Consider the following 144,179-nt stretch of genomic DNA (forward strand, 5'->3'; position numbering starts at 1 on the left):
AATAAATAAATAAATGGGGAAAATATCCTTGGGTGAGGATTAACCAAAAAAACAAAAACAAAAAATACAATTAACAGCTGGTTGAACATATGCAAGGCAGGTGGATTCTTCCAGTGAGCTGAGCGGTAACTGCACACAGATTAAGGACAGAGCCTAAGAAATTCATGCTTGTTGCAAAACTGAAATCATGGCAGATTCAGAAACTGATGTCTAATTCCTTTTCACAGGAGTCAAAAATATTTCAACTCGTATACTCTCACAGGTAGAAGGAATTGTGTACTGGACACATTTGGAGGCATTGCTCTGCTGGTTTTATACTTCAAGTTAAGGTCTCAAAAAAAAATCAGCTGTGAAAGCAACATAAAAAGATACTAGACCTGGCCGGGTAGCTCAGTTAGTTAGAGCATCGTCTTCATACACCACCGTTGGGGGTTCTATCCCGGTCAGGGCACATACAAGAATCAACCAATGAATACATAAATAAGTGGAACAACAAACCGATCTCTCTCTCTCTCTCTCTCTCTCTCTCTCTCTCTCTTTCTCTCTCTCTCTCCCCTTCTCTCTAAAATCAATCAATAAAAACTTTTTAAAAAAAGGATTCTAAATTGTACCTCATCTATTAATTTCCCATTCTTGGAGAAGCTAATGCCAATGCATCATGTGATACTCAATGTGTACAATAAATTCTAAACCTGGAAAAAAACAATTAAGAATTGCATATTTTTGGTTACAGAAAAAGCAGGAAAGATTTTAAAAAATAATAGCATAACCACACAAAAGAGTTCCAAGTGCTATGTTTGTCTGAATGCTACATTGAACACTTTGTGTACCTGTGGTTGGTATCATATGGGAAGAATGAAACAATGAAAAAATGAATGAGTATTATATGCTTTTGAGACATGCATTTAAAAAATTGTATAACAGCATTCTCTCTGCTAAATTACATTTTTATCAAGTAGAAATTCAAGTTACACAAGCAAACTCCAAGTTTAGCTTCTATATGAATAGTGTCTTCCCACGTATGTTTTACCCATCTCTCCCAGATAAAGATCAGATTAGGTGTCTGTCATATGGGAATTTCAAAGCAGTTTAAAGACATTAATTAGTTCTCACAACAACTCTGAAGTGGGTGTATTTTACTCATCTCTATTTTCTATAGGAGAAGACTGATAGTCTGAATGATTTCCCAGTATTCCCTATTTCGTTATTGTTAGTGAAACTAAGAATGCCATTACTTCATTGGCCTACCTTTTTTTCTTGAAAAGAGATAAAGCAATTTTGGGGTGGATAAGCCAAACTAAAATAACTTCTATTCATGTGTCAAATAACACCCCCCCCACACACACACAGGTATTTTTATTTTTCATATTTTCTAAACAATTGGGAATATATTTAATTAACTCTATACTCCAGCAGTTGCTTGGGAGAATGTTTCTTAATTTAAACTTTTTTTAAAAAATATATTTTATTGATTTTTTTACAGAGAGGAAGGGAGAGGGATAGAGAGTTAGAAACATCAATAAGAGAAACATCGATCAGCTGCCTCCTGCACACCCACCACTGGGGATGTGCCCGCAACCAAGGCACATGCCCTTGACCGGAATCGAACCTGGGACCCTTCAGTCCGCAGACTGACGCTCTATCCACTGAGCCAAGCCAGTTTCGGCATTAATTTAAACTTTTATTTTAGCATATATAGATAGTCAGAGGTAAAGCTCCATTGTAGCTTCATCAGAGAGCTCTCAGGGTATTTCATCAATTATAAGAAAGTACTTACAGATGGAATAATGTGGTTTAATGAGCAGGAGACCTATTTTTAAAGATCCTGGTCTGGTACACTGAAAAAATACAATAAATTCTTAGAAAAGGTAGGGTTAAAACACCTCCTACTTGTGCACTACTATGCTAACCATGTTATAAGCATCATCTCATTTAATCCACAACATGATGAGGTAGTTCCTATAGTTATATTTTTTTGTTTTACAGATAGAGATCTTGATAATGAGATTTATTTTTAAAATATATTTTTATTGATTTTAGAGAGAGAGAGAGAGAGAGAGAGAGAGAGAAACAACGATGCAAGAGAGAAACATTGATCAGTTGCCTCCTATACTCATGAATCTGAAACCTGGGCATGTGCCCTGACTGGGAATCGAACCAGCAACCCTTTGGTGCACAGGACAACACTCAACCAACTGAGCCACACCAGCCAGGTAATAATGAGATTTTGAGATTTATCTATCTATCTATTTATTTATTTATTTTTATTTTTAAAATATTTTTTATTGATTTCAGAGTGGAAGGGAGAGGGAGATAGAAACATCAATGATGAGAATCATTGATTGGCTGCCTCCTGTACACCCCCTACTGGTACAGGAGGCATGTGCCCACAACCCTGCATGTGCCCTTGACCAGAATCAAACTCAGGACCCTTCAGTCTGTAGACTGACAGTCTATCCACTGAGCCACACCAGCCAGGGTGATAATGAGATTTATTTTAACATTATATAATTACTAGAGGCATGATGCACAAAAATCGTGCAAGAGCAGGCCTTCCTTCCCCTGGCTGCCGGCACTGGCTTCCCTCTGGCACCCGGGACCCAGGCTTCCCTCACAGCCCCAGCTTCGTCGGGAAGGTCATCCGGAAGGACATCTGGTCTAATTAGCATATTATGCTTTTATTATATAGGATGTTAAATTGGTAAGAAGTCAGGAAGGATTCTAACAATCAAGTCAATAATGCCAATTTGATCCTGCCATTTACTCCTCCTTATTTTTTTCTCTCCTCCTTACTTTTTATCCCCCTATTTGAATCAGGTGCATAATTTTAACATGCCATTTTAAACCCTATTTTTATGAATATATCAATTTAAACAATAATTATAACCAATTTATTTCTTGATCAAATGTCCTTGCAATAACAGTGAAACTATTTCCAACTTTTTTCTATTCTCATTTTTATTTTACTGCAATGATTATGCTCAGGATCAACTTTTTTCACGTACATTTTACAATGAGATTCATTTCAGTCATCAGGTTTTTATGCTCGTAAGCTTTGTCAATTTTACCTACTGCTATGGTGAGCTTTCTTTTGTAGCTTATATTTCCATGACACTTTATTTTTTCCCTGTGACCCAGGGAAAACATTCTTTGGGTTGAAGTGCTGGGGCCAAAAATCCCTTCTTGCCTGGGACAAAAGAACTCGTATAGGTCATTTCTTATGATAGTGATGATGAGAAAAGTAACATCTGTTCTAGCCACCACACGGGAGGGAGGCTTAAATGCAAAAGTAGGTGTGAAAATGCTCTGTAAAAGTTAAGTAAATGTCACTTTACTAATTGTTAAAGTAAATCATATAAATCCATTCTTCTGGGATTGTTCGGGAAGGCAAGCACCTTTCTATTCTTGCTTTGATGTTATTTGCAAAAATGCTTGACAACTTTAGTTGATTTCTAAGTAAATCCTAGTGACTTCACTTACTCTTCTCTTGTCATTTGTTTTCCATTATGACTGCATTAATTTCCCCCCCTCTAATCCTAGTACGAAATCCTCTGTGGTGTAGAGACCAGCGACCAGCTTTGGCACTATAGTGGATTCGTATCTTGATTGCTGTAATTGTTGCTTGGGATTGAATGATAGGATTACTGGCTGGCAGTTCTTTGGGAAAGTTTAAAACAAGCCTGTCACCAAATAGATGATATCTCAGCCGGGATACAGGTACACTGTTATTATAAGAAATTCTCTTATCACAGCTCTATCTCTTGCTTAATACACCACTTGCTTGTACAAGAGTTTTGAAGGAAATAGAAAGACACTGGTAATATTAGCAAAGCTTACAAATTCTAGCACCTACTTTAAGGCCTAAAGTTTACAAGTTAAGGATTATTCCCTTCGTATAACCTAAAGCAGCTTAAGATTTCAGTCATTGTTCTCAACAAACCAAATTGTGTATAAATATGCTGATAATATCTGGTAAAGGCCCATGGGAAAGAAGTGATTCAATTTCATAATCTTGATTTTGCCTTGCTTCTAAGGTTAATAGAAGGACTCAGAAATTTTTGCTTTAAGATCTACTGTGTTTCTCAAGTATGGTTCTGTTCTTCAAAAGTATTGTGTCCCTGGCCAGTGTGGCTCAGTTAGTTGAGAGTCGTCCAGTACACCGAAGGGTCACTGGGTGTGTGTGGTGTTTCTCTCTCTCCCTCTCCCTTCCTCTCTACAAGAGAAGTGAAAGTCTGAAGATTAGCAATTTTTATTTTATTTTTTTAGAGAGAAAGGAAGGGAGAGGGAGAGAGAGAGAAGCATTGATGTGAGAGTGAAACATCAATCCACTCGGCCACTTCCTGCACACCCGCTACCAGGGATCGAGCCCACACCCTGGGCATGTGTCCTGACCAGGAATCAAACCGGAAACCTTTTGGTACACAAGGTGATGCCCAACCAACTGAGCCACATGGCCGGAGCTGAGAATTAACAATTTAGTTGTTACTGGCAAATGCCTTCCAGTTCCTTTTTAAAAACATCTTTATTGAGATAGACTACATATAGCATACAATTAACTCATTTAAAGTGGACAATTCAACCCTAGCCATTTTGGCTCAGTGGACAGATCATCTGTGGATTGAAGAGTCCCATGTTCGATTCCAGTCAAGGGCATGTTCCTCGGTTGCAGATTTGATCCCCAGGGCCCATGTGGGAGAGAGATCTCACATCCATGTTTCTTTCTCTATGTCTCTTCCCCTCCCTTCCTCTCTCTCTAAAAATCAGTGGGAAAATATCCTCCGGTGAGGATTAACAAAAATAAACAAACAAACAAATAAATAAATAAATAGGACAATTCAATAATTTTTAGTGTAGTCGTAGAATTGTACAACCATCACTACAATCAATTTTATAGCATTTTCATCATCCCCAAAAGAAACTCCTTCTCCGGTACTGCTCCCAACCTCTCTCCCCTTTCAACCCTAGGCAACCACTAATCTACTTTCTGTCTCTAAATTTGCCTATTCTGGACATTTTATATAAACAGAATCATTCAATCTATAGTTTTTTGAGTCTGGCTTCTTTCACTCAGTTTTCAAGGTTTATCCATGCTCTGGCATGTATCAGTACCTCACTTATTTTTAGGGCTAAATAATATTCCGTTACATGGATATACCACTCTTATTTATCCATTTATCAGTTGATATCCATTTGAGTTGTTTATTCTTTATGGTTATTATGAATAGTGCTGATGTGAACACTTGTGTACAAATTTTTATATAGACATGTTTTTATTTCACTTAGGTACATACTTGGGATTAGAATTACTGGGTCATATGTATGCTTAACTTTTGAAGAACTATCAAACTGAGTTCCAAAACAGCTGCTCCATTTGTTTTTACCTCCTCACCCAAGGATGTTTTACTGATTTTAGAGAGAAAGGAAGGGAGAGAGAGAAAGAGAAACATCAATGTAAGAGAGAAACATCGATTGGTTGCCTCCCGTATGCCCCCTCACCAATGATGAGAGAGAATCATTGATCGGCTGCACCGAGCCCGCAACCCAGGCATGTGCCCTTGACCAGAATCGAACCTGAGACCCTTCAGTCCCCAGGCTGATGCTCTATCCACTGAGCCAAACCAGCTTGAGCTTTCTTTTAAATTAGAAAGGAGGATGCCTGGCCGGCATGGCTCAGTGGTTGAGTGTCAACCTATGAACCAGGGGGTCACTATTCAAATCCAATCAGGGCACATGTCCGTGTTGCGGGCTGGATCTCCCAGTGTGGGACATGCAGGAGGCAGCAGATCAGCAATTCTCTCTCGTTATTGATGTTTCTATCTCTCTCTCCCTCTCTCTTCCTCTCTGAAATCAATGAAGATATATTTAAACTGAAGAAAGGAGGTGAAATTTTGGAAAGGGCCTGGTGTGTTCAGCACACTGCAAGAGGCTCAGTATATGTGGACTCTAAGGAGTAAAAAGGGTGGACAGGGCTGGAAAGATTGTGAAGCCCTTTGTTCATAAGCTAAGGAGTTAGTCTTCCTCCTATAGGATTGTCCTTAGAGGTAAGTGAGGTAATGGATAACTGGTTATGTGATATTGATCATTAGCCTTTTATTTTATTTTTTTATTTTATTTTTTAAAAAATATATATTTTATTGATTTTTTACAGAGAGGAAGGGAGAGAGAGATAGAGAGTTAGAAACATCGATCAGCTGCCTCCCGTACACCCCCCAACCGGGGATGCGTCCCGCAACCAAGGCACACGCCCTTGACCGGAATCGAACCTGGGACCCCTCAGTCCTCAGGCCGACGCTCCATCCACTGAGCCAAACCGGTTTCGGCAGCCTTTTATTTTTTTATTTTTATTTTTAAAAAATATATTTTATTGACTTTTTACAGAGAGGAAGGGAGAGGGAGAGGGAGAGAGAGTTAGAAACATCGATGAGAGAGAAACATCGATCAGCTGCCTCCTGCACACCCCCTACTGGGGATGTGCCTGCAACCAAGGTACATGCCCTTGACCGGAATCGAACCTGGGACCCTTGAGTTCGAAGGCAGACGCTCTATCCACTGAGCCAAACCGGTTAAATCATTAGCCTTTTAATTAGAAATTGTTACTGAGGCTAATGATGCCACCAGATTTTCCTCTCTGCCCCACTTTTTCTATTATTGACATTTTGTGCAAAGAAAAAAAAAAAAATCCCAAGATGGAGATGTAGGAAAGAAAGGCAAGAGCAAATAAAATTTCTGTCAGATGTCCTATATAAAACTTGGAAACAGAATGTGTATGAGTAATTCTTAGCTGTGAAACCATTCTAGTAATAGTTTGTGTTTGGTGCCTTTTCCTAAAGGCATTTATTTTTGGTATGTGGAAAGATTATTTTGTAATATTTGAAAGAGAAAAAACCCATAAGCCTGATAGTTCCATATATTAATTCTGTGCTTTAAGAAGCATAAATTTATAGAGCCGATTTCTGGATAATAGTAGATATATATACTGAGAAAAATTTTTTTGTTAACCCTCACCTGAGGGTATTTTTTCCACTGCTTTTTCAGGGAGAGTGGAAGGAGGGAGGGAGGGGGAGAGAGAGAGAGAGAGAGAGAGAGAGAGAGAGAGAGAGAGAGAGAGAGAGAGAGAGAGAGAGAGAGACATGTGAGAGAGACACATTGACTGGTTGCCTCCTGCATATGTCCCAAGCAAACCAGCAATCCAAGTACGTGCCCTTTATTGGGAATCAAATCTGCGAAGGCAGATGCTCTAATCACTGAGAACACCAGCTAGGGCTATAATGAAAAATGAGATTAATACGAACAGTATATACTGGAAGAGAATCCCCCCAGGAGAAATGAGTTAGCCTGTAGAAGGCAATGATTGTTTTGAAGCAAACTAATATTAAAGATGACAGATATATGGTCAGCTTTATGACAAATGAAATAAGGATGTGCGTTGAGATGAGCTGCCCATGATCAGCCTTCTTTTAAATTGTTATTTTTATAAGCGTAACTTGGATTTCTTTCCATAAAAGAGTGGGTGGTCTTCTTGCTTTTTGAACACCTTTGAGATCAAATTTAGACAAAGATTTTATCCTAAATTTGTTGTATAATTCAACTTCCTACAGCAATGGGCGTTTAAAATTGGTATTTTAGTTGAAGAGAAAAGAAATTTTTGAGTGGAAGAGGTTCAAATTTTAAGTATGATTAGTTTTGCGTTTAGAAAATAAAACACATTTTTAGCTCTACATATCTAATCAATTTTAACCAGGGAAATTCTAGATAAAGAAAGAAGAAAGTAAGTGTTTTTTTAAAAAAATACATTTTTATTGATTTCAGAGAGGAAGGGGGAGGGAGAGAGAGATAGAAACATCAATGATGAGAGAGAATCATTGATCGGCTGCCTCCTGCATGCCCCCCCCCCCCCCCACTGGGGACTGAGCCCCAACCTGGGCATGTGCCCTTGGCCGGAATCGAGCCTGGGACCCTAATGTCCATAGACCGACCCTCTATTCACTGAGCCAAACCAGCTGGAGCAGAAAGTAAGTTTTGAAGTAGATATTTCTGTATTTCAGTAGCCTCTAAAAATAATGAATATGTACTTATCTTACACAGGGTGAAGGTTGGGAGGATGGTATTACAGTAGTTTCAGTTGCTCTTGAAATTATCTGTGTAATTTCCACAAGCAGATAGTCTAAAGCAGTTATTTGGAGGTCATTATGAGAGGCCAGATAAATAGTTATCGAAAGCCAGAAAAACGAGAATGCAAGGCCATAAGACAGTCTTGTTTTCTAACTTCTGTGCATTGCAATGTTTATGCCACAACCTCAGCATCTAGGTGAGAATAATATCGACATGCTTAATAACTAGAAAAAGTTTCAAACATTTGTAGAATGTGCAGTAAGAAAAAAAATATTCATTATGATTTGTTCCTAATCCTCAAGATACAAAGACGCCTGTGCAGAATCCAATATCTTTGCCTTATTTTGTGTCCTCAGTTACCTGGCTTTCACTCCAGAAACTATTTATTGAACTTTTTCTGTGTATAGGAGCATATGACTTAGTTACTGCTTTTTAATTATAATAAATCTCAATGGGAAAATAAGATTTTCCCTCAGATTACATAATTGTACATGAAATAATTAGAAATATGCTTTTATTACTTCAACAATAGGTAACTACATTATACTCATCATACTGAAATACAGAACTTTTAAAAAAATTTTTGTTTTTTGCCCTAGCTGGTTTGACTCGGTGGATAGAGCATTGGACTGCGGACTGAAGGGTGCTGGGTTCAATTTTGGTCAACAGCACATGCCCAGTTTGTGGGCTCTATCGCCAGTAGGGGGTGTACAGGAGGCATTTGATCAATGATTCGCTCATCATTGATGTTTCTCTCTCTCCCTCTCCCTTCCTCTCTGAAATCAATAAAAATTCTCTCTCCCCCTCTTCTTTCCTCTCTGAATTTGATTTCAGAGAGGAAAGGAGAAGGAGAAAGACATAGAAACATCAATGAGAGAGAATCACTGATCGCTGGCTGCCTCCTGCACAAAACCTGGGCATGTGCCCTGACCAGGAATCGAACCATGATCTCCTGGGTCACAGGTCGATGCTCAGTAACTGAGTCATGTCGGCCAGGTCTGAAATACATAACTTTTAATTAATATTGACATTGAATTTATACAAAGTCATACACCTAGAGGGGACCCGGTAAATGATTTTGATTAGCAACTTTCATAAGTCATAGTATTTCTGAATAAGTTGTAAGGTGTGATTCAGACCTTTTTGAGGGTCATAAAGGGTAAATTGTATATTTTCATCACATACTAGGATGTAAGTGGAAAAATATCTTGTTTTTACATTTTTGCTATGAACAGTGGGAATTAAGAAGAAAAATGTAAAAACCAATGATTTCTATAAAATTATATGTATAACTAAGGACTCAGAATCATACAACTAGCTCCAACTATTTCATGAAATAATTTTGTTTTTTAAAAATAATTATATATTTAACATAATATAATCTATAACTATATATTTAAATATAAAATAATTTATATTTTAAAAATATTTTTATTGATTTCAGAGATGAAGCGAGAGGGAGAGAGAGATAGAAACAACAATGATCAGCATCATTGATCGGCTGCCTCCTACATGCCCACCCTGGGGATCAAGCCCACAACCCAGGCTTGTACCCGGACCTGGAATCGAACCGTGACCTCCTGGTCCATAGGTTGACAGCAGCTGGGTCATTGGTTTATTCTTGTATGTGCCCTGATGGAGGATTGAACCCGAAACCTTGGCATATTGGGACAATGCTCTAACAACTGAGTGGCCCAGGCTAGGGTGAGGACTTTAATTCAATCTTTTGGTATATAGACTTGATTGCTTTTTTTTTGGTGTGTTTTTTTGGATATGCATGTGCTTCACTTTTCAAAATAAAATGAGGATAATCTATTCTGCCTTAGCCACAGACATGGGTAGCCCAGGAAAACTTATGAAGTGATCAGGTTCGCCACACTCCTCCCTCTTTCCTTTCAGTATCTGTTTTCCTTTGGACAACTCCCAAACCCAATCAATACCCTCATATTTCTTTCCCTTTTAACAGATGTCTTCTGGATTAACTATTAGAAAATGTGTTATTAACTAATTCTTACAAAAGGTACAAAAGACTGATTATGAAATTCATGTGTGGTAGGTCGAGTTACCTAAAATTTAATAAAGGAAAATACCTCTATTGAAGAAAAAAAAAAAAAAAGCCTGTCTAATTTGAAATGCAGGCACCATACAGGTATCATTCATATGTGTTCTTTTAAAAACAGTGAACCATATATTTTTCTCTGATTATAAAGCTCTTGCACGTTTATCATAAAAATACTATAAATTATAAAAAAGAAAATAAAAGTAATGCAAAGAAGGAATCATTGTGTTTGGAGTTTGGGGTCAGGGGAATCTTCTCAGAGGCAGTACAATCTGATCTGGGTGTCAAATGGTAAAAAGAATGAATGAGATAATCAGAGGGGGAAAGGGCATTCTTGACAGACAAAACAGGAAGTGCAAAGGCACAAACTCATGTGTGTTTGAGAAGCTGTAAATTCTTTGGTGTCCCAGAGGTCTGTGCGGGCAGAGACTTGGATAGTTTTGCTCATTATATCCAAAGTACCTCATACAGAGCCTGGAGCACAGTGAACAATAAATATTTGCTGAAGAAAGAAATGAATGAGTGGAAGCCTCTGTTCCATTTTAAGGAGCTTGGATTTACTTATGCTTGTGCCTCCCATTGGCTGGACCTAACTGGAAGCCAGTGGGCAAGGGGGTGTTGGGAATTTAGAATGTAGGAGTCAGCCCCTGTAAGAATAAGAGGAGGAAAGGGAATGGGACTGAGCAAATAGGGAAATGATCCACACCTTTATTATGGCCTCACCAGCCTTGTATGATGTGGCACATGCCTACCTCTCTAATTTAATCTCCTCTGCTTTAATAAATTGGCCTCCTTTTCCTTCCTCAGACGTACCAAAACACTGCAGCACCAGCAATTAAATCTCATGAGTCCTACAGTGGCAATCTTGAAAGCATGTGTCTCTTTGAAGCTTCCATCAGTCTGGGGACTTTAGTAACTACAAGGAGCAGAGTCCATGGAGTAAATGTTGTGCTGAGCTACCCAGATTTACCCGTTAGGACTCAAGTACAACCTCCCCCAACTGCTGGAAATGTTGGGGGCTGGCAGCCGGGTCCCTCTCTGGGGTTGTTCTTGGCTAAAGAAAGCTCTCTATCCCAAGGTTGTCTCCCTTCCCTAGGTGCAGACCTGTTGGATGACTGGCTGATGTGAGGATATAAAGACCTGGCCCCTGCCTCAGTTTAGGACAATGTTGAAGGTCCATCCCGCAGTGCTCTCTGCAGGATTGGTTGAAGTGTCATTGACAACTGTCTTGCACTTTAATTTCTCCCTCTGCCTGATCGAGTGACCCTCCGCTCCAGAGAGATCATCCTTAGGAGCACTATCTATCCAATGTCCTCCTGCATGAAAATCGAAGAGTTTTAGGGTCTGCTCCAAAGTGAACCCCACTGTGATAGGCTACCTGTTGACTTGTATCAAACATGGTCAAACATGTAACAAGTGTGAGAACTAAACCTCTGTTGCGATAAGCTGCTGAGATGTTTGTTACAACGTAGCTTATCCTGACTAGTACAGATACCAAACCTTGCCAATCCTGTTTTCACTAGAGTGAAGTGTCTTGTCTGAGTGGGCAGATTGCTTGCCAAGTTCTAGTTCTTCTCTCCTGTTCTTTCTCATCCTGAGTGAACAGCCATGTCCCAATGGAGCAACAGAAGCGGAAGGTTGCCTATCTGGTTGTCCACTAAGTATTCCTGCCAAGTCAGTGGCATGTCTTTTTTTATGTGAATTTTCTAGGACCCTTTCTCCTTTTCTATATTATTTATCACATATTTACAGTTTACAAGGATACTTGTTTCTTAGAACAATTTTTATGCAAATAAAAACAGAATAATCAAGTCCTCGGTCCCAATTTCAGAATGAAAAACTGTAAACTACCCATTAATAAACCTGTACCTTAACATACTTAAATCCCTATTTCTCTTGAGTGCTAGATCTGATTTCTTGAAAGTCAAATGGTAAGACAATACCAGTTTCTTATTTTAGGCCTCTTGGGCAAAACAAAACGTATTAATAAAACTAATGAACCAAAACATACGCTCCTTCTAATTTTTTTTTTTTAAAAGGGATTTCACTTTATAGAACGATTTCCCTCTGCCTGAAGGGTATACCGAATAAAAATAGTTCCACTACAAAGAGTCTGAGAATCCTGGGCTGGTATTACACAACCCCTAATTACAGAAGATATTTAGTATGATAACAGCAACTAGTTTAAGGAATGTGGAGATTTATTTACATCAAGTTCAGATAGAGATAAAAGGGGACTTGAAGAATCAAGCAGAGAGGAAGGTATCCGTGGACGTATCTTTGGAATTGCCTTCAGCCAGAATGAAAGACCAGCAAAACCAGCTTTCGGAATAACCCTGCTGCTCGGTACCAGGGAAGGCTAGACTTCACCTCTAAAACCGCCCTCCCACGCAAATTTTCCACCTCGCAGCTAAGAATTAAACCCAGACTTCCGATCATGGCGCCACGCACGTCATCTTCCCCCGTCTTCTCCCCCAGCAAAATCCCACCCAAGTCGGCCTGATCCCACAGGCGTGTGTGAGGGCTGCAGGGCGAGGTTGGGGGTGGGGTGAGGGTGGGGGTGACGGGTGGAATCTCTTCCCCTATCCTGGCTGCTTGGGATGCTGCCATTAAAAAAAAAAACTACCGACTAAGCCCGACCCTTTCCAGATTCAAGGAAGCTACGAACAGGACCTTCTGATTTCCTGGGGTGCGAAGACTCGGTCCCGAGGCAGCCACTCCTTCCCGCAATTTCCACCCCCGCGTCTTAGGCACCCCGAAAGCCCCCGGCCTTGGTGCCCCGAGGCCCACCCTCGCTGCACAGACGGGCCCAGAATTTTAAGAGAAGAGAGCTTTCTTCCCGGCTTCGCGTCCCTTTCCTAGGGTCAGCCTTCCTGTCAGCTCAGACGGGCGGCGGGAAAGGGCGCAGGAGGCCAGCGGGACGCCGGCCGGAGCGGAAAGACCCGAACCCCCGCGTCAGGGGGTCTTTCCCATTCCGGCTTTTGTTTCCGCCGGGCGCGGAGGCCGCGCGGCCCCGGTCTCCGGTGCTGGGAAAGGCGTGGCCGTCTGGGTCCTTGGGCTCCGGCCCCAACAAACAATAGGGGCCGGTCTGCCCCTCCAGGCTTCCTTCGAGCCCGGAGGACTCCGCGACGCCAGCCGGGTCCGGATCGCCCCGCTCGGGAGAGTGGGCCAGAGGCTGGACACACACACACACACACACACACACACACACACACACACACACACACACGTGCGCGCCTATGGAAGGAATGTGTGTATGAAGCACAAGAGCCATTTCTGCCCGTATCGCCGGCCGCCGGCCCCACCCGGCCCTCGCCGGTGCGGGCGAGACACCCGCGGAGGCCGCCTAGTCGGCCCGGCAGCCCCGGAGCGAGGGGCGGGGTCGGGCGGGGCCGCGCGCGCAGGCGCAGTGCGGGCCCCCTCGCGCCGCCGCCGCCGTCGCCGCCGCTGCCTCCCGCGCGGCACCGCAGGCCCGAGACGGACAAGGTCGGCGAGAGCCGGAGACGGAGGAGGCGGGGGCGGGGGCGGCGGCGGAGGCGGGGCGATCCCGGGTCGGGAGCGCCGCCGACTGGCAGCTGCGGCGACTCCCCCCTTTGTGTCTCCTCCGCTCGGAGCCGCTGGAAGCGCTTCCCGGAGGGGCGCTGCGTGTCTCGCCGCCTCGCCGGCCGCCTCCCCTCCCCAGCCGTCGACATCCGCTCTTCCGCCGCCCCCCGCCCCGGCCTCGGCCTCGACACCCCAGCTGCGCCCGGAGCCCAGAGCTGCGGGGCAACGAGGCGGCGGCGGCGGCGGCTGCCTCGGGGGTTGTGATTCGCTGGTCGCCGGAGCCATTGACGGGCGAAGAGGAGGCTTTCATGGAGGAATTTACCTCATGCGAGATGGAGCGGCGGCGATAAACGCAGAGCGCGGCGCGCCCGGGCGGGCCGGGAAGGGCAACCTGCCGGCACCTCCCCGCCGCCCGCGGTCTCGGGGGGCGCAGGGCCCGGCCTGCCGACCCCCCTGCCCCCGCTCCCCAGCGCCCCGCGGCCCTCCGGCCGGACCCCGCCAGGACTGTTCCGCGGAGGCTGTGGGCTTGTCCATGGAGCCAGACCCCCGCTTCCCCCCGGTGGAGAAGGAGGATTTGTTGTTCTGGAAACCGGAGTGAACGAAGCCCCGAAGCGAAACTCGGGACGGAACCCTGCCCTCCCGGAGCCGCGGGCGATGCGCCTCGGGCCGCCGGGCTTCGCCTTCGCCTTCGCCTTCGCCTTGGCCGCTGCCGGGGACTCACTAGCTCTGCTCCTCGGCTCCCCGGTCGGACCCCCGCTCCCCACCCCGCTGCGCCCCTGGATATGTTTTCTCCCAGACCCGGGTATTTTTTTGATATCGTGAAACTCCGAGGGAAATAATCGCGGGGGCTTGGCTTCTCGTCTCCCTGCGTCTCTCTCCCCCCCCCAACCCCCCACGGACATGCCTGGCGTTTGGGGGGCTGAGGCACCCCGTCCTAGGCGAAGGAACGCCCCCCGCCGCGAGGGAGAGAAATAAAACAGGGGATTCCTGCAGCGGAATGAGAGCTGTGCGGCGAGGTCCTCTGCTCGGCCATTTGTCCTTCCAGACTGCTCTGTGAGTGAGGCGGCCAGCCGCCCGGCCTGCGGCTGCGCCCGTGTTTACTTTCCGTTTTCCTCCGCTCCGCTCCGCTCCCCGGCTGCCCGGCCGACCCAGGGATGCCTTCCCCGCGGCTGCGGCCCCGGCGGGTGCCCTGGCTGCTGTGCACCGTCCTGCTGGTCAGCGCTGCGGCCGGTGAGTAGCCCGGCTGGCGCGTCGGGGCCACTGATCCTTGGGGGGGGGGGGTGGCGGGGGAGCGGGGTGCGGGGTGGGGGTGGGTGGGGGTGGGGGGCGCCCGCAGAGGCCGAGGCCTGCGCTCGCCCTTCCAGGCGTCCCCGGGTCGGTGGAGGGGGAGCCGCGACCACAGGGTACCTGCGCTCCTCTGCCGATCCCTCCGGGGGAATCACCTTTTCTGTTTCGTGTCGTTTTGAATCCCCACTCCTCCCCTCCCCCCCCCCCCCCATTTCCCACCCCCTCACACCTCCCACGGCGGGGAAAAGACATATTGGGTGTGGTTTTCTTGACATTTTTAGCCGTGAGGTAATGCAAGGATTAAAAATAATGTTTTAATCACCAGTGGATAGTGTCTATGAGGAGGTCTTTGGAAGCAGAGCTGTAGTTTTTGTGTTTTAATATAAAGAAGTGGATTTGGCTTACAGTAAAAAAAAAAAAAGGACATCAACTATGGAACACACACACGAACCTTATTTTTAGGTTTAGATTACTCTTTGGGAATCCATGTTCCTTCCATTATTCAAAAAATGTTACTGAATGAATTGAATACAATGTTGAGGAAGCCATGACGGTGAGATTCTTAATACATTGTATAATACTGTTAAGTATTGCTATCTTGAGTGTTACTTTATTCCGAAGTATTTTAGTAATCATATGTCCATCTTTCAGTCTGGGCCCTGGTATTTTATATGCTTTTGGAATTGCTGTTGGGTTTAAAAGGGTTTTTGATGTCTTTACATTTACTCATCTGGCATTTATTGGCTGTCTTGTCATTGAGACAACTTTGACCTCGCATCAGACTTCTAGGAGATTTGAGTCTGAAAGTTCTTTGTTATTTTGCCGAAGCTTAAAGAGAAATGGTAGTCATCCTTTCCTTAGGATATTTTCCTTTTAGTCCTCAGACACCTTAAAAAAAGCCTCATGTTGCTTTTGCAAGCAGTCTTTTGGTGATAGGTTTTTTTAAGAAAATTTCAGGAATTGTACATAAAATCCTTAAATTTGGTTTAGGGCGGCTAAATGGATTATGCCTTTAAAAATGAGTCAAGGACAACATGACAGTTTTCAATTGCTTTCTTATTTTTATAAGTGTACTTTTCATATTCAATAAATTTCTCATCGCCATGTTAGACAGGGGTTGCTTGCTTATTTCCTTTTAAAAAATTTGCATTGGGAAGATACTGAAAGAAAATTTGAAGTTTCCTTTTGTGCTGTTGATATTTTTTATTAATGTCTATTATGTTTATGACACACCTATATAGTTGTGTTAAAAATAATTGAAATTTCTGAATTGAATATATTTGGGAACTTACATTTTAATATTATTAGCCACTACAAGTTCTTTTGGGATAAAAAATGATTTTTTATTAGATTTCTTTATATTGTGTTAGCTATTTAAATTCTCTAGCCATAAGTCACGTGGTTGCTGTAAAATAGGTAGAGAGTAAAAGGCCTTAAGCTTAAGCAGTAATTCTAAGAGCAGAAATCTCAGAGCATAGACTTTTCAGTGTTCTTCATTATTTTTTACCTTTTTAGCATCTAGGTTCTCATTGATGGTTGATAGGTTTATTATTTTGTGATCAGAACTGATAAAATAAGAGAAAGAACATTGACTTAAAAATAAACTTAACTTCTATTTGGTAAATAAAATATTAGAATAATGTTCCTTATAAGGGATGGATTAAAAGAATCACTGCTTAAAAAGTGGTTTAGACTTCTTTTTTCTTTAGTATTACATACCAGCAGATGCCCACATTTGTGAAGCTGGATTTCAGAGCAACAACAACAATAATAGCAGGTAGTATTTATTAAGTGCTTGCTGTGTGCCAGCAACTATTCTAATAGCTTGACAGGTATTTTCTCATTTCATCCTCAATTCTATACTGCAGACTTAATTATTCTCTTTTTACAGAGAGGGTGAGTGAAGTACAGAGAATTTAAATAACTCACCACACAGTGAGTAAATTGTGGAGCCACGATTATAGCCTGGACTCTTACAACATTAATGATAACAACTTCTCACTCTAATTGGGAACATGAGATAGAGTAGTGCCTTCACCAGATCAGCCTTTGCAAAGAAGTAGAGACACTTGACATGATCTTTGTACTGCAGTGATTATGTATGCAAACGTCATGGTTCTAAATGTGTAAAAGTTTGCTTTGCTTAATATTGGAGTGGCTAGTGCAGTTTCATAAAATGAAGGGTGACTAAAGAGGGTCTGTGTAGATTTGGGGATATATAGATGCAGTGATGTAACCAAACAGGTACAAATAGTGCAGCTGAAAGGAAAAAATCCTGGAAGGCACACTGATACCACATTCATCTTTGGGAGTCATGGTTAAATCCTTTATTTATTTACTAGAGGCCTGGTGCATGAAATTTGTGCACGGGTAGGGTCCCTAGGCCTGGCTGGCAATCAGGGCCCATCTGTGGGGTGACCAGTGGGGTGATTCGGGCCCCCCTGCTGGCCTGGCACCACCCGCTCACTGGCCCCACCCCTGGCTGCAGCCACCAATCGCCTCTTTCTGCGGGGCAACTGGCAGGGTGATCTGGGGGCCCCTGCTTGCACCTGCCTTGACTGGCTGGGGCCTGCGGGATGGGGGCACCTCCTGCGTTGAGCGTCTGCTCCCTGGTGGTCAGTGTGCGTCATAGCGACTGGTTGTTCCGCCAGTCTTTCCGATTTGCATATTAGGCTTTTATTATATAGGATTTATTTATTTAAAATATTTTTATTTATTTCAGAGAGGAAGGAAGAGGGAGAGAGAAAGAGAGAAATATCAATGATGAGAGGGAATCATTGGTCCGATGCCTCCTGTATGCCCCCCCTGGGGATTGAGCCCACAACCCAGGCATATGTGCCCTTGATTGGAATTGAGCCTGAGACCCTTCAGTCTGCAGGCTGATGCTCTATCCACTGAGTCAAACCAGCCAGGGCAATCCTTTATTTATTTTGAATCCCTCTTTACCACTTATTCTATCTAGTCTTAGATTCCTTAATTCTAAACAATGGGTATGCAAAACATTAGAATTTATAAAAATATGATGTGCTTGTTTGGTTTATAAATGAATTCTTTATTTTAATAAAAAGATACAGTACAATACCATACTTATTTAAGGGTCAGCTTCTGTAAGAAAAAAAAGTTTTTTCTTTGAGGAAAAAAAGTTGTCAAGCTTTATTTAGGTGGTAATAGTTACAGATAACATATCTAACTCTATATCCTACCCCACCCAATGCAATCCCTGTGCAGGTTTAATTACCCTTTACTTCCAGTCTTAGTTCCTGTCCTTCTTGTTCTTGCTATTGTCAGGGCTTAGGAAACTTTCCTTTTACCCCTTTAGTTGGCTGGTTGAATAATTAAAATGATTTACAACACATTAACAGGAGAAAATAATATTTTAGTACATGTGCATGGTAAATTCACATAAGCATGAAAATTCTGAAGACAGGCAAATGAGGTATATATGGCATTCTTTTTTTAAAAATTGATTTCAGAGAGGAGGGAGAGGGGGAGAGGGATACAAACATCAGTGATGAGAGAGAATCACCGATTGGCTGCCTCCTGCATGTCCCCTTACTGGGGACTGAGTCTGCAACCTGGGCATGTGCCCTTGACCGGAATCGAACCTGGGACCCTTCAGTCCGCAGGTCCACACTCTATCCACTGAGCCAAACTGGCTAGGGCTATATGTCATTCTGAACTAAGGAGGGGGAAAGTAGGCAATTCATAAATGCTAAGGTTTCCTTCCTGAAGCAGTTTTTCTATCTGAATCTTTTTAGGCAGGCCATAAGGAGGTAACAAACTTAACAAACTCTTATTGAGTTTGTTGGGTTTTAATTGTCATGTCGAAATAATCAGTATGCTAGGGTGGCACATTTTGGGGAGACTCACTCCTGACTCCTACACCATCCTTGGTCACTTAGGAGGCCAGGAAGCCCATGGCATTTTTTTCCCCCCATGACATTTTGAGTGGCCTCATTGTTGCGATCCATGTATGGAAGGATCTCTAGGAACTCAGGGTCCTGCATCGCATCATAATTCTCTTCCTTCTTGACTGGCTCAGATGTGTCCATAGCTGAATTGACATCAATGTTAGCTGATTCTTCCTGCATTTGAAAGTATTCACTTGACTAGGTTTCAGTTTTAGATACATTTTTAAATGAACAAATACATTCTCAAAAAAGATTAACCTATTTAGTTAGTGTTCTTGAGCAGTTAATGAATATTGTTGAGGAACTGGAAATTTAGTAGTTTTTATTTTATTGTTTTTCAAGATGTGGGCACTATAACAGGATCACCTTTGCTTTTTTTTAAAAAAATATATTTTTATTGATTTCAGAGAGAAAGGGAGAGGGAGAGAGAGATTGAAACATCAATGCTGAGAGAGAATCATTGATCGGCTGCCTCTGCACGCCCCACATTAGGGATCAAGCCCACAGCCCTGGCATGTATCCTGACCAGGAATCGAACCGTGACCTCCTGGTTCATAGGTTGACGCTCAACCACTGAGCCATGCCAGCTAGGCACCTTTGCTTCTTAATAAAATGTGTATTCCTGGCCCCACAGCCTATGTACTGAATGGATCTCTCTGGGGCCTATGTATATTTTAAAAACTTAAACCCCAAAAGATTCTCACTCAGGCAAGTTTGAGAACCACCGCTCTATATAATTAATTAGTCTTATTTGGATTTTGAAATATTGTGATTCAGTCAGCTTTTGCTGAATAATAATTGGCAACCACAAAATCATAGTGGTATACAACAATAAGCATTTGTTCTGCTACACTTATCTCATTCTGGGGCCCAGGCTGGAGGGAAGGGTAACATCTCTCTGGGGAAACTTGTCTCATGGCAATGATAGTACAAGAGGATAAGCCCAGTCCCACTAGTCATTTCCAGACTCTGGTCCTATAGCATCTCATTGGTCAAGCCCAAAGACAAGGAGTAGCAAAGTACACTTTGTCTATAATGAGGCAGTGGTATTATATGGATGTATGATACTATTGTGGGGGAATGAGGAAATGGGACCTTTGATCTACCACATATGATCAGGAATATGGTCCAGAAGGGGAACTTCTCTTTACCATTTGAACAGAGTCAAACTCTTAATTAGGCCTTTGCATAAAAAATTATATCAACTTGGGTCTCTACAAAGCTATACATGCTTGTGGGATGTTGTGCTGGTAGTGATATTAGTGTTGGTTGTATGAAACATGGGGAGAGAGATACTTATTCCACACCTTTACTAAAAGTGAACCTTCTCATCAGTGAAAGGGAAGAATTTGTATTTTTCTCTAATGAATAAATTCTAGCTACAAATAAAAGATACAGAGTGAAGTCAGTGTAAATTGGTTAATTTTCTAATTGGCCAAACCACTTATTTTGGCACTTACTCATATATTGCCTTGCCATTGAATATCAGTTTTATGTATTTGCCCTGTCCTCCTAACTGATATTTGCTTCTAGGGGACAGGGTTCATATTTTAGACTAGAGGCCTGGTGCATGAATTTGTGCATGGGTGTGGTCTCTTGGGGTAGCCTGCGGGGATCGGGCCCCAGTTCGCACCCCTAGGCTCACAGCCCCAGCTTGTGCCCCCAGCCTTGCAGCTCTGCAGCCCTGCCTGGTACCCTGCCATGGCCTGGCGCTGCCCCCTCACCTGCTCCACCATCCCGCCTGCAGGGCGACCAATTGGGGTTGTGTCCGCCCCTCCCCCCCGCCTGGCTCCTTCAGTGTCTGGGAGCTGGGCGCCAGCCCCGTCCCCTGCCGCCGCAGCTGGTCGGCGGCAGGGTGATCAGTGGGGCATTCAGGCCCCAGCTTGTACCCACCTTGGCCTGGCGCCGCCCACTTACCTGCTCCATCATCCTGCCGCGGTCCCGCTCTTGTCAGGGCCCATCAGGGCCAGCAGCGCCTCCACTGCGACCCGCTGCCAGTGCTGCGCCACTGATACCTGCCATGTTCCATGCCGCTTCCTGGTGGTCAGCGCACGTCATAGTGAGCAGTTGAACTCCTCGTGGTCAAACTTCCGGATGAATGACCGCCCGAGGGGACAATTTGCATATTAGACTTTTTTAAAAAAATATATTTTATTGATTTTTTACAGAGAGGAAGGGAGAGGAATAGAGAGTTAGAAACATAGATGGGAGAGAAACATCGATCAACCGCCTCCTGCACACCCCCTACTGGGGATGTGCCCGCAACCAAGGTACATGCCCTTGACTGGAATCGAACCTGGGACCTTTCAGTCCGCAGGCCAACGCTCTATCCACTGAGCCAAACCGGTTTCGGCGTGCATATTAGATTTATTATATAGGATTGGTTTGTAATCTATCATCTTGCTATGCACATAGATGTTTAAAAAATACTAAATGAAGCCTGGCTGGAGTGGCTCAGTGGTTGAGTGTCAGCCTATGAACCAGGAGGTCAAGGTTTGATTCCTCGTCTGGACACATGCCTGGGTTGCAGGCTTGGTTCCCAATGTGGGACATGCAGGAGGGAGCTGATCAATGATTATCTCTCATCATTGATATTTCTCTCCTTTTCCTCTCTGAAATCAGTAAACATATATTAAAAATTACTAAATGAATAAATAATAAAAAAGGAATTCTAAGATTGCCCATTTACTCAAATAATGGATTAGTAATTCTTTCTTTGTTCCTTCAACTGTAAGGTAGTTTAAGTGGAGTAGTAGGAAGACCATTGTCTTGAGTTAATGAGACCTGGATTCTATGTGATTCTACGCAAATAGCTTACTTAATACAGTTTTCTCAATTGTAATATAATGGGGTTGGAATAGATTGTTTGAAATGCAGATTCTTGCACCAGTCCATACCCACTTAATCTGAATATATGGACAGTGAGTTTTAGAATCTACATTTTAAAACAAACATTTCCCAAGTAAATTTTATGTACTCTAAAATTTGAGAACTATTATATCTAAGATTCCTTTTAATTGTCAGGTTTTACTTTATTTTATTTTTTACTTTTTGTGCTAATTATAACCTATTCTGGATCTTTTATTCAGTCAACATTTGTATCAAATATTTCTTATTTTATGCTTTAGGCAATTAGCATGTAATTCAGCGTTTTTGTTTTTTTAAATAAAATTTTTATTGATTTTTTTAGAGAAAGGAAGGGAGAGGGAGAGAGAAACATCAATGTGTGAGAGCAAAACATCCAATGACTGCCTCCTCTATGTTCCCCAGGGGGGGATCAAGGGCAAAACCCGGCATGTGCCCTGACTGGGAATCCAACCTTTCATTTCAGTGCACTGGTCAACACCCAACCAACTGAGCCACACGGGCTGGGGCTCTTGCAGGAAATCTTTTAATGAACTTTTTAATGTATTAAAGCTAATGTTTTAGAACATATCTATATTTAAATCCTCATCCTCCCCTCCCCTCCTCCTTCCACCTTATCTCCTCTCCTCTTCTCTTTTCACATTCACCAGCAATCTTATAGCAAAAACTTTTGGCTCCACCTTCAAAATATATTTAGAGTCTACCTCTTCCTTATCACCTTCACTGCTTACACATAGTCTAAAATCCATCATCTTCCTGTCACTTGTTATTTTTTCAGTAGTCTCTGTTTTCTCTACAATCTTTGCTTTATTACAGTTGCTTTTTTTTCCTTTCTTTTTTTTATTTTTAATCCTCACTGGAGGATATGCTCTCATTGATTCTTAGAGAAGGATGAAGAGGGAGAAAGAACTAGGGAAACATCGATGTAAAAGAGAAACTTTGATTGGTTGCCTCCCATACACACCGGGACTTGAGGTTGAACTCGCAATCTAGGTATGTGTCCTGACCTGAATTGAACCGCAACCTTTTGTTGCACCAGAAGATGCTCCAACCTACTGAGCCACCTGGCCAAGGCTACAGTTGCTCTTCAATATATATTCTGAGTCATCCTTTTCAACCATAACAGATCATGACATTTCTCTGCTTAAAACTCTCCAGTGTTTCCCCATCTCACTCAGAATAAAAGTCATAATCACTAAAAATATTCTACACAAGCAGGCCCCTACTACTTTTTCTTTTTCTAAGGAGGAGAAATTAATATATTTTAAAAAATGTAACTATGAAAAAGTAGGAACAGTATTATAAATGAAGAGTTTTCTGAGTTTATAGAATCTGTTATTCTTCACACCTCAGTTTCCACCCAGTTTTTGTGGGTACAATTTTCATATACAACATTTGTAAAGGAATTTGAAACCTCTGAGGTTTCAAATTCATGACAAGCCCTTTTGGTTTGTCATGTCATAGGCAGTTCTCTTGGGACATGGGCCTGTCTGAGTCCAGGTTCTTCTCTAAGGCACAGCGAATGTCCTGTTGCATCTTGGCAGTGGCTCCTACTACTGTTAACCACATCTGCTGATTTCTGTCTTACTAAACTTTTATTGTGCTTTTAACTTTACAAGAATTACAAATTCAGAAAATTAAATGTATTTGAATAGGTTAGATTTAAGATACTTTATATAATTTGATAGTGGCTACAATTAGTGAGTAAATCTACCTATTGGGAGATAACATGAACATTTCTTAAGCCTTTGATATAGGGTGGGGCAAAAGTAGGTTTACAGTTGTGAGTATGGGGAAGTTTATTCTTATATTATTATTTATTAACTAGAGGCCCGGAGCACGAAATTCGTGCACGGAGGGGGGTTGTCCCTCAGCCCAGGCTGTACCCTCTCCAATATGGGACCCCTCAAGGGATGTCCGACTGCCCGTTTAGGCCTAAACGGGCAGTCGGACATCCCTTTCACAATCCAGGACTGCTGGCTCCCAACTGCTTGCCTGCCTTGCCTTCCTGATTGCCCCTAACCGCTTCTGCCTGCCAGCCTGATCACCCCCTAACCACTCTGCTGCCAGCCTGTTTGCCCCCAACTTCCTTCCTCTGCCGGCCTGGTTACCCCTAACTGCCCTCTCCTGCAGGGTTGATCACCTCCAACTGCCCTCCCTTGCAGGCCTGGTCCTTCTCAGCTGCCCTCCCTTGCAGGCTGGGTGCCTCCCAACTGCCCTCTCCTGCTGGCCATCTTGTGGTGGCCATCTTGTGTCCACATGGGGGCAGGATCTTTGACCACATGGGGGCAGCTATATTGTGTGTTGCAGTGATGATCAATCTGCATATTACTCTTTTATTAGATAGGATAGAGGCCTGGTACAGGGGTGGGGGCCAGCTGGTTTGCCCTGAAGAGTGTCCCGGATCAGGTGGGGGTTCCCTTGGAGCGTGGGGCGGCCTGATCGAGGGGCCTGTGGTGGTTTGCAGGCCGGCCACACCCCCTGGCAACGCAAGCGGAGGCCCTGGTATCTGGAACTTATTTTCCTTCTACAATTGAAACTTTGTAGCCTGGAGCGGAGCCAAGCCTGGGGTTCCCTCCGAGGCCGGCAGCCATTTGTGTTGGGGTTATAATTGAAACTTTGTTGCCTTAAGCGGGTGGGCCCCGCCAGGGTGTGCAGAAAGCTTTGCTTCCCCTGTTGCTGGCGGCAACCCTGGCCTGCTCTCTCAAGCTCCATTCTGCCGCCATTTGTTTGAATTTGTTTACCTTTTATAATTGAAACTTTGTAGCTTGAGTGGAGGCTTAGGCCTGGCCTAAGGTTACCTAGGAAACCTTGCTCTCTGTGGCTGTAGCCATCTTGGTTAGGGTTAATTTGCATGCTTTCTCTGATTGGATGGTGGGCGTGGCTTGTGGGTGTGGCTTGTGTGTGTCGGAGGTATGGTCAATTTGCATATTTGTCTATTATTAGGTAGGATTACTAGAGGCCTGGTGCACAAAATTCGTGCATGGGGGGTCCCCCCTCAGCACTGCCTGTACCCTCTCCAATCCAGGACTGCTGGCTCCTAACTGCTCACCTGCCTGATCACCCCTAACCATTCTGCCTGCCTGCCTGGTGTCCCTAACTGCTCCCCTGCCTGCCTGATCGCCCCTAACCGCCTCTGCCTGCTGGCCTGATTGCCCCTAACTTCTCCCCTGCCAGCCTGGTTGCCCCCTAACTGCCCTCCCCTGCTGGCCTGATCACCCCTAACTGCCTCTGCCTCGGCCCGTGCCACCGTGGCTTTGTCCGGAAGATGTCCAGTCTAATTAGCATATTACCCTTTTATTAGTATAGATCAGTGATAGGCAACCTTTTGAGCTTGGTGTGTCAGACTTCGCCAAAAAACTGAGCATAACTCGGGTAGTGTGTCACTTTGAGGAAAAAACATTATTTCGCAAATGTTTCATCCTCAGGAGCAGCAAATGTTTCATCCTCGGCATGCGGCCACTGGCGGCCGCGTGTCATCAGAAATGGCTACGCGTGTCAGTGCTGACACGCGGGTCATAGGTTTGCCATCACTGGTATAGATTATATATTCCATATGTAAACCTACTTTTGCCCCACCCTGTATATCCGTAAGTGCTTACTCTGTTATCTCATTAACCTCTAAACAGACTGATTAGAAATATCATTTTACCTTATTTTAGAGAGGAGTAAACTGAGTAAAAGGGAGGCTTGGAATTCAGGCTTAGGCCTCTATAACTTGAAAGCAGAGCATTAATATAATATATACAGTGTTAGCCTGAAGGTATAAAATACTTGGAATATTTTAGGCATCTGAAAATCTTATTGACATTTTAATCATTCAGCATTACTTGCCCAGACTGAACTCTGCCTCAGTTATGGTTTATTTGGCTGTAAATGACAACAGATGTTTTAGGTTTTGTGTGCACTATTCAAATGTTGATGGATAATAAAAATTTCACTAAAGATTCAAAGCTTCAGTTTTGGGAAGAAGCATCAGTTAGATGAGAAGAGTGATGATGACATATTTAGTTGAGGATAAGTGTTTAATGTTTCCATCTGTTGTTAGTGATTAGAATCCCTAGGGGCCTTTTTAGTGTTAAGAGTAAATTTTTATATTTAGTTACTACACAAAGGGCCATATTGTGGTGACAAGAAAGGCAGAATGAAAAACAGCCAAATGATATCAAGAGATGAAATTATTCATGTTACTTACTGAAACAAAGTTTTTTTGTGGGAGATAATTTTTCTGCGATATTTAATTATTTTCCCCTTTTTCCAATGTGTTAATAAGCTAGATGAAATGTCATGAAAAATGTTGACCTATAAATTCATTTAGCCTTTAGCACTAACTTTTTCCATTTATTCAGCTCTTCTCTAGTAATGATTGTTTTATCCATTTATTTAGGTTTATCAGATATTCAGTTTTACTGATCCTTGCTGCTAAGAGCAAAATAGTAGTCTTAGATTTGTACTAAGTCAGTTTAGATTTGTACACTAAATAGCTAATAGGCTTTATATTTCACATCACCCTGTTAATGAAAATTAATTAAATTCATTAACTGAAAATAGATTAAATTCTAGTTATTTGCAAGTAAAAGCCAGTGTGTTAAGGCATGGTTTATGGAAGTTTATTAATTGCATGGGCTAGGTTATTCTAAAATAGCAGTTGTTATTTTCCTTATTCTTTTTAAAAAAAATATTTTATTGATTTTTTACAGAGAGGAAGGGAGAGGGAGAGTTAGAAACATCGATTTGAGAGAAACATCCATCAGCTGCCTCCTGCACATGCCCCACTGGGGATGCGCCCACAACCAAGGTACATGCCCTTGACCGGAATCGAACCTGGGACCCTTGAGTCCGCAGGCCGACGCTCTATCCACTGAGCAAAACCGGTTTCGGCTAAGACGACTTTTTTTTTTTTTTTTTTGAGGGCCCGGTGCATGAATTCATGCATGGGTGGGGTCCGGCCAGCCTGGCCAAGGGGAGGAGACATGGGCGGTTGGCTGGCCTGCCTGCTGGTTGAACTCCTGGTCGAGGGGACAATTTGCATATTAGCCTTTTATTATATAGGATATACACTGAGTGGCCAGATTATTATGCGTTCCGAGATCATAATAATCTGGCCACTCAGTGTAATTTTTTCTTACATTGTCTGTTGCTCTCCTGTCCCAGCTTGGTCTAGCCTTGTTGCCCTTGCCTTTGATCTCTGTATTGGTGTAGACTCCAAAGAAGCATACCATTCCTTGACTATGTAACCTCTTGTAGGTTTTTTAATTCGGACATTTTAAACAGTAGCTTTGATATTGGAAAGTTGTGGGGCTATTACTGAAAGCAAAGAATTACTAGGTGTACCGGTTAATAATGGCAGATTTTGTAATCAAAGAAAACATGATAATTTCAAGAGAAACATCAAAAGTGCTTTATTTAAAGTAATGTCCATTGCTAGCTATACATTTTCCCCATCTTTCAGGTAATTTGTGGATACCGTCCCAATAGAACTTTTCTTGTTTTGAGGCAAACCATTCAGAGACCCAATTTTCCACTTCTTCGTATGTTTTGAAGTGCTGCTCAGAAAGTGCGTGTGCCATCGATCAGAACAAGTGGTAATCTTGCCAAAACCGGTTTGGCTCAGTGGATAGAGCGTCGGCCTGCAGACTCAAGGGTCCCAGGTTCGATTCCGGTCAAGGGCATGTACCTTGGTTGCGGGCACATCCCCAGTGGGGAGTGTGCAGGAGGCAGCTGATCGATGTTTCTCTCTCATCGATGTTTCTAACTCTCTATCCCTCTCTCTTCCTCTCTGTAAAAAATCAATAAAATATATATTTAAAAAAAAAAAAAAAAAAAAGAACAAGTGGTAATCTGAAGGAGCAAGGTCTGGTGAATACAGCGGGTGGGTTAAGACTTCCCAGGCAAGATCTTTTAACGTGTTTTTAACTGGTTTTGAAGTGTGTGATGGTGCGTTATCATGAAGCAAAATTACGTTACCATGTCTTCTGGAACATTCTGGTCGTTTCACGATCAAAGCATGGTTCAAATCGATTATTTGTTGTTGGTAGCAATCAGTATTAATGGTTGCACCTGGTTTTAGAAGCTCATAGTATACCACACCTTCCTGATCCCACCAAACGCAGAGCATTGTCTTCTTTCCGAAGCGATTTGGCCTTGCAGTCAATGTTGATGGCTGACCTGGATCAACCCATGATTTTGTGCATTTGGGATTCTCAAAATAAATCCACTTTTCATCCCCAGTCACAATTCAATGCAAAAAAGACTTTCGTGCCATTGAAGCAACATTTTACTGATGACTTTTCGGTTTTCCATTTGTCTTTTGTTCAGTTGATGTGGTACCCATTTTCCTTCCTTTAAAATCTTTCCCATTTCTTGTAAAAGATCGGAAATTGTTTGCTGAGCAACGTTTAATCTTTCTGCAAGTTGTTTTTGAGTTTGACACACATCTTCATCCAATAATGCTTGTAATTGTTGGTCTTCAAACTTTTTCAGTTGACCTGGACATTCTTTGTCTTTCACATAGAAATCATTACTTTTAAAGCGTTTAAACCAGTGTTCGCAAGTATCTTGAGATGGACCATGTTCACCATAAGCTTCCCGAAGTATCCAATAACTTTTTCTTCAAAATAAAGTAATGAATTAAAACTTCTCGCAAATGCTCTTTTTTTGGCATGAAATTTGACATTTTTAAGCTTAAAAATATGTGTGATGTTAACACCTTCAGCAAATTTGACATGAAGTTTTGAAGCTTGCCATCAATACAACAAAATAGCATACATATCAAATTGCATATATATCAACATATATATATAACTCCATCTATTGAAAAAAATCCACATTATTAACTGGTACACCTAGTATATTCAAAAGAGAACTCTGAACAGTTAAGTAAATGGCAATATCAGAAGGAAGTTTATACAGTCAGCAGTACTACAATTACTTGAGGTTGCATTTTTCATCCTGTTACTTGGGTGAGCTGATTCTTGAAATCTTTTCAGCTCATTTTACTTATATAGGTCACTAATTAGAGAATTTGTTGTCTAGAAGGTGACATCTAATTAAGGTGTTTGGAAAGATTCCTGTGAGACTCAACTGAGTCATGTCCTCAATAATTATCTTGAGAATTATGTTGGAGTAGCATTAAATTTTTGTAGCTAATGAATATTTCATTACTGTTTAAAGGAACCTGTTCATAAAAAATTTATCAAAAATAAGACATTAATAAAATAATACTTGAATACAGAGAACTATATTAAATGCTATTGCAAGTAACAAAATGAAATAGCTATTGTTTAATAACAGTAACATCCTCTTTATGAATGCCTCCTGTATATCAATCATAATACAGGGTATTTTTACATATACTCTTTTCTAATCAGAGTAGCTGAAAGATAGTTATGCTAAGTTTTTAAACTTTATTTCATGTGATCCTTACATCAGCTTTGCTGAAATAGATATTATTTGTTTTCTTTGATAAGGAAACTGAGGTTCACAGAGGTTAAATAAATCACCCAAAGCCATATACTTAGAAAGTGGCAGGACTGAAATTCAAGCCAACGTCTTCTTGATTTCTGAAAGTCTCTACTCTTTACCATATTTTCTCTCAAGACTGTTTTGTGTTATCAGAGAGAATCGATTGCATTGAGATGCCTTTCAAATTTGAAATTCTGTGAATTGTTCTCTGTAAAGTAATAAAGTTAGGATAAATTAATAACTTTACATCAGTGTGTAATAAGAATATTTGATTCATTAACAGAGACTTGATCACTTCTGTTTTCATGTGATATACATTGAATATGAATACCCCAACTGTGTTAGGGGGTGAAGAAGTATGAATCATGGTGCCAATATTTGACAAACTTACCCTGTTACAGGTGTATGCTCAATTGCTGACAGAATCAAAAATGCAAATTTGAAATAAGATATACAGAATGCATATAGGCAGTAATAAAAAAAGAAGTAATAATTTGGGCAATGGTAAGTCATTGTGGCTGTACAGCTCACAGTTCTCCTGAGGGTGGGCTAAGGGAACTATCCTGATTATGGAGATACTTTTTAGAAGAGCAGTCAGGTGGCCAAGGCATGGTGACCTAATGTGTGGTAAATGTAGGTGTGAGCTGACCCTAAGGAGCAGGGACAGAGGCTGAGAGGCCTAGTCCAGTGGGCCTGACTGTATAAAAACTGAGGAGGGGAAAATTCAGCAACCTGAGTAAATCCTCTGTCATTCTACTGAGCCCTGGATGAGCTGAGGGTGGTGGTAAAGGATGAGGTTATTTGGTGTGTATACTAGTATATTGTGCCTTATTTAAGATTGGCTCAGTTGCTGTGCTCGGCTCTGAAGACTCGAGATCTGCCTAATGCGTATCATCCTTTGTGTGGTAAGGTTTGTGAGGGGAGTATAGATGGTTAAGGAGGTAACAATAAAAGTAGTGGTCCTGAACAGGGTATGCATGTAAGAACTTGCTGATACTGTTTAGAGTTGTAATTACCAGCTGTGTTTCTCTCACTACTTTTATTCTTGATAATTGGAGTTTTAGGGATATCTTGCTACATCTACTTGTTTGACCCCAGAATTTAAATCAGATAAGAAAGAGGAAACACTTGAAGTGAAAAACAAATAATAAAAGATAAAGGTATCATAAAGAGATGTAGGAAAAGAAGTTCCATTTTAATTATTAGGTGATGTATTTTATGATATACATATATATTAAATGGTTCATCAGAGATATTGTATGCTTGAATTTTTTGGGTTTTACAGATACAGCAACAATATATTTCCTTGAGGTGAGTTCCTTACAGTTTTCTTGAGCACAAAACTTTTATTGATATCTTAAATCTTTAGTATACTAAGGGTGAGAACAGGTTAATAAGTAACTTTCCCCCTAAAAAGTACCATGTTTCACTAAACTTGAAAACTTTTAAAAAAAAAAAGTATTTTATTGATTTTTTTACAGAGAGAATAGGAGAGGGATAGAGAGTTAGAAACATCAATGAGAGAGAAGCATTGATCAGCTGCCTCCTGCACACTCCCCACTGGGTATGTGCCCTCAACCAAGGTACATGCCCTTAACCGGAATCGAACCTGGGACCCTTCAGTCCGCAGGCCGATGCTCTATCCACTGAGCCAAATCGGCTAGGGCTTGAAAACGTTTTTTAAAAAGATTTTTAAATTCATTTTTAGACAGAGAGGAAAGGAGAGGGAGAGAGAGGAACATTAATCTGAAAGTGAAACATAGATCGGCTGCCTCCTGCACATTCCCCTACCAGGAATCCAGCTGAAATCCAGGCATGTGTCCTGACTAGGAATCAAACTGGCAACCTTTTGGTGTGTGGGGCAACACCCAACTAACTGAGCCACAGACACATCATAAGTAAAATTCCAAGAGCAAAAGACAAAGAGAGATATTAAAAGCAGCAAGAGAAAAACAGTTAGTTACCTACAAGGGAGCACCCATAGGATTATCAGCTGATTTCTGAACAGAAACTATGCAGGCCAGAAGGGAGTGGCAAGAAATATTCAAAGTGATGAATAGCAAGAACCTACAACCAAGATTACTCTACCCAGCAAAGTTATCATTCAGAATTGAAGGTCAGCTAAAGAGCTTCACAGATAAGAAAAAGCTAAAGGAGTTCATCACTGCCAAACTAGTATTATATGAAATGCTGAAAGGTATTCTTTAAGAAGAGGAAGAAGAAGAAAAAGGTAAAGATAAAAATTATGAACAACAAATACATATCTATCAACAATTGAATCTAAAAATCAAGTGAATAAAAAAATCTGATGAACAGAATAAACTGGTGAATATAATAGAACCAGGGGCATAGAAAGGGAGTGGATTGACAATTCTCCAGGGGAAAGGAGTGTGGGGGGTGCGGGAAGAGACTGGACAAAAGTCGTACACCTATGGATGAGGACAGGGGGTGGGGTAAGGGCAGAGGGTTGGGTGGGAACCGGGTGGAGGGGAGATATGGGGGAAAAAAAGAGGAATAATTGTAATAATCTGAACAATAAAGATTTATTTAAAACAAAGAGGAAAAAAAATACGTTTGGAGACTTCATAAAATTAAGGAGAAAGGCAAGTTTGTAATACTCCTGAATTGAACTAAAGATAAAATATCTGCTGATTTTTTAATATTCTTGTGGTTTTCTTATTTCTTCTGGAATATGAACACTGGTTAGTAGTTTTGTCAGGAGATTGAGCAAAAACAGGCAGGAAACCTTACATTCTCTACTGTATGCAGCTTTTACATGTTGTATTTATAAAGATTAGTGTTAGGTTAAGAGATTATCAAAGTATCTTGTAGCTATTAACAAAGTATTTGGATCCCTGCCTCCAATGGCACTTACTTACTTGTTGAGAAGACAGAGCATAAATAACTAGTAAATATATAAAAGTACCAGATAATAGAGATTATGATAAATGCCATAGGGCTATGTTAGATGGTAATTGGGCAAGGCCACTTTAGTTAAGGTGTCAGTGAGCCTTCCTGACGAGGTGTTATCTAAATAATTAAAATGTGCCAAATATGTGAATAATTACAGGAAGAACATTCCAGGTAGAGGAACAAAAAGTGCAAAGGTTGGGAGGTAGGAAAGAGCTTTGTATTTTATGGGATAAGAAAAGTGACTGGTGTGGCTAGAGTAATGTTGAGTGGAGAGAGGGTCATGGCAAGGGGGTTAGGCAAGCAGGAGCCAAATCCTGTGGGGTCTCTTAGGCCACGGTAGAAAGATGAAGAATTTGAACTTCATTCTCAGAAAATGGGAAATGCTGTTGAAAGATTTTAAGCAGGGTAACTTCATGTTCTAATTTTCATTTTTCAAAGTTAGATTTGGCTTGTAGGAGGAAAAGGATTAGAAAGGAGCTACTGATATAGGACAAACAGGAAGACTGGTAGGCAGTTTAATAGTCAAGATGGACAAGGGTGGTGGCAGGTTGGAGTTTTCCCCTGGTACCGTCAAGTAACATTTTGGTATCATTACTCTCCTACTTCTGTGATACACTGTTTTTTGTTTTGTTTTGTTTTTAATATATTTTTATTGATTTCAGAGAGGAAGGGAGAGGGAGAGAAAGGTAGAAACATCAATGATGAGAGAGAATCATCGATTGGCTGCCTCCTGCACGCCACACACTGGGGATTGAGCCCACAACCCGGGCATGTGCCCTTGGCCAGAATAAAACCGGGACTCTCAGTCCACAGGCCGATGCTCTACCCACCAAGCAAAACTAGCCAGGGCTGTGATATACTGTTTTTAAATAGGAAGAACTATTTCTAGATTTAGGACACACACACACACACACACACACACACACACACACACACATACACATCTATGGATTAGTTTTGAAAACCTATTTTCTTCAATGCTTGTGTTATTTCAAGTTTTCAGTATAACTATAAATATGTATTAGTTTTATCTGTACTTTCTTATTTATTTAGAAAAGTGTAAACATGGAAAATATTTTGCCTCAAGGAATAATTCAAAGTATAGGCTTAGAGTCCATCTCCCTGGACTCCCTTTATGATGCAGAAAATACAGACTACAAAAATAATTTCTAGTCATACTGTCCTTTGTAAATGAGGACTTTCCTGTTTGTCCTGTTCTCAAACTGCTTATTATTGCAATGTTTGAAGACTTGGGTCACGTCTCATTTGTATTCTCATTTAAAGCACATGTAATCTCCCCCCCACCCCCCCCCCCCAGGTAGGCATGTATGCATTATATCATTTTGAGATTTTTGTTGTTTTTTGTTGATAGTCTTCTTTCCCCCTCATTTCATAAGGAAGTGTTCATTCATATATCCCTAGTAGTGTTTGATCAGTGCAACTTTTTCTCATCCTTAATTACCTTCAAATAATATTGGAAACTGCTGGTTTTCATACTTGGACTCTAGAATAAAGTTGACACAACTGCAGTCTTTAATTATAAAAATTCTTCTTACTAGACTTTAAATTATGGGCAATAACAGAGTTTTACTACTAGTAAAGGTCTCTTATAGTAAATGAAAGCCTTTATAAGGCAACAGAATAATGGGAGCAAGAATTAGGGTGCAATTTAAATGAAATAAAGGTCTTATGGTGAACAGCCTAAAGATCTCATATAGCTGGCAGATCATTTGTATTACAGTTTTCTGATGCCTCAGCAGCAAAAGTTTACCATTTTAATTGTAGATTTCTGAATATTCACAAGAGAATATAGTTTTCTTCTATTATTTAAAAACCAGAAGATGTACAGAGAGTATAAATTTAAAGATAGGTTTTCCATCAGTTTTCCTTTTTAGCCTCTCAGAAAAAGTTTTTCTAGCCTATAATACCCCAATATATTAAGGTTCTTAATTGTTTTCTCTAAAGGAGCTTTTCATAGCCTTTTAAAAAATATCTTGAATTAAGAGAATTCTTAATTCTTTTTGTTAGTTGTTTACAATTAGTACCTCTCGGGGGGGGGCAGCATTATTGTTCATTTCCCAGACCTTTAATTTAAAAAATTTTTTTTATTGATTTCAGAGAGGAAGGGAGGGGGGGGGGGGAGAGAGAGAGAGAGAGAGAGAGAGAGAGAGAGAGAGAGAGAGAGAGAGAAACATCAATGATGAGAGAGAATCATTGATTAGCCCGCAACCTGGGCATGTGCCCTGACCGGGAATTGAACTGTGACCTCCTGGTTCGTAGGTCGATGTTTCAGACTCCCAGACCTTTAATTTAGAAAGATAAAGGTTATTTTATATATGAAAGTCTCATAAAGAAAAACAGTTAAGCCCAGACAAATTGAAGATTAGCTTTTAAGAGCCAAATTCTATCCATATCTGACTTTTTAAAGTATAGGGCAAGTGCATAAATCCTAAATACATATATAGTATGATGAACATATCATTTAGCCCTCCTCCTGGGGATGAGGGCAATGCTTTGTGATTGTGCTGAAGTTTTACTGAAAAAACTAACTGGGCAGACTCGATCGGCTCTTTGATGTCTTTGAGGGTATGAAGTAAACCCTGAAGGTTAGTAAGTAATATCAGATATAACCAAGTTCTAATACCTTCAATATTCCTAGAAATCCATCCTTGGGAAACTTAAGAGATACATGAAAGAGTAAGAGTGAAGAAAACACCTATGTAGGCTGTTGTTATTTTAACACTGGCAACATTTTCACATTTTATAACAGGTGTAAAATCTGTCAATTTTGCCAGTAAATGAAGCTTATAATTTTCTCTGCTTATATTTTCTGTTTTTACTTTAGTCAGACAACTTTCCCCTAATTCTCAGTTTTAAAAAAGACCAGGCTCCAAGGTGCAGTAGTTCTTTCCAATCTCAAAATGACATTTCATCATGCTTTACTATACGATTAATACCTCGATGGAGAATCCAATACAAAATGCCATACTCTTTCCATATTCTAAACAAAAAGGTTTTCAGCTATAATCATTTGTGATATCTCTGCTATTTTGGCTCTCTTTTGCAACTTGCTATTTGTCCATCTAAACTTCTATGTTCAGTGAAAGTTATTGCACTTCCATTTGCCACCAAGCTAGTCCTTTATATTTTGTTTATAGTTTCCATAATCCATAACTGCTGCAGAGTTTGAACTGTTGCGTGAAAGTATTTATTTAATATCCTGTACCCTCAACAGTCATACTCCCCCATATGCTCTTATTCTACTTTATCCTCTCAGGAAATAATTCCTTGGCTAGTCTGCTGATGTGGAGCCTTTCTGTACCAAGCCTCACTGCACTGGTGGAGAGGACTGTACTTCTAGGTCTAGCTATTAGTGTTATTGTCGGGAACAACACTAAAAATACTTGTTATTTTGTGATTATTTTAGCTTAAAATAAGTTGCAGGAATAATAGAATTTCTGCATATATGGGGAACAATTCCTAGCTTCCCAAATGTTAATTTTTACTATCTTTGTCTTATCGTTTTCTTTATATGTTCATATTGTCTTTTTTTTCTTTAAAGTACTTGCTCCTAGGGGACAGATATATATATTTGCTTTCAGAGACAGGAAGGGAGAGGTAGAAAGAGAGGGAGAGGAACATTAATCAGCTCCACCCCTGCATGACCCCTATTGGGTATGAATCTCAAAACCCTTGCATGTGCCTTGACCAGAATCGATCCAGTGGCCTCTTAGTGCAAGGGGTGATGCTCGACTGAGCCACATCAGCCAGGGCTGTTTTCTTGAATTTGAATGAAGTGATTTTGTGATTTCAAGGGAATCAGCTGATAGAATTTATTACCAGTAATAAAATTTGAGCTTTCAAAGTAAAAAAATGGAGTTTTGGAAAACTTCTATCTCTCATCAAGATGTTGATAAGTAGTTAAAGACTTTTTTAGAGATTTCCAGTCAAGACGACAGAGTAGGTAAACTCTGTGCTCACCTCCTCCCATGACCTCATCAAAATGACAACTGAATTTTAAAACAACTATCATTTAGAACCATCTGAAGACTAGCTGAACAGAATTCCTATAATCCTGTGTAATAAAAGCATAGTATGCAAATTGTCCCCTCGACCGGGAGGTCATCCATGAGTTTGACCAGGGGGTGGGGCCGGCTGGGGGAGGGGAAGGGAAGGGAAGGGAGGGAGTACTTGGCCAGCAGCTGGGAGCCGCTAGGGACCCTACCAGTGCTCATATTTCATGCACTGGGCCTCTAGTGAAGGATATAAACAAGAAGCCACATTGAGACTGGTAGAATGGGTAGGTCTTACTCCTGTGGTGATTAAGCATCGGGAGGGATATCTCGGCTGTGAAGGTTTCCCCTGAGGAGTGAGGGGCCCCAGCCCCACACTAGATTCCCCAAATCGGGCCATCAGTGCCACGAAAAGGAGTCCCCATGACATCTGGCTGTGCAAATCACATGTGAGAAAGACAAAGGGCTATGGGAGACCAAGGTGTTGGTCTTAAAGGGATCTTGCACAGACTCACTTGCTCACAGATTCCCTTGCTTTAAGCTCTAGTGCAGGGCTTAAAGTGTTAGGGACATACTAAAGTGATATAGGGGAGGAATTAAATTGAGGGCTAGAGGGGCCATTGTTCCTTTTTTGAGCCCTCCCCCCAACCAGCTTGCCAGGTGGAGGTGGACACCAAATCTTTGCTTCTTCATTAACCTGATTAATACTCTTTAGCCCGTCCTGGTGATTCCCTGAGACCCCGACTCCCTCAGCTCTAATAGAGCTCTCAGGGTCTCCTCTACACAAGCAGGCATGCCTTGGCTCACTGTTTGGACTTTCCCTAAGTCTCTCAAAGGTCCACAAACACCAAACAAGTGGCAGCCTGCCTCAGTGTGCCTTGTTGATCTTGCTAAGTGGCCCCAAGCCCAACACAAATAGTGACTGGTCTCAACTTGCATTGTAACTCCCATTAGGCGGCTCCAAGCCTGGCATAAATGGCAGTCAGTCTTAGCCTGGAACGTGGTTTTAACTAAGGGGCCACAAACCCAGCACAAGTGGCTGCTGGCCTCATCTCACATCATGGTACTCTCCAAAGGTCCCAAGCCCAGCATAAGTGGAAGCTGGCCTCAGTTCACAGTATCTCCGAGTCCAGCACAGGTGGCAACCAATCATATATTACTTTGTAGCTCCTACCAAGTGATCCCAAGCCCCACACAAGTGACTGCTGATTTTGGCTTTCATCAGAGCCCCTCCCAGGGGCTATAGGCCCAACACACCCAGGGCCTGCTTCAGACTACACCAGAGCACCACCCAACCAGCTCCACAAGTAACACACCCAAAAGTGGACTTGGCTGTCACCAGAGCCCCACTAAGCGACTCCTTCTTTGTGAGATTACTCCCCATAAAACAGTTCATCCATTGTATTGGCCAGCCCTCACAGCAGCCACCTAGAGGGTCAACCTCACCCACTGACATGCAAACATCAATGGAGGCCCAATTATAACGGAAGGGCACAGAACCCACACAAGGGACACTCCTGGAGGATCCATCTCAGGTGATCAGGGAGACTGTGCCACTGGGCTGCACAGGAGACTTCTCCATAAGGCCATTCTGTCAAGACCAGGAGAAATAAACACAGGGAGTGGACCATAATCAGGAGACAAAGAACATGCCCCAAATGAAAGTACAAGACAAGCCCTAGCTAGTTTGGCTCAGTGGAGAGAGCATTGGCCTGCGGGCTGAAAGGTCCCAGGTTCGATTCTGGTCAAGGGCACATGCCTGGGTTGTGGGCTTGATCCCCAGTGGGGGGCATATAGGAGGCAGCCAATCAATGATTCTCATCATTGATGTTTCTATCTCTCCCTTCCTCTCTCTCTAAATATCAATAATAATAATAAAAAAAGAATAAGACAGAAATCTAGAAAAAGAATGAAATGAAATGGAGACAAGCAGTCTACCAGATACAGAGTTCAAAACACTGGTTAAAAGGATCTTAATGAACTTAGAGGAAGAATAGATGAACTTAGAAGTTCAACAAAGAGATAGAACACGTAAAAAAGAACCAGTTAGAAATGAAGAAGGAGGGAGTCAGTAGTTGATTAGATGAAGCAACAGATCAAATCAGCTATCTGGAAGACAAGGTAATAGAAAACACAGAAAGATAATAGAATTTTTAGAAAATGAGATTTTAAAGGGCCTCTGGGACAACATTGTTTATCAACATTCACATCACCAGGGTACCAGAAGGAGAAGAGAAAGTGCAAGGATTGAAAACCTAGTTGAAGAAATAATGACTGAAAATTTCCCGAATCTTGGAAAGGAAATAGACATACAAGTCTGGGAAGCACAGAAAGTCCCAAAGTAGATGAACCCAAAGAGTCCTGCAAGTAACAGAAGTAACAAAGATTATGATAGGGTTCTTTGGTTGTTCATGTTTCTTAGGACACATTGCCTTCTGTAGTCTCTTGGGATTGTGAGCACCCTCTCCCAGGATGGGAATTAATATAATTTTCTTTATATTTGTGGCTGGGGAAGAGACTGTTGTTTTTCTAAGGATCCTTGCTAGTCTTTTTTTTTTTTTTTTTTGTGGATCATCATTATAAGGACCCCATGTTGTAACCAATGAGTTGAGGAAATTGATTATATGCTATTAACCATTTGCACAGAATAAAATTGTTTAATAGGAATATAAAACCAGTCCAGAACAGGAGACTTACTGTTCTGTTTTCTGGGACATGAACATAATTTCATGAGTGTGGAATATTTTTAGCAAGTTAAAATTGCACTCTAGCTACAGCTAACTAATCCATCATGGTTTGACCCTCGTTTTAAGGGGAGATCATACAAAGCATCAATGAATAAATAAACCTCTGTGCGGAGATTGGCAGACTTTTTGGATTGTGGTGTCATTCCAACTTGGAGTTTAGTACATGTTAGGGGTTGTGACTTGGTAATTCAAGTATTTCACTTTATTACTATTGTGCCTTGGCTGCTATGCAGGGATGGCAAGAATGGTCTAATAAACTTAGAGGTGTGGTGATATTGTAATTGATATTGGTAGTAGATGTGGTGTGGGTTAGTATACCTGAGCAGTCCTGTTCAATCATCGTTTTCCATGCTTATATTTGATCAGTCTAGTTCAGGTACTTATTCCCCGCCCCCCCCCCCCCCCCCCCCCATATATTTTTATTGATTTTAGAGAGGAAGGGAGAGGGAAAGAGATAGAAACATCAGTGATGAGAGAAAATAATTGATTGGCTGTCTCCTGCATGCCCCACACTGGGGATCAAGCCCGCATCCCAGGCATATGCCCTTACTGGGAATTGAACCATGACCTACTGGTTCATAGGTCGATGCTCAACCACTGAGCCATGTCCGCTGGGCTAGTTCAGGCACTTAAAAAAAAAAATTCTTGCCCTAACTGGTTTGGCTCAGTGGATAGAGCGTCAGCCTGCGGACTCAAGGTTCCCAGATTCGATTCCAGTCAAGGGCATGTACCTTGGTTGCAGGCACATCCCCAGTAGGGGGTGTGCAAGAGGCAGCTGATCGATGTTTCTCATCGGTGTTTCTAGCTCTCTATCCCTCTCCCTTCCTCTCTGTAAAAAAATCAATAAAAAAAAATATATATATATATATTAAAAAAAATTCTTTATTGTTGAAAGTATTACACATGTCCCCCTTTTCCCCCATTAACCCTCTTCAGCCCACCCATGCCCCCAGTTCAGGTACTTCTTAATACTGTTTTTACATTATATTCTGTGTAAATATTATACACTGGAGTTGTACAACTAGTGTTTTTTTTTGTGTTAATCCTCACCTGATGTTTTTTCATTTATTTTTAGAGAGAGTAGAAGGGAGAGGGAGAGAGAAACATTGATGTGAGAGAGACACATCTATTGGTTTCCTTCCACATGTGCCCCTGGGATCATGCCCTTCACAGGAATCAAATCCTGGACCCTTCAGAACATGGGCCGACACTCTATCCACTAAGCCAAACCAGCTAGGGCAACTAGTGGATTCTTTTTTTTTTTTTTTTTTTTTTTTGTTTTATTTATTTTTTTTATTTATTTTTTTTCCCATGTTTCCTTTTTTTTTTTTTTTTAATTTCTTTATTGATTAAGGTGTCACATATTTGTCCTCATCCCCCCATTCCCATCCCACACCCCTCCCCTTGGATGCCCCAACCCTCCGTTGAACCTAAGCATTGGTTAGGCTCATATGCATGCACACAAGACCTTTGGTTGATCTCTCCCCCCTCCCCCCACCCTCCCCTATCCTCCCTCTGAGGCCCGACAGTCCGATCGATGCCTCCTTGTTTCTGGTTCTGTTCCTGTTCATCAGTCTATGTTGTTCATCATTTCCCCTAGATGAGCGAAATCATGTGTCACTAGAGATATACTTATAAGAATTGAATGTGCGACGAGCAATAATAGTTATGCTGACAGGCAAATGAATCAGTCTGTAGTGAGTTTCTTTCTGGACCAACAGTTCTTTTGAGACCCAATATCAATGTCCACCAGTTCCCTATGAGAACATGTCGGCACTGACCCCTCAGCTCTGGATGGTGGACAAATGGTGGTAATGCAGGTCCGACTCCCTCTGGTTTGGTCTCGGCCAGACCCAGGGGCACTGCTTCACCCGGATCCAGGGGCCCACGGCCTCTCCCCGACCCGGGGCCAGGCTCACCCGGATCCAGGGGCCCACGGCCTCACCCGGACCCGGGACCCAGGCCCACCCGGATCCAGGGGCCCACGGCCTCACCCTGACCCGGGACCCAGGCCCACCCGGATCCAGGGGCCCACGGCCTCACCCTGACCCGGGACCAGGCTCACCCGGATCCAGGGGCCCACGGACTCACCCGGACCCGGGGCCAGGCTCACCCGGATCCAGGGGCCCGCGGCCTCACCCGGACCCGGGACCCAGGCTCACCCGGATCCAGGGGCCCACGGCCTCACCCGGACCCGGGGCCAGGCTCACCCGGATCCAGGGGCCCACGGCCTCACCCGGACCCGGGACCCAGGCTCACCCGGATCCAGGTGCCCACGGCCTCACCCGGACCCGGGACCCAGGCCCACCCGGATCCAGGGGCCCACGGCCTCACCCTGACCCGGGACCCAGGCCCACCCGGATCCAGGGGCCCACGGCCTCACCCTGACCCGGGACCAGGCCCACCCGGATCCAGGGGCCCACGGACTCACCCGGACCCGGGGCCAGGCCCACCCGGATCCAGGGGCCCACGGCCTCACCCGGACCCGGGACCAGGCTCACCCGGATCCAGGGGCCCGCGGCCTCACCCGGACCCGGGGCCAGGCTCACCCGGATCCAGGGGCCCACGGCCTCACCCGGACCCGGGACCCAGGCCCACCCGGATCCAGGGGCCCACGGCCTCACCCTGACCCGGGACCCAGGCCCACCCGGATCCAGGGGCCCACGGCCTCACCCTGACCCGGGACCAGGCTCACCCGGATCCAGGGGCCCACGGACTCACCCGGACCCGGGGCCAGGCTCACCCGGATCCAGGGGCCCGCGGCCTCACCCGGACCCGGGACCCAGGCTCACCCGGATCCAGGGGCCCACGGCCTCACCCGGACCCGGGGCCAGGCTCACCCGGATCCAGGGGCCCACGGCCTCACCCGGACCCGGGACCCAGGCTCACCCGGATCCAGGTGCCCACGGCCTCACCCGGACCCGGGACCCAGGCCCACCCGGATCCAGGGGCCCACGGCCTCACCCTGACCCGGGACCCAGGCCCACCCGGATCCAGGGGCCCACGGCCTCACCCTGACCCGGGACCAGGCCCACCCGGATCCAGGGGCCCACGGACTCACCCGGACCCGGGGCCAGGCCCACCCGGATCCAGGGGCCCACGGCCTCACCCGGACCCGGGACCAGGCTCACCCGGATCCAGGGGCCCGCGGCCTCACCCGGACCCGGGACCCAGGCTCACCCGGATCCAGGGGCCCGCGGCCTCACCCGGACCCGGGGCCAGGCTCACCCGGATCCAGGGGCCCGCGGCCTCACCCGGACCCGGGGCCAGGCTCACCCGGATCCAGGGGCCCGCGGCCTCACCCGGACCCGGGACCCAGGCTCCCCCGGATCCAGGGGCCCGCGGCCTCACCCGGACCCGGGGCCAGGCTCACCCGGATCCAGGGGCCCACGGACTCACCCGGACCCGGGGCCAGGCTCACCCGGATCCAGGGGCCCACGGACTCACCCGGACCCGGGGCCAGGGGCCCACGGCCTCACCCGGACCCGGGACCCAGGCTCACCCGGATCCAGGGGACCGCGGCCTCGCCCGGACCCGGGACCCAGGCTCACCCGGATCCAGGGGACCGCGGCCTCGCCCGGACCCGGGGCCAGGCTCACCCGGATCCAGGGGCCCGCGGCCTCGCCCGGACCCGGGGCCAGGCTCACCCGGATCCAGGGGCCCGCGGCCTCGCCCGGACCCGGGGCCAGGCTCACCCGGATCCAGGGGCCCACGGACTCACCCGGACCCGGGGCCAGGCTCACCCGGATCCAGGGGCCCACGGACTCACCCGGACCCGGGGCCAGGGGCCCACGGCCTCACCCGGACCCGGGGCCAGGCTCACCCGGATCCAGGGGCCCACGGCCTCGCCCGGACCCTGGACCCAGGCTCACCCGGATCCAGGGGCCCGCGGCCTCACCCGGACCCGGGACCCAGGCTCACCTGGATCCAGGGGCCCGCGGCCTCACCCGGACCCGGGGCCAGGCTCACCCGGATCCAGGGGCCCACGGACTCACCCGGACCCGGGGCCAGGGGCCCACGGCCTCACCCGGACCCGGGGCCAGGCTCACCCGGATCCAGGGGCCCACGGCCTCGCCCGGACCCGGGACCCAGGCTCACCCGGATCCAGGGGCCCGCGGCCTCACCCGGACCCGGGACAGTGGATTCTTTTAACTCAGAATTTCATAAGGAAAACTTAGAGGATTGATTGAGAAAAAAATTAGTCTATTGTATAAAAATAAAGTATAACCCTTGACTATAATAATATTTGGGATGATGAGTAAAATGCTAAAAGATCTAATGGCTGGGTCTTGATGTCCAAAAGTTTGTGGGTTATAAAATACCTTCTATTAAGTACTTTTTAAAAGCTTTGCAGTTTTAGGTGGCAAAATAATTTCATATGCTCATTTCCTCACAGAAACCATGTATTATGGTTTCTTCTTAGCTCTAACTATCCAATATTCACCCGTCTGCACCAGTAGGTTCAATTGCTTCTCATAAAATATGGGTTTTGATAAATCTTTGCTGTTAGCTTTTCATTATTACTTGATGTTGATTGTACTGGCATAATAGTGTATAAAATCTAGGGAGAAAACAAATCAATTTGAACCATAGCAGAATTAATGGGTCTTCCCAAATGCTCTCATTTAATTAGATAAATGTATGTAAAATAATTATCACTGCCAGGGACAGCAGATGCATGCAACAAGTGTTTTTAAAATAAACATTTAGATTCTTTTAGACATTTAGTATTAATTATATTAGGATTTTTAGGCGCTAATCAGTCTATCTTTGAGATTTGAAAGAAGCAGGAAATAGGGCGTAGGACCTACAAGGAAATAGGAAGTCTACCCATGTTTTTATTTCACATTCCACTTCAACTATCTTGGAAACACAGGGTAAGACATCAAACAATGGTTATATAAGTTTTTTTGTTGTTTCTTTTTTATATATCTCTTTATCTACTTTGTATTATATTTTTATTTTAGGATACTGGGGATGGAGTGTCCTGTGTCTAGACATGTCTGGAATGTCTTGAATTGATTCATTAATATCAGGAACAGTATGAGTGTTTCTTTGTCAAGGAGATAATGAGTTTTCTTCCTATTCCCATTCATTAGTCAAAGAAACAAAGTACTCTTCTTAAATGTTCATTAAAACGGATGTGAGATTCAAAAAATAAATAAGTCATTCAGATCAAACAGGATGTGAAGAGAACTAAAAAAATATATAAATAATAACAAATGAACCAAATTGTCCTATAAATGAATAATATAATAACACCGAAGGGGGTCAAGAAGTAAAGAACTAGCCTAAGTTTCTTTCTGAAAGAGGCATGGGTTAGCATTTCTGAATTGTTATTAGCAATTTTACTTTAATATATACTTTTATTGAACAAATAAATAAAAATATTGTGGATAATAAGACCTTGGTTTTTAAATCTCCCCATGAGAGGTAACAATACTACAGCATCAGTGAATACACTGCTGCCCAGATCTTGGTTTCTAAATAACATTGTCCAGTAAAAGGAACCCTGGAGAAATGATTTGTCCCACGTCTGAGGCAGGGGAATAAAGAACCTGGAATATTTAATGGTACCAGAAAGTAATGATGAGGGTATGTTAGAAGGATATAGCCAGATTGAAAGCACTTGTACTGTCCAGAGCTGGGATGAAATATGTAATGCCAGCTTTGGATCAAAATCCATATAATAAAATATCTATGAGTCCATACTATCATAAGAATACAATGGAGGAACAGCTCTTTTTATTTAAAAAAAACACACACAAAATTCATATTTTAGAGCAGTTTTAGGTTCATAGCAACATTGAGGGACAGCTCTTTTTAAATAGAATTCCAGTCAATAAGTGGAGAATGAATGATGGAAATAAAAATATCATAGTTGTGAATAGAGAGTATTTTCAACCTAGAGAGGAGAGGTAGTATATTAGAGTACGGAAAGCAAATGGTTGAGAAGAAAGTACATCTAGATGTTTGAGCCATGTAAATGAGAGAGATGAGATTAGTAACTAGGTTCTATAGGTGGAATGGTTTGAGGTTGTGGGGGGAAATTGGGAATCTTTAACTTGCTGGTGTAGAGATTACAGGATAAGATGGAGACTCAAGCTGTAAGAAAAGTTTTAAAATAAGATAGAGGAGAGAGCAAGCTGTAGGGAACTTCTGTGGAATATGTTGATCAAAATAGAAAGGTTTTGCTTAGAAAAGATGAATATACATTTCTTTTTAAAATATATGTACTTTTTAAAAAAATTGATTTCAAAGAGGAAGGGAGAGAGAGAGACAGAAACATCAGTGATGAGAAAATCATTGATTAGCTGCCTCCTGCCTGCTCCCCACAGGAGACTGAGTCTGCAACCTGGGCATGTGCCCTAACTGGGAATTGAACCACAACCTCCTGATTTATAGTCGATGTTCAACCACTGAGCCATACCAGCCGGGCCTGAATATACATTTCTGTACTCTGAGTGTAATAAAGGCCAGTCAAGAAATTTCTCAGAGAAACGTATGTGTCAGAAATTTTTGAAATTTAAGTTTAACCTGAAAACAACAACAACAAAAAGAATTAAATCAGTATATCAGACATTTTAAGACTCTACTTGGCATGTCAAACTTTATAGATGGCTTCTCTTGTACTTGTACACATATATAGATGCTTTTGTGTTACATCTTTGTCATTTTAGGATGGCTAAAATAAAAGCCTTTGAAAAACTTTGTGCACAACATGAGAGTTGTCTTCCCATTATAGTTAAGATTAAAGGTCCAGCGCATGAAATCGTGCAGGGGTAGGGTCCTTAGACCTAGCCTGAGATCAGGGCCATCTTCCGCCCGCTCGCCAGTCCACAGTCCCACCCCACTGCCACCCTCCCAGTTTCCATTCGCCATGCTGCGATTGGAGCCTGTGGGCCGAGGGGGAGGGACCGAGAGGTGGTCAATGCACCTCATAGCAACTGGTCCAGCAGTCATTCTGGTCTTTATGGTTGCTGGCCTTTTATTATATAGGATTTTAAAAGAAAAAAAAAAAGAGAGAACTCACAGACATGGTCACTAGTATGGTAATTTCAGGGATGGGCAGTGGTAGAGGTGGAAGAGGGCATAGTGGGGATAAATGGTGATGGAAAGAAAATATTTTTTTTGTGTGCTAAATCTTATAAATCTTGGTGTTTCCAACTGTTACTGATTTACCAGTTTCTGTTTGATGCAAGAATCATTATAGATATTGAAATCTAAGTATACTTCCTTTTCGCTTGTCTTTGTTTACATAGTCTTTTTTTCAGTTCAACTTGAAATTTTAGATTGAGGATCTGTCACATGTTGCAAACATAGAATTATATTGTAGGGAAGGAAAAATCTTTTCCTTCTATTTTTCTAGGTTCTCTGCTTGCGCTCTGTAACAAAAAACAGATAAACAAGAAAAGCGTACAAACTTATTTAACATGAAACATGAGCCTTCGTAAGGAAATGAAGGCCCAAAGAAGGTTTGATAGAAGAGTAGAAAGTTGTAGAAAAAATGTGATAGGACAAAAGGAAAGAGCTAAATGTAATAACTTGAGGGAAACATAGCAAAGGCCTATATGGATTCCTCTTGGTGTTCCTCTGTTTGTAGAGATAAGATGCTCCTTTACTAAAGGGAGGGTACCTCTCACATGAGGGTCTTATGATCTGCTTCCGGGATAAGGGGCAAGTCAGAGAGTCCTTTCTACACCTGCCACTTCTAAAATTTTTTCAGCTTAAAATGTTCAATATGCCAAGGTACCATATTTTGGAGTAGCATGTCCCAACCCCATCAATATCACAGATGACAAATACTGTTTATGGTCAGCAACTTAGAACTCTTCACATTAGACTATGGGCCCAAAGGTCATTAGAGTATAACTATTACTCCATAATTTATGCATTACTAATTTAGTGTTATATGTACTAAAATTCCTCTATGTTGGCACCTTTCTATCTAATACCTTTGGCTTTAGCTTTATTAACTTATTTATTTTTATTACATTTATTGGGGGGACATTAGTTAATAAGACCATATAGGTTTCAAGTGTACATTTCTGTGATACGTGATTTGTTTATTGCATTGTGTGCCCAGCACCCAGTCAAATCGTCTTCCACCACCATATATTTGTCCCCCTTTTCCCTTTTCTGCCCCCCAACCCCCTTCACTCTGATAATCACCATACTGTTGTCTGTGTCTATGAGTTTCAGTTTTATAGCCTTATATGAGTGAGCTTTTTCAGACTGACTTATTTTGCTTAGCATAATATTCTAAAGGTCCATCCATATTGTTACAAATGGCAATATTTCATCTTTTCTTATGGCTGAATAGTATTCCATAGTGTATATGTACCACATCTTTATCTGATACTTTATTGAAGGACACTTTTGTTGTCTCCATATCTTGGCCACCACGAATAACGCGTAATGAACATAGGGGTGCATATATCTTTGAGAATAAATGTTTTTGAGTTTTTCGGGTACATACCCAAAAGAGGGATTGCTGGGTCATATGGTAACTCATATTCTTAAAATTCTGAGGAACTGCCATACTGGTTTCCATAGTGGCTGTACCAGTTTACATTCCCACCAGCAGTGAATGAGGGTTCCTTTTTCTCCAAAACTTCTCCAATACTTGTTCTTACCTGTCTTATTGATAATAGTCATTCTAACAGGTGTGGCATAGTATCTCATTGTTGTTTTTATTTGCCATTTCCCTAATACCTGGTGAAATTGAACATCTTTTCATATATCTGTTGGCCATTTGTCTGTCTACTTGGAAGAGGTTTCTGTTCAGGTCCTCGGCCCATTTTTAAAATTAGATTGTTTGGTGTTGAGTTATGAGTTTTTTATATATTTTGGATATTAATCCCTTGTTGGAGCTGTTTGCAAATATCTCCCATTTGGTTGGTTGCCTTTTTGTTTTGTTATCAGTTTCTTTTTTTAAAAAATTTTTTTCAAAAAAATTTTTATTGATTTTTTACAGAGAGGAAGGAAGAGGGATAGAGAGTTAGAAACATCGATCAGCTGCCTTTCTGCACACCTCCCACTGGGGATGTGCCTGCAACCAAGGTATATGCCCTTGACTGAAATTGAACCTGGGACCTTTCAGTCCACAGGCTGACGCTCTATCCACTGAGCCAAACGGGTTAGGGCTGTTATCAGTTTCTTTTGCTGTACAGAAGCTTTTTAGTTTGATATAGTCCCATTCATTTATTTTTGCCTTTACTTCCCTTGCCTTTGGGGTCAGATTCATAAAATGTTCCCAAAGCCAAGGTCCATAGTTTAGTACCTATGTTTTCTTCTATGTTATTTATTGTTTTAGATCTTATATTTATGTCTTTGATCTATTTTGAATTAATTTTTGTACATGGGGACAAACTAATCTAGTTTCATTTTTTTGCATGTGGTTTTCCAATTTTCCCAGCACCATTTATTGAAGAGGTTTTCTTTTCTTCATTGTGTGTTTTTGGTTTCTTAGTTTAAAATTATTTGGCTCAGTGAATAGAGCGTCATCCTTTGGACCGAAGGGTCCAGGGTTCGATTCCGGTCAAGGGCACATACCTCGGTTGTAGGTTCCTCCCTGGCCCCAGCCCTGGTTGGGGCGCGTGCAGGAGGCAACCAATTGATGTGTTTCTCTCACATCAATATTTCTCTCTCTGTCTTTCCCTCTCTCTTCCACTCTCTAAAAATCAATGGAAAAGTATCCTCAGGTGAGATTAAATAAAAATAAAAAATTTATTTGCCCATATACATGCAGTTTTATTTCTGGGCTCTCAATTTTGTTCCATTGGCCTGTGTGTCAGTACCATGCTGTTTTAATTGTTATAGCTCTGCAATATAATTTGAAGTCAGGAAGTATGATACCTCCAGCTTTGTTCTTTTTTCTCAGGATTGCTTTGGCTTTGGGGTCTTTTGTGGTTCCATACAAACCTGATGATTTAATGTTGTATGCACTAAAATTGCTCTTTGTTGGCACGTTTCTGTTTAACACCGTTCGTTATCTCCAGCTTTAGAATAGAATTTTGTTGGAGCCTGCCTGGGTATGCAAATGATAGTTTTCTGAATAGTCAGTCTCCATAGTGAGCCAACATCTTCTACTTGTTATAGTGTTATTTAAATGTCTGTGGAAATGGACTCCAGCATATTTCAGGCTTCTCCATTATATACTAACCTAATTTTGAAATGGCTAATTTGTAACAGTGCTGCCTTCCTATTGGCTTTATGCAAATTGGATGAGTTTTCTTCCTTTTAGCTTAGAATGCATGTCTCATTTTATTTGAAGTCATAAAAATATCTATTATATTCTGGGGAACTTTGCTGAGATTAAAGATTATCACTTTGAATTTTAGTAGCATTTTATAGTATTCAAAATGTTCTTATGTGTATTTTTTCATTTTTGGATTGTTAATGCACATAACCTAGTTTATTTTGACTCATGCAAAGGAAATAAATGACTTCGAGACTGGGATGAGGGGAGTCTTAAGTATATGTCCTGGTATACCTTTAAATTATTATGTATTTTTATTATCTATTTAAAAAAGTGCAATTACTATGGTTGCCATATAGAGACTTGGTTATGAGAGGATGTGGAAAAATAAGTAAATAGACAATCAAAGTTGTTCAGGCAAAAGATGAGGATAGCCAAAACTAGGATGGCGCATTGGATAGAGATTGATATATATATATATATATATACACACACACACACACACACACACACACACACACACATATATACATATACACACACACACACACATATATATATACACACACACACATATAAAATCTAGAGGTATATATATATATATAATCTAGAGGTATTTTGGTGTATATATATGTGTGTGTGTGTGTGTGTGTGTGTGTGTGTGTGTGTGTGTGTATATATATACACATATATAAAATCTAGAGGTATTTTGGAGGTAAAATTCATTGCACTTGATGATTAATTGGATGTTACGTATTTCTGCAATGGAAGTTTTTAGTGAGCATGTAATACTTTTGTACTCCCAAAATGAAGTGAAGTAAAAAAGAAAGAACTTCTAGCTAGAGGCCTATAACAAGGTTTCATTACCTCCTGAGGCTTGAAATTTTTTCATTCCTATATTATCATTTCTCTGGGATAGTTTCATTTCTTCTCTTCATTTGTAACTTTATTTCCATTTTCATAGCACCTCTCCAGTTAAGAATTTTTTTATGGCTCAACTGCATCATTATACGACATACCTTTTATTATTGCTTCACCTATCATCTATTTATTCCCACTATAGTTCTTCCATATTTTAAGCAGTCTAATCTGCCGTAGGTATAATTGCAGTGTTACTTTTTTTTAAAATATATTTTTTATTGACTTTTTACAGAGAGGAAGGGAGAGGGATAGAGAGTTAGAAATATCGATGAGAGAGAAACATCAGTCAGCTGCCTCTTGCACACCCCCTACTGGGGATGTGCCCACAACCAAGGTACATGCCCTTGACTGGAATCGAACCTGGGACCCCTCAGTCCACAGGCCAATGCTCTACCCACCGAGCCAAACCGTTTAGGGCTGCAATGTCACTTTTACATCAAGAACTACACTGAGTGGCCAGATTATTATGATCTCTGAATGCATAATAATCCGGCCACTCAGTATCAGTGTGTGTGTGTGTGTGTGTGTATTAGAGGCCCGGTGCATGAGTTCGTGCATGGGTCTGGTCTGGCCAGGTGGAGGGGACATGGGCGGTTGGCCGGCCGGCCTGCCTGCTGGTTGAACTCCTGGTCGAGGGGACAATTTGCATATTAGCCTTTTATTACATAGGATATACACTGAGATCATAATAATCTGGCCACTCAATGTATAGCAGCCTCCTATCTTAAGTCCAAAGTTTAGGATAGAGTATAACATTCCACCTTACTAACCTTACCTTTTCCTGTTAGTCCTTCCCTAACACATACACACCCCTCACACTCTCTATAGTTCATCAGAATTTAATGATTTATTATTCTTATTCTGGTGGTTTTCTTTTCATAATGTTCTTGAATGCCTTTGTACCTCTTTTTAGTGATAGGTACTTATTTATTGCCATTTTTATTCTTTATGCTTATGTTTCTCTCCATCTCTTAAAATTTTTTATTATTGATGGATTTTACAGAGAAAGGAAGGAAGGGGGAGGAGAGAGAGGGAGGAGAGAGAGAGAGAGAGAGAGAGAGAGAGAGGGAGAGAGAAGAAAAGAGAGAAACATTGATTTGTTGTTCCACTTAGTTATGCATTCATTGGTTGATTCTTGTATGTGCCCTGACCAGGGATCAAACCTGCAACCTTGGCATATCCAAACAATGCTCTAACCCAGTGGTTGGCAAACTCATTAGTCAACGTAGAGCCAAATATCAATAGTACAACGATTGGAATTTCTTTTGAGAGCCAAATTTTTTAAACTTAAACTTCTTCTAATGCCACTTCTTCAAAATAGACTTGCCCAGGCCGTGGTATTTTGTGGAAGAGCCACACTCAAGGGGCCAAAGAGCTGCATGTGGCTCGCGAGCTGCAGTTTGCCGACCACTGCTCTAACCAATTGAACTAACCGACCAGGATGCCTTTTTACCTCTTGGCTATTTGGCTATTTTTTGGGTTCATCACAAATCCTCCATCTTTCCTCACGCCTTAGCTATAAGTTTTTGTTTGTGCCTATAGCATTTTACTTCTGTCATGGCACTTTTCCTTCCAAAACTATTCTTTCTTTATTTCCTGGCTAAATTATTAACACGACTACTTACCCTATAGCCTAGGCCACAAACACAGGGGTGATCTTTGGTTCTTGATTATTCTCTTAATTTTTACTCCTGTTTTCAGCAGAACATCCAACTACAAACCAAGGTAATTCTATCATTATTAAACACAATAGTATATGTGGTATACAGAAGTTATTTTCTTAACTCTTACAGTAACCCTTAGGGACTTTTTAAATTCCCATTATACAGGTAAGGAAACTAAAATTCAAAGAGGGTAAGGTTAAATGTTAAATTGTGTGTGTGACTTCAAAGCCTGTGCAAAATTCATTTGGCCCCATAAATACTTCTCTAATCATTCTCTTCTCCTTATTTCTCTCTGTTCCTCCCTTTATCATTTTTCTGTCTGGATTATTGCAGCAATAGCTTTCTAACTGGTACAATGCCTCTCTTCTTTCCCTCCCCCAATCTCTTTTTCATACTCTGCCAAATACAAAGCTGTTCATTTTATTCCCCTGCTTAAAATTCCTCAGTGGTTCCCTGTGGCCCACAAAATGAAGATCAGACTCCTTATCATGGCACATCCATCATCTGGTTCCTGCTTACATTTTCAGCATCATTTCCTACTACTTCCCCTTCCCTGGTCTACATTCTAGCAATATTGGACTATTTATGGTTACTAGAACTTAACGAGTTCTCTCCAAGTTTTTGCTTTTGGAATTTTCCTCTTGCTTAGAAGTTCCTTCTCTCCTGGTCTGCCTTTGGGAATCCTTCCTTATCTATTACAATTCATTTTAAACAGTATTTCTGTGATGTGGACATTAAAAAATAGTCCTTGATATTCCCTAGAAGGATGAGGCAATATGAGGCTTGTCTAAGTTCTCTATTTTTTATTTTTTTGCTTCTAGGAGAGCATTTATCACATTGTACTCTTACCTATTAGAGAGTGGAATCCTTAAAAGCAGAATTTTTTTCTTGTACTCAGGATGAGTATCCTTTAACTCTAGTCCCTAATGTCAGTTTCTGACATGTATTTGTATTGATCTGCTTAATACAGAATTACATAACAAAGTACCATAGACTGGGTGGCTTAAACAACAGAAACTTATTTTTCCACAGTTCTGGAGGATTGAAGTCTGAGACCGGGTGCCAGCATGGTCAGGTTCTGGTGAGGGCTCTCTGCTCACTGTGTGCCGCCGTGGTCTTTCCTTGGTATGTGGGGCTAGAAAGAGGAATCATTCTTCCTCTTCTTATAAGACCAACAATGCTATTGGATTAGGACCCTACCCTTATGATCTCATGTAACTTTATCCTAAAAGCCCTATTTCCAAATACAGTCACAGTGGGGGTTTTACTGCATTTTGGGGGATACACTGCATTTGGGGGGATTCACCACAGTTAGTATTCAAATTTGTTAAAATAATTGTTAAATTCTTTTTATTTTGTGATTCACTGTTTTCATGATTGTCTTTGCCATTAGATTATACATTTCTTAAGCAGAGGGAGGGACTGTTTCCTCTTTTTTGTATATTTTGGACTTTGAATATATGGATTTTCAAGAGTTGTTTAATGAGCTAAGTTAATTGCATTATAGAATGAGATTGATAATGTGTTACTTAAGCAGGTACCTAACAAGGGCTTTAGGGTTACTAATTTTCAGTGACTTTTTTTTTTAAAAAATATATTTTATTGATTTTTTTATAGAGAGGAAGAGAGAGGGATAGAGAGTTAGAAACATCGATGAGAGAGAAACATCGATCAGCTGCCTCTTGCACACCCCCTACTGGGGATGTACCCGCAACCAAGGTACATGCCCTTGACCGGAATCGAACCTGGGACCCTTGAGTCCGAAGGCCGACGCTCTATCCACTGAGCCAAACCGGTTTCGGCAAGTGACTTTTTTTCCTACTCCAAATCTCTTATTCTTTGTCTTCATATTTCAAGGTAATTATTGTTACCACTTTCTTACATCCTTTCAGAAGTATCCTATTTATTTATAAGTATTATGTATATTTATCACTGTAGGTTTTTAATAATTAAAGATGATAATATAAAATAATTAGCATGATGTAGTATAGTATAGGATAGTAGATTTTATATAAAAAATATTAGTTTCCTTCCCCTTCCTTCCAGGAAGAGATGGCTTCTTAAGGACTTAATGCATTCAGAAAATTCCTTTAGGATTTGTTTTCATTTTATAGTTTAAAATACTCTTAATTTTCAGACCCACAAGTGTTCTCCATATTCACATATAAGTAGAAAGTAATACCTAATATAAGGTAATGACTTATTTCTTACCAGTTATTTGAAGTTGTTATCATGATGTTTCATTTTATTAGCACAGTCCTTGGTACTAAACCAGGGGTGATTTTTGTACCTAGGACATTTGGCAGTATTTGGAGACATTTTTCGGTTGTAACAATTAGGGTATGCTATTGACATTTATTTATTGAATAGAAGCTATGGATGCTGCCAAACATTCTACAAGATGCAGGACAAACCACCACAACAAAGAATTATCTGGCTCAAAAGACCAGAAATGCTGAGATAGAAAAACCCTGCATTAGCATTAATTGACTATAAATCATGGCCTCTCTTATTCTTTCTGTAATTATAGTCTGTGTTGACTATTCATTTTGTAATTTTATAATTTTAAATCTAATGTGATACTAGATTAGATGATATCTAATGTGTAACAGATATGTACATGTTTCTCAGATTGTAATTTAAAGTAATTTTATCAGAGAGTGTTGGCATTTGCTTTGCAAGTTTTCACTTTAATTTAAAACATACTAAAGGCAGTAGAATATCTGTTTTTCTTAAATTAAAATGATAAAGTGATTCTTAACTGTTCATTGTACTTTGTTACTTTGAAGTTTGACCTGACCATATTCTATAGCCCAATGAGGTTGAAATTATATAACCATCTGCCAGTTGGTAAGGTAGCAGCTGTCTAGGATGTTTAAAAGTGTTGCTTTGCTGGATTGGAGGCAAGCAAGGTGTATGTGTAAATGTTATCTTTATTGGACCTCCAGGTTCTTTAGGGCTATTAAGTGTAATTTTTTTCATTGGATGTTGTCATTTTTGTGAAGGTGATACCTGGTGGAAATGAAATCATAAGGAGTAGGTGACAGGAACATCTCTAGATTGATTTTCAAGAAAATGAGAATTTCAGGGGGAAAATGAGAGAATAGATAGAAGTAGAGACTAATGATGTCATCCTATATAATAAAAGCCTAGTATGATAAATGTCCAGTCAACTGGTCTGCCGTTCAACCAATCAAAGCGTAATATGCTAATGATATGCTAAGGCTGCTCAACCACTCACTATGACGTGCACTGACCACCAGGGGGCAGACAGTTGACCGGTCAACCAGTTGTTATGACATGCACTGACCACCAGGGGGTAGATGCTCTAACCTGTAGGTTAGCTTGCTGTTGGGGTCTGGCCAATTGGGACTGAGTGAGATGGGCTACACACGCCCTGGAGCCCTCCTGCAGTCCCTCCCCGGCTGGCCAACCTCCCGTGTTTCTTCCCAGCCCCGATTGTGCACCTCTGGGGTCCCTTGGCCTGGCCTGCACCCTCTCACAATCCGGGACCCCTCGGGGGATGTCAGAGAGCCAGTTTTGGCCTAATCCCGCAGGTCAGGCCAAGGGATCCCACTGGTGCACAAATTCGTGCACCCCAGGCATCTAGTATTATAATATTTGGCTTAACTTTTGCTTTGAGAAACATATACTGCTAAAACTATAAGGTCACACAACTAGTAACTGAGGAGCCGAGATTTAAATCCATGCAATCTAGCTCTAAAGTCTATGCTCTTAACCTTAACCCTGTACTGCCTGGCAGTTACCATCCTTCCTATGAACTTTTCACACCTCCCCGCTCTGGCTCCCTGGTCCCCCACTCCCTTGCCTCCATTTAAAAATGGAGAGAGAGGGAAAATGCTTAATTCATTGTGGAAAATTCTGAGTGTAAAGTGGTTGTGAATTACCAAGTTAACACATCTGAACAGCCCTAGCCGGTTTGGCTCAGTGGATAGAGTGTCAGCCTGTTGACTGAAGGGTCCCAGGTTTGATTCTGGTCAAGGGCACATGCCTAGGTTGCAGGCTCAATCCCCAGTAGAGGGTGTGTGCAGGAGGTAGCCGATCAGTGATTCTCTCTCATCATTGATGTTTCTCTCCCTTCCTCTCTGAAATCAATAAAAATATTAAAACAAACAAACAAACAAACAAAAATAAAACAACTGAACAGTTATTTAATATACTAATCTGGAGTTTAGGAAAAAGGTTTAAGTTTGAGATTTGTAAGTCATTAGTGAACAGCTAGGGAGTTGTTCAGGGGATGAAATGTAGAGTAAATAAAAACAACTCTGAGTAGAATCCTGGAAATTACCAACATTTAGGAAGTTCATAGAGTTGGTGTAGGAGCTTGAAAAACAGATTAAGAAATGGCCAGAGAGAGAAACCAAGATGGCGGCATAGGTAAACACCTAAACTGCAGCCTCCCACAACAATGCCAAAAATACAACTAAAAGACAAAACGGACATCATCCAGAACCACAGGAAAGCTGACTGACTGGAATTTCTACAACTAGAAGGAAAGAGAAAACCACAAGGAAAATCAGAGGAGCTGTAAAAGCCTGAGGTACGGAGACACGGGCGCGGGCGTGCGGAGAGGACAGAGCCGGAGAGGACGGGGTGGCTGACTGCCTGGCTGGCATTCTCTAGCGGGAAGGAGATAAAAGCTCCGGACTGCACTGAACCCCAGTTCCGACTGCACTGAACCCCAGTTCCGGGCCAGACCCTGGGGACCCAGGCTCATACTGGGGGAATCTGGGCTGTAAGGCCGAAACTCAGGGGAGCGGCGAAAGGCAGAGCTCCGGAGGCGTGCACGTGAACGCGTGCAGAGGACGGACTGTTGACTGTGCTGCTGGATTGCCCTAGCAGGAAGGAGACAAAAGCTCCAGACTGCGCTAACCCCAGTTCCGACTGCACTGAACCCCAGTTCCGGGCGAGACCCTGGGGACCCAGGCTCATACTGGGGGAATCTGGGCTCTAAGGCGGAAACTCAGGGGAGCGGCGAAAGGCAGAGTTGGCGCGCAGAGGACGGACTGTTGACTGTGCCGCTGGATTGCCCTAGCGGGAAGGAGACAAAAGCTCCGGACTGTGCTGAACCCCAGTTCCAACTGCACTGAACCCCAGTTCCAGGCGAGAATCTGGGAATCCAGATTCATTGGGGGAGAGACTAGACTGTTTGGCAGTGGGCGAAACTCCAGGGCGCCTTTCAGAGGTGCTTGCAGCTAGTACCAAGGGACACTGAGACCCAGGAACCTCATAGGGTGGGGCTGACGGGAAGCCAAGGCTGTAGGCTCCACCCTGTAGGCTCCACCCTGTAGACACAGCTGATCCTCACAGCCAGTTGGCCTGGAGGTCAACTCCTCCCACTGATACCAACAACAATCAAGACTTAACTACAATAAGGCTGAACACACAGTTCACAAAGGGGTGCACCAAGAGTGTCCACCTCAGGTAACTGGGGAGGCCGAGCCACCGGCCCATATAGGACAACTAGCACACAAAGCTACCCTACCAACTCAGGGAAGCAGCAAAAATGGGGAGACAAAGAAATAGATAAAAAACCAAAGAAATGGAGGAAAACAAATGACTGGAGATAGAGTTCAAAACCACAGTTACAAGGTTTTTCAAGAATTTCCTAGAAAAGGCCGATAAATTTAGCGAGACCCTTGAGGATACGAGAGAGACCCTCGAGGATATGGAAAAGGACCAACTAGAAATTAAACATACACTGACTGAAATAAAAAATATTATACAGACACCCAACAGCAAACTAGAGGAATGCAAGAATCAAGTCAAAGATTTGAAATACAAAAAAGCAAAAATCACTCAACTGGAAAAACTAAAAGAAAAAAAAAATCCAAAAATTTGAAGATAGTGTAAGAAGCCTCTGGGGCAACTTCAAGCGTACCAACATCAGAATTATAGTGGTGCCAGAAGAAGAGAGCGAGCAAGATACTGAAAACCTATTTGAAGAAATAATGACTGAAAACTTCCCCCACCTGGTGAAAGAAATAGACTTACAAGTCTAGGAAGCGCACAGAACCCCAAACAAAAGGAATCCAAAGAGGACCACACCAAGACACATCATAAGTAAAATGCCAAGAGCAAAAGACAAAGAATATTAAAAGCAGCAAGAGAAAAACAGTTAATTACCTACAAGGGAACACCCATACGATTATGAGCTGATTTCTCAACAGAAACTATGCAGGCCAGACGGGAGTGGCAAAAAATAGTCAAAGTGATGAATAGCAAGAACCTACAACCAAGGGTACTCTACCCAGCCAAGCTGACATTGAGATGCTGAAAGGTATTCTCTAAGAAGAGGAAGAAGAAGAAGAAGGTAAAGATAAAAATTGTGAACAACAAATACATATCTATCAACAAGTGAATCTGAAAATCAAGTGAATTAAAAATTTGATGTACAGAATAAACTGGTGAATATAATAGAATCAGGGGCATAGAAAGGGAGTGAACTGACAACTCTCAGGGGTAAAGAGGTGTGGGGGGTGCTGGAAGAGACTGGACAAAAAAATCATTCACCTATGGATGAGGACAGTGGGAGGGAGGTAAGGGAAGAGGGTGGGATGGGAACCAGGTGGAGGGGAGCTATGGGGGGAATAAAGAGGAACAACTGTAATAATCTGAACAATAAAGATTTATTAAATTAAAAAAATTGAAAGTTAAAAGAATAAAATAAAAATAAAAGTCCCCGATTCCCAGTAAAAAAAAAAAAAAAAAAAAAAGAAGTGGCCAGAGAGAGCTCTGGCTGATTTGGCCCAGTGGACAGAGCGTCAGCTTGCAGACTGAAGGATCCCAGGTTCGATACTGGTCAAGGGCACATGCCTGGGTTGCAGGCTCAATCTCCAGTAGGGGATGTGCAGGAGGCAGCCAATCAGTGATTCTCATCATTGATGTTTCTATCTCTCTCTCCCTCTCCCTTCTTCTCTAAAATCAATAAAAATATGTAAAAAAAAAAAAAAAAAAAAAAAAGGAAGTGGCCAGAGAGATAAGAAAATCAAGACTAAAAATTAAGGTTAAAAGACAAGAAGGAATGTATGATGCCAGATGCCTTAAAGGCATGCTCTGCTGGCGTGGCTTAGTGACTGAGTGTTGACCTATGAACTAGGAGGTCACACAGTTTGATTCCCGGTTAAGGCACATACCCAGGTTGTGGGTTTGATTTTCGGTCCAGATGCATAGAGGATGCAACTGATCAAACAACAACAACTCCTCCTCCTCCTTCTCCTTCCCCTCTCTCTCCTTCTCCCTCCCCCCACCTCCTCTCTCTCTAAGAATCAATAAAAAATAATATCCTCGGGTGAAGAATTAAAAAAAAAAAATCTTGAAAGGCAATTTGGGGGCTTAAGAGCATCCATATTTAAAAATTTTTATATAAAACGCCAAGTTACTCTCTAGGAAAGCTGTGGCTAATTATGTAGATAAAGAATATTTTTAGGATATTCTAAAATTTACTTTTCTTGTAAGAGTAGCTACTGAGAATGACCACTGATTGTAACATGAGAGAAAAACTGAATCATCCAAAGCCTTCCCATGAAATTTTTATATATTTATTTGTTTACAATTTTCAGGGCCAGGAAACTTATCCCTTACCCTTTAGTTCCTCTGGCTAGTCAAATAATTTAAGTGACATATAGCAAACTAATAGGAGAAAATACAATTTTAATACATGTGCACGGGGCATTCATTTAAGCATTAAATTCCAAAGACAGTGAGGCAAAAAGAGGTATATGTGTTACTTTGGACAAAGGAGAAAAGTAGGGAAGAGATTCGAGATTTGAAAGGGGCAGTAGACAATTCACAGGTTGGTGGGAAAGTAGCCAACTCAGAAACAATGGGATAGAGGGGAATCCAGTGAACAGATATTTGCATAGGACTTTACAGTCTATCATACTTAATTCATGTGTGCTAAAGTGAATATGCTGTGGTGATTATGCTAAGGTTCCTTTCTTAAAGCAGATTTTTCTATCTGACTCTCTTTAAGAAGGAAAGAGAGAGGTAAAGTCCAACAAACTCTTCCTGAGTTTGTTGGACTTTAATTGTTTTCAGCCAAAATAATCTGCCTGCCAGGGTGGTACTGTGGGAGACTCACTCCCAATTCCCACACAGTGTTATAACTTGTCTCTTTCTATTACTAGAACGTAAAAACTTTGAGACTGGGTCACTGTCTATTTTGTTATGTATATAAACTGCATCTTATTACCATCATATCTCCAGGTTTAGGATAGTTCCTGGCATATCTATAATAATAAAAGTGTAATATGCTAATTAGATCAGACAGCCGAATGACCTTCTGGACATCCTTCCAGACAAAGCCGCCGCGGCAGGGGCCGAGGCAGAGGTGGTTAGGGGTGATCAAGCAGGCAGGCGAGCAGTTCGGGGTGGTCAGGTGGGCAGGCAAGAAGTTAGGGGCCATCAGGCAGGCAGGCAGAGGGGTTAGGGGTGATCAGGCAGGCAGGCGAGTGGTTAGGGGTGATCAGTCAGGCAGGAGAGTGGTTAGGGGCGATCAGGCAGGCAGGCAGGTGAGTAGTTAGGAGCCAGCGGTCCTGGATAGTGAGAAGGATATCCAACTGCCGATTTAGGCCCGATCCCGCAGTAAACTGGCAGTCAGACTTTCCCAAAGGGGTCCTGGATTGTGAGAGGGTGCAGGCCGGGCTGAGTGACTGCCCCCCCCCCCCCGTGCATGAATTTTGTGCACTGGGCTTCAAGTCCTATATAATAAAGAGCTAATATGCAAATGGTTGTCATGCCCCCGTGCCCTTGCGCCGGGGCTGGGGGACCTGAGGCCAGGGGACCTGAGGCTGGGCCATGGGACATGAGGCCATGCCCCTGGCACTGGGCGACCTGAGGCCGTGCCCCCCCGCCCGGCGGGGCTTGATGGGGTACCTGAGGCTGCACCCCCCGCCTGGCACCGGGCCGGGGGACCTGAGGCTGCGCCCCCACCCCGCGGGGCTTGATGGGGGTGGGGCCAGCCAGGTCTGGGTCTCGCATGATTTCGAGGCGCACGCGGTGGGCAGGGACTTGACTCTGGGTGCCGCGGTGCACCCCAGACTCTGAAGGAGGGAGATTTTCATATACATTTTACTAATTTTCTTTCATCTCTGACACTTCTATTATAGAGAAAGGGCAAATAGCAATATTAAAATATTTCCTCTAATTAATTCCTTTTTAATGTGCACGAATTTTGTGCACCAGGCCACTAGTAACTTCATAAATATTTGACTGACTCTTTAGTGACTAATTGCCACTAAAGAGTCAGGCCTCAGGATATATAAGTCTCTCGGAGGTTTGGGCCTGACTTAACTACGGTTTGATGTTGCTCTGAATTAGGGGAGAGCAATCTATCTCATCACTGTTTGGGAGAGCTTGGATTACCTGACATACTTTGTCAGCTGAGAGTTGTCGTTGTGTATAGGGGTTTTTGTTTGTTTTAATCAGCTTTTGGTTGCCTTTCTCTTTAGGTATGTATTCATGATAGAGTTAACATAGCAGGCTTGCTATCCTTAGAAAGATCTGCTTACAAGATTGGCCCTTGGCTGGCATCTGAGAAAATGGATTTTGGGAGCATTCCCACCATTTCAAAACCGATAAGGGTTGTTTACTATGCCTGAACTGTTTGTACAAACAATATGATTTATTTTGAGCACCTCCTTTTCTTCCGAAAGTCTGAAATTTTTGTATGTGCTAGGCAGAGAAATGCCTACATGACCAGCCCCCCAATAAAAACTTGGGATACTGAGTCTCTAATGAACTTCCTTAGTTAGAAAACATTTTACATGTGTTGTCACAATTTAGTGCTGGATGAGTTAAGTGCATTCTGTAGGGCTCCATGGAGAAAAATCTCCTGGAAGCTTATACTTGGTTTCCTTGACATAACCTCATACGGCTTTTCCCTTTGCTGATTTTAGTTTGTTATTATTTTGCTGTAATAAGTCATAGCTGTGAGCACAATGATGTGCTGAGGGTCTTCCCAGTGAATCGCCAACTCTGGGCTGGTTTCAGGGACTCCTGACAAGCATAGAATTTAGAAACATCCCAAAGAAGCATCTTATGAAGACTGTAATCTTCTCACTCTGCTCTCTCCTTGATATTATCAGAATACTCTGCAGAATGATCGTTTAATCTGTTGTAATCTGGATGTAGAAATAAATACATTAAGGGATAATTATTTCATTTTTGAAAGATTAGAAAATAAGGAACATCCTTACTTGATTTATTATAATTGAATTTAGAAATTTGAGTTTACACCAAATTTTATATGGACATTTTTTTATTAGGTTAAGACACTCTCCTTTGTAATTTTCATAATAGAATTGTAGTGATACTTTGAAATCTCAATTGTGCTTGCCCTGAGAAATTTGTGTTCTAGGAAAGGGATACTATTGCTTTAGTTATTCAGTTATGCGTTCCATTACTGCAAAGTTCCTGTGTTGTGTATTTTAGTTTATTTTGACACTTAGATAAACAGAAGCCAAACACATGCATACCCAGAATTAGTCCCTGAACTTTGTTCCAGGGTAAAGATAAGGCATTTAGACTTCTCCAGTGCAGATAAATACATTATTGCTACTGAAAAATGAATGTTATGTGATTCTTGGGTTGTTTAGATAGACAGAGAAGGTCTTAAAAAATTCCTGCCAACAAAACTTAAGGGAAAATTTATATTCATCCATAAAACCTGCATTTAAGAGGAGTATAGATTAGGCACGAGATTCTGTAACTCAGTAAAATATCTCTTTCTATAATTTGTTTACAACATGCATGAAAAATTCACCTGAACGATGTTGTCCTGTTCTTGTTCAGCTTTATATTATGTTCCTGCCTTTTAAAACATGGACTTAGTTAAGGTACAAATTGCATATGTTTTAAGCTGTACAATTTGATAAATTTTTATAATTTGTAGTGCTTGTGAAAGCCCCCACCACAGCTAGCATACAAAACATTTTCTTTCTTTTTTTTTTTTTTAACTAAAAAAAAACCTGTTTTACTTTTTTCCACGTATTATTCTAAATATGTCTTTTACAGACAAGGGTCAATATGGGTCATAAATTTACTATAGAAGGAAGTATTTTTATAGGCATTGAAAATAATTTTTAAAAAAGAAAACACTCATATTTATCTAGATTTGGCTGTGTTACACAGGAAGATTTCAGCATCCAAAGTACAAAGACAGAATGGCTTTTCTTGCCACACAAAATATTGACAGTCTTCCCTGTAGCCTACTCATAATTGTTAGTTGGGATGCCAAATAGACAGCATACTGACCTCTAGGGCTCCAGTGGACAGACAGGGCTCAAACATCAGAATGAATTCAACTTATGAACAACCTGGCCTTGACCCCAACCAAATCCAAAGTCCAGCCAGAGGCCCATTAGAGATAAATACAATTGTAGTGTCACCTTTTCAAGCAGAATATTCTTACCATCCCCCAAAGATTGCACTTTGTAGTCTGTTTTCCCCCCTGCCCTAGCACCAGGTAACCGCTAATGTGCTTTAGATTACTTTGTATTTTCTTTTTTTTTTTCCCAGCAGTTTTTTTATTTTTATTTTATTTTTTTTAAATTTATTTATTGATTAAGGTATCACATATTTGTCCTCATCCCCCCATTCCCATCCCACACCCCTCCCCACACATGCCCCCACCCCCCTGCTGTCCTTAACCGCTGGTTAGGCTCATATGCTTGCACACAAGTCCTTTGGTTTATCGCTCCCCTTTACCCCCATTCTCCCCTACCCTCCCCCTGAGGCCTGACAGTCTGATCCATGCCTCCTTGTTTCTGGGTCTGTTCTTGTTCATCAGTCTATGTTGTTCATTATTTCCCCTAGATGGGTGAGATAAACAAAAAATGATTACTTTATTCTCAGTAATTTGGCTAGATATGAGAGGGAAAATAATATTGCCTCTACGTTCATACTATATTTACTGTTTCATTTATTGTAGTATGGTAGAAAGACGAGATGATTATTGCTTAGATTTTGGTAACATTTGAATGGGAATGTGCTATTGAGTACAATATATGTAGATATGAAAACTGTCTGCTCATAACACTGTTGGGGATTAGTGCTATACAAAATGAGTTAAATAAACCTGATCTTGCTCTTGGAACAAATGAAGTCAGCCTCTGGCTTGGTTGGGGAGACACACAGGTTAACAGATAAAATATGATGCTGAAACATGTACGAGTTAAGTTTTGGGGATGCAGAGCACATCATTTAATAGTCTATAGACTTCACCGAAGAGCAGGAAAAATGGCATTTTGGGTAGTGGGAACATTATAGTTTAGGTCAGAAAAGGCCTGGGCATATTATGTGGTGGGAACAGAGCATAGAGAAGTGAGATGAAAGGCAAAGGTACGTTACTGCAGGCATAGGGACGATGACCCACAGTATTTGTGGAGGTCCATGAAGATGTTTTAATTTCTTTTAAAACCAGAAGGAAAAAAATGGACTTTTAGGTTGAAGAAAATGTTTTAGTATATAATACGAATATATTCTCTTTATACCACTGCATTTGTAAAATATAATTTTTAAAAAATATAATTTTCAATAGTTTTTATGGAGGAAGGGACTTAGGAAAACAGAAGTTGCCAGGCCTCAAAAAAGTGATCAAGCAGCTCTATTGGATGTCCTCCTATATAATAAAGAGCTAATATGTAATTAGACCAAACAGCAGAATGACCGTCTGGATGACCTTCCGGACGAAGCTGGGGCTGTGAGGCTGAGGCAGCCGGGGCTGTGAGGGCTGAGCCCCTTGCACGAATTTCGTGCATTGGGCCTCAAGTATATCATAAAGGACTTTATATGCACACTGTAGAGTTTGGATTTAATTCTAGGAGCATCAGGGGGCTAACATATTTTAAGCACAATCAGCTCTGTCTTTTATGATAACATAACTACATTAAACTAAAAAGAATCTCATCCAAACTGCCTCTATCAGCAGTTTGGATGAGATTCTTTTTAGTTTAATGTAGTTATGTTAATCAAAGTTGTTTTAGTGCTTATTATAACCAAATACCACCTGTTTAAAATGAGAGCAATTTAAAAAAATCCATCTCTAATCAGTATACCTGGTTAAGGATGTCGTTTAAAAGAGCTAATCGACCATACTTGACTGAATAAAATTTTTCTGGCTTTTGGCAAATTTAGAACACTGACTTGTAAATGATCAGGTCTCTGTATGTGATCTGTGACAATGTAACGCTAGGCTATACTGTTTCTTGTACTCTTTGTTTCATCCCTGCTTTCCCTACATTATTTATGAAGAATTCAAAACTTTGTATAGAGATATTGCTAAGACTCATTCTACAAATAGCATTTTAAAAAGCTACAAACACTGTTTTACAAAATAAACTTTCTTTGTTTTGACCAGGGAAGTTTAGTTAGAATTCTTGCTAGAACACCTTTATATTGTACTAGAGGCCCGGTGCACGAAATTCGTGCACGGGGGCAGCGGGGAGGGTGTCCCTCAGCCTGGCCTGCACCCTCTCCAATCTGGGACCCCTCATGGGATAACCAGCAGTTGGACATCCCTCTCACAATTCAGAACTGCTGGCTCCTAACCGCTCACCTGCCTGCCTGATTGCCCCTAATTGCTTCTGCCTACCAGCCTGATTGTCCCTAACTGCTCCCCTGCTGGCTTGATTGCCCCTAACCACCTCTGCCTCGGCCCGCACCTGGTACCCAGGATTCCCTCCTCCAGCTGACCACAGGCACCCAGGATCTGGGCTTCCCTCCCTTTGGTCAGCCATAGGCACCCAGGCTGGCTGCAGCCTCAGGGGATGGTGGACAGGGGGCTTTGCCTGTGCTGCAGCTGCAAGTGCTGGCGCCCAGGACCGCAGGGTGGGCGGCTTCTCCATCTACCAGGCTGTAGCCAGCTGCAGGTGCTGGCACCTGGACCGCAGGGTGGGCGGCTTCTCTGTCTCCCAGGCCACAGCCAGCCGCAGTTACTGATGCCCAGGACCGCAGGGTGGGTGGCTTCTCTGTCTCCCAGGCCACAGCCAGCCGCAGTTACTGATGCCAGGACTGCAAGGTGGGTGGCTTCTCTGTCTCCCAGGCCACAGCCAGCCGCAGGTGCTGGTGCCCAGGACTGCAGGGTGGGCGGCTTCTCTGTCTCCCAGGCCACAGCCAGCTGCAGGTACTGGTGCCCAGGACCGCAGGGTGGGCGGCTTCTCCATCTCCCGGCTGCAGCCAGCCTCAGGTACTGGGGCCCGGTTTCTCCATCTCCCCCAGGATGTGGGGCGGGTGGACATGGGGTGGGCGGCTTCTCCAGCTGACTTCGGCTTGGGATCATGGGGCAGGTGGCTTCTTTGTCTCCCAGATCGAATCCACCCTCAGGTGCTGGCACCCAGTTTCTTGTCTCCCCCAGGATGTGGGGAGGGTGGTTTCTCCAGCTGGGATAACCGGGCAGGCGGCTTCTTCATCTTCCAGGTTGCAGCCAGCCTCAGGCACTGAGGCCCGGTTTCTCAGTCTCCCCCAGGAGGTGGGGCAGGCAGACCTGAGGTTTCTGATGCTGGCTGCAGCCTGGGATCTCAGGGCAGGCGGCTTCTTCATCTCCCAGGCTGCAGCCAGCCTCAGGCACTGGCACCTGGTTTCTTGTCTCCCCCAGGACATGGGGTGAACCACTTCTCCAGCTGGCTGAGGCCTGAGATCACGGGGCAGGCAGCTTCTTGGTCTCCGTGGCTGCAGCCAGCCTCAGGCGCTGGGGCCCGGTTTTTCCGTCTCCCCAGGACGTGGGGCGGGCAGACCTGAGGCTGGCTGCAGTCTGAAATCATGGGGCGGGCGGCTTCTTCGTCTCCTGGCCGCACCCAGCCTCAGGCGCAGGGCCTGGTTTCTCCATTTCCCCAGGGCGTTGGGCAGGCGGACCTGAGGCTTCTGAGGCTGGCTGCAGCCAGGGATCATGGGGCGGGCGGCTTCTTGGTCTCCGTGGCTGCAGCCAGCCTCAGGCGCTGGCGCCTGACTTCTCCGACTCCCAGAGACCGGGAGATGCTGGGGGGCGGGGCTGCCGCCATGTTTTCAGTTTAATTGCATACTCACGCTGATTGGATGGTGGGCATGGCTGGGCGTGGCTGGTGGGCGTGGCTTTGTGAGTGTAGCGGAGTGATGATTTGCATACTACTCTATTATTAGATAGGATAAGAACTTGCTGAATCATAATTTGGAAAGTTACCCTTAAAATATCACATTATAATTGACCTGTACTAATGTCACTATCATAAAGTAATTCCTGAAAAGTAGGCTGAAGTTATTTTAAGAAAAAAATTATTTAGTGAAAACTGAGGGATATCCTATATAATAAAAGCCTAATATGCTAAGTGTCCGGTCGTCCAGTTGGCCATTCAACCAATCAAAGCGTAATATGCTAATGATATGATAAGGCCGTCCAACTGCTTGCCATGACATGCACTGACCACCAGGGGGCAGACACTCAACGCAGGAGCTTCCCCCTGGTGGTCATTGCGCTCCCACAGGAGGATTGCCATTCAGCCAGAAGCCTGGCTCACAGCTGGCGAGCACAGCGGCGGTGGCAGGAGCCTCTCCTGCTTCTGTGACAGCACTAAGGATGTCTGACTGCCGCCCCGTGGGAGCCATCAGTCGGACATCCCCCAAGGGCTCCCAGACTGCGAGAGGGCACAGGCCAGGCTGAGCCCCCCCCCCCGAGTGCACGAATTTCGTGCACTGGGCCTCTAGTTATAGATATAATTTAGTCCCCTCCAATTGTATCTCTATTGCTTTGATAATCAATTCAGCTTAGTTGGGGGCAGAGCAGGGGAGAGGGAAACACAGGAGAGATTGGATTTATTTATTTTTGTCTTTTTCTATAAGGATAATTTTAGATTTCAGTCATAAAATTATTTAATAACTAGAGGCCTGATGCACGAAATTAGTGCAAGGGGCTTGGCCCCCGCTACTGCCACGGCCACCTCCGCCCTCGCAGCCCCGGGGAAGGATGTCCGGTCTATTTAGCATACTACACTTTTATTATTATAGATGTCACTAAAAAGTTTACATGTATTCAGACTTTAGCTACTTTTCAGTTGTAAAGGAGATCCAGGAAAAGCAAAAATGTTCATTTTGCATCTATTCTTTCACAAGGATATACATTTTCTTTTTCTTTTTAAATTAAATGAGGCACTTATTTATGTATGATCTTTATACTTCCAAGTACAGTTAGATCCCTATTCATAACTCAGTAGTCAATGCAAAGTTCTAGTCAAAATAGGTAACAGAAAAAGAGAAGGGGAAAAAAGGATACTTTGGTTGTGGAAAAGAAGAGATAGTGAGTTCAGAAATTTATTTTGTCCTTTCTAAAAATCAAGACAAAAGGGGAAAAGGAGAGGGTTATATAGCTCCAATAACTGGTATTAGGTAAGAAGCATTTAACTTAAGAAATGGAGTGGGGAGTAGTACCTTCCTGCCTCAAAGACCGTATTTCCTGTGCTGCACCTTGGCCTCCTCTTTCTCTTCCGGTCCCTGGGCCTTCCGCGGGCTTCGGTGCAGAGTTGGCCAAGTCCAAGAACCACACCACGCACAAGCAGTCCCGAAAATGGCACAGAAACAGAAATGGCATCAAGAAACCCCATCACAAAGATACGAATCTCTAAAGGAGGTAGACCCCAAGTTCCTAAGGAACATGCGCTTTGCCAAGAAGCACAACAAGAAGGGGCTGAAGAAGATGCAAGCCAACAAGGCCATGAGCGCACGCGCTGAGGCCATCAGGCCCTGGTCAAGCCCAATGAGGTCAGGCCTAATATCCCAAAGGGCAGCAGCTGCAAGCTCAGTCGATTTGCCTACATCGCTCACCCCAAACTTGGGAACTTGCTCGTGCCCGCATTGCCAAGGGGCTCGGACTCTGCTGGCCAAAGGCCAAGCAAGGCCAAGGCTGAAACCAAGCCCCAGGCTGCAGGTGCAGCTGCAGCTCAGGCTCCCGCCCCCAAAAGTGCCCAGGCTCTCGCTCCCAAAGGTGCCCAGGCCCCCACAAAGGCTCCACAGTAGAGGCCTCTGACTGCCGATGTGAGGACAGAAAGACTTGTGGGACCCCTGGGCTGCTGTCTGCATGGAGCTGGTGTCCTCCTGTGCTATTTGTACAAATAAACCTGAGGCAGGATCTGTCAAAAAAAAAAAAAAAAAAAAAAAAGAAAAGAAAAGAAATGGAGTAGGACAGGGAAAAATTATGCCTCATAGGTACATTTTTTCACATTACAGAGTTTATGTTTGTAGTTTGAATCTTTTAAGTATGAATTTGTGTTGTATGTACTTTGTAGAAATATATTTAATTTTTATAATAATTTGGTAAAATTTGCAAATTAGGGGATAATCTAAGGAAATACTGGTATTTAATGTATAAGATAATTAAAATATAATTAAGATTGTCATTAAAGGAAATTGAATTATGTGAGTACATGTGATAAAAATATGGTAGAATCATAATTAGGTTAATACCTTAGAATTATTTTTTACTATATTTTCTGGACATTTAGTTGATATTAATATCTTCTAGAAGACTTTCTGAAGTGGCTTTAAATTGTTGAAATCAAGTCACATTTATTTTTTAGTAATTATCGTCTGATTACTAAATTTAGTAATTATTGTCTGTGTCCAAAAAGACCATTATAAGGTACTTGAGAACTCTGTATTATCTACTTGTGAATATCCTATTAGTCAGCTCAACACTTTGAAGATGCTTTCTGTTGTAATATGACAGGGCTAGGAGTCTAAATTGGCTTGGGCACACAGTTGTGGCTCTTTCATTCCTTCTCCATGGTCCTTAGTTTTTTGGGTTCAGAAACATTTTAATGAATCATCTCCAGTGCTAAGGTGCTAGTGAATTAAGCCACACTAAATAAGATACATCCAAAATGAAGAAATAAATCAGAAGCCCATGAGGAGTATATTGGCCAAGTGTAATAGTTCTGGCTAGTTAAACACATTAGAAAAGTCTACTTTAAGAAACCAAATAAAAAGCAGCTGTTGCTTTTGAAAACCTTTTAATTCTTTGGTATTCTCAGTAATGTTGGTAAATATTTGTTAGCTGATGAATTATGTGGCAAATGTTCTCTTGAAATTAGTTAAATTAATTATGTTTATGGAAAGAGATTGATTGGCATTGAAACTAAATTGGGTTGTCGCTTCAGTATAAGGGATTATTGAGCATTTCTTTTTCTGGCTATCATATTGATATTTTTAATAACAGAAAGTCATTTACTTTTGATCACTAGTAGCCATAGCTTTTTTAAAAAAATACATTTTTATTGATTTCAGAGAGGAAGGGAGAGAGAGAGAGAGAGAGAGAGAGAGAGAGAGAGAGAAACATCAATGATGAGAGAATCATTGATGGGCTGCCTCCTGCACGCCCCCTACTGGGGATGGAGGCCACAATCCGGGCATGTGCCTTTGACCGGAATCAAACCTGGGACCCTCCCTTCAGCCTGCAGGCCAACACTCTATCTACTGAGCCAAACCGGCTAGGGCAGTAGCCATAATTTTTAAAAACAAATATATTAAGATATAATTTATATAACATGAAATTCACTCATTTTAGGTGAACAATGACTTTTAATTTATTTATTTAGTTATTTTAAAATATATTTTTCGTTGATTTCGGGGAGGAAGGGAGAGGGAGAGAGAGACAGAAACATCAGTGATGAGAGAATCATTGATCTGCTGCCTCCTGCACACCCCACACTGGGGATTGACTTTGCAACAGGGCATGTGCCCTGACTGGGAATCAAACTGTGACCTCTTGGTTCATAGGTCAATGCTCAACCACTGAGCCATGCCAGCCAGGCACTTTTTGTAAACTTATAGAGTTGCACAGCAATTACTACAATCTGATTTTAGAACTTTTTCATCTCCCCCAAAGGAAACCATATATCCATTTGTAGTCACTCTTCTCATCCTTAGTGTACCATGTCTAATGATGCATATTGAGCTTCCCGTAGCTGACTGTAAAATATGGGAAAAGTGAATACTATAGATTTCCCAAAATTATTTAGCCCTCTTGGCTGGTTCATTTGTTTGTTTTAGAGGTTTGATAATTCAGAGCATGGACATTTTTTGTTGATGTTAACTCTCACTGGAGGATAATTTTTCCATTTTTTTTTTTTGTTTTTTTTTTTTTAGAGAGGGTGGGAGGCAGGGGCGGGGCAGAGAGGAGAGAGAGGGAGAGAGAGATAGATAGATAGATAGAGAGAGAGAGAGAGAGAGAGAGAGGAACATGGATGTGAAACACATCAATTGGTTGCCTGCAGCACGCACCCCAACCGGGGTGGGACGTGCCTTTGACCGGTAATCGAACCCGAGACCCTCTGGTGCACAATCCAACACTAACCACAGAGCAACACTGGCCAGGGCTAGAGCATGGACATTGGACATTTTAAAAAAATATATTTTTATTGATTTCAGAGAGGAAGGGAGAGGGAGATAGAAACATCAATGATGAGAAAGAATCACTGATTGGCCACCTCCTGCACGCCCCACACTGGGGATTGAACCTGCAACTCAGGCATGTGCCCTTGACTGGAATTGAACCCGGGACCCTTCAGTCCACAGGCCGATGCTCTATCCACTGAGCCAAATCAGCTAGGGCCATGGACATTTTTTGATATTTCTTTATTCAGACACCAAAACTATTTAATAGAAGAAAGTGGTAATAATTTGTGTAAGAGGGGAGTTGCTTTTGGAAAATGAATTTTCAAGTTTGCTTCTTGTTTGGAGTTTACACATTAATTAATGGGAAGAGAGAAGTTATTGAATAAATATGAAACTACAAATTTATTCCACCCTTGTTAGGAATTGAGTAGGGAACTTTACAATGCCTTTTAAAAAGACTCTTAAGATTTTATATAATAATGTTTTGCAAATTTTACCATAAAATTAATGTCATTCTTTTATTTTCTTTAATTTAGCTTCTCAGAATCAAGAACGTCTATGTGCATTTAAAGATCCATATCAACAAGACCTTGGGATAGGTGAGAGTCGAATCTCTCATGAAAATGGAACCATATTATGCTCAAAAGGTAGCACCTGCTATGGACTCTGGGAGAAGTCAAAAGGGGACATTAATCTTGTAAAACAAGGCAAGTACTACTTTTCTTACGTGAAATAACTTTGTATTTCATAAAATTGAAGTTTATCTGAAAAGCATTGAGGTCGATTAAAACCCTCGCTTGGAAAACAGTAATTTAGAAGTACATATCCATGTATATAGTCACTCACAAATGCCAAATTTGTAAATGGACTTGATTTTTAGGTGATTTTAATAATATATTTCTTATTATAATGATATTAATATAGCCTTATTGTATGAAATTTAGAAAATACAGAAAACTAAGAAAAACAAACACATACAATTTCATACTCCTAAGAATTTTTTTAACTCTATTAATTTATTCTATTAGGTGTGTTTTCTGTGTTCCTCTATGTTTATACGTGTGTGTACTTTTGTTACCCAAAGTTAGGATAAACTGTATAAATAATTTCACACCCAGTTATTTTCTTTAAAAATTTTTTTTTATTGATTGATTTGGGAGAGAGAGAAATGTATTTGTTGTTCCACTTGTTTATACATTCATTGGTTGAGTCTGGAATGTGCCCTGACCCAGGATCAAACAGATTTCCTTGGCCTATCTGGACAATGCTCTAACTCGGTGGTTGGCAAACTGCGGCTCGTGAGCCGCGGTTTGCCACTCTGTTGACTAATGAGTTTGCTGACCACTGCTCTAACCAACTGAGTACCTGGCCAATTTTTTTCTATCTTAAGTTGTATCATGAATGTTTCCCCAAGACACTGTGTGTGTGTGTGTGTGTGTGTGTGTGTGTGTGTGTGTGTGTGTGTGTATAAAACATTTTTAACCTCTGCACAGTATTTCATTGTATACACATATGGCAATTTACTTACACATTACTCTGTTGGTCATTATGTTGTTTTCTGGTTTTTACTGTAATACATACTACTTCAGTGAACATCTTTGAACATAAATCTTTGATCTTATCTAATTATTTCTTTGGATTAGATACCTCGAAGTAGAATTATTAGATTTTAAAACATGAATATTTTAAAGGCTGTTCAGAAAAATTGCCGTGTGGTTTTCCAGAAATGATATATACATTTACATTCCCTCCAACATTGTGTGAGAGTGTCATTGAATGCTTGTTACAGTAGTATATTATTGCTTTTTAAACTTAGATAAGTTTAATGTAGACAAAAATGAAATTTTACTGTTGCTTTAATAATTCTTATATTAATGATGCAGTTAAACATTTTGTTGTTGGCTCCCCCGCCCCATGAAATGTCTATTTAAATTTTGCCATTTTCCTGTTATTTAAAAAAAATGTCTTCTGTTGATTTGCGAAAGTATTTTATAACTGATGCGTACTCACTCTCACATTGATTGCAGTTATTTCAATTATTTCTTAGTTTGTTGTTTTCATTTACTTTTGTTTACCATATTGGTCCTTAACATGCTTACATTTATATCAATTTGTAGGATGTTGGTCTCACATTGGAGATCCTGAAGAGTGTCACCATGAAGAATGCATTGTAACTACCACCCCTCCCTCAATTCAGAATGGGACATATCGTTTCTGCTGCTGTAGCACAGACTTGTGCAATGTCAACTTTACCGAGAATTTTCCACCTCCAGATACAACACCACTAAGTAAGTAGCTAAAGTAACTTATTTTTCCTTGTAATTCCTTTCTCCAAAGATTTGCAAAATTAAAAAATATATACAAACAGCCATAGCCGATTTGGTTCAGTGGATAGAGCAATTGGCCTGTGGACTGAAGGGTCCCAGATTCGATTCCAGTCAAGGGCACGGACCTCAGTTGCAGGCTCCTCCCTGGCCCAGGGCCCTGGTCAGGGCATGGGCAGGAGACAACCAGTCTATGTGTTTCTCTCACATCATATTTTTCTCTATCTTTCCCTCTCTTTTCCACTCTCTCTAAAAATCAATGGGAAAATATCCTTAGGTGAGGATTTTATATATATATATATATATATATATACACACACACACACACACACACACACACACACACACACACACACACATTCACATTTGGCAGGAGTGAGAGGGAGAGTTCCAGCATCATGAGACTATAATTAGGTAACACCTGAAATGCAAAAGCAGTGCATCGGGATTTCCAAGGTTTTGGTATATTACCAAGTGAATTAACATATAGTACGTTCCAGCCCCTGTGGAGGATAATTTGGCAATATTAAGAAAACTGCACTGTGATCATTTTGAAAAATGGTTTCTTTGTTTTTATTAGTGAGGTTCACATGTTTTTTGTTTGTTTTCTATTTTAAATTTTCTTATATTGCCCATTTGTACTGTTATTTTTTAAGAATGAAGCTAACTAGCTTTGAAATAAATGATTAAAATAGTCTGAAATCAAGTCATTTCATCCCTTCCTTGCCCGTTTCTGTTGATACTGATAGTTTCTGTTGATAGGGATGACATGAGCTACATTTAAAATAATAATTTAATATGTTCTCCCATTTAGTGGATTGTCTTTCATTTTGTTGATAGTTTCCTTTATTGTGCAAAAACTCTTTAGAGAATATATTCACCAGTGATACATCTGATAAGGGGTTAGTATCCAAAATTTATAAAGAACTTATGAAACTCAACACCAAAAAAACCAAACAATCCAACTTAAAAATGGGCCAAAGACCCAAATACACACTTCTCCAAAGAAGATATACAGATGGCCAATAGACATAAGAAAAGATGCTCACCATCACTAATCATCAGAGAAATGCAAATTAAAACTACAATGAGATATCACCTCACACCTATCAGAATGGCTATCATCACTATATTAACAAACAACAAGTGTTGGTGAGGATATAGAGAAAAGGGAACCCTTGTGCATATCATTTTTAAAACATGCAACACCTGACTGTTTAGTCAGGAACACTGATCTTTTCCCTTAGATTGTCAAATAAAAAAACGACAATAGTCAACACAACAATAGCTGTCCAGTGTGAATGAATCAAAATTATGCTTATATTTTTTGTCAAGTCGACAAAAAAATGTCTTTTCTGGGGAGCTGCAGAATTTTAGTTATTAGTTTATGTGTGCCATGAGATGGAAAAGGTTGAAAACTACTGCTTTAGGGAACAACAGAGGATACCTAATGTTCTCTGTTAATCTACTTGTGTCTCTACATTGTTTTCAGATGAACAGTTTACTTCCTGACATCAGGCCATTTATTGCATTACTGGAATTATATTTTTCTCATCAAGTATGCATTTACACAATATCCACCATCACATTTTCTTGCCTTCTCACTGCTAGAATTTACACATTCACTAGGGTCAGACCCAGTAGCAATGAAGGAATGTATGGATGGCTGAGAATAACAAGATATAGCTCTCTTCCCTCAGAAAAATGTTGTTTTGTATGTTTTTTCCCCACCCACAGTTGCAGGTGAAGATCATGAGATACGTAAGTGGTATAAACCAAAGCATATGGTAGCAGTGGATCTTTTTCTTTTTTCTTTTTTAGCAGTGGATCTTTAATAATGTAGGGGCGTTGTCAGGGAAAACCTGACAGACTAATCTAACCACATGACCATAAGTGAATGTATTTCACATTAAAATCATTCAAAGATTATTTTGATGTAGAGTTAGGGGATTAGAGCAAGGTTACTCCATTTTCCTCCAGTTCTAATTTTTTTTTTTTTTTAATTACAGATTTTGTGTAGTCTTAAAAACTGCCTTACATAGTTTTTTTGGAGGTAATTAGGGCACAAGTAAATGAAATCTCCGTAGACTATTTATTCTGGCTGTTTCCTAAAAATTTTAACAGAATGGGAAGTCTACTGATGCTTTTTGTTGAGACATGAATGAAATGTCTGTTTAAAAATAATTAAATAATTATTTATTAAAGTTGGAAAAAGGTATGTGAACATTGTTATATACCATAAAAAGTAAGGTTCTCTTTGGACTGTAAATCACCAATTACTTCTGGCCACTAGCTATCTGTTCTCAAAAAAAGCCTTTTCCTCCAATCTCAGCATCTGAAGTAGACTATACATGTTGTTTTCTTCCATTTAGAAGAATTATTACCCTTTAAAATAAAAAGGGAAATAATGGAAAAAGAACTTCTGATATTTAGAAATAGATGCCAGTTATTTTGCTGATATGAAGTTCAGGTCTGAGGTTTCCATCAGAGTCGCTATAGCATGTGTTCAGCCAGAAACCACATTATCAGATAATTTCTCAAGACAAAACTGACTATAAGTGAGGAGATTTATGGATTGATAACTCATATTCTAGGTCTCAATACTCCAATTATTATTTTTTCAAAGATTTCCTCTTATACTGGCAACTTTAAAAAATACTTGAAAGTAGTTCTGTGTCTATCCTATCTAATAATAGAGTAACATGTAAATTACCATCACTCCGCTACGCCCACGATTGGGCGGCAGGAGGCTGGGGGGCGGGACTCGGGGTGGCCTATCCGGCCATTGAGAGGCACGGATCCGCTGCCACTGAGGGGGGCTACCCTGCTGTTGAGAGGCACAGGGGGCGGGACTCCCGCCCCCTGTGCCTCTCAACGGCCAGATCCGCGACCGCTGAGGGGGCCTGCTGCGGACCCCCAGCTGCGCCTCTCAACGGCAGGGTAGCCAGGTGTCCGCGGCAGCCCCCCTCTGCGGCTGTTGAGAGGCGCAGGGGGTGGGAGTCCCGCCCCCTGCGCCTCTCAACAGCAGGGTAGCCCCCCTCAGTGGCCGCGGACCATCAAAAGTGGGGGAGCTGGGTGCCTGTCTGCTCCGGCACCAGGCCTTTCAGAAGCCTCCGCCGAGCCGGAGGCTTCTGAAAGGCCTGGTGCACCAGCGGACAGGCACCCAGCTCCACTGCGAAAAGCGAAAGTGTGTAGGGGACCCTACACGTGCATGATTCAATCATGCACTGGGCCTCTAGTTTAGAATATAGTTAGAAGTAGACCTGAATCTAGATATAATTTTGGAATTAAGGGAGATTAGGTGATTTTCTTCTTTTGAGATCTTATTTTCTGAAGCCCTTTATTTTTTTCTTAGAAAACCATTCCTCTTTGTATCCAGTATGACTTGGTAACCTTTTCAGGCACTGTTCTTCCTTTCCCCATCAACAAATACTGTTCTTAGTTCTTTTCCCCCTGGCCTTAAGATACTAGTGTTAGATATTTATTTAATGGGTCTTGCTTCATAAAATACTTGAAGTAAACGTAAGATTCTTAGAAAATATTATTCCAGATGGGATGAATCTAGTAGTGAAATTTTAATTCAATTCACTTTATCAGGATTATACTTATTAGAATGAGCAGGCTTTTTAAAGTAAACATAAAGGGAATTCAGGCATTTAATATATAGTGAAATCAATACTAACTAAGTAACATTTTTGAGTACCCAGTGTGTGCTTTCAGTGTTCTTCTATATGCCTTAAACCTTTCTACTTACCCTTACAGAAGCATATGAGATGGTTACTCTTATATTCTTATTTTACGTTGAGAAAACCAAGGCACAGATATATAATTTACCAAGCCATACAGCTAATAAGTGGTAGAGCTAAAATTAAAACCTAGATGTTTTGCCTCCACAGTATGTGTTATTAGCCATTACTCTGTATATGCAGTTGTTATACTGGTATAACCACTACACTTAAATAGGGGACCTGTTTATGTTTGTTTGTTTGTTCATTCATTTGCGAGGGGGAGAAAATGGATATTTTGAAAATACTTGATTACATTTCCTAAAATTCAAGGACCACTTCATGATTTTTTTCACATTACAAATGTTTTCTATATTTACATTACACATTATTTGATATTTTTGTTCAATCATCTCATTAAAAAGTATATATTTTAAAGGGAAACTTTTCATCATACTGTAAATGTAAAGCCAATATCATAAATAGAGGGTAACTTTAAAAAGTATTTATTTAAAAATATGTAAGATGAAAACAAAACCCTCTTATTAACTAGCTAGATATTGTTGCTTGCCAAATTGTCTGATACTTAAAGCTCCTTTTCTCTGTTAAAAGGGAGAATAGCAAATGTTTGAGAGTTATAGAGATCCACTGCTACCAAGTTGAGATTTTCCATCTCAGTAAGTGGACAAAAGAAAGAAAACTAACTTTTACTGATACATGTTCACATACTACCTAAAACCAGAAATCTGACACTTTAGGAAAGTGAACTGTTCCCTGCCAGTGTGGATCAGTGTTTGAGTGTGGACCCATGAACCAGGAGGTCCCCGTTCGATTCCCAGTCAGGGCACATGCCTGCGTTTCAGGCTTGATCCCAAGTAAGGGGTGTGCAAGAGGCAGCCCATTGATGATTCTCTCTCATTGTTGATGTTTCTATCTCTTTGCTCTTCCTTCCTTTCTCTGAAATCAATAAAAACATATTTAAAAAAAGGAAAGTGAACTATATTATTCTGAGTCTCTTCCAACCATGAGAGACTTTGCAGCACCTACTCTGTTTAAAAAGAAAGTCAGCCTTTTCAGTGATGGCGAACCTATGACACGCGTGTCAGCACTGACACGTATAGCCATTTCTGATGACACGCAGCCGCTGAGGCGGCCGCATGCCGAGGATGAAACATTTGCTGCTCCTGAGGATGAAACATTTGCGAAATAATGTTTTTTCCTCAAAGTGACACACTACCTGAGTTATGCTCAGTTTTTTTGGCGAAGTTTGACACACCAAGCTCAAAAGGTTGCCCATCACTGGTTTAAGTAAATGAATTTTTACCTACAGTATTCTTTTACCTGCTTAATTCATCCTAATGTGTTTGTAACTTTCCGGAGTATGAAAGAAGTGTATAATATTGTAAGATTTGGACACTTATTTTGTAACATTTCTTGGTAAGATTTCTGGAGTTGGTATAATTAACCTCCCTAACTATAAAGTAAAGAAAATAACCCAGTTAGAAAAGCTGGCAAAAAATTTGTCTTTTAAAAAAGACAAATTAAATAAACCCAGTTCATTGCATTTAGTGTTAAAGGTTTTTGGATGACCGTAGTATAAAAATATACTTTTATTTTAAAAGAAAATTATTCATTAAGTTGATGAGAAAAGATTGAATTGCATCTAGAACTGGGTTTAAGAAATCACATTCTAATTTATGCTGTGCTGTTAAGATTAGAAATTCTAATTCCAGTGTCTGGCAGCAAATGTCTTCATCTCACACCAAGCTAGAGAAGAAAGCCTACAAAGAAGCTGATATTGGCATAGGGCCACAGATAGGTTTGTAGCTATTGTGAATATAGAGTGATTTTTCAGTTTTTACTGCTTCTATGATTGCTTTAAAGTAATTAAATAGATAGAAAATGGCTAAGTATAGCTAAAAAAAGACTTTGCTTAGTACTTTATGAAGCATTTTAGCAAGAGGCAAAATAAAGTGTTTCTTTTTATACTTGTTAAAAATATTAGAGGAGAATGTACAAGAGAAATAGAGAAGAGTATGTATCCTTTAAAGATACTCTTTAATGCAGTAGTAGCAAGATTCTATTTACACGTTACATAGTGTTGGTCAGACAGTTTTCATTCTGAAGTTTTGTTAGCTCTGCACTATTGAATATCAATTCCGCCCCATACCTACCTGCTGTGCTCCTATTTTCTCAAAAAAGAGAGTGGAAGGGAGGGAGGAAAAGTGAGAGAGAGAGAAACATCATTGTGAGAGAGATACATCGATTGGTTGCTTCTCAGACTTGCCCCAGGGCCGGGGATAGAACCTGCAACCTAGGTATGTGCCCTTGACTGGGAATCAAACCCTCGACCCATCGGTGAGTTGGCTGACACTCTCTCCACTGAATCACATCGACTAGGGCAGTAATTTTTCTTTTTTGTTAGGTTAGTGTTTTTAGTTGTTGGTTTTTGAAAGTGTTGGATCTCTCAAAGTATTGGAGCTATTGAACAATCACTCATTTAAAAAGATTAATGTGGTTTGTTTTGCAATTTGATATAAAATATTTTTTAACTTGAATTGCTTTTATCTCACCTTTACCTCACAAAGATTGTAACTAAGGTTTTTTGTTTGAAAACCATGAAAGAGTTGGACTGAAAATAAAACTTCCTGCAATTGCTTCATTGCTTTTAAGCAGGACATGTGGGTGCCTCTAGGACAGGTTTTCAGACAGGAATATATACAGGACAAAGAAGGGAATGTAAAATAGAAGGTTAAGTTAAAAAGAGAGGGCTTAGGTTAAAGAAGAGCTACTGAGATGGGAATAAGCAGTGCCTATGTTGGGGAATGATACAGTCCAGCAACAATATTAGTAATTCTAAACTCCGTTTGCCTCACCACTGCCCTAGGTTTTCTGTCACTTTAACTCTCTACTCTTACCACATGAGGAGTGGGATTTGTAGGAACTGAGCATTTATTTATGGACAGTTTGGGTTAGAATCATCAGTTGATGATCTGATGAAAACACTATTCCTTTTACTGTCCTTTCATGGAAGACCAGATGTGTATGTTTAGAAGGTCCCTTTTAAAGAATTGTCAAGTAAGAGATAGTAAGTATGTGCTTTGAGGGCAGGGGATAACAGAACAACATGGGAACTACGGAAGAGATGAATTTTTAGGATTCTGATGGTTTCAGATAAAGGTTTCCTCCGCTATCCGAAAGTATAGTGTTGCTATGAAATATTTTGTAAGCCGAAATGGTGTAAAGCAAAGAAGCAATTACCTTAGGACACATCTTGCTGCTGACAGATGCACAAAATGAATCGAGGTAAAGCACAGATGTTCACAGACATGGTTCAGAGCGGTGGCAGTTGATGCTGAGCTGCTGAGTGGGGTTCCCACAGAAGGAGGTTGGCAGTGCCACTCTCCGCTCAGGTTTGCGCTGCCTCTGTAACGGCCCACTGCACAACAAACGCTGGACTCACATTCACTTACTGCCTTCCCATAAAAGTGAAAATCCTCTTCAGATTTCTTTTGGTTAATGAAAACAGGTGTTAATGTAAATATTTTGTAAAAGTGGAGTGGCATGAAGCAAACTTTCAAAAAGCTTTTACTTCTGCTCAGTCCCTATCCAAGAGTGCATCTTTTATTAAGTGGCTCTCTTGGCTCCTAGCTACTGCCACTGCTGCCCCCAAATTAGAAACAGCAAGAGGGTGTGCAGTCTTTTCATTCGTCCACTTTGTTTAATATTCTTCTCTTACCAACAAAATTGGATACTTTAAAAGTCCTAAAAAGAACAGACAAACTAATTATATTCATTTATGGAATGTTTCTATGATGCTTAATAGGGATTAGCTTTAGTGATTAATTAGTATTATAAATTCCAGGTTCATTACAAGGAAAAATAACTGCATTTGTTACATAGAAAAGAAACCCTGAATGAATTTTATCTGCACACAACAGCATGGTTAAGTCTTCAAAGCATTATTAAACAAAAGCAAGGCACAGAAATTCCATTTACATAGAACTCAGAAATAGGCAAACCTAAGCATACAGAGAATGTAATACTATTAAAAGTGAGAAAATGATTAGCACAAGTCCAAATAGTGGCTATTTCTGGGGAGGAGAAAAGCTGTTATGACCAAGAAGGAGCAGGTAGGTGGGAAGGTGGTTTTGGGGATTATGGATGTTCTATTTCTTGGCCCAGGTGGTAGCTATGTGAGTGTTCATTTACTTCATAATAATTTACTAAACTGTACATTTGTATTATAAACACTTTTATGTGTATGGCTTATGTTTTATAATTTAAAATACTTTGAAAGAAGGAACAATATGGGGAAAACTAGAAAAAAGCTAATTTTTTTTCCCTACATGTAGACATGCTTTCCTTATCAAAGTGAACGCAAGTTATCATAATTTAAAGAACATCAAATGGGGGAGGTAGTTATCTGTATAGTGCCAAACATATTTTTTGGTCTAGTTAGCAAATAACTGGAAAATATAACTTCCATTTTTTATAGTCAAATTATTTCATGGTCATTTTGTGAGAATAATGGTTTTTAGGATGATACTTTTTAAGTATCATTTTTATATAGACCAGTTAGGAAATTTGACTAGGGATCTCTGAATGATTTAATTCTTTGTCTTGATTCTGTATTCTGAGTATTTTTATGTGATTTTAATAACGAATATTGCAGTGATTAGATTTCTATTTTTCTAATGTTAATGGATTTTTTTAAAATGTAGCATTGGCTGCAGATTAATCTTTATCTTCTATTTTTTGTTTTTACTAAAAATTCTTAATCTATTTATTTAATGCTATTTTTACATTTTTTAAATGACTTTATTCTGATGAAATATAATTAACTTTATTAGTTTTAATCCGTTCTTTAATAAAAGAAGCATAATGCTAAAATTCAGTCTCTTTTAATCACAAAACACCTATTTTAAAGAAATTAAAACTATAAATCTTACTAAGCTAGAAGTTAATAAGAAAGCTTGGCATTGAATGTCTTTCCTGTTTTCTTTTTAAATTTTTTGTTGTTGTTTAATTCAGACTGTTTCTCTTTCTCTCTCCCTTAATTTTCCATTTTATAATTCAGCCATAAAATGTCTGGATTTAGCAGATTACGGACTGTTTTTGTTTTTTGTTGTTATTTGTTTCTTACAAAGTCTATTCATAATGACTGAGGCAAGTTAAATTTAAAAGTCTTAAATAGTATTAAATACCAACTTGAAAAAAAAGAAGTATGTCTCCTCTTAATTTGTTTTTAGGACATTAAACATAAACATTACTGTGATCATAATTGCTGTACATTTGCCATTCTAAACATAGTAATGAAAATAAAATTGTTTATTTCTTATAGAAATATTTGTTCAAAACATTGAACTGTGTAATATATCATTATCAGAGAAACAATATTTAGCAATCTGAATTATTTTGCTAAGGAATTCAACTCTAATCACGTTGTTTTGATTTTAATGTTTTTCCTCTGCTTTTATGAAAAGTACATTGCTTAAAAAATTAAAAATAAAAACAAAAACAAATTCCTAATTTGCTTTTTCATACAGTTGTAAAAGATTTAGGAGCCAAATAACCATCAGTTATTTAAGATTTCTTTTGTTGCTTGCTGCACATGCAACAATGTTGTTCTTTCTTTGACACAGACCCAGACAAAGGCTGAGTGTAGCAAGGAAGCAAACAGTAAGCCTCCAGTAGTGGCCCCTGCCTGGCTCCAGGATTTGTAAACAGAAACATCCCAGGCTCCAATGAGGCAGACAGCAGTTCCCTGTCTGTTCTGCGTTCAGGAAGCGCTTGCTTGTACAATCTGAGCCATTGCACGCAGGCATACATAGCAGTGTTTACATTTGGCTGAGTATTTAACTGAGAAAGCTAATAGGGAGGAAGGAGAGGGTTTATTAGAGCTAGGGGAACAAAACAATTTCAGATATAGAGTATATATAGCATATATGCAAAAAAGAAAGAATTTTTAAAAAGAAACAAAAAATAAAAGTTAGGAGTTTTCTGGTTAAAGGCCTCTTTTATTGCACACATATATGAATATACATTGAAATGTTTTTTCTGGCAGTTTTTCAGGGGTCTCATATTTTTAGATCATGTGACATATCCTGTAAAGTTTTCCATTTGAAATATTTAACCACTAGCATGTGTTTGTTTGGTTTTTTAAATATGTTTAAAGATCTACTTAGCACTTTTTTATACTCCCTGTATATGAATTAATATTTTCTACTTCAGATTTTGGGTTAATGAATATTTTTACGTAAAAGTTATGTTGCATTTTCTTTGTAAATTTTGGGAATAAAAGTAAAGAGAATACTGAGGTTTCAAGAAACATTAAAAGAGTTATACAGAATTTTGGGATTAGAAGGACCTTAAAGTCACCTAGCATAACCAATTTTTTAAAAATAGTTTAACAGGGGGGCAGGCAGTGGTGGGGAAGAAAAAAATAGTTTAATGTATTTTAATAGCAAAGTTATAGAAACAGCATAGAAGGAAAACATTAAAAACATCTACTTGCATGTAGGAAAACTCAGGAAAGTATAGTGAATGGACAGAATCTATGTTATGATAAAAATGCTACTTAGTTGCTGTCATTAAGAAATTTACTTGTTTTTAAAAATCCAGTTGTTGGCTTTCTCTAGAAACATTTATGGGAGTCAGGGGAAGGAGAGGGGGGCGTTCCAGGTGCAACTGGGGGTCAAAATTTTCTCCTGTGCCTCTGCTGTATGCTTTGCGGTTTTGGTCTGCTGTCTGTGCAAAGCAACTCAGAATCTTGTTAGAAACAGGATAGGTCCACTTTGAGATAGTTCTGTGGTTACACAGTTGACCTTCCATATTCCTGGGTTTTACAACTGTAGATTTAACCAACCATGGATCAAAAACAATATTTTCTGTCTACTGTCCTTGGAACACTCACTAATTGGATCATGTTATTCTTTCTAGCTACAAATCTATTTTTCCACATGAAAACAGCTATCGTATGCTCTTAAATTTTCTCTTTTTGTATACCAGACACTTCCATTTTTCTCTACCTATCACATTTCAGTGTTCTCATACCTTCATGTCTTTTGGACATACTCCAGTTTGTGGACATCCATCCTAAAGGGTGTTTCTCTGGGCATGATCTGATTCATGGAAGGAACTAACACATAAAATGGTGTACCGGCTCATAATAGCCCTGTGATTTGGCTATGTGTGTTCCCTTTCTGCAAGTGAATAAACTTGGGCTCAGACAGGTGAAGAAATTTTCTGAAGGTCATACAGTAAGTGGAAGAACTGAGTTGTTTTTTGTTTTTGTTTTGTTTGTTTCTTAAAGATACTTTATTGATATCAGAGAGGGAGGGGAAGGGAGAGAGAGAGAGAGAGAGAGAGAGAGAGAGAGAGAGAGAGAGAGAGAGAGAGAGAAACATCAATGATGAGAGAGAATCATTGATAGGCTGCCTCCTGCACACACCCCCAACCTCCCACTGGGGATTGAGCCTGCAACCTGGGCATGTGCCCTTGATCGGAATCAAACCCAGGACCCCTCAGTCTGCAGGCCAGCACTCTATCCACTAAGCCAAACCAGTGAGGGCGAAGAACTGAGTTTTAAGTCTAGTTCAGGTTTAACTGCCAGCAAAGCCACGCTCTCTTAATCATTATATTAATATTGGTAAACATAACTACTATTATTGCATAGATAATATATTCTCAACACTATACTAAGTACTCAGATTTCCATCTAAGCTTCAAAGAAGATTTGTGAGGTAGAGATTATTATTTTTACAAATGTGAGAATTGAACATCAGAAAAGTCAAATACCAGTAACTTGCTAAAGGCCACCGAGAGAGTGGTGTAGAGTCAAGATTTAAAACCAAATGTGAGCCCAGCCAGAGTGGCTGAGTTGGTTGAGCATCGCCCCATGAGCCGAAGGTCACTGGTTTGATTCCTGATCAGGGCATATGCCCAGGTTGTGGGCTCAATCCCCAGTAGGGGGTGCGCAGGAGGCAGCCAATCAATGTTTCTCTTACATTGATGTTTCTGTCTCTCTGTACCTCTCCCTTCCTCTCTCTAAAATCAATAAAAACTTTTTTAAAAAGACACCAAATGTGATTCCAAGACTATTCTGTTAAATATACTGTTCTGTCTGTGCTGTTCCATGATGTAGTTAATAATAAAAGCATAATATGCTAATTAGACTGGATGTCCTTCTGGAAGACTTCTGAATGAAGCTGGGGCTTCGAGGGAAGCCCAGGTCCCGGGTGCCTGCTGGCAGCCAGAGGGAAGCCCGGGTCCTGGGTGCCAGAGGGAAGCCGGTGCTGGCAGCTGGGGGAAGGAAGGCCTACTCTTGCACAAATTTCGTGCATCGGGCCTCTAGTATTTTAACCCTTTGCACTCGCTTGCTTTTTTCTCGAGCTGCTACCGATGCTAACCGTGTCGAGTCACACTCGACATCCGAGTGCAAAAGGTTAATAATTAGGAATATAACTAACAGGTATTTCAGTGTTCTAAATGTATATAATCTTCCTATATAATAAAAGGCTAATATGCAAATTGACTGAATGGCAAAATGACTGGTCCCTATGATGCGCACTGATGACCAGAGGGCAGACGCTCAATGTAGGAGCTGCCTCCTGGTGGTCAGTGCGCTCCCCACAGGGGGAGCACTGCTCAGCCAGAAGTCAGGCTTATGGCTGGCGAACGCAGTGGCGGTGGCCGGAGCCTCTCCCGCCTCCGCGGCAGCACTAAGAAAGTCCGACTGCCAGCTTAGGCCTGCTCCCTGACATCCCCCGAGGGTTCCCGGACTGCGAGAGGGTGCTGGCCGGGCTGAGGGAACCCCGAGTGCACGAATTTTGTGCACTGGGCCTCTAGTATAAAATAATCTGTATGATGAAATATATACTTTTCAGTTACTATAAATTTATTAATTTTTATTTGCTTTGATGCAAAAACATTGCAGATTTGACTATATAGTGATACCATCTTCCTGTCACTATTTAACAAAATACTAAAAAAAAGCATAACTATATTTTTACATTAAAATTTTTTAATTACAGTTGACATTGAATATTATATTAATTTCAGGTGTACAGCATAGTAGTTAGACACTTATATAACTTATGAAGTGATCCCCCAATAAGTCATCTACCTACCTGAAACCATACTTAGCTATTATAATATTATTAACTGTATTTCTTATGCTATATTTTACATCACTGTGACTGTTTTGTAACTGCCAATTTGTACTTAATTCCTTTACCTTTTTGTTTGTTTGTTTGTTTTTTTGTTAATCCTCATCTGAGGATGTTTTTCCAATGATTTTTAGAGAGAAGGGAGGGGTAGAGACAGAGAGAGGGAAACATCAATTGGTTGCTTTCCACATGCCCTGACCAGGGCCCGAGATCCAGCTTGCAAACAAGGTACGTGCCCCTGACTGGAATTGAACCTGGGCCCCTTCAGTCTGTGGACCCAGTGCTCTCTCCACTGCGCCAAACTGGCTAGGGCTCCTTCACCATTTTAATCATCCCTCTCAAACCCCTCTTCCATCTGGCAACCATCATTTCTGAGAAATTCAGATTTCATTTTCTCTGTATTTGAGTTTATTTCTGTTTTGTTTGTTTATTTTGTTTTTTAGATTCTACTTATAAATGAAATAACATGGTATTTGTCTTTGTCTGACTTATTTTCCTTAGCATAATACTCTGGGTCCACCCACCTTATTGCAAATGGCAAGATTTCATTCTTTTTTTTTTTATGACCGTGTAATATTTCATTGTAAATATGTACATCTTTTTTAATGATAACTATATTTTAAAATTTGTTTTCTTTTAGGTCCACCTCATTCATTTAACCGAGATGAAACAATAATCATTGCTTTAGCTTCAGTCTCTGTATTAGCTGTTTTGATAGTTGCCTTATGCTTTGGATACAGGATGCTGACAGGTAAAAATAGAACTTCTTATTCTGTTGTTTATTAAACATGCCATTTAGTTGATATTTATTTTCTCCTTTTTAAAATCTTTATGCTAAAAAACATTGTGTGGTACAGTAGCTCCCATCTTTCTCTCTTAACAATCCTTTTCCCTTTAGTGTTTATGAAAAGTTTCAAGCATATACAAAATACTTATCACCCACCTTCAACAATTATCACATCTGTACATCACCCATCTATAGCCTCACTCACTACACCTTCTGTGCCACTGGATTTTTAAAAAATCACATGCCATTTATGTATAAATACTTTAGTATTGTTGCTGAAATAGAAGGGAGAAAAATATATATATATATATATATATATATAAATCCACAATACCATTTTCAAATTTTAAAAAGTAATAGTAATTTCTCAGTATCATCAAATGTTCAGTTGTTTCTAATAAACTTTAGGTTCTATGAACTTTTAGGAAATCGGCACTCATTCATTGATTTGAATAACTAATAAAACTACCTTTAATGTCTTGGCAGTATTTTTTAAGGTTTTAAACTAGGTCTGTTACTGGAATCATCTCCCAGAATTCAGATTTCATGTTATTCATCATTCATCTTAATTTATAGATAATTCTTAGTTTAGTAAATAGTTTTACACCCATTGACATTAGGCACAAGCCTTGCTGCCTACCCTTCTGTAGCTCTTCTTTTTAATGGTAATATAATAAAAAGTATAATAAAGTCTTCACTTTCAGAGAAGCACACAGTAACTACTTCTGCCTATTCCCATAGGGGACCGTAAACAAGGTCTGCACAGTATGAACATGATGGAGGCAGCAGCATCAGAGCCCTCTCTTGACCTAGATAATCTGAAGCTGTTGGAGGTAAGACTGTAAGATTGCTCTTAGATTATGGACCATTCTTCTGCTCCCATATCTGAGACAGTGACTTTATTCACTCCTGAATCATTTGTTTATTTATTCAGTAAGTATTTATTGAGTATCAGTTTAGTGCCAAGACTATTCTAGGCACTGAGAATGTAGCTGAACAATACAGATAACCCTCTTGAGACTTACATTGTGGTGGGAGAGAGTCTATAAACAGGTAAACCAATGTATATTATTTCAAGTAATAGTAAGTGCTATGGAGAAAAATAAAATGGACAAGAAGGTAAGAAAGTTATGGAAAGGGGTTATTTAAAAAAGTATATTTAGAAAGGAATTGACCTTTGAGTACAGACTTCAACAGAGTTTGGGAATAAGGATGTGAAATTCTGAGAAGCATGTGCTAGGCAAGGAATCCATATTAGATTCAAGTAAATGTTCCTTGTCTGTGAATATATTATATATTTTTATAGGCCCATAGGACTATTATATAATCCATAAAACTTAATTTTTATTTGGTAATTTCTCAGAAGCTATGTTAAAAGTTAATTTTTTTTTCTTTTAATTTCAGAGAGAAAGGGAGTGGGAGAGAGCTAAACATCAATGATGAGAGAGAATCCTTGATCAGCTGCCTCTTGCACACCCCACACGGGATCGAGCCTGAAACCCGGGCATGTGCCCTGGCCAGGAATTGAACTGTGACCCCCTGGTTCATAGGTCGGTGCTCAACCACTGAGCTATGCCGGCTGGACTATGTTAAAAGTTTTATCATGATGAATGTTTTATTCTTTATTAGGATAAATAAATAAACTATGATCCCCAAACCAGAGACTGCAATATAATAAAGAGGGAATATGCTAATTGACCATCACTATATAATAAAGAGGGAATATGCTAATTGACCATCACTCCATCACAAAGATGGCTGCACCCACAGCTGAGGCCAATTTCCCTAAGGAGCCTTAACGAGCAATCAGCAGGGACCTGAGGCTACGCCCACCCCTGCCCCCATGGGGCTTGACAGGGGACCTCAGGCCGTGCCCCCCACCCTGGCGTCAGGCCAGGGGATCTGAGGCCACGCCCCCCGTCCCACTGCCAGGCCAGGGGATCTGAGGCCACGCCCCCCGCCCAGCGGGACTTGACGGGGGACCTCAAGGTGGGCTTTCTGTCCTGGTGCTGGGCTAGGGGACCTCAGGCTGCTCCCCCCGCCCCAGCGCCAGGCCGGGGGACCTCAGACCACATCCCCCCGCCCAGCGGGGCTTGACAGGGGACCTCAAGATGCACCCCCAGTGCTGGGTCGGGGGAACTCAGGCCGCGCCCCCGCCCAGTGGGGCTTGACAGGGGACCTGAGGCTTCTCCCCCCTCCCAGTGCTGGGCTGGAGGATCTGAGGCCGCGCCCCCCCCACCTGGCGGGGCTTGACAGGGGACCTCAGGCCATGTCCTCCACCCAGCAGGGCTTGACAGGGGATCTCAGGCTGTGTCCCCCACTTGGCGGGGCTTGATGGAGGATCTCAAGGCACGCCCCCATCCAGGTCTGGGCTGGGGGACCTCAGGCCACGCCCCCTGTCCTGACGCTGGGCCAGGGGACCTGAGGCTATGCCCCCTGCCCGGCAGGGCTTGACAAGGGTGGGACTGGCCGGGTCTGGATCTAGCCCAATTGGGGGGAGCCGGCCAGGTCTGGGTCTCAAGCGATTTTGAGGTGCATGTGGGTGGGCGGGGACTTGACTTTGGGTCCCGTGGTGTGCCCCAGACTCTGACAGGAGGAAGGTTTTCATATACATTTTACTAATTTTCTTTCGTCTCTGACACTTCTATTATAGAGAAAGGGCAAATAGCAATATTAAATTATTTCCTCTAATTAATCCCCTTTTAATGTGCATGAATTTCGTGCACTGGGTCACTAGTAGATATATAAATTTGATCCTCAAACTGCAGAGACTGTTAAATAATAGACATGGTAGATTTGATAATATAAAACATTTTAAGAACCTTTCATTTGGGAGAAAAATATAACAAACAAAGTTAAAAGCCAAATACAAAAAAAGTATTTCAACACAGAAACAAAGAATTGATATAGAGCTAGTATAAATCAATATGAAGAAATAATTTTAAAAAATGGACAAAAGAAATGAACTACCAATTCACAAAAGAAGTAAGTGTGGCTAATAAATGTATTATAATTAGATGTCCAATTTACTACATTGAAAAAAAATACTTATTAAAACCATAGGATTTTATCCTGGACTGAGTAAAAGAAACACTCCCAAACATTGCTGATTTAACCAGATATTGATAAACCTTTCTAAGAACAGTCTATCTGTTTGTTAAATTTTAACTTAGAAACAGTGAGTGAAATATAACAAATACCCTTAAATTGATGATAGTAAATCCCTAACCTATTTTAATAAAAAAGTGAAATCCCCAGAAGCCAAAAAAATGAAGAGAACAGGTTGCAGTTTGCTGGTTGTTTGTGTATTAAGTAACTTTTAATTTTATTTCGTGGATATTGTGAATATGAATATGGTGCAGACCCTATGTTCTTTAGATTCTTCTGAAGTGTGTTTACTTTCAGTGTTTGTTTTAGTAGGCAGTTATCTTGGTTGGACACACTGCAAACTCTTCTCAGATGGAAGCTCAAATCTCAGTTCAGTTACTTTGTCTTTAGCAGGAATTTGTCCCATGCATTCACTCCATTTCCATCTCTCTGATTCTCCTTTCTGAAATTCTCCCCTCACTTTCCAGCAGCCGTGATTACCCCAAATTCTGTCCTCTGGTTCCTGGGGCCAGAAAGATTATGGATTTTCTATTCTGTTTTTAGCTCCAATGCACAGAGCTGACTGCAGCCTACTCTCAGGCTAAGAGCTATAAAAGGGGGTAACATGCCATTCCTTTCTTCTAAGTGTTGACTCCCCTCACTACCTAACTCCTTTTCTTCATTCTCCAGCACTTTTAGTTTCTTTTTACATTTTTTTTCAGAGTTTATTGTTGCTGTCTTTGGGAAGGCTGGGTCTAGTAGTTGCTTCCTGAGCCATATAAAATGTGGACTTGATTAATTCCTTGACAATGACATAATTTAACCTTTAAGCAATAGAGAGCTGTGGCACACTTAGGGATTTACACTTTATTTAGTAAATTTGGTTGTTCTGTTGTGATTTGAATTAATACCTTGCTTGCTTCAAAACAAATTTGCAGCTGATTGGCCGGGGTCGATATGGAGCAGTATATAAAGGTTCCTTAGATGAGCGTCCAGTTGCTGTAAAAATGTTTTCCTTCACAAACCGTCAAAATTTTATCAATGAGAAGAACATTTACAGAGTGCCTTTGATGGAACATGACAACATTGCTCGCTTTATAGTTGGAGATGAGAGAGTCACTGCAGATGGACGCATGGAGTATTTGCTTGTGATGGAGTACTATCCCAATGTAAGTTCTTCATTCAATAAACTGAGATTTATATGAGCAGTCAATCAGATATTCAGTAGAACATTGCTGGTTTGCAAACTGGTTACTAAGAGTCTGCAATGAGATAAGGATCTCACACAGAATGTGAATTAACTGTCACTAGTTAACTGTATAGTCACTAGTTAACGGTTTAATACCCCCTCATCTCTCCATCCCTTCCCTCCCCCGGCCCTCTCACCCCTCCACAAGACTTTCTTGATGAAGGAAGCAGTGCTTTGATTGACATTCATTCTGGTGCAAGCTCCTTATCCCAGGCTGGTTGGTAATAAAGAGCTTGTGGATGAGCACTTTGAGTAGCACTGGCACATACATATTTACAAAAATCTCCTATTTTCTATTTGTAAAACATAACAATATAATTTGTATTTATACTGATAAGAGGTATAGTGTAAAGAAAGAGTCTAAACGACTCATTTTCTATCTTAATTTGAAATCAAAGAAGTATTTAAAATGAAATAACTGCATAATTTTAAATATTGGAAAAATCAATATTGATAATGTTTAAATTTTTTTTTCTTTCTCTCTACCCAAGGAAATGTCTTGCTCCTTCAAGATTCTGAAATGCCATTAATTTATTAGATATCCATGGAATCCTAACCTATGCAAGTCTTTTATAAGACTTCTAACTTATCTTCTAATCAAGTAAATTAATTGCAGTATTTTTTTTCTCTCTCTCTTTTTTTATTTTGTCTTTTAAATAGGGATCTCTATGCAAGTATCTTAGTCTCCATACAAGTGATTGGGTAAGCTCTTGCCGTCTGGCTCATTCTGTGACTAGAGGACTGGCTTATCTTCACACAGAATTACCACGAGGAGGTAAGACAATGAATAGAAGATGAATGATACTCATGTGGAGTCAAAATTAAAGGGAAATTTTATTCATATCTTCAAAGTAAAAGTATATTTTATATATAGCAGATTTATTAGCCAGCCATTTGAAAGATCTGACGTGAGAACTGTATTTTAAATCTAATAGGAAGAATGAGAAAAAGAATTTCAAGACTCTAGCAGGCGTCCTCAAACTACGGCCCGCGGGCCACATGCGGGTGTTTTTGCCATTTTGTTTTTTTACTTCAAAATAAGATATGTGCAGTGTGCATAGGAATTTGTTCATAGTTTTTTTTAAACTATAGTCCGGCCCTCCAACGGTCTGAGGGACAGTGAACTGGCCCCCTGTTTAAAAAGTTTGAGGACCCCTGCTCTAGAGGGGTCATGGATACCATTGAGAATTTGATTAAAGCTCTGAACACTGTCCCTGCAAAGATACCCGTATAGGCATACTTTAAAAAATGTTCTTTTAATATATTTGCTGCCCGGCCAGCATGACTCAGTGGTTGACCATAGACCTGTGAACCAAGAGGCCATAGTTTGATTCCTGGTCAGGGCACATGCTCGGGTTGTGGGCTCAATCCCCAGTGTGGAGCATGTAAGAGGCAGCTGATTAATTATTCTCTCTCATCATTGATGTTTCTGTCTGTCTTTCCCTCTCCTTTCCTCTCTGAAATCAATAAAAAAACATTTTAAAATAAAAAAAATACATTTGCTTTCTGACTTTGTTTCAAAATACACCTCATATCATAGGCACCTCTAAATTAGCTTTGCTGCGAAAATCTGTCTTTGTGCTTTCTCAAGCTTTCATCCCTTACAGCATTTTCCTGTCATAATACAGCCCTAGAACATTGTTTTTTCAGTTTCTCTGACCTCTGTAGTGAAGAGAATTCTTAATGTATCAATTTCTTAGATCTTTGTTCCATTGTATAATAGCATGGATCGTCTTTTCTAGCTGCTGCTTCATATATAAATAATTTCTCCTGAATAATTTAGCAGTTCATTTATCTTAACATCTTGCTTTTCCTGAATACAGAATTGACCAGTGTTATTACCTGTGTCAGCAACTTGATGCACTCACTCACTTTAGTGCTTTAGGACGTTAGCCATTTGGACTGTGTTTCCTTACTCTTAAATATTGTTATAGTTCCTTTAGCACAGAACTTGAAATATCTTCCTAATCCCCCTTGTCAAGGCTTGCCTAATTCAGCAAGGTTTCACGTCAAACATTGGCTGAAAAGAAGGATTGCCATCAAGTAAGAGTTTTATTTAAGTGCATATCTTAGTCTTAAACATTACTTAATATTTTCACTAGTTAACCTTTTTAAAAAAATGAATATATGTATATGCTATTGCAAGAAAGTATGGTAGCTGTGTGAGCTTACGATTTTACCTATTATTTTAAAAATAGTCCAACTATACTATACTATTTCAAAACATTTATTTTATTTTTTATGTATATTTTATTGATTTCAGAGAGGAAGGGAGAGAGATAGAGAGATAGAAACATCAATGATGAGAATCATTGATTGGCTTCCTCCTGCATGCCCCCCACTGGGAGGGATTGAGCCCGCAACCCAGGCATGTGCCCTTGGCGGGAAATGAACCTGGGACCCATTAGTCTGCAGGCCGACGCTTTATCCATTGAGCTAAACCGGCTCGGGCGACTATTTTAAAACATTTAAAAGGTAATTTCACACTCCCCCCCCCCCCCCCCCCAGAACTCTGTTCTTCCCAGTATTTTCAAATATAACTTTGCTGTTTAGAAATTTTGTAATGAGGAATAATACTGTTGTTATTCATTCAGCTGTTTTTTGCTTCAGAATAAGTTGTTGAACCTATTTATTTGTAATTGGTTCTCCCTATGAATTTTTTCTAGTAATAAATAACAAACATAATATCATAAAAAAATCTAAGAATGAACATATATAGATCACTCAAACCTAACCAGAAAATTACTATTAAAATTACTATTACTATTAGTTTATGTATATCCTTTCATGTCCTTTGTGTGCTTGTTCTCTGTCTATATGTCTGTCTGACTTTGTATAAATATCCACAGAGACACTATTTTTCATTCAGGTTTTTTTAAAAAAATCATAATTAATATTATGTCCCTGCTTTCCTTTGCGATGTATCTTTAAAGGCAAAAAATGTATCAAAAGGACAGTGTATAGTTTACCCTTTGCATTGGTGATGAATGCTATCTTGTTTCATATTTTCTCTTCTCTTCTTTCCCGTTTCCTCCTTTGTTCGTCTCTCTTCTTTTGTTTTCTTTTTAATAGTAGCAGAAAGTATTACCCAATTTTCCCCTCTGGCTGTCTCACTGAGTCATTGCACATTCTCCCCATTCTTAACCTGATTTAATGTGTAAGATCTTTTAGTTTAAGTATTGATTTGGTATTATTAGTATATAAACATTTTCCAATGTCTATAAATTTTCTTACATAAATATCAGCTTGAGATGATACACATAGACTTATGTTGTTTTTATTCAGAATAAGAAATGAAGCTCTTTTTGGGGTTGAGTTGAGCCGTATTAGTAGAAGCTTTGGAAGGTGGGTCCAGGGAGTGAGAAGGGGAGAAAATGAGAAAGAAAACAACTCTTTGATAAACTTTGTAACTACCACTTTTTCTTCCAATTGTGTGCTGTTGCTTAATATATATGTCAGTATCCTCTGTAGTTTCATTGTTGATGAAAGTTCAATCTAGTACTTGTTAATGAGAGTAATAAATATAAATACTAAGTCTTTTTGGTCCTCAATATAAACATTCAATAAACATCATTGACTTTGGATCACTGTATTCTTTGGATACCTAGTGAGTTATTTTAAATTTTAAAAATTGTGCTATGGAATGTTTTTCATTTCAAGAGCTGTGGTCTTAATGTAATATATATATATAAAGTTTTCTTACAGAGAGGTAAAAAAAAAATGTGTTTCTAATGAGGGGCTTAGGTTAGATATATTCTTTCAGTCCGCAAACATTTTCTCTGTGTCAGGCCTTTTTAATTAAGGAAAAACATGTTCTTTCTGCCATGGAACATATAGTATAGTGATAAACAAAGAATAAGCATAACAGTGCTTTGTTTCTCTGTAAAATCAGAAAACAGTTTTTCATAACTTGCTGAGAAATAGCAGCTCCACCACTTGTTATCTCAGTCTGTTGTAAAACTGCTTCTAGTTTGATTTGAAGAACTGAGGTGGGCTTAGAGACATGGCTAAACCTCAGGGCAGAACTGGGATATTCTATCACAGGTTTGGTCTGTTAAGCCATACGAGAAAAGTGTAAGGTACATATACAAATTTTGGAGGCATGTCAGTTTTTTATTGGTATTTGTTTTAGATGTGTTGACCTTTTTTTGTTGTTGTTTTACCAAATATCCCTTTTTCTATTGCCTCCTTTTGCTACCCTACAATAGCAATTTTCAATCAGTGTACCGTAAGAATTTTTAAAACATGCAATACCTTACTATTTAGTCAAGGACAATGACCTCTTTTTCCTTAGACTGTCAAATAAAAAAAATAATAGCCAACACAATAGCCATCCAGTGCATGAATAAAAATTATACCCTTTTTTTGGAGTCAGATTGGCAAAAATATATATTTTTTGGTATGCCACAGAATTTTAATAATCAGAATATGTGTGCAGAAGATGAAAAAGGTTAAAAATCACTGCCCTAAAATGAAGAGAAAAAAACAAGTATGTGTTAAAATTTAGAAGCAACAGCATGCTGGCTATTACTTACAGTTGAAGTTTAAAACTTAATTACATATACAATAGGAGTTATGTTTTAAAATATAACTGAAAATAGTAATGATTTTGAGTTAAAATTTTGATTTCTTATGGTCTTTTTTGTTATTAGAAAATTAATAGGTAGAAAAAAAAACTACCTTTTATAGTTATGTTGTAGTCCCTATTACTTGCATACTCATTTCATGTCCAATAGTGCTATTTAAGCATTAATGAATATTTGAATTTATCCAAACAGATCATTATAAACCTGCAATTTCCCATCGAGATTTAAACAGCAGAAATGTCCTGGTGAAAAATGATGGGACTTGTGTTATTAGTGACTTTGGGTTGTCCATGAGGCTGACTGGAAATAGATTGGTACGCCCAGGAGAAGAAGACAATGCAGCCATAAGTGAGGTGCGTGTATACAAGAAGAATCACACGGGCATACTTTGAAAACATTATGAATTGCATTTAAGAATCCACTACCTTGATAACTACTCGTGATAATTATCCTTATACTAGGGGCCCAGTGCACAAATTTGTGCACCTTGAAAGGAACCGTGGGCCGCGAGGCTGCGGTAGGCACAGGGGTGGGTCTCGGCCCATCCTCTGTGCCCCTGCCTGGCCCCTCTCGCTGTGGCCCCTGTCCCCCTCTCTGCCGGCAGCCCCGCTCTCGCCGCCGCTGCTCCCACGTGCTGATGGTGCTGGCCCCGCTCGCACCCATTCAAGGCATGGAGTGATTGGGGCCGGTGCCAGCAGTGGGTGCGAGCAGGGCCAGCACCAGCAGCAGGTGCAAGTGCCAGGCGGGACCACGGCACACGGGAGCAAAGAATTTTCAGTAACCTCTAGAGGCTCGCCCGATGGCAGCGACCCGTGCCCCACCTTGGTCTGGTGCCCCTGCTCACCTGCTCCACCATGGCCAACGCCCACTATGTTCTGTGCACGTCCCCTGGTGGTCAGCACACGTCATAGTGACCGGTTGTTCGGTTCTGGTTGTTCTGCTGTTCTGTCTATTTGCATATTAGCCTTTTATTATATAGGATTCCACCAATTATAGCATTTTAGAAATTACAAAATTAAGAAATACCAAAGACTGCATAGAGTTCATCAATTTATTATGGAAGTCACTGCCGTTCAAATTCACTTTTTATAAGCAGTAGGAAGAAGTTTGTAGGAACTGATTTTTGAAGTAGGAGTAAAATTATCAAGGTGAGACAGGACCTAGTCACCTTCTGATAAATCACTATTACAATGTGGAGCATATCCTTCTGTGGCCTTTTTCTCTGCATTTACATATACAGGTCTGTACATACATTTATATTTTTTGTGACTTTAAAAACATTAAGTGGTATATATATTGTTTTGCATTTTTCTTACTGTGTCTTAAAGGTGTTTTTTTTAATGTTGATATGCAATGAAAGGTCTAGCTCATTTTTTATTGATTCTGTTCAATAAGATGTATTGACCACAGTTTAATTATTCAAAGGCATTTTGTAGATTAAAAAATCAGGTATGAACAGTTTCAGTAACATAGTTAGGGTACAATAACTTATTAACATCTTGTTGATATGCAATTGATGTATAATTTCTGTCTAATGTATGCCCTTCATTCTCATTCCGAAAAATGTTGCTCTGATTTTTCAGGTTGGTACAATCAGATATATGGCACCAGAAGTTCTAGAAGGAGCTGTGAACCTGAGGGACTGTGAATCAGCTTTGAAACAAGTAGACATGTATGCTCTTGGACTAATCTATTGGGAGATATTTATGAGATGTACAGACCTCTTCCCAGGTAAGAGATCTATCAAAAATTGATATATGAATTTTATGCAAAGCAGTTATATCTGCTTTTTCTACCTATATTTAAAAAAGTCAACTTTATGTTTTTACTTTCTCTCTAATATTTTTTTATTGTTGATGGTATTACAGATTTTGACTTTCATTTAAACCTTTAGTTTAGTGCCATCTAGTGTTCAGAAACATTACTAGCCAGAAGGAAAAACTTATTAAAAGGACTCCATGTTTGCATTGAGTGCAATTTAATTAATTGCTCACAATAGCTTACCTAACCATATTTAGTTTGGCCTCTGATAGCCTTAGCAGTCATAATTTTCCTTATGCACCATCAGAGCATTTGATAAGCTACACTTACATTGTGTCCTAAATTGACTCAATAAGGAATTAGAAGCAATGAATTAACCACTGGAACACTTTTTTCTTTCTATCTTTCTTTTTTTTAATTCTCTCTTCTTGCCTTCCTACTTTCCTTCATCCTTTCAATGAAAGAACATTCATCTAATGTGAATGCTATGCTTTGTTTGAGGCTTACTTGAAATAACCAGATGAGTTTATGTTTTCTCCTTTCGTTAGTATTTTTTACATCACTGTCATAATTGTCATATAGAATCTTAACTACATGGGGTACAAAATGATTTGATATAAATGGTCTCTATTTTATAGGAATAACACTATTAAAAATATAGAAAAAGGAAAAACAGACAATTGAATCACCATTGGACAAATTTATGAAATGGAACTATTTCATAAAAACAGAGATTAGTAGTAGGGTTGAAATTTTTGGCTTTAAAAACAGTAAGCATTTATCAATAGTTTATAATTCTAAAATATGATGAAATTAATTATTTAGATTAACCAGAGGTCTGTCATTTCTTATTTGGAAGTATATTTTTTAGTTAATTGGAAGTACAGAGTACTCAGTTGAGGTGTTTTTCTGAGAATTGCAGGAACTGTAGTAGAATCATAGTATTATTGGAACTTTGGAACTTTTTATTTCCAGTATTGAAACTTAGGCCACAGATTTTTAAAAATATACTAACCCAGAATTGTTTTATAGAAGTATGTCTGACTAAATGACTCTTATGGTATCAGCATTAGTACACTGCCATCAGCAACATTTTTAAGCAACTATTGCATTCAAAGAATAATTATTGCTTTTCATCCAATAAATAATAAAGAACAATATTAGATGTTTATAAAGGGGAAAGGCAAAATCTTGGAAGAATTATAATAGAACTAGAAGGAGTTTTAAAAAGGAAAAAGAGATAGGGTATTACTGTTTAATAATACAGAGTTTCAGTTTGGAAAGATAAAAAAATTCTGGAGATTGATGGTGTTAATGGTTGCACAACATCATGAATATTCTTAGTGCCATAGAACTGTACACTTCAAAATGGTTAAAATGGTCAATTTTATGTTATATATATTTAACCACAATAAAAAAAAATAAAGGAAAAAGAAGAGAGTTGCATTAAGATACCTTATAATCTTGGATATAGAAATGAGGAAGAAGATGCACATGTGAGAGAAAAGGTAGAAGGAATCTGTGGTTTTAATTAACTATTAACTTTTTAATTAACTAATTAACTTTTTAACCCAGGAAAATCTTCTCAAAAGTCGGGGGTCGTCTTATACGCTGGGTGTCATCTTATAGGGCGAGTATATCCCAAACTCTATATTTTAACTGGAAAAGTTGGGGGTCATCTTATATGCCGGAAAATAGGTACATAATTAGATATGATGTCTCTACAGCCCTCCCAGTTATGTTCGGTTCTATAGACGTGTTTGTTGTGCTAGATCCTGGACATCTCCTCATATTCAGTATCCTTGATCCCTATATGGCATAAGAATTCAGGCATATTAATATGTATATATGAAAAAATCTTTTCCCTCCAAATTTTGTAATGCTAGAAACCATTTAAAAATAGCTTTTCATCATTGAAAGTACTGTTTAACTTATAAAAAAACATTTAATTTATCAGAGACTATTCTAAGTGAAACATTTATTAATAATGCATTAAACCCACAAAAGGGTTTCTTTAGAATTTCCAAATATGGGAAAGGATTAAGAAAAAAAAAAGATTGTGACAATTTCTTTGCTTGCTTAGTAGCTAATACTCCTGTAAGTATATCATTTTATGGTAACTGGACATTTTACTCTGTCCTTTTAAAAAATTTCACAGGTGGCCCTGACCGGTGTGGCTCAGTGGATAGAGCGTCGGCCTTCGGACTAAAAGGTCCCAGGTTCGATTCCGGTCAAGGGCATGTACCTTGGTTGCAGGCACATCCCCAGTAGGGGGTGTGCAGGAGGCAGCTGATCGATGTTTCTCTCTCATCGATGTTTCTAACTCTCTATCCCTCTCCCTTCCTCTCTGTAAAAAATCAATAAAATATATTTAAAAAAAAAAATAATAATAAAAAATAAAAAATTTCACAGGTGAATCTGTACCAGAATACCAGATGGCTTTTCAGACAGAAGTTGGAAACCATCCCACTTTTGAAGATATGCAGGTTCTGGTGTCTAGGGAAAAACAGAGACCCAAGTTCCCAGAAGCTTGGAAAGAAAATAGCCTGGTAAGAAAAACTAAATTATTAAAAACATGACTTACGACTATGTTTTAACGTTGTTTGAAGCAAAAATAGACTGTTAATAATGTTAATAGTTTTTTAGACTTGTCTAATGCCAAAAATCCAACTTACTTGATTTTTTTTAAAAATCAACTTACTTGATTTTTGTTGTTATGTATTTTAAAAAATTTCAGTATAAAAACGTCCCCTTTTTGGTTCAGTTTCAGTTTTTTCCAAGTATAAAATATTATTTAAAGAGACTATTATGTGTTAAGTTTGTCAGATTGGTAACAACTGGAATAATTAACAAGTTAATATTTTAAATGTTATTAAAATTCCATCTTACTCTCTTGAGAATGGTACCAAAAGTGTTAATTAGTGCAGACTTACCAATTCAGTGGCTAATGGAAAATTAAGCTGCACCAAAAAGAAAGCAAGGTACAGCCTATAAATTCTGCATATTAAGACATGGAGCTCACAACATTGAAATATCTTCAAAGGCTCCTATCATTTCAGTAAATTGTTGCCATGATACTAAAAACATCTTACAAACATTTACATACACACACATACTCACTCTGCATTTTTCAATTTTTTGTTGTTGTATATTGTTTAAATTTACTCAGCTTTACCTTTGAAATCATTATAATTTTTTTTCATAAGTGGGATTATCTCATTATCCACTATCATTTCTGAAGCTTTATTCTTTTAATATGGACAGTTTTCATGTCAGTACATATAGATGTTTCTCTTTCTCCCCATTTGATAGTATTCCGTTGTGTGCTGTATCATAATTACCTCTTATTGATGACAGTACCCTGTATTTCATATTTTAAACAATTTTTGAAAGAATTAAAGTTATGCCTATGCATAGTAAACAAAACCCAATTAAATAGAAGGGCATAAAAAAGAAAATGGAAAAGACCACCCACCATTCTTCAAAAATAACTCCCAATAACATTGTTCTGTAGTTTTTGTTTTTGTATTTCATTTTCTCTTCTAGAAGTTACCATTATAACGCTACTATACTTATTCTTACTTCTTATCTTTCATTTACCCTCTCCTAGTTTTTTAATAATTGTATCTATTATTAAATAAAAAAAACTTTGTTTTGTCTACAGACCTAAACATTTAAGTAAAATAAAACATAAGAATTTTGCAGAATTATGATTATGTAAACATGCACTGCACAACACAGTATTATGCTTGGGCTCATAGAGAAGGAAATAAAACTACTAAGTTAGTGTAAACCCCTGCCACTTGAGGAATAATGTTTCAAAAGTCACTACCCACTGGATTATCTCATCTTTTTTGTTCTTTTCTTTTTTCTTTATAGGTTCTACTAAGAAGCAACATTTTCTTAAAAATCTCATGTCATTCTTTTTCTTGTAAATCACTTTTTCTTTGATGAAGTTCCTTTTTAAATTATGTGTGTTAGTTATGTGCATGGGTAGTAAACATTATGAATCCTTGCACATTAAAAAATGTTTCTATCTTGCCCTCACATTTGAGTAATAATTTGGCTGGGTAATAGTTTCAAGATCAAAATCATTTTCCTCACAACTTTGAAATCACTACTCAATTGTCTTCTAGCATCCAGATGTGTTAATGAGAATTCCAGCACCAACTATTTTCTTTCAATTGCTTTTTGTTTTATTCTCTTATTTTCTTTTCTCTGTAAGCTTTTAAGCCTTTTACTTCATCATTGGAATTATGTAGACATGGATCTTTTCACACCTTTCGCTTTATACTGGACAGGTTTTCAGCTTGAAAATTCAGAAGTTTCAATTCAGAGGAATTTTTTTATATTATTAAAAAATTATTTCCTCTTTAATTTCTTCTTTCTGGAATTCTCATTAGACAAATATTGGACCACCTGACATTTAGGTCTCAGTTCTTTTCCTTGCATTTTTCAATTTTTTGTTGTTGTACATTGTTTAAATTTACTCAGCTTTACCTTTGAAATCATTCATTTATTTTCACCTTTTCCATTCTACTTGTTATCTGTTCATTAAAATTTTACTTTCCACAGTCATACGTATAATTTCTAGATATTTTTATTGTTTGCTTTTCCCAGAGCAATCTGTTCTTGTTTTAAGAATATAATAGGAATTTTATTATCTCTGAGGGTGTACATTTGAAATTTTGACACTTTGTGCAGTTGTCTTGATTTATAATTAAAGAACAAAAATGGAAACATTTTAATTATGCAATTTAAATCTTTTTACTATGTATTTTCACATTTCAATTTTAGGTTGTCTTGGTTGGATTAGGATATTTGCATTCTGGCCCTGGCCGGTTTGGCTCAGTGGCTAGAGCTTTGGCCTGCAGACTAAGGGTCCTGGGTTTGATTCCGGTCCAGGGCACATGCCCTGGTTGTGGGCTTGGTCCCCAGTGGGGGGTGTGTAGGAGGCAACTGAACATGATTCTCTCTAATCGTTGGTGTTTCTGTCTCTCCTTCCTTCCTCTCTGAAATCAATTAAAAAAAATTTTTTTTAAAGAATATTTTCATTCTGGATCATGACTTATATGGTGTGGTGGTACATTAGAGAGAGGCTAGAGAGATGTTATATGTTTCCATACAGATTTAGATTAAATATTTTCTCCATTGGTCATCTTTGTCAGTAGATTATCTTCAAGGAAGGCTTCTGCTTCAAATGAGATTGCAATTTTCTTCAAGTATGAGGGAATTAAAGACCTATTGCCAAGCACGTATGCCCAAGATAGCCTCCAAACTGGAGTCCCTGCTATGGGAAGTGGGACAGATCTTTAAGAGGTCCCTGGCAGCAGGTGAGGGGCTGAATCCTTTACAAGGATTCAATAAATGTGCCAACGTCACAGTAGAGCACCCCTCAAAGAAAAAAAATCTCGTGAAATTTTACCTAGTCAAATATTTCATCTTCCTTAACTTGTTTATTTCACTAGAGAGATTGGACTCTGATTTTGAAGTATTTCTTGGCAACCCTACCATTATGGGATATGCATCATATGCATATTTACTTGAAAACTTTTTACTCCAAATTTAGACTAGGTTCCTAAGTAAGGGATGAAGTAATGCTTGGTTCACTTCCAATGAATCCATTTAATGTGCTACAGTCCATAGACCTGCTTGTCTGCAGTGACAATCCAGTACTAGAGTTATATAGCAAGTGCATGGTTTATAAAAAGAGAGGAATTCCCCTGTGTCTAAAAGAAAACACTTTTCCTTCATAGTTGCATTGAAATAAAAAAACACGCATTTTTTATAGTAACAAAACTCAGACTATTTCAAATATTAATGAATGTAAAAACTAGTTTTAAAAACTACCAGGGACCCAAACATAGTTCAGTCAGTAAATGGGGGAAGAATAATTTTCTGATGAAAATGAAAGTATAGAAAATACTTTCTGAGAAAACTATATGAAAATGTTAGCTATAGTTACCACTGAATATTAGATTTATGAATAATTTTTCCCCCTATACTTTTAGAATTTATCATAGAAGTGAACTATTGTAATAATCACACAGATAGTTTAAGGCTGTTTTTATATTAAAATACTTTAAATTAGGAAAACAAAAAATTATAGGTCCTAGTTTTTAAATAGCTTTTTCTTTCATATGTAAAACAATGAAAATATTTGTTTAAAAAAAGAATATTAGTTCCAGTTTTATAGTAAGAGTACCAGCCCAGTTAAAGGCCTGGCTTCAAATCTTGGCTCTACTTACTAGTGATAAATTAAAAGAAGATCTATTTTTACCTATCACATTGACAAAGTGTTGGTGATGGGAAAGCAGATACTTTTTGTTGTTGGGAGTGCCATCGATTTGGAGGGTAATCTGGCAATAACAAATTTTAAATGTATTTTACCCTTTGATCCAGCAGTAACATCTCCAGGAATTTGTTCCTCAATAGCACTTATACACATGTAGAAAAATGCATGTGTAAGATGTTCAATGCAATGTCATTTATATCAGCAAAAACTGGAAACTATCCTATATAGTAAAGAGGTAATATGCAAATTGACCATCACTCCAACATACAATATGGCTGCTCCCATGTGGACACAAGATGGCCAGCAGGGGGAGGACAGTTGGGGGCAACCAAGCTGGCAAGGAAGGGCAGTTAGGGGTGACCGGGCCAGCAGGGGAAGGCAGTTAGGGTTAATCAGGCTGGCAGAGAGAGCAGTTAGGGGTGACCGGGCCAGCAGGGGAGGGCAGTTGGGGGCGACCAGGCCTGCAGGGGTTGACAGAGGCGACCAGGCTGGCAGGGGACGGCAGTTAGGGGTGTCCAGGCTGGCAGGGGAGGGCAGTTAGGGGCAATCGGGCCAGCAGGGGAGCAGTTAGGTGTCGATCAGGCTGGCAGGGGAGTGGTTAGGGGCAATCAGACAGGCAGGCAGGCGAGTGGTTGTGAGCCAGCAGTCCTGGATTGTGAGAGGGATGTCTCGGGCCTGGTGGGATCAGGCCTAAACAGGCAGTCGGACATCCCTCGAGGGGTCCCAGATTGGAGAGGGTGCAGGCTGGGCTGAGGGACACCCCCGACACACACACGAATTTCGTGCACCAAGCCTCTAGTCCTCTTATAAGGATCAGGCTAAAAACTTATGATATAATGGATACTATGCAGCATTAAAAGAATTAGGAAGATGTATATGTTCCTGATTCCTAAATAAAAATAATATGGCTAAGTGAGTATAGTAATTCCCATTTGTATGTTAGAAAAATTATAAAAAAACATATAGCCTTGTAATGCATAGAGTTTGCTGTTAAGCATAATTCTTCAAGGAGTTAAGTTAAAGCTTCCATGCTTACTTGCTACTCACCATTTGAGAAATGTGACCCTTTAAAAATCTCTGAAGTCTAAAAGGTTTTATTATAGTTATGTAAAATATTTATTAAAGAAAAATATTTTTCTCCTACTTCATATCATTAAAAACTCAATACTTTTTTCGTTAAAGATACACTGTTTGACATGTGCTTTTTTTACAGGCAGTGAGGTCACTCAAGGAGACAATCGAAGACTGTTGGGACCAGGATGCAGAGGCTCGGCTTACTGCACAGTGTGCTGAGGAGAGGATGGCTGAACTTATGATGATATGGGAGAGAAACAAATCCGTGAGCCCAACAGTCAATCCAATGTCTACTGCAATGCAGAATGAGCGGTAAGACCCACAGGGATTGGCACCCATGAGTCAGTATTGAAAACTGAGACCAAACAGAACAGGAAATAAACATTTTTATCAGTATAATAGTGCAGTGATTAATTCATCGCATCTAAAGTCGAAATTTTTCTTTCAATATTCCTGTTCTTTTACTGAAGATTTTTGATATAAGTACAAGATGGAATCTGTGGGATTTTTAGTATCTATAGATACAGTAAAGAGGTTAGTTTTTCTCTATTAATGCTCCAACTTCCCTACAATAATAAAGGTAAAACATTTTCATAGTTCCAAAAGTTTATAAGCACTTCTACAGATATTATCATATTTATTCTTTTTGTTTGTTTAATGAAAATGGAATATGATCTTGCCTATGTATTTAACCTGTTTCATTGGAGACTGTTGTTTCCAGACTTCTTATCCAATGTTCTTTCTTATAGAATATACTACTACTACTTTTACAGGAGAGCAGTTCATAAGGTCTTTCCATCCCATCATGAACATTATTTTATACTTGTGTTTCTGTTAGAGCTATGGTTTTTGGTGTGACCGGGCCAGCAGGGGAAGGCAGTTAGGGTTAATCAGGCTGGCAGAGCAGTTAGGGGTGACCGGGCCAGCAGGGGAGGGCAGTTGGGGGCGACCAGGCCTGCAGGGGTTGACAGAGGCGACCAGGCTGGCAGGGGACGGCAGTTAGGGGTGACCAGGCTGGCAGGGGAGGGCAGTTAGGGGCAATCGGGCCAGCAGGGGAGCAGTTAGGTGTCGGTCAATTTGCATATTACCTCTTTACTAAGTAAAAGGGCTATTTATTTATTTTTGTAGCAAAGGTGGAAATTTATTGATGAATAGGTACAGACTCCCACGTGGGGAGGGGGAGAGTCCCCTAAAAGGGCTTATTAAAAGATTCCTAAAACTTGGAACTTTCAGACTGTATCACCTGTGTTTCTTTGTTTCACGTTTGGGGAAAAGTGTTCTCACAAATTTGTCATTTTATCTAATATATGTTAAAAATCTTTAGAGAGGCATCAAGGAAAAAGTTACCAGAGAAAATTAAGAGAAAAGTATACTTGAGGCCCTGGCAGGGTAGTTCAGTTGGTTAGAGTGTCGTCCTGATAAGCCAGGGCTGCACTTTGATCTCCTGGCAAGGCCCAAACAACAAGGAACCAATGAATGCATAAATGGTTGGGACAACCAGTCTGTCTGTCTGTCTGTCTGTCTGTCTGTCTGTCTGTCTGTCTGTCTCTCTCTTCCCCTCTTTCCCTCTTTCCCTCTCTCCCTCTCTCCCCCCTCCCTCCCTCTTTCTCTCTCTCCACCCTCCCTTCTTCCCTCCCACCCTCTTCCCTTCTCTCCCTGATCCTTCCCCTTCTAAAAAAAGCAGTCATTAAATTAAAAAATACACCTGATTCTTGAATAATTTTCTGTGCTCTTTTCTATTCCAATTTTAAGAGCAATTTGTATAGGCCTCAAATTGGGTTTACATTACTTATAATTAGGTAAATTAACTTCAGCATATAAACCCTTATACTTTATATATCAGTCAGTCAAAGAAGGTAGAGACTAGCAATTCTAAATAAACATTTTCTCACTTTACACATACCTAAAGATAGATAATCTCCTGCTTTCTTCTCACCTTATCTTTGTCTTATCTGTGTGCTCTATTATGCTATTTGTCTCTCTCTCTCAAGAGTCAGCTACTTTGTGTTTTTGAACTTTTCTTGAATTGTAAGAAGAAACCCTTGATGCTCCCCTTTGCTTTGCCTTTTTTTTTTTTTTGCCTTCTGTGTCATTTAGTTCTATCCCTTACATGAGTCCTCTCATGCCCTGTCACTTCTAAGTAGTTTCCCCTAAATTGTAGTTCATGCCATTGTATTCCACTCTAGGTTTCGTTGTATTGACTTAACCTCCATACCTCCTAGATTTCCTTTTCTTGTTCAGTACAACAGCTTTTTACTTCTCCCCTTCCTGTCATTCCCCTCACAACCTCATCAGTCTTTCTTTGTAGTACTTCCTCCTTTAGCTGATGCTTTTCTCCTACAACACTTGTATCTATTAATGTTCCCAATGTTTATACTTTGATTGCTAAAGCTACCCCTGGTTTTTATTTTAAATAACATACATATATTACAGTGATGCTCAAGAACCATCATTCTCAAGGTGTGATGATGACTGAAGAACCCTTGATAACTGGAGAACATTTCTGAATCTTTGATCATTTATCTGAGTGTCACATTAATACTGGGGCTCTAGGGCTTTCATTGATATGGCTCAGTCTACCCCAAGAGGATACATTCCATTTCTAGGCTAAGCCTCCTCAAAGAAGCATTTTGGAACAAAATGCCGTTTGTTCATTGGAACTTAACTGGTAACATATTCGTTGAGTAGCCACTATCTAGCTAGAATTGTGATAGCACAAAGGGAACATATGCCATGGTTCCTCCTCTCATGAAACTTGGTTGTGCAAGTATACAATTCATAAAGATAATTTGGTAATGTTCTAAAACTATAGGAGAGATTTTAATTAAATCCTATAAGCCAAAGTAATGAACATCCATAAAAATCCTAGCTAGATCCACATAGGTTTTTCAGTAGGCTCAAACCATATAAAGCATTTAGTAAGTTATTAATTGACATGATTATTTGATTAGAATTTTTAAATAACTTTGAGAATGATGTGGGTTAGGAATAAAATAAAAAGCAGTTTATACTTTAAAAACAGAGGTGTTAGACGTGGAGAACCAGTTGTCATAAATGTACATTCTCAATGTGGCACTTCTTTCTTTCTTTAAGCAACCTGTCACACAGTAGGCGTGTGCCAAAGATTGGCCCTTATCCAGATTATTCTTCTTCCTCATACATTGAAGACTCTATCCATCACACTGACAGCATTGTGAAGAACATTTCCTCTGAGCATTCGATGTCTAGCACACCTTTGACCACAGGGGAAAAGAACCGAAACTCAATTAACTACGAACGACAGCAAGCACAAGCTCGAATCCCCAGCCCTGAAACAAGTGTCACCAGCCTGTCCACCAACACAACAACCACCAACACCACTGGCCTCACTCCAAGCACTGGCATGACCACTATATCGGAGATGCCATACCCAGATGAAACAAATCTTCATGCCACCAATGTTTCTCAGCCAATTGGGCCAACCCCTGTCTGCTTACAGTTGACAGAAGAAGACTTGGAGACCAACAAGCTAGACCCTAAAGAAGTTGATAAGAATCTCAAGGAAAGTTCTGATGAGAATCTCATGGAGCATTCTCTTAAGCAGTTCAGTGGGCCAGATCCACTGAGCAGTACTAGTTCTAGCTTGCTTTACCCACTAATAAAGCTTGCAGTAGAAGTCACTGGGCAGCAGGACTTCACACAGGCTGCCAATGGCCAAGCATGTTTAATTCCTGATGTCCCACCTGCTCAGCTCTATCCTCTCCCCAAGCAACAGAACCTTCCCAAGAGACCTACTAGTTTGCCTTTAAACACCAAAAATTCAACAAAGGAGCCCCGGCTGAAATTTGGCAGCAAGCACAAATCAAACTTGAAACAAGTAGAAACTGGAGTTGCCAAGATGAACACAATCAATGCTGTAGAACCTCATGTGGTTACGGTTACCATGAATGGGGTGGCTGGTAGAAACCACAATGTTAACTCCCATGCTGCCACTGCTCAGTATGCGAATGGGGCGATACCATCTGGCCAGACAGCCAACACAGTGGCACATAGGGCCCAAGAAATGCTGCAGAATCAGTTCATTGGTGAGGACACCAGGCTGAATATTAATTCCAGTCCTGATGAGCATGAACCTTTATTGAGGCGAGAGCAACAGGCTGGCCATGATGAAGGTGTTCTGGATCGTCTTGTGGACAGGAGGGAACGGCCGCTGGAAGGTGGCCGAACTAATTCCAATAACAACAACAGTAATCCATGTTTAGAGCAAGATGTTCTTACACAGGGTGTCCCAAGCACAGTAGCAGATCCTGGACCATCAAAACCCAGAAGAGCACAGAGACCTAATTCTTTAGATCTTTCAGCCACAAATATCCTTGATGGCAGCGGTTTGCAATGTAAGTGAGGGGGTTGTGTAATCTGCTTGACTTTTGGGACCATTTAAGTAACTACTTACAATCAGATTGTGTTTCAACTAACAATTATTTAGTTTTAGTATTTTTAGAAATAAAATAAGTCATTTGGCTGGACCTAAAAAGTAATTGGACTATTGTAAAGAAAAAGTAATTTTTTTGTTATTGATAATTAAAAAGTCAGTGTCATAATATAATAATTACCAATTTAATATGTGCCTTAAGTAGCTACTAGTTTATAATGCAACTCATATTTGTTGTGAATGATTAAGATTAAATAAATACCAGTTTAAAACCTCCAAGTAAAATGATACCAGTACAACTTTTGAAAGTTTGTTGAGGATATTAATATCTATTATCTACACATTTAGATTTTATCAGACTTAATAAATCTTAAAAGTCCAGAGAGAATTCAGAAAAGTCACTATAAAGTTGCTCTTGGTTTTTTAGTGTCATTTTTTTCAAAAGTTATGTATTAATTCTCCCACATGCTTACAGCATTGTGCGATGGGCCCCCTAACAATTTAAACAAGTAACTTAAACAATTTGATACTTAGTTTCTGGCCCAAAAGGGATTATAACACAAAACAAGAGAGCTCACCAAAATCTTTAACAATCATCATTATACAAAATAATTTCTCTTTTAGATAGACAGCACTTAAGAAGAAAAACAAAGTCATGTTTTATGATTGTCAAAGACTACAAAATGGGCTGAAAGGGACTTATCTCTCAAAAATCAGTCAGTAGAATCTAGCCCCTGCTTGAGTGGTTTCTGTTGTAGACCACTTGACCTATGGCAGGGCTCCATGTCAGTAAAATGTTTTGTCATGTATGTGAAGGGGGAATTACTAGAAAATTTGTATTCTAGGATTTATGTCATTCTTCTGTAAACTATCATGTGCCAGTGCCTTTATAATTTGATTCACTTTGAACATTAAATGGAATGATTAAATGCATTTTGCCAAGTTAGGATTGCTACCCATAACCAAAGGATTTGAGAATGCAGCTAAGAACTTTGAATTTTCTCCTCTGTTTTTGCTTTTTGTGGTTTTTAAATATTTTCTTCCTTGTCCTATAGAATAATTCAGTTATAAAAACATTAGGCTTAAAGAGCCTCAAAAATAATTTAAGTTTTGCCTCGAAAAATACTGCCTGGAGTCATCAACTTTAAGAAATGTCTGTTCGCACCTCCTGTAGACATTAGTTGGATCTCTTCTTGAATTGCAACCCTAACTTTTTACTTTTTAAATAGTTTCTTTATATATAGTTCACTTTCCTGTACTTTTATTTTTAGTAGGTGAGTCAACACAAGATGGCAAGTCAGGATCTGGTGAAAAGATCAAGAAACGTGTGAAAACTCCGTATTCTCTTAAGCGGTGGCGCCCCTCCACCTGGGTTATCTCCACCGAACAACTGGACTGTGAGGTCAACAACAATGGCGGTGACAGGGCAGGCCATTCCAAATCCAGCACCACTGTTTACCTTGCAGAAGGAGGCACTGCCACAACCATGGTGTCTAAAGATACAGGAATGAACTGTCTGTGAAATGTTTTCAAGCCTATGGAGTGAAATTATTTTTTGCATCATTTAAACCTGCAGAAGACATTTTTTAAAAACTGCTTTAAACTCCTGTCAGTACCCCACCCCTGCAACAAGGACTTGCTTTAAATAGATTTCAGCTATGCAGAAAATTTAGCTTATGCTTCCATATTTTTTAATTTTGTTTTTTTAAGTTTTGCACTTTTGTTTAGTCTCACTAAAGTTATATTTGTCTGTTATGACCACAGAATTATATGTGTGTGTATCAAAAGTGGTCTCAAAATATTTTTTTAAGAAAAAAAAAGCAAAAACATTGTATTGCTGATAATCAGTTTGAAACAGTTTCTAAAGGTCATTAAAACAGAAGCAAATTAAGACAGATTTGACTTCAGTGGTGTCCGGTATCCATGTTTTATTTCTGGGCACAAGCTAGTTTATTTTATATGTTGATACGTTCCTAACATATTATCTGTTGGACATTCTTTTCTCTTGTGTTTTGTTTGAATGTGCAATAGTCTGTAGCCACAAATAAGCTTTCCTGTAAGCTCTCTTCCTAACAGAGCACACATTCTTCCATAATATGAACATTTTTCTCCCCCCAACTTTTGTCAGGTTTGTTTTATGACAGTGAATTTTGCAGAAGAGAAAGCAACTACCTGATTTTTTTTGCTTTCTCTCTCCTTGTGGAAAATGCAGAAACATTGTCTCAAAGGGCTCTAAAGAAGGAACAACCAAAACCTAATTTGAAATGCTGTTTCTTTTAACCTTCCAAATCCTAAACGTTTCCTTCCAGGCATTTTAACAAACGTATTTGGTTCTGGTTTTAGAAGTTCATAAGAGAGCATAGAACAAAGTAGAGGAAGTCCAAATATTAGCCTTTTTCCCCATTTTATTTTATTTTTATATGTATGTTATGTTCCATTTTCATTTATTTAAGAAGCACATTTTTATCAGAAAACTTATAGAGCTATACTTATATGGAATTTTTAAGTAGGTAGATGGTTAAGACAATATAGTGTTATATCCTTTATTCTCTGAATGGGCCACCTTTGACTCAAATAAAATTACATTTCCTGATTAAAATAACTTCAAAAGTAATTCCTAGTTTTGAACCTACAGTGTCTTTTTATCCTCTTCCCAAGCAAAGCCTGATGACTGTCTGAAAAAGATTCCTCTCCTCTTCCCATGACCTATAACACTGTGTGGAAAGAAATTGTTCGACTGGCGTGCCAGAACCCTGTGGAAGGCAGGGCTGCTGCCAAACCTGTCATCTCTGAGCAGACTGAGACTTCCCTCTCTTTTCAAAACTGGGTGTGTGTTTTTTTCACTAATCCTATTTTCATAAATTCTCCTTTTGCCAATTTTTCACATGATTTTTGATATGTGAACAGCATTTGTTATTTACATTATATTCAGAATATACCATTTAGTGATAACATGTTATGTATCCATCAAGTCATACTGTTTTTTAAAACTTCTTTTGCCTCTTCATTACTCATAATCATTTCTAAAACAACAACCTCTGCATTTTTAAAAATAAAGCACTTTATGTCAAATAAGGGACTGTTTTTTATAAGCACAAATTCTTTTCTATCCATTTGCAAGCCGCGATGTTCTCACTTATTTTTTACAGATTCTCAGAGTACTTAGTACTCATTATCTAATTAAGTTCTGTGATTTCTCTGGGAGATAAAAAGCTAAGAGACAAACAAAAATTATGAACAATATTTTCTCATTCAGATTCCTCTGTCTTCATCATTTAGCTAAAAACAACCTAAATTTCCCAATTTGACTTGTATCAGATTTCCAAACACTTGACTTGTATATAAGCCTTCTCTTGTTTGCCATCTGCGATGGTCTTGAGTTGAATGTTGCAGCACTTACCATTTATTCAGCTAGATGGCTGAGCACAGTTTTGAATTCTTAGAATTAAGATCCTTTTAGTAGTGCCCAGGATTTCTACCTTTTGTGTTTTAATGGCCCTTATGCTTGATTCACACCCTTAACGTATTTTTCAGTCTTAACGGCATAAAATGATTTTCATCCAGTTAGTCTTTTATAATGTAACAAATTGTATCTTTCCCAGGAAATTTTACTTCGTTCCCTTGCATTTAAATGTCTTTCAGTTGTGTTTCAGGGCATTATTTTCAAACATTTGTAGGACTTCTTTGAATAAAAATAAACTATAGTCACTCTTCAATTGGAGGGTAAGTGACCATGTGAGGTCTGACTGATTTTTTCCTGAAGAAGAAGAGTTATCCTACATTATACTGTACTTTGTGTTCGAGCCAGTTGATTGTAAGTTTTCCAACATTTTTTGATACTTAGTAATAAAATACTTTTAAAAGTTAACATACCAAATTAAAAGAACTCCTATAGTTTCCCATTTCCCATGATGTTTAAAACAAATAATTTCCTTTCCTCGGTTTGTTTAATAGACTCCTGAAAAAGTAGGAAGTGTAGATCATTTTAATAAATTTTAAATTAAATTGTACATCAGACTCATTTACTTTTAGGATCTACTTATAATATACAAGCAAGCAAAATTACTTAAAATGCTTGTTTGCCAATTTTATTCACCTAATATTAAAGGTGTCTTAAAGCTAATATTTAACTGCTATCACAACATTTTGCATGTATAAAAACATTTTATTCCTTTTGAATAAAAGGCTATTGAAAAAATATTAAATTCATTTGAAAGATAGTATTACAATCTTAAAAACATTATAATAGGTAATTAAAGAATAATATTAATTACCTTACCTATTGTCATTGTATGTCCGAACTAAGCCATTGAAAGAACCTGATTTGAATTGTGTTTAGTCAAAAGTGACTTAATTATAATTCTTAAATGTGTTCCCCATTTAAAAACGTATAATTGGGGAAAACCCTGATATCAGTGTAAAAAGTTTTGGGAAGGTGCAGGAGTGAAATAATACTAATTGACCGTTTGTTGTAGACTGAATGTTGGGATATACTGTATATACACCATCTCTTTAGTCCTCATAGCAATTATGTAAGAATTACAGTTAATATATCCCCTTTACGGATGAGTAAACTGAAGCTAGGAGAAACTATATAATTTGCCCAAGGTCCACATCTAGTAATAGATGAAGATGGATTTTAACTTAGGTTTGCCTGTCTCCACATCTCTCATTTATACCATATTGCCTACACACTGTATGACAGGATGTATAATGTCCTGACATTCTGTAAGAGATTAGTCATTATGGCTTATATATATAAGCCAAACCCAGATACCTTAATGACTTTAAAAGTCAGGCAACCATAAGACATGTGGACATATCTATGTTAATTGTGCTTGAGAAATAATTACTAATTCAAGACAAAATTCAATCCCACCTCTGCCATCATGAATCTTCAAATCACTTCACTCCTAACATTTTATATTGAAGAACTAAGGCAAAGTAAAATTTAAGGGTAAAGTGAGATGGCTTATGGGAGCAGACACTTTTTCATAGATTGATTCCATACTTGATTTGGAGAAGTTAATGTAACATGGACTTTTAGTCTTATCAGTCCTTTGACTCCAACTTGAAAATTGCTGCTTTTAGTGACTTTGGAAAATGTTCCTAATCCAGAAAACGAATTAAGGGGGATGTAGAAAGGATACAAGGATGGTGTCCTTTTAATAAAGCAATTTGTATAGTTTTCTTACATGTATCCACGTGTTCCAGAAAATGTACGTTGGTTCTGAATGTGAAAACAATTAAAATAAAGGTAGGAACACATAAAATATGTGTTTCAGTGGGAATTGTCACAAAATTTGGCAAGTATTTTTCTTTAAAAGATTTTACAATTTAGATTCTAAAACCAGCTCTTTACAGAACTTTCCATTCCCTGTAAACCTTTCTTTTAAAAATCATTTAAAATGGAAAAATGTTCTAATAAACTTTTTGGTGTTTTCTCATATTTATGGAGATATTTCATTGGAGGTAGTTAGATCCTAGAACTTGAGATTACTTACATTTCTATACATTTTATAATTTTATGTTGAACTTATTAACCAGTTAAATGCAGGTTATTACATAACTATTCACAGATTGTTTTTTTTATGTTACTTTCTCTTCCAAGCTGACTTCCTAAAGTTACAATCAACTTTAGTTGATTGTCTAGATCAGTGACTCTAAAAATTGCATAACATTCCTACATACGCCCCAGGAGTCTTTTTCAGACTAGGATGTTTCGAAATATTCATACATTTTACTGTCAATTCAGCAGGTAAAATTGCATTTTAACTTTTAGATTCTGAACTATGCAAACTTTAGCCAAAACTACCTGGCAGGACCCGCTCCTACATATACTTTGGTAAATCTGGCAAATCACAGATTGAGCTAGTTACACAAATGTTACTCTCAAAAGAAGGTTTTTCTGTAGGTTCCCAGGTTAAACATGTACAAGGAAGGCAGTCCCAGGGCACTTTGGTGCCCCTACACATTGCTTTCCTTCAACCACTTTTTAGTTTGTATCTAACTTAAATATCCCTTGGTTATCTGACTTGTGCTCTTCTGTGTCAGGAAAGGCTTTTCTTAAAAAAATATCTATTCTGCTTATCTCCTGTTTTTATTTTTTTATCCATTTCTCTTATCCAGTAGTTTAAAAAAAAAGTTGGTTATCTTCTTCAACATTATTATTCTTCAATATGCTTCAGGCTTCTCATTTAACACCTAAGTCTCAGTTTTTCAGACAAAATTGCTTTAGTTCCTTTAGCATTTTATCCTCAGTCCTATTTCAATAACTATATTTAAGAACACCTAAAATTATATTTTATGTTATATTCAAGTTCATTATTCTAGTTAATCGTTCAGTAGGATAGAACTGAGAATTAAGATGTTACCATTTGACAATGGATCCAACCATCAGATTATCAGAAAATCACTGAGTTCAAGTTTTGTATCTAACATTTTCTAAGTTGCTAAGTTTTATGATTTTATTTTCTAATTAGTTACAACTAATGCATACAGAATTGTATATAATTTGCCATTAAAAAATTCTAATCTTTATTACAGCAAGCTTAGCCTTATGATTGAGCCACACAAAACATATATGTTTTACATATGTACTTCTTTGTATCAAATGTTAAGACACAAAGTGCAACCTTAACTTTCAAAAGCAAACCCTACAATAATCAGGTATTATCTATGAACATTTTTATAGACCATTTTTGAAATATTTACCATTGTTTTGCAACATAGACTAGACATAACTTCCATTTAACTTTTAAGTGACTGGTTAAGTTGAGTGTGCATATAAAATTTAGGATTTTATCTCATGGCTGACACATTTGAAAGTAAATACTTAAGAAGAATGTATGCTGTGTATTAAAATTATGCCCAAAATAAATGTATCATGTCTTGAAAATTCCAATTCCGTTATTACTGTGATGTTCGTAGTATTACTATTAAGCATGTGACAGTCATTTTTTAAACTTAACTTGAAACTCAGATTTTAAAATCTGGGTAAGAGAGGAGGAATCTTTAGAAATAAATCACATCATTAGGTTATCCAGTTTATGATTGAATTTTAAAGCAAATCACTTTTAAACTACAACTTGGGGGGCGGTTTGTTTTAAAAGATAATGTGGGTTATTTTCATTTTATTTGTACTTTTAGATTTCAGGAACATCTCCACGTTTAGACTCACTCTATAGACATTACTTAAAAACTCAGGGCCCCATTTCATCCCTTTGCACATTGCAAAACTTCAGTTGGTAGTAAACAAGCAATTAGATCCAGTTGAATATTTAAAGTGTTGCACACACAGTTCATTTAATGTTTCATCTTATGATTTGACTTAATTTACATATAGACAATATCAGATTTCATTAATCATGAAACATGCCCAGTTCTATAATTACTGAAGAGAAATGGAAACAGTCCAACTAATTGACTCCATATTGCAGCATATTTAGGTCTAAGAGTTGAAGCATCGTCTTCAAACCACTTATGTCCTTTGGTCAAATGGTTATGATGTGACAAACTTTTATATTATTTTTTAATGGGAGAACTTATTAACATAGTTCCTCTGAGATAAAACATTTTTTTTTTCAGGAGGTAATTAAACATAAAATTGTGTTCTAAAAGTGAACTAATGAGTTTATAGCTTTAGTAATAACTTGGGTGATTTTGAGAAGGTACCGTATGGTAACCTATTGTTAGGTCCAAATGGAATTTTTCTTCAAATCAGTTAAGTTTAAGCTCCATATTGGTATTGGAGCTCTGGTTATGGTGTATACTTAAAATCCTAGCAGTGAAGTTATTTGTAACCAGTCTCTTGTCTCAGGCTCGCCACCTTATTACCAATTCTTGTTAAGTATGGTAGGAAAACATTTTTAAAGAAGCTTAATAAGAAAACTAAATTACTAAAAGATGCAATTCAAAGATAAGTTCTGGTTTAACATTGAATTGCTTGGCTTCTGTGGCTTTTCTTTTTCTCTTCACATTTATTTATTTAAATAGTTTTGTATGCCTGTTGTCATGGAGATTATATTGTGTAAGTGTTTGTATAAGCTGGAATCATCCTTAATTTTCTGTTGATAATCTTCCAAATGAAGATAAGTGGATAATTGTATAATACACTAACTTAGGGTGTTGTAGCTGAAACATGGACATGTGTAGCTGCCATGCTTTTTCTGAGTAGACAGGAGGAACCAGCTACAGAGTGTTCATTTCTGAGGATGCTTTTCTGGAATTAGAAAGGCTGAAAAATATTGTCAATGCCTCAGAACCCTCTTTCTTGTGAACGGGTATCTTTTGTTGGTGTGTTTTGCTCTCACATTACAGATAGAATATCATATATGAATTTATGAATAAGTTCAGTTATTTTGCTTTTGTATAAGCTGTCTGAGACCTTGCTATGCTGTATAAGTTGTGTTTGATGGATCAGTGTATGAAATAAAGCAAATCACTTTTCTTTTGTATTATCTATGGATGCCACTATGAAAGCTGACATTAAGCCACTAAAGAGTTTTCTATGAATAATTGTAAGTAAATGCTTTGCTATATATAAACCTAAATAAAAAGGTTGTATGGATACAGATACATTGGAGAAGGAGATTTTAAGACAGTTCTTTAGGTTTAAAAAAAGGCTTGCTGTAAATGGTGCATTATTCCACTTATTAAAGATCATATTAATGACAACAGTAATCGCATCTTTATTTTTTTAAATCCTCACCTGAGGATATGTTTTACTGATTTTAGCGAGAAGTGAAAGGAGAGGGAGGGAGGGAGAGAGAGATCCATGCATGAGGGAAACATTAACCAGTACCGCCCTCCCCCCCGTCCCCTCCCCCCGTACTCACCCCCACCAGGGATTGAACCGGCAACCTTTCCATGCATAGGAGGACACTCCAATCAACTAGATGAGCCACACCAACCAGGGCAGTAATTGTATATTTTGATTTTATGATGTCACCAGAAGTTATGATGGTTAGTGTGATATTTTAGTTATTTTACAACTAATATTAAATGTTCTAATATGACTTCATTCAGTATGATACATAAAAAAATGACCTAACATTACAGTAATAGTTGTATACCTACTATATGCCAGACACTTAAGTTATTTTATATGTTGTTAATTCTCACAGTAATCCTACAAAATACATATTACTGTCCCCATTTTATAAATTAAAAAACTGAGGCTCAGAGAAGTTAAATATGTTACCTTAAGCCACAGAACTGGTAAAGATGAGATTGTAATGTATTTTCCATTTTGCTTTGAACTACAGTTTTCAAGCTCTGGTTATGGCATGAGAAACTCAAAAATGAAAATGGCTCAGTGGTAGTGTCCAAGAACATGAAGCGATTTGAGGTTACTGAAATGCGACCAGGTACAATACAAAAACAACTGTCTCTATTGGCCTAACATTCTGTTTGTGCTTCACACCATTAAATAATCCTTTTAGTTAGATCTTTGTACTTTTAGGAGGCCTTGTTAAAACAGAATATGAGTTTGTGGAGGCAACACATTGTTTTTGACTCTAGATTAATTCAGTATGTTAAAAAGTGTCCTGGGGTAGAAGCCTATGTCAATTCACAGGACAACCATGATTTAAAAGAGTTCTGGATCACTCTTACCTAGATGCCAAGGGAATTTTTGTTTGTGGAAAAGCATGGCCTACTCCCATAGACTCTGTTGTCACCTTAAATAATACTTTAGAATAGATTTGGAGTGCCTTTTTGGTTTTGATCCACATGCCGAATCTTCCAATGTAAGATCGTGTTACAGGGTGTCATTACAATTCTCTACAGAACCCACTATGTAACATTCCAGATGGTAACTAAATGTCCTCAGAGAAAATAGGATAACCTGGGAGATAGGCATCACAATGACCTGCTGGTTGTTTTAATAACGACTTACCACAAGTGAAGTTACTCTCCTTGGCACCTATGCCTGTCTGATCCATCTTCCAAGTTTACATCCTCCCCTGCAAAAGGACTAACTTAAGCTAGTGATTACTCTTCCTCTTGACTTGGTAGTGCTTTTCAAATTAAAGGCCAAGTTCTATATGTGGACAACTTTCATTTTGATGGTATAATGTATTACTACTCACTTCCTTGAAATTGAATCATTACTGCTGTATCGATACCAAAAAGTATGATATGATTCCCCCCAGGAACTTAAATCATCTTGTGGAAGGGAGAAGGCCTACCCAGGAAATGGTTACATCCCAACAAGATGACATACATGTGCTCAAATAAGTGGTAAGCTATATGTTCAATATGTGTTTGAAGAGCCAGGGAAGACTTCAGTGAGAAAATGATTACTGAGCAGGGTCTTGAAAGGACAGGTGGGATTTCAATAGGAAAAGTGAAGGCAGGATAGTTGAAGTGACCAGAGATAAGGGAGAATAGGGACTGGAAGAAAAGTAGAGCAAGTAAATCCAAACAGATAAAACTTTTGAAAGCCAGACCCAGGTGTCTGGATTTGCTGTCATAGACAATAAGGAGGCAAAGGTTTCTTAGGAAGGAAGGACCTTGACAGAGGCAATTGGAAGAAGTTTAGCCTGACCAGTGTGCATGATAGATTAGAAAGGACAGTGATTGGATGGGTCACAAGAAAAACTGCAAATAAAATGCAATTTCCATTATGACCAATGAGTTCCTTTTTCAGAGGGGCATCAAAAACCTTTTTTGAACACCTAATGTGTAGCAAGCACTGTAGTAGGAGATAAAAGACACAGTGTCTCCCTCAAATTGCTCTCAGTAGATTTGGAGAAAATTATAGTACAGATTATTATAAGTATTATAACAGAGTGGAAGCCCAAGGTAGTATGGAAGTGCATGACAAAGAAACCTAGTCCAAAAGAAGAAAGAAAGAAAGAAAGAAAAATAAAAGAAACCTAGTCCAATCTTATGAGTCAGAGGCAATTTCTCCTTTCTGAGATAACTTTCCTACCCTAATTCCTACTTTAAAATATGAATAGGAATTAGTTAAGCGATGAGCAGTGCTAAACAGAAGTTTCAACACTCACAAAGCCCTAGAGGCCTGAGAGGGTAGAGCTTTCTCAAGGGGGTGGGAGGATGTTAGTAAGAGTAGGGCTTGGGAGGCTAAATGAAAATATGGGAAGAAGACCTAGAGGAGCCCAGATGACTCAGGTGGGACTATATCACAGAAGGACTTGCATGCTATGCCGAGAGCTTGGATTTATCCTGAAGTCAATGGAAGAATTAAACAGGGGGTTTCAAATTAGGTAACTCAGCAGGTAGTCTACAAAGAATGGATTGAGCCCAGCTAGCATGGGTCTGTGGTTGAGAGTCAACCTATGAACCAGGAGGTGATGGTTTGATTCCCGGTCAGGGCACAGTGTGGAGTGTGCAGGAGGCAGCCAGCCGATGATTCTCTCTTATCATTGATGTTTCTATCTCCCTCTCCCTTCCTCTCTGAAATCAATAAAAATATCTTAAAAAAAAAAAAAAAGAATGGGTGAGACGGAGTTAAATATAGAGAGGGAGTTGTATAGCATCGAAAAAGATAATGAGAGCCTGAACCAAGGTTGAGTCAGTGGTGGTAGAGATGAGGACGTAGATTGGGTTAGGGTTAAAGAGAATCAGTGGGACCACTAAGATGAACACTGGGGAGGTAAATACCTTAACTTCAATGTCTTAATTTGGCAAAGCACTGATCATCCCTCAGAGAAATTAAAAATCCAAGGAGTGTGCAGCTAACAGAGGAAACTGCCTTTATAGGTTTTAAAAATAGAACAGTGTTGACATCATGTGTTCAAATAAATGGGTTCCAAAAATATATGCAGACAGCTTTTACCTATTATCCATAGAAGTTCAGTTTGTTCTTGTTGAGTTAGGGCCTTATTAGACCAATTTGTTACAGAATTTTACTAGGACATTTTGAGGCTGGCCCTGTCCCTGCCCTGTAAAAAGGAGTATCAGGAACTGCCTTACAAGGAACAACAGAAACAAAAAGGTACCCTAAAATGGTGGGTGGTGGAAAGATGACGAGAAGGGTGTGCTGACTGTAGACATGTGATCTTCCAAGAAGAGCCACCATTCTCTGGCCCAGTGCTTACCTCTCCCATCAAGTTCTCCACCAGCTTAACTTCTCAACCCTGGCGTTCTTCCTTCCCTCTCTACTTAATTAGAAGGGAGGTAGAAAAGCCCAGAAACTATTTCCTATCCAAGGAAACAAACATCCAAATGTGTGTTTGTTTTCTTGGTAATTGTGATGAATGGAACAGATAAAAAGTGTTGATTGTAAACAAAAAGCCAGCTTTTATTCAGGAACAACAGAGTATTGAGATCTGCAACACACAGTGATGGGGGGGCATGCAAGTCTGCAGAAGCAAGGGAGAGGAAGCTCTTTTATGGATGGAAAAAGGAAATTGCGAAGGCAGTTACATACAAAGAGATTCCCCTGTTGTGCCTTGTCAGCACCTAGGGCGTGAGAGCTCCCCCTTCTGGCCTCCCTACTTCACTTTAAATGAGGTTTGTTTATTAGTTTTTACAACGGGAAATTTCCCCTAGATTGGAGCAATCAATAATTTATGTAAGAGGCCCTGGGAAATATGCTTAAATTACTAAGGAAAATATATTTAAAGAAACAAATTATTCTCTAAGAACATCAGAACTACCTGGGTTTTTAAAATAAAAATTTTATTTCATTTTTAAAGTAAATAAGTTTATTAAACTACCTTTCATAACATTGGTGATGCCGTCTAGGAGTCACATCTTACATTTAGAAAAGAAAAAAATTTTTTCAATAAAATTTAAAAGTAGAGACTTACATCTATCTCCTCTTAACTCCACTGCACCAAAAAACCCACTTATCGCATGCCAATGAGCTGTTACAATTGGCATTCAGTCCTCCTGTTTCCATTTCTCCCTACTCCAAGCCAACGTATACTCTGCTGCCACTCATCTTGTCAAAACTCTTGTCAGGTTACCAATGAATGGTTCAAGCTCCTCAAGCTGAAATGCCAAATGGTCTGCCATGCAGCAACCACTTACTTCCCCAGCCCTTTGCCGCTCTGCTCTAGAGTGTATGCTGCTGTTTGCTTTGTTTCCTTACCAGCTGCCAGCCTTTCCCACCAGGGAAGGAGTCTTGTCAGTTTTTTCCTGAAGTAAAATTTTACTTGATTTATATACTGATATCAAAATAGTTCTTATAGTTTTTTTACTTGTTATTATTTTTTAAAATATATTTTTATTGATTTCAGAGGGGAAAGGAGAGGGAGAGAGAGAGACAGAAACATCAATGAGGAGAGAGAATCACGGATTGGCTGCCTCCTGCATGCCCCACACTGGTGACCAAGCCTGCAACCTAAGCATGTGCCCTTGACTAGAATCGAACCCCGGGACCCTTCAGTCCACAGGCCAACGCTCTATCTGCTGAGCCAAACCAGCTAGGGCTCTTATAATTTTTTTAAAAAGTAGATTCTCTTTTAATTCCTAGCAACCAGGCATTTTAGTCCCTCTGAGTTCTCTACGCGTTTGAAAGTAATTTAACTACAGGTCATTCAATAAGTTATTCTGTGAGATTTGTGGCACATTTTAAAGGTTAAAATAGACCAAATGATAGCAGAGAGAGCGAGAGCGAGAGCGAGAGCGAGAGCGAGAGAGAGAGAGAGAGAGAGAGAGAGAGAGAGAGATTGAGATTGTAAATAAATGAGTACCACTAGTATTACCATAAACTACATTCAGCAGGTATGGTTTTAATAATAAAGTAAGTGGGTTTAGAAAGTAGGTCCTTCACTTAAATGCTTTTACCTTTTGGTTTTTTGCTGTAGTGTTTTTACTCCTTACCTTTTCTGTCCTGTTAATCACACGGTAAACTCACTCTTCCTCTGGGCCCAGCAGCAGGTCTGTGCACCACTTTGACCACCAGGCGGCTCTCCTTTTATGTTCTAAGAACTGGAGGCCTCTCCATTCTTTCCAATGTCTAGATGTCTCTTGTCAAATTTGGTTCATAATGTTTCCTTATTGATTATGAATAATAAGCAGGAAGGCTCTGTGAACACTCTTTACATTAGAAGAGTCCAGTGCTTTTTATTGGCTGAGAAGGTTTGGCTAGGAGACAGAATGTCTACAGGTTACCCTTTCTCTCCAGAACAGGACAAATACCATAGCCGGGACCTAACAAATACGATTTTCTTATGACTTCGCTTTAGTCTTGCAATGAAACATAATTTACAGTTCCTAAGACAGTGAAAGAGGTGTCTAATCCAGAGTTGTTAGAACATTTTCATAGAATACTAGCATTTGCCAGGATTCTATCAAAGTTTAGCAGAGTTCTATGAAGAAATTTCATAAGCAAACTTAGGTTTTAGATTTTTAAAATCATTATTGACTTTGGCTTTCTTGATATTTAATTTTTGAGAAAACCATTTCTGGTTTTATCTCTTTATTTTCTCTTCTCTGATTATTTTCTACCTTAAAAAATTACATTCTTATCAATATTCAGAATTGTTTAACAGCCTTTAGTATTACTCCTTATATAATAAGAAGGGGAAAAAGAAACCATTTTTCTATTACTATAAAGCTTTTGTGTTCTTTAAGTTTCCATTAAGAAGCCTTCATATACTGACAGTTCTCCAATTACCAGAACTTATTTGGAAATTTTAGGTGGTAAATGCATCTACTGGTATTTCTTTTATGAAAGATGAAAATAAAATAGTGAGGCAAGAATGAGATATTTTGATAAGCCAAAATACCCCCAAAATGATCAGGGGAGTTTTGAACTATCATAGATCATCTCTGACTCAAATGTGACTTCAGGTTATCTATTTTAGAAGTGTTGAATGATTTTCTTTTTTTTAAAAAAAATAAATTTTCATTGATTTCGGAGAGGAAGGGAGAGGGAGACAGAGATAGACATATCAATGATGAGAGAGAATCACTGATTGGCTGCCTCCTGCATGCCCCACACTGGGGACTGAGTGTGGGGCATGTGCCCTGACTGGGAATCGAACTGTCACCTCCTGGTTCATAGGTCAGCGCTCAACCACTGAGCCACACCTGTTCATTTTGAAACGCTCTCCTTACTTATTGCTATCCTACTCTGATATGTTTCCACTTAAATTATGGGAGTCCAAATCAGACCTTTAGGACCGTCAACTTTAATATACAATAAATAACATGAAGTTTTATTTTGGGGGGAAGGTTACTGATGCTACTAACCCTGCTAAACTGGCCTTTTTAGACCAAAACTTGAGTGAAATTCAGTCTAGAATTCAAAATATGCATTTTTATTATACAACATACAGCTATGCCTCTCTTTAATCAAATCTACCTGGAAACCTGCTTTATAAAATAGAAAGTGATTCTTCAATTAAAAGGATTCACTAATACTTAAAAAAAATTGGTTCTAGTCTTTTTAGTAACACATTTATCACTTAAATTAACATGTACTTGTATAAAATGAGAGGGTAAAAACAAAAATATGTACAAATTGAAGGGATATAAAAGCTGCCAATTTTACAGAAAGTTATGGTATGTTTCTATGTCATGTTACTCTACACTATGTTACTCTAGTACCTTAGTCTCCACCTAAAAGAAAAATGTAAAGGGCTTCATGTCTGCTATCCTCTACCTAACTAAATAAATTCTTCCCCAAACAGATAGTAGGTAAATAGAAAGGAAATGAACTGCTTAATTTAAAAGAAGGAAAAAATAGCCCTGACTGGTTTGGCTCAGTGGATAGTGCATCAGCCTTTGGACTGAAGGGTCCCAGGTTTGATTCCAGTCAAGGGCATGTACCTTGGTTGTGGGCACATCCCCAGTAGTGGGTATGCAGGAGGCAGCTGATCAATGTTTCTCTCTCATCGATGTTTTTAACTCTCTATCCCTCTCCCTTCCTCTCTGTAAAAAATCAATAAAATACATTTTTTTAAAAAAGGAAAAAGTAAACACAGTACTTATTAATCTCTCTTCCTTTTTAGGTTTCAAGATAATTAAGTTGATTTGGACTCTGACTTTACTTTCTAAGATTACATTTTAACTAAAACAGACAAAGCAAGAACTTTCCTTATAATTCAAACAGTTCCTTGAATTTTTCAGATAAGCCCCACCCTTGGCAGCACTAGCATCTCAAAGGTGTGAGCCAACACCTTGGTAGCTGCGATGGGAGAAAAATATTTCCTTGCTCTGTGTGTGTGTGTGTGTGTGTGTGTGTGTGTGTGTGTGTGTGAAAGAGAGAGAGAGAGAGAAAGAGAGAGAGAGAGAGAGAGAGAGACATTAAAACTGAGAAAACAGGAACAGTGCGTGGAATTCATAAAGCTCAAAGCCCAGAACCCCTTTGATCCCTAGAGCAGTGGAAAATCCATTTCACTTACATTGTTATACAGAAGTTAGAAGTGACAAAACATAGGGAACTTACTTCCTAGAAACATAGCAGGTACTGTCACAAGGGTAAAGGAAGTGGTGGTTTGAGTAGGCTGCTTACTCTTTTTTTGATGAAAACAAACAAATAAACAAACAAACAAACACAACCAAAAACATTCTCTCCCCATCTTTTCCCGGGAGATTCAGTGCTTCTCTCTCTACTCCCCAATTCTATACCTTTGTCTGGTAAACTCAGGAGTCTTCATTTCCAAAATGGATGGCTTAATTCACAGAATTTATGGGTCATTTTAAAATTGTTGCTTTGTGATTATGGTCTAGGCCAAACCTTGACTTCATCGTCATAATGTGGATAGATATGTTTTGCCTCTTGAAAAAATTTGATTTGTCTGTCAGCTGGAAATAAAAGTGTCAGTGGTTAATTGGCAAGAGATTAAATCCTTACTTATTAGTGGCTTTTTAAATTGACTAATTCATGCATTCAACAAATATTTATTGATTACCTACCATCATTGTCATATCTAACATGTTTGAAACCTGGAACAGAACATTTTTTAGTTCCTCTCCTCTATACAATTAATTTCTTACCTAATAATAGACAAACATGTAAATTGACCGTACCTCTGCTACACCCACATCCAATCAGGAGTGAGTATGCAAATTAACCCAACAAAGATGGCAGGTTAATTTGCATATGCAGGTGTGGAGTGGCAGGGCAGGGCGGGACGCCTGCTATAAGGGGGGTGGGTGAAGGGAGCTACAGGAGTGGTGCTGCGGTCGGGAGCTAGGACTTGGCGGCTCCCCGGTGGCCCGGGAGCGGGGACTTGCAGGCTCCGGGGCGGCTGGGAGCGAAGCCAGAGGAAGGAAGGCCTATTCTTGCACGAATATCGTGCAATGGGCCTCTAGTATTTTTAATAAGAATCATGAAATGAGATGAATAATAATAATGGCCAAGGGGGAAAAAAAGGGTGAACATTTTGTTTTATTGGACCATTTTGTTTCATTTTAATCCAAACATGGAAATCTTTTATGTTGTATAAAGCTCTCTCCTTTCCATAAATAAACATATTTAAAAAGCAATATGTATTCTTAATGGAAAATTTGAAAAACACATAATTAGAAAAAAGAGGAAAAACCTATGAAGAACTCTGGCACCCGGAAGACTAGTGGCCTTGGGAGTATCTGGAAAACACACCCTTGGCCGGGCAATTTGACAATACATGTCAGAAACGTAAAAAGATACTCACCCTTTAACCCAACAATCTTTTTTAGAACTGTATTCCAAGAAAATAATTGGACATGTGCCCAGAGAGTTAAATACAAGGATGTTCCTGATTAGAAAAAACTGGAAACAACCAAATTCATTTGCTAGGGTGGCGATAACAAAGCACCATAGACTGGGTGGCTTACACAACAGAAATTTATTTCTCACAATTCTGTAGTCTAGAAATCCAACATTAAAGCATCTGTAGGGTTGGTTTCTTCTGAGGCTTCTCTCCTTGGCTGTAGATGGCCATCTTCTCCCTGTATTTTCATATAGTCTTCCCTCTGTGTGTGTCTGAGTCCAAATGTCCTCTTCTCATTAGGACACTAGTCAGAGTGGATTAGGGTCCACCCAAATGACCTAATTTTAACTTAATTATCTTTTTAACTCAAGCTCTAAATGCAGTAACACTCTGAGATCCAGGGGGTTAGGACTTCAACATATAAATTTTAGGGGGACATGATTCAGTCCATAACACAACCTCATCCAAGAATTTGGAATTAAATAAATTATGATATATTCACACAGTGGTACATCCAATGCTTTCTCGTTCATGTACAAATTTCCACTATTGCTATTAAAATAGCCTAGAATCCTGGCTGGTGTGGCTCAGTTGGTTGAGTGTTGTCCCATGCCTGTTTGAGTCCCAGTCAGGTTCGATACCCTGTTGGGGTGTATATGGAAGGCAACCAAGGCAACCGATGGATGATTCTCCCTCACATCGATGTTTCTCTCTCTCTTTCTCTTTCCTTCTCCCTTGCTCTCGAAAAAAATCAATAAAAACATATTTTTGAAAAATAGCCCTAGAAATATATATGTATGAAAGAATTTCATGATGTATGTTGAACAGGATACAAAATAATATGTGTAGCATGATTCTTGTTTTTTCTATGTGTGAAATACATGTACAAATGCTCAGAAAAAAATGGCTAGAAAAGTTGATGGCAGTTAGATTTTGGGTATGATATGGGTGATTTTCCTTGGTTTTCTTCCTATTTACATATTCATTTATTGCATAATTGTACATTTTTATTTTTTGCACAATAAGTTTGTGCAATATTTTAAAAGAACCCTCTGATGACACAAAACACCCCAAAAAAAGAAAGAAGAGGGGAAATCTACCCAATGCCTAAAGCATGTTTTAGGGAAGAGTTCTCTAGTTATATAGTTTTCCTGTAGCCATTTCTGCTTTCCTGCCGCTAAGGTGAGTTTCAGTGGGATGTGAAAGCTTACTCAATGTTCTGTCCTGTTGGTAATGGCCTGCTCATTTAATGTGCAATGAAGTGCGCCGTGTGCTTTTATTCTTTTTTTGAGGCTGTTTGGGGATGTTTTTGCTCAATCAGAAGACATTGCTAAAGCCAGTGGCTTTATGACTGAATGACTCATATTGGTTTAGGGCTTATGATCAAACAAGCTCTGAACTCTATTTTCAAATTTGTAGAGAGAAGAAATTTTAGTGGGGTGGGTTCCCAAAAACAGAGGAGGGTGAATATGTTTAGAGTCCGGATCTTCGTGGTTTCTAGCTTAGGAGGCAGAGGGTGCCTCTTTATGGCACCCTCTCATTCACGGGAGACTTGGCTGTAAGGGTTTTTCATCTCAAGTCTGTTATTTCTTCAGAGGCTGCACTTACCACTCCAGTTATTTTCTTCTAGGCCTGCCCACCTTCCCCTTCCCCTCACTTCTGTAGCTTGGGTAATTTATGCACAAACTATGTACTGTTTGAATAAAAGGACAATCCCTAAGTTAAGACATAATAAAGTAATTTGAGGTTATCTGTGTACACTTTGTACAATATACCCACATGGCCATTAAAATTGTTGTGTGGTGAACTGAAAAGTAGCTACTCCCCTAGTAGTTACATGGAGTCATGATAGATTCAGTGTCACATCCCTGTATAAGTAGGCAGTAGACAACAATAGCGGAACTTGTAAATTTAGTCTCATAATAGAGTGAGTACCTTGTATGAAGCACCTTGCTTACACTCTGACAAGTTTTGAGAACACCTCCAGAACGGAGGATCCTCTGCAGTCACATATTTCACATATTTTACAGGACACTTCCTGTCCTCAGTTTCTCAAATGAGATGCTTATACTGATTTGCCCACTTTCAGAGCAGGGTAATGGACACCCCTTCTAGATCCTTAGCATTTTGCTTTGATGCAGGATAAAATTTGAGTTAATGACTATTTATATCTATTATTTACAATATTCTCGGTGGACAGCTTTGATATGATAGTGTCTGACCTACCATGCTTCTGGCCAGAACACATGAGTTAGGGATGCTGTTCAGCGGGTTCTTGCAGTGGCCAGTTAGCCCTTATTACTTGTAATACTTGGGAGTTTGGTGGAGATGTAAGAAGGGAAAACTAACCAGGAAGTTGCCTCCCAAGATGCCTCTGGCAAAACACTTCTTGTCTGATCTTTGGTCAGACCAGAGAGTACTTAGTTAAGAGACAGTCTGTGAATAGTGAGTCTTATCGGTCTTTCCTCCGGGCTGACAGCTAGCTTCTCAAGAGCAAGGGCCATATCTTCTTTGTCTTGAGAGTCCTAGGCAGGGGCACAAAATAAATATCTGTTTAATTGAATGTACAATCAGCCAACCTACTTGTGAACCACTGTCATTTTATATATTTTTTTCTGTTACTAATCTTGGATGTGATAAAAATCTATTAGTATAATTATTCTTGAATACTATTCTAATATTTGAGGTGAAAGAGACCTTAAAAATAATTTACAGTAGAATGCCTTCTTTTTGCAGATGGGAAACTGAGGCCCAGGAAGGTTAAATGACTTGTCAAGAGGTAGAAGCAGGGCCTCCTGGCACTAGTTTGCATCTAAACACCCCTAAGCCACTAAGAAGACTGCCTCTGCTTTAGGTTATACTGTTGTTGTTTTTCCTTTTTCTTTCTCTTTCTTTTCACATGTGCTCCCCCCCCACCCCCCGCCACACACACACACACACTTGAACATGAGCTCAACATGCAAATCAGAGAACTTGGAAATTTTTAGCAACACCGTGTTGTGTTGTGGCCCAGCATGGTGGAGGTGGAACTTTATCTTTCTGGAAAGACATTGTATTTATTCCTGTTCTCTTGGCTTTAGTTGAATGTGGGAGTCTTGCCCAAGCGCAGGCATCTTTCCTGCTCAGTGAATGTCCCTCGCACTATAGCATGAGGAGACCCGGGCTCTCATCGTGGCTCTGTCACCACTCCTGTGGCCTTGGGAAAGTTAATTTTCCTCTCTGGGTCTCAGTTCCTCTATATAAAACATGGAACTTGGGTTCCATGAGCTCTAAAATCCTATGATTCTACATGTTTCAACTTCTGAACTATGAAGAACTATTTTTTTTTTTTAATAGCCACGCCTAAGCCCCATGGAATTTGCTCAGCCTTGTATTTTTGTGTGCGGTGACAGGCCTTCAGTGCTGTGTGTTTGGTGTAACTGGAACAATTTCATTTTCATTTCATTTATTATCTTCCTTTGGTCATTCTACCAAAGAAGTATTTGTCACCATGGTTAAAGGTGATCTATGACTCAGTGCCTTTGGGTCTCATTTCAAGTGTTCCTTTGAAAACCTCTGAGCTCCTCCTCTGGGTCTGTCCCTCACCTGGCGTTAGATGGTATCCATGGATCCTGTCTTCTTCTGTTTCTTGCAGCGCTGGGAGGGAGGACGCCAGGTCTCTCGGGATCGAGGATCCAGGGAGGTGCCTGGAAGCGGGAACGTGTTCTCTAAGTGGGGAGGAAAAGTTGCCAGGTTGCTAACTGCTGTAGTAGGTAAGGAATTAGTTGCAACCGGACTCCTCTCCCCTCTGTTATCACAGCAAAGTCCTTTAGACATGTCATGGCAGCCTGTTCCTTGCCTCCTTCTGCCTGCATGCCTACACGCCCAGGAATGGAGAATCAAGAGATCAGCTTTCTGGCTGCCGTTAAAAGGATGCCCTAATTATCAGAGGCAAATGGCTTGCCTTATTCTGAAAATTACCTTGATGTGCAAAGCTGCAGAACGCACAGTTTTTTGTTACCTGCACTTAAAGGAACACAAGCCCCAGTGTCGCGTTACTTTGTTTGCCTCTAACAGACCTTTCTCTTTTGCATCCACTGTTTCACGCCATCAATCACTCAACAGCATTTATGAAGCACTTGCCTTCAGCAGGAAGGAAAGGTTGAAAAGGAAGGAAAACCATGAGAGAAGACAAGAATGCATAAAAACACTAAGTACCACACCAACCAGTATGAATCAGCATGATGCAGAGTGTTTCCAGACATGTTTAGGAGTGCATTGGCATGATCAAGCTTGGGTGGAGTTAATCAGAGATGCCTTTTTAGACGAATAATCCCTGTAAATGTAATTGAATAGATTAACCTAGTTACCTAGAGAACCAGGACCATTTTACAAAGGGTTTACATGATAGACTCACTGAATCATATTCCAGAGAACACAAGAGATGCAAACTAAGAAAACATATGGCAAGCTATGTGAAAAGGGCTTGAGTAGAGAAAGAACGAGGAAGCTAAACAAGGGGATCTGTAGAGACATATCTGGAGGCCAAGTTGAGAAATTTGGATCTGATAAAATTTGCTATAGGGAGCCGCTGGAGGTTCTTGAGCTTGGAAATGACATATGAAATTGCCTGAGGATGATTAATCTTCCTGCTGTACGTAAACTAATATGGAAAAGTTAGTGGCAGGGCCCATCGAAAGCTGCAGCTGTGAAAATGAAGTGAAGATGAATTGCAGGGATGAGATGGAATCAGTTAGCAGGCCTTGGTCAAAGCTTGGACAGTAACAAGAGCCAACATTCACCGAGTGCCTTCCATGTGCCGGTCACAGAGCTGAGAGCTTGTCCCGTGAATTAATGAGTTTAAGCCTCAACAGAACTGTCTGAGGTGAAAGTAAATAACTTGCTCCAGATCGTGCAGCTATAAGTGTGGAACTGGAATTTGAACCCAGGTACTCTGGCTCCAAAGCCACTCTACTGCTATTCTAGACTGTGTCTCTGAAATAATAAAAATTAAAAGAAGGGGAAAAATTGCTCTAGTGCAGTGGTTGGGAGTATGACCTCTAGATTCAGACTCCCTGCAATTTCATCCTGCCTGTGGCACTGACTCCTGGACGATCTACTTAAAATTCTATCCCTCCTTTTCTTTATCCATAAAAACGGGAATAATAGTACTCATGAATAGAGTTGTTGTAAAGTGTGAATCTGTTATAGTATGGCCCAGTGCCACACACATAGCGAGTGTTCAGTAAATGTTAACTGTCAAGAAGATTGCCATTATCATCCTGTGTCTTACAATCTGCTAGAATAAGAACAAGGGGAAATTTAGTTTAAGGCTATTTACCACTAACAACTCCCTTGCTCTTGGGTTACAGAAGCTTTGTGGTTCAGTAGAATCACACGGGGGGAAGTTCCTCGGAGAAGAACTAACTGAAAATGCCAGTCTGACAGAGGGCTGAAGAAAAATCATGCCCGAAGTGGAGGGAAGGGAGGGAAGCTAAGACTTTGGTGAGTGTGGAGGGAGGAGTGGACTCTCTCTTTTATTAACATATATTGAGCATGAATTTAACTTCCCTTTTGGTTTCCTCTTTTTCATCCTTACTATTAATAGGCTATGCACATATTGAGAAGTAATTTATGCTGCAACTCTCTCTCAGAACTTCATATACTTAAAATGCAGTTAGGAGAGAAGATTTTAAAAAGGACATTGCTTTAAAAATTATTACAAAAGAATAAAATAATAGGCTATTGTCATCCTTCATAGGTCAAATTGCTAGTCCTCTGAAGTCCTTGGCTCCCCAGAGAGATCTCGAAGAAGAGGTCTTTGTGCTCCAATGTGTAATGAGTACTTAGGAGCCGAGTCAAACAAGGATTCTGGATACCAAGTCTAGGCAGGCCTATGCTTTCAACACATGGGAGAGACAAGCGGTTAAGTTTCTTCACCTGTTGGCTGCCTAAGTCACCTCACAGGGTATCGTGGCTCAGTTAATTCTCCCAGCTCACTGGAGACACATAGTTGGAGGACTAAACCACTTCCCATGGTGTGGGATAGAAAGTAGTAGTGTGTTGGTACTCTGCCCTTTGAATTCACTCTGCATTATGGCATAGCTAAGTAATACTGAGAAAAGCTACCAGAAATCATTGGTAATGTAAGTGCTCTTAAAATCATTTATTCACAAATACAGGGGTGGGCAAAAGTAAGTTAATAATAATAATACAATAATAAATAATAATACAAGAAGAAACTGCATACTCATACACAGTAAACCTACTTTTTTTTTTTTAATTCTCATCCGAGAATATTTTTCCATTAATTTTTAGAAAAAGGGGAAGGGAAGGAGGGAGAAGGAGAGAGAGAAAGACAGAAACATCGATGTGAGAGAGATATATCGATTATCAACTGGGGGCGGGGGCCAAACCTGCAACCCAGGTACGTGTCCGTGACCAGGAATTGAATCTGAGAGCCTGAGGTCTGCAGGCCAACGCTCTAACCACTGAGCATGCCAGCTGTAAACCTACTTTTGACTACCTCTGTATTTATTGGCGGTGGTGAGTATATGCATAGGACTGGTACATGATACATAGTAGATGCACAAATTTTGTTGCCTATGAATCCAGTGCTTGGACTGTACATTTGCAAATATACAGAATTTAACTGCATTTCTTTAAGCAAAATTCAACTACATCTATAGGGTAAAAGAATAAGTAAGAAGGAATGATTAGGTACAATGTAAATTGGATGGGTTTTTTTCTCTTCTGTTTCCCTCTGTTGTGAAATCCAAGCTCCAATTCAGCAATGGTAAAGTGATTGCTATTCCACAGCAACAATTGGTGTCTGTGAGCGCACGCTGAGTGGTTGTTACAGAATTTGAAAGGGCAAGGCATATTTCATGTCCCAGTCCTTAACTCTCTCCACCAAGCTGTTACCATAGAGACAGAAAACTTAAAGACTTCCTTACAATCATTTTGGAAGGGAAATGTCTATTTCTGGATGAGACTTAGATTCCCTGGAGTAGAGTTTATAAAGAGTTTTCACTGTCTGCTATGTAGTGAGGAACCTAGGACAAAATATGGAGCAACCTATGGGGTAAGATGATCAGCAATTTTTTAAAAAAGGAAAAACTTACTTTGGTTAGCATGGAGTTAGTTCCTACAGGTCAGTTATAACCTGGATATAATTTAGGTACCCTAGAAATAATATCCTCATGTTTTGTGGACTGCCTCTTGGACTGCCTCTCTCTGGAGTGTGGTTAAATAGTTTCTGGCCCTAATTATTCTCATAACCTACAGAGCAATTACCACCCTGAAATAAATCTCCCACAAACCGTTGTCATAAACTCAAATATCAGTTACCGAAGATCATCTGGTTAAGCAACTATTTTTAGTTGCTACTTCCTTAGATCCTTATGATAAATAAGACCAAGCGCCTCTTTGTAGATTTCAATTTTTGCCTCTATTGCAATACCAATCAAATGGCTTTGGGGGGGATCTAATTTTGTTTTCTAGAAAGATGGGAAATTTTCAAATAGGCTTATGTTGGCACTAATTCTGAAGGTAAGTAGGATCATGGAAAAGAAGAATTCATTTAAGTCTATTTTACTTCTTGAAACATTAAGGAACGTGCTTTATTAAGTTTTGCTGACATTTACAGCTTATAAAATTTGTTTGCTTGGTTTTTTAAAACCACATTAAATTTTTTCTTTGGATGCTTCCAAAATTGCATTGGTATCTATCAAATTTTAAAATGCATACCCTTGGATTCTACAATTTTACTTCCAGGAATTTCTCCCAGAAAAAAATATTCCCATGAAATGAAAGTCTGTTCTGAATTTGGAGCTATAATTCCTGCACTTGGCTCCAAAAATACCAGACAAGAGATTGGTGGGTTCTCTTCTGGAAAAATTTAACATCACAAGAGAAATGACATTTGGGCACCCTATAATGAAGCAGGTGGATTCCTGCTTGATCACCCCAAAGTAAAGCCCACCAAGGGATAAGCCCCATTTGAGTACACAGAGTTAACAATTAGCTATTATGTGAAAGTCATTTGACATTTGACTAATGTCTCCATTATGAAAGGCAGACACCAAAACAAAAGAATTTTGGGAAAACAGAGACAATACAGGAAGACAAAGAAATTATATCCATGAAACAATGGAATGCTATAATAATGAAAGAATAAAGGGAGCTCTTGGAAATGAAAAATACGATTGCTGAAATAAGAAACTCATAGAGGGGTAGGAAGGTGAAGACAAAGAAATCCCCCAGGAGATACATGGAAGAGATGACATAGAAATGGGAAATAGAAGAAAAAGTTAGAGGGCTAGTTCAGGAAGCTCAATATTTCTTGGAAAATGGAGAAAGAGAGAGAGAGAGAGAGAGAGAGAGAGAGAGAGAGAGAGAGAGAGAGAGAGAGAGAACTATCTGTATCATTCAGAATCCCCCAAAGCAAACAATTCACCCTGCATGGTTCAGATAAAGAGGTTTTACAAAGTGACTCTTACAGAAGTGTGAGCAGGAAGGATTACAGGAACACGTAAGGGTGGTATAGTGTCCAGATAGCAACAGTGAGAAGCCATTCCACTCCCAGGGCTGAAGGGGCAAGGTTGGGAGAGGTTGTGTAAATACAGCCCAGTGAGAACTGGAGTCCGGGAGAAAGGGCCTCCCAGAGGGAGATAAAGCTACTGCCTGAGAGATACTGCAGGAGATACAGCTCTGCCTCAGGAAAGAGACTGACTTCTCTCTCTTCCTGCATTTTGATCTCACATTGGCCAAACCTAACCAGAAAGCAGCTGATATATATATATATATATATATATATATATATATATATATATATATATATATATATATATATATATAATTCCAAAGACATCATTCAGGAAGGGAAGGGCTAGTATGTGAAGGGAAATAAAATTATTGAAGAATAATACAGTAACATTTTCCCATCTGAAAAACAGCTGATGTCCATCCTAGGATATTTAATAAAACCCCAGCATAGTGAGTTTTCAGAACATCATTAACACAGAGAAGATTCTAAAGAAAAAACAGATCATACATAAAGGATGAGAAATCACAATGGCATTGGGTTACTCAACAGCAACAATGAATGCTATGTGACAGTGGAATAATAATGTCTTCAACCGCCTAAGGAGACATTCTTTCTAAGCCATCTAAGGATGAGATAAAGACATTGGCAAACTTGCAATGTCTTAAAAAATTTTACCTTCTGTACACCCTTAGGAAGCTATTACCAAAAAAAAAAAAAATGCAAAAACAAGGAAATAAACAAAAACGGAAGACCTTGTGTAGAGGGGACATAATGTACACACACCCAAAGAGTGAAGGGAAATTCCAGGTTGGCAGCTACACAGAAGTCCTGGAACATCTAGTTTAAACAGAACGGAAGAAAGGAAGGCTCCATTAATATTTATTTATTTATTTTAAGGAAAAAACAAACCACTAATCATTTTCAGAGAGACTTAACAATCCTTTGGAGGATTTGGGAGGGGCGATGAAAAATCAGCCTTCTAAAGCTGTTTGGTTTCTTATTCTGTGCATACATTAATGTTGCTTTTATGCAACATTAAATTTTAAATACTCTCAAAAGAATGCAAAATGTAAATGCAAAGGTATCATTAGACTATTGTATGTTATATTGAAAAGATGAAAATAACCTAAGTGTCCATCAATAGGAGATTGGTTAACTTATGGTACAGTCATGCACTGCATGGCAACGTTTCAGTCCACAATGGAAGCTGAAAAACAATGGGAGCTGAAAAATTCCTATTGCTTAGTGCCGTGGTCAGCAAATGGTGGCTCGTGAGCCACATGTGGCTCTTTGGCCCCTTGAGTGTGGCTCTTCCACAAAATACCACGGCCTGGGCGAGTCTATTTTGAAGAAGTGGCGTTAGAAGAATTTTAAGTTTAAAAAATTTGGCTCTCAAAAGAAATTTCAATCGTTGTACTGTGATATTTGGCTCTGTGGACCAATGAGTTTGCCGACCACTGGGCTAGTGGCATCATAGCCATTGCAAGGTCATAGCGCCAAGGATTACTCTCGTGTTTGTGGTAACGCTGGTGTAAACAAACCCGTGCTGCCCGTCCTGTAAAAGTATAGGCATACCCCATTTTATTGCAATATTTGCTTTATTGTGGTGGTTTGGAACTGAACCCACAATATCTCAGAGTTATGCCTTTATAGCACATACAATGTATTATTGATTAATGATAATAAATGGGGACTGGTTTTTGTATTTATTATACTACACTTTTTAACTTTATTTTTTGACATATTGTTATTGATTTCAGAGAAGAAGGGAGAGAGGTAGAAACATCAATGATGAGAATCATTGATTGGCTGCCTCCTGCATGCTTCCTACTGGGGAATCGACCCAGCAACCCAGGCATGTGCCCTTGACCGGAATCTAACCTAGGACCTTTCAGTCTGCAGGCCAACGCTCTATCCACTGAGCCAAACCAGCAGGGCATTATCTTTACTTTAGAATGTACTGTTTCTACTTATAAAAAAAAAAAGTGTTTGCTGTAAAACAGTCCCATATTACACCGGCAGCAGCCTCGTGCATTTCATGTTTATGTGTTTCTTGATTGCATCACTTTCTTTTGTGCTTGATTTAATCTTGTGTTGTTTTGTGCAGTAACGCGCTGTACAGGTTTGTAGCCTAGGAGCAATAGGCTATCCCATGTAGCCCAGGTGTGTACTGGGCTATACCAACAAGGTTTGTGTAAATGCACTCTGCAATGTTTGCACAACGATGAAATGGCCAACGGGTGCATTTTTCAGAACATCTCTCTATCGTTAAGCAGCGCTTGACTCTACTGCCAAATGATAGAATACTATATATTCTTTAAAAGGAATCTATATTCTTGACAGCATGTACGTGCTGAGCACAATTAAATATACAGTAAGTTCAAGTTCATCTGCTTGATGTATAGTCTTATGTACAATCTATACTAATAAAAGGGTAATATGCTAATTAGACCAGGAGACCTTCCAGGAGACCTTCCAGACAAAGCCATGGTGGCAGAGCTGAGGCAGAGGCGGTATCTTGATACATACTGAGTTAAAGATGACCTAGATATCTATTTAAAGGAAAAAGATGGGTTTTAAAACTTGTATGTGATCCTGTTTTTTAAAGTAAAAATTCTCATGAATGTATGTTGCTTTATACATAGAAAAATGAAAGATTGGGGAAATGTGGATTTATTTTCTATGTAAATTTTTTTCTATTGAATTGTTTATAATGAGAATGGAATTTGTGTACTCGGAAAAAATCAACACATGAAATTAATAAGATTACTTTGGGGCTTAGAAATCAATTTTCTATACTTTCAGTTAACAATATTCATTCATCAAACTATTGTGTTTGGTATTGGAGAGGCAGAGGTGAATAAAATATATTTCCTGCCTTCAATTTTATCACAGTCTAGTGGAATGGTTTTTAAACTGCCCTGTGTTTTAGGGGTGGAATAAATAATTTAAATTTCATTTTCAAATATATTTTAAATATTGAAACACCTGTAATAAAATCAATTAATTTAATATAATAAATTTTAACACTTTGGGACCACCACTAGTTAATGTCCACATCAGGTAAACTATTTTTTTGTGTAGCTATTAGTGTTAATTTCTTCCTGTAATCGCTGAGCATATATTTAAATTTATTGTAAACATGTCATTACTTAGAAAGGTTGTAGCTTTGCATTGGTCTTTTAAAAAACCAGCCTGCATATTTCTGCTTACAGAAAAATCTACAGGTGACGACTATGCAACCACAGCATGTACATGCTGAGCACAATTAAATATACAGCAAAGTTCAAGTTCATCTGCTTGATGTATAGTCTTATGTGTAATCTATACTAATAAAAGGGTAATATGCTAATTAGACTGGGAAACCTTCCGGATGTCCTTCTGGACAAAGCCATCATGGTGGGGCTGAGGCAGAGGCGGTTAGGGGTGATCAGGCCAGGAGGGGAGGGCAGTTGGGGGTGATAAGGCCAGTGGGGGGGTGCTAGTTGGGGGCAAGCAGGCTGGCTGGGGGGCAGTTGGGGGCGATCAGGCCGGCAAGGGGGTGCAGTTGGGGGCAAGAAGGCTGGCGGAGGGGGGGCAGTTGGGGGTGATCAGGCCGGCAAGGGGGTGCAGTTGGGGGCAAGAAGGCTGGCGGAGGGGGGGGGCAGTTGGGGGCAAGCAGGCCGGCAGACAGAGTGGTTAGGGGTGATCAGACAGGCAGGCAGGTGAGCGATTAGGAGCCAGTGGTCCCAGATTGCGAGTGGGATGTCTGACTGCTGGTTTAGGCTTGATCCCACAGGCAGTCAGACATCCCCTGAGGGTTCCCAGATTGGAGAGGGTGCAGGCCAGGCTGAGGGACATCCCCCACCCCCGCACGAATTTCATACACAGGGCCACTAGTAACAAATAAATGTATAGCATGTCAGGTTGGTTAGATAGGGTTTTTCAGATTCTTAAATTTAGAGTTTTATAAGTTCTTGGTGTTTTTCTGGCTTTTATAATAAGGCATGGGTGCAGTTGTTGCCTATTTTTGGTGAACCAATTTTTTAAAATATATTTTTTTTATTGATTTCAGAGAGGGAGAGGGAGAAAGAGATAGAAACATCAATGATGAGAGAGAATCATCGATTGGCTGTCTCCTGCATGTCCCCTATTAGGGACCGAGCATACAACCCGGGCATATGCCCTTGACCGCAATCAAACCCGGGACCCTTCAGTCCGCAGGCTGACGCTCTATCCACTGAGCCAAACCGGCTAGGGCAATGTGAACCAATTTTTAAAACATTTTATTGTAGACACTTTGAAACAGACAAAAAGTAAATACTAGAATAATGAACAACTCTGTACTTATCACCCAACTTCAACAATTATCAGTATTTTGTGTCATCCAAATATCCATGTTTCCCACTTTATTATTTACTTCTGACAAACGTTTTCCGTTATTCCTGTTTCAACTTTTTGAATCTGCCTAGTTGAAGATCAATTAAAAGAACACTGCTACCATTTGCAATTACATATTTTTGTGAACAAGGATTTTCTCAATATTATTTAACCTAAACAAAATACAGAAATATATATATATTTTTAAAATTTCTTTATTGATTAAGGTGTCACATATTTGTCCTCATCCCCCCATTCCCATCCCACACCCCTCCCCACGGATGCCCCAACCCCCTGTTGAACTAGAAATATTTTGAATACTGATGCTTATATAAGACTGTGGTGATCATTTATAAATCCCAATTTCAAACTTAATGTTCACTAAAATAAACTGGTTTTCTGAGATTAAGTTTTTACATTAAATTTTTTTTCTAAAACTAATATGTGAAAAAACATTAAAGAAAGCTAATATGTGAGCATGCATTGAAAACCTCAAAAATAGTAAAAAGAGTATGCATAATAAAAGAACACCTTTCTCTCCCTGCCCCTCCCAGTTCCTCTTTTCAGAGGCCAGTTTCTTGAGAGAATTTCCAGAAATACTCTATGCATGCACATACAAGCATGTATATAACTGTCATCCTTAAAGAGAAGAGCAAAGCACTGCTCTGTACCATGCCTTCGTTCATTTACATACTTTTAACACAGGAAGATTTTCTGAAAGGATACAAAACTGCTGGCATAATGGGAACCATATCCCTGACAGCACAGCTTCAGTGAACAAAGGGATGAGGGAGCCAATACCTTGCTTTGGCAACTGGAAAAGGCCATATGATATTTGACCTGAATTTGGATGGAAAAGTTTGCATGGCAGAATAGCAGAAGATTGCTTGAAGTTGTAATACCAATTCCAAACCTATGTTTTTAGGTGTTTTGGTTTTTTCTTCTCTCTTCACAGCTTATGTTAATTGGTAGGTACAAAATCTCTCCGGCAGCTGCTGGTCTGTTGAAAGTCATTCCTCCTCTGGTGAAGGAATGCTGGAATATAAGTCAAAAGACGTAGCTGTAGTTTTAGGCAAGCCATGGAACCGCTTTAGTTTTCTCCTTTGTGTAACGGAATGCCATGCACTTGCTTTCCTCACCTGGCTTTGGAGACTGCTGAACTAGAGAGAGCACCATCCTGTGACGTCTGAGAGGCATGGGATTGAAATCACCAGGTATTCCATTCACAGGAAATTACTGAGTACCTACCAAGTGCCAGACCCTGTCCTAGGCATGAGGACACAAGGGAGAACAAGACAGACAGGAGCTTAAATTATAATGTTTTTGAGCGCTGTGCTAAGACTGAGAAGTAGCACTAAGTCCTTAGGCGATCTCATTTGCTCACACAGCCACACGTAACATCTATCTGCCCAAAACTCCCAAATTTATACCTCCCAGACTGACCGCTCAGAACTTGTCTTATACCTGCAGCTGCCTTTTCGATGACTCCTTTTAAATAATTCATAATAGACTCAACATTATACATTCGAACCTAGACTGATTTTGATCCAAAAACTGTCCCTCCCTCCTCTCTTTCCATCTCGGTAAACAGGCCACCACCCAACAAGGTGTTCAAGCCAGAGACCTGGGGGACTTGCCTGACAGCTCCTCTCCCTCTCCCTATCACCTGCAAGACGGATTAGTTCTACCTAGAAGGTAGATTTTTAATCCATCCACTGTTTCCTCTCTGCAATCCCCCTTGCTCGAACTTCTTTGCAATAGGCGCCGCGTTATTTGCCTTGCTGCTTCTTGCTCCCCTATAAGCCATTCTCTGCACAGTGGCCAGAGTGGATTCCCAGTGTGGAAGCAACATCAAACAGTAGTGATAACAAACACAAACAAAACAAATTTAAAAACCAGAAAATGTAAGTATTCTTTCATCCCTACACCTTTCTGCTCCTGGGTTCTGGAGTAGAGATGCAGAAATGGTGAGGTCAGAAAGGCTAGAGCAAGAATGGACTTTTGAAGCTGAGAGAATGAGGCCAAAGAAAGAAGATCCAGGTCCAGGTCTGGCCTAGTTTTGGGGGGTAGGGGGTAATATTTAGAGAGAAGAGAGATTGGAGACGGTTGCTGTGCTGAGTAGAACTTAGATAGATCAAGATTTTAAAAATCATGTTTACTGAGACTCATGCCCAGACATTTCCCTTTTGCACTTTGCATAGACTTCAGTAAATACTGGATTGCTTTTCATTTTTAGTTTTGTTATCTGTTGTTTATTTTGAATGAGATGCTATGCTGATACAGGCAATGAGTGAACTCAGCTTTATTCAAGATACACCATTGCATTTAGATAAATAAATAAAATCCAAATCCCTTACCAGGGCCTGAAAGTCTCTATATCATCTAGCCTCTTCAGTCTTATCTCTGAACTACTCTCCCCTTTGCTGACACTGGTCTTACTTGGGTTCCTTAAACACACAGAGTTTTTTCCTTTCTCAGTCTCTATACAACTATTCCCTGTTTGGAATGCTCTTTCCATGGATAACACATTCTTATATTTCAGTTCTCATCTTAAATGTCACCTTTTCAGAAAGTCCTTTCCACCTAGCTTAGCTAAATCTCCATTGTTCTCCTTCATGGCACTCCCTGGCTTCCGTTACAGGACTTTGCAATTGGTAATTTACTCACGTGTGTGGTAATGTGTATGTGTGTGTGCACCCATACCTGTTTTGTTCCTTGTTTCCAACAGATGTCTGTTCAAGAGGACAAGGAGCCTGTGGGCTGTTCACTGCTGTAGAGCCAATGTCTCTCAGTGCTCTGCACATAGAAGGCAGCCAAGAGCTTAACATTAAGAAGAGAATATATAATTGTGTGATAATAACGACAACAGGGAAGCATGGTGTTATTGTAAATGTGAGGAAGCTCGTTTAAGTGGCCTCCCTGATCTAAAAACTGGTCCAGTGCTGGCCCAGGGACAAAGGGGGCTGAGATGGTTAACACCTGCTGCAGCCGACACGCTCTCATTGAGGTAAGTCCGAAACCGATGGAGTGGGGTAAGCTGTCAGGATGAAAAGAGCGTTTTCTGGAGCTATGGAGTTTCCCGTTTCCATAGGAAACATGACTAGAAGCAAAAGGTGAACCATGATCGAGCCAAGGACATTTTAACTCTGTGATCTAACAAACTGTGCTGAAATGAGTACTTAGCTCAGAAAAGCTAAGTCTCTTGCTTTCAACAAATAGGTCTCCAGTTTGGTAACATCAAAGGTGATTGATCAGGCATGGGGGCAGGGGCGGGGTAGAAGTGTCAATGGAGGAAAAAAGGGGCCATATGTAATACTTTTAAAATACATATATTTTTATTGATTTCATATAGGAAGGGAGAGATGAGAATCATTGATTGGCTGCCTCCTGCACGCCCCACACTGGGGATCAAGCCCACAACCTGGGCATGTGCCCTGATGGGTAAAGTGACCTCCTGGTTCATAGGGCAACACTCAACCACGGAGCCATGCCAGCAGGCTGTAATACTTCCAACAATAAAGGTTTAATTTAAACAAGTGATTGATCAGGAAGCCTAAGACACTAGGGCTGCTGAACTCTTGCAGTTTAATTCAGTAAACATATAGAGCTCCCACTTTGTGCAGGACAAAGATACAGCTTCCATGAAATCCTTATTTAAAGGCTTATCTTCTCTCCTGTTTTAAGACTAGCCTTATCTCTCTGCATGGATCTTGCTGGCAGGTTCCTGCATGTCCCGTCTAGTGAGAAGCTATTTTTGTTTTCACTCCAGGTTGTGGGAATGGGTAGAGATGTTAGATCTATCCAGCCAACAAGGTATTTTCTGGGACTTGGGGCCTCTCTGTCGTGGGAGAGAGAGAAGGAGTAGGCTAAAAGGAGAGATGTGGACCTCTGAATCACACGGAGACTCTGGAACTGCTGAGTACCTTGGACACACCACATTCTCGTTTACCCCTCGGCGAATAAGCACAACCGTCGGATGAAAGAGAAGGCATTGTTTAGCTGCATTTTACAGCTAAGGGAACTGGCTGGGGACCTGTGAAAGGTCAGAGTAGGTGGTGGATCTGGGACCTGACTCTCCTCGCTAGGTCCTCAAAGGCTTTCCACCGCAATGCCCAGGCACCCCGCA

At 40.0% G+C, this 144,179-nt stretch overlaps 1 protein-coding gene and 1 pseudogene across 2 annotated transcripts; both read left to right on the forward strand.

Moving 5' to 3' along the window:
* Positions 1 to 13,712: 13,712 nt before the first annotated feature.
* BMPR2 (bone morphogenetic protein receptor type 2) lies at positions 13,713 to 118,225 on the forward strand. Its single transcript, XM_079782310.1, has 13 exons — positions 13,713 to 14,944; positions 71,617 to 71,787; positions 73,198 to 73,368; positions 86,940 to 87,050; positions 87,828 to 87,919; positions 91,112 to 91,342; positions 92,083 to 92,197; positions 96,201 to 96,361; positions 97,592 to 97,739; positions 100,182 to 100,318; positions 105,278 to 105,450; positions 108,232 to 109,511; positions 110,821 to 118,225. Exons 1-13 carry the CDS (start codon positions 14,869 to 14,871, stop codon positions 111,069 to 111,071), a joined length of 3,117 nt encoding a protein of 1,038 aa, XP_079638436.1. The 5' UTR covers positions 13,713 to 14,868; the 3' UTR covers positions 111,072 to 118,225.
* LOC307106146 (large ribosomal subunit protein eL29-like) lies at positions 67,418 to 69,820 on the forward strand (annotated as a pseudogene). The gene has a single exon. The product of its transcript is annotated as a large ribosomal subunit protein eL29-like (transcript).
* Positions 118,226 to 144,179: the final 25,954 nt, after the last annotated feature.

The sequence above is a fragment of the Cnephaeus nilssonii genome (genome assembly GCF_951640355.1).
Source record: "Cnephaeus nilssonii genome assembly, chromosome: 10".
Lineage (NCBI taxonomy): Eukaryota > Metazoa > Chordata > Mammalia > Chiroptera > Vespertilionidae > Cnephaeus > Cnephaeus nilssonii.

Coding starts and splice junctions, on each gene's coding strand:
- BMPR2 (XM_079782310.1), top strand. CDS start 14,869: ATGCCTTCCCCGCGGCTGCGGCCCCGGCGGGTGCCCTGGCTGCTGTGC. Junction 87,920..91,111: donor ATAATCTGAAGCTGTTGGAG/GTAAGACTGTAA, acceptor ACAAATTTGCAG/CTGATTGGCCGGGGTCGATA. Junction 105,451..108,231: donor ACTGCAATGCAGAATGAGCG/GTAAGACCCACA, acceptor TCTTTCTTTAAG/CAACCTGTCACACAGTAGGC.